Consider the following 144,179-nt stretch of genomic DNA (forward strand, 5'->3'; position numbering starts at 1 on the left):
CAAAATGATAAAAACATTTACAGTGGCCATCTTGAAGAAACCTATCCATAATGCAATGTTACGTAGGTGGGGTCTGAGTTCTAAAGGAGTTGTGGTGTCAACAAGTGGTGTGAGATCTCACCAATGCTTGTGGACCAGAAAAGAGAGCTTAGTCCTCTTGTAAATCCATGTACATTGTGAACACAAAGAGGACTGATTCACTTTTTGGTTCGCTTAAAAAGGACTGACTTGGGTTCCTTTAAAAAAAAAAAACTATATGTGAAAACACCAGTTTCACATACAGTGACCAAATGATCGCCTTTGCAAGACACCTCTGACCTCTCTCCAGACACCAATGAAGCCTAAAAAGCCTTGAATCGAACTCTGGAGCGTTTGCCACTTAGTACGGTTGTTTGGGTAAGTGAGAATGCCGTAGTCGAACTTGGTTGTGCATCAAACAAACGCACCCTGGTCCGCTTGAGAGAGGTGGGCTCAGAGTGCTTTCAAGTGAACCCTGGAGCAGATCATTTGCAGTGAGAAATAAACATGTAGCGTTCCTGTTACATTCCCCAAAAGTTCCCATTTGGTAATATTTCTTATAACCTTTGAAGAACGTTCCGGGAATGTTCCGCTTTTGTTCATTAGTTCCAAGAACGTTCCCAGAATGTCTGTACAAACGTTCCGTTGTCATTGTGTACATACTGACAGGGAACATTCTCTAATGGTTCCTGTGTAGTTATTTTTTTAACGCCGCCACAGTACCTCTGGAGAGGTAGAGAAAATTTATTTACATTTTTTTTAAAGGTAAAAGAAATTCTAGGAGAACGTTTCTTGAAGGTTCCTTTGTGGTTATATTTAGAAAATCTATAGAGAACCTTCTAAGAACATTCACAAGGCTGGTTGTTCTGGGAACGTTTTTATTTTTTCAGGTTATATTAGAGGTTATGCATGCAACGCAGGCAGGTGCTACTAATGTAGTGAGCTCACACTATTTTTTCAGTTGGAGTTAGCAGCAGAAGCAAGCATTATACCAGCTGTGCCAGCCGACTTTTGTACATATTATTTTCCAGGTGAGTCAAATGTATCCATAGTAATGTAGGTAAGCTAGCTGAACCATTATTTCTGTTCTTAGTTGCGATTTATGTTTTTTTATGGTAAGCTACGTGAATAACCGTTCTTTAGCCAGGTTAGGATAACGTTAGCTCGTCCTGATGTCACATCATCAGGGTGGACACCACTACATCATCCACTACACCGGAGTCCCCCAAGGCTGTGTTCTGAGCCCTTTTTTGTACACTCTTTTGTACACTCTCTACACCAATGACCATCACAAAATACTTAAAATATTCAGTCACGGCCTATCAACGCTGCATCTCCCACTTCACTCATTGGTGTACAGATAACCACCTCAGTGGCTCCAAGACTTAGGAACTCCTCATCGACGTCCGCAATAAACTCAGCACCTCCCACTGCCTCATCTGCATCAACAATGAAACAGTCGAGATGGTGGAGAGCTTCACATGCCTTGGAACCACCCTGGACAATAAACTCAGCTTCGATCAACATACCACCGACATCCATAAACGCTGTCAACAGAGGCTCTCCGCCATCCAGAAACTCAGGGAACTTTCAGTCACACCCAAGCCCCAAGGAACAGCTCTGGGCTGTGCGGCGATTTTGGTGTAGTGGCCAAGCTCGGAACTGCAAGTCACGTGACGCCATGGGGCCCAAAAATAGTTTTTCCCGTAGAGATACATTAGATTACAATACATTAGATACAATTTCTAGGCAAGTCAAAAAGGACTCTTTAAATTATAAAATTTAAAATCATTCGGTACATTTTTCTTTAGAAGCCACCAAGAGCCATAGGTGTATTTTTTTGTGCACCGTGAACGCGCCTCTAGGCCATGGGAACACTCCAAGAGCATTGCCAGTTCTGCTTCTGGTGTTGTATCCATCACATTAAACATTGAAACTTTTTTTTCGGCGTATGTGCTGGGTGAGCAACTTTCGTTGGACTGAATGGGCCGCCATCCTTGAATACCTCATCCACATAGAATATATACTGTATAGCCACCCCCTTAACCCATGCTTCACCCTACTTCCATCTTGCCAGAGATACAGATCCCTGATCTGTAAAAAGGCATGCTTCAGCAAGACTTCTGTGCACTCTGCCATTACTGCCCTCAACAGACTATAACATCACACTGATACAACCACAGAAATATAATTAAAAACAGTGAGAGCAATTTACACAAAAGCCTGTGCCTGACCACATAAATGTCTAGTCATTACAAGTTTTCCCCTAAAAACAGTAATAAATAAATTAATAAATAATACATAATAAACAAGATACACAATTACACAGTGAAACCAGAATAGAGACACAACTACAAAAAGAGCAATTAACATAAAAGCCTGCCTGTGTGTTTTTAGAAGTGATTTACGAGATGAAACAGATTTTGCTAGCCTTACCTCCACAGGCAGGTCGTTCCAAAGTCTAAGGGCTCTGATACCTCTGATGACCTTTAGTCTTGAGCCTAGACTGTGGAACAGACAAAAAGGGCCTTGCCTAAGGCTGCACTCTGGCTCAGGGAGTTAAAAGGTCAGCAATATATATAATATGGTTGAGTTTAGGCACTTCAGGAATTTTAGGGTCAGTTACGGCAATGGCAAGTGTATTGTAGGCCAAAAGTGGCCCAAGTATAACAGGCCACATTTAAAGCAATATTCCACTTAGTTTTAACATGGGGGTTATTTGGCACTTGACCACCATGAAAACCATAGTATAAACTAATCATCAAGATCAGATTTAGCTGGTTTGCAGCATTCAGATTTTTACTTCCCATTCATTTGAATGAGGCCACGAAAATAGCCTGAAAACAACATATCCTGCTTTTAAGACATAATTTTGCTTCATCATTTTGCATTTCTATTATTGGTTTACACTAAAATTAGTATTTAAGAATAAAAGTAGATCCGGTCTCCCAAACAGGAACTACTCTCCTAAATGGTATTCCTCCGCTATGTTCTCTTCCATCAATAAAAATGCTAAAACGCTGGACCCACAGTCAATTGAAATTCACAGTAGTGGGATCTGTTGTTAAATATGTTCATGAATGCGTTAAATGTCAGTTTTCAGGCTATTTTTGTGGCCTCATTCAAATGAATGGGAAGTAAAAATCTGATCGCTACAAACTCGTCCAGCTGCATCCGATCTTGGTGATATTTTAAATTCTGGTTTTCATGGTAGTTAACTGCCAAATAACCCCCATGTTAAAACTGGAAAAAGTGGAATATTGCTTTAAGGTTTGTCATGGCATTTTGATTCTGGGCCAAATGTGTTCCAAGTGGTTTCATCATGGTTGAGTTGTGTCTGTGTTCTGGCAGCCAGATTCGGATGGGTTCATTCCACAGCAGTATGTGGGCAGAATGAAGTGGTGAATGTGGACCAGCCTAGGGGCTAGACCACAACGTGTTTTAAATGTAATCAGTAAAATCTTCAAATAATTTCTAAATCTAACTGGTAGCCAGTACAGAGATGATAAGATTGGGGTAACACGGTCTATTCGTTTCAGTTAAAATCCTAGCTACAGCATTTTGAACAAGCTGGAGATGTGAGAGTGACTTTTGACTGAGGCAGGTATAGAGAGAGTTGCAGTAGTCTAAACAGGATGAAATAAAAGTGTGGATTACATTCTCTAAATCAGCAGGAGATAAAAATGACTTGATTTTTCGACCATTTTCGCCTTTATTAGACAGTTCAAGGTAGAAAGACGCAGGAACGATTGGGAGAGAGAGGGGAATGACGTGACAAAGGTCCTGGGCCGGATTGAAATCCAGAATGTCACATTCCATGTCTACATGGTATGCGACTTAGCCAACTGAGCCACCAAGACGCCCCACACTGACTTGATTTTTGATATATTTCTCAGTGGAGGGAAGCAGGACTGCACAACTCTCTTTACCTGCTCCTCAAAAGTCAGGTAAATCTCAAAAATCACTCCCAAGTGTTTAGTTATTGTCAGTAAAAAATTATTGATAAGGATATTGAAAGCTGATGGGCTCTACTGTCATCAGACTGGAGGCATTTTATAGAATTTATAGATATATTTATGGAGGGATGTTATAGAATATAGTTTTTTATGCAACTCGGGTGCATATTTTATATATCATACACACCCCATAGCAAGTTAATGCTTCATTACCACAAAGCAAATTTTTTGTCTCCACTGCCACACTCCATAGGAATGAATTGGATATGGTTGTGTTGATGCTCAGCTGTAGAGTTAGTTGAAACAGTCAGTCCAGCAGCAGATATCTATAATTCAACATTAGGACACAGACTAGACGGAGGGAGGGGAAGAGAGGAATGAAGAATTCAGAGAGGAGCAGGAAGAGGAGAAGCCACTAGTCTCAGAGGCCTTCACACACACACACACACACACACACACACACACACACACACACGTGCAGAGCAGAGAACAGTGTGTACTCTGCTGGGGAATCTAAAAGCAGCTACCATTAGTTTGTTTCTCAAGTCCACATCCTGGTGGATTTGAATCAGTGATTTGTTTCTCCATCTCTACTTTATATTTCAGGACTAAATGTCCATTTAAAACATGGCATGTACTCCTCAAAGTCTCCTCGTAATTGTCCTATATATTTTTTATCTATGTAACAGGCTAAAGCACATTCATTTTTCTTTCTGAGAATTGTGCCTCTGAAAGCCAAAGCTATATTCACCATTTACATTTTTCCTTTCCTCGATTAAAGCTGAGAATGAATAAGAGAGTGGAGTCTGAACACATTGTGATGTGTGCTGTAATCTTACAAATGTATTTCCATCATGTGACGTATCGAGCGTGATCTTTTCGTCAGACATGGAACCAAGACAAATAAGGCAAATTTACAGTACAGCCCAAATCCGATTTAGCGGTAAAATGGAAAACATTAAGAGTGTGGTGCTATATAAAGTATCAAATACATTGTTCTGGCTTTTACGCATAAATAGATGGTCTTATCTTGTTACAAACCCCGGATCCTGTTTCACCGTAACAGAATCAGATTGTGGGCTTTCACCCTAGCCTAGAAAACAGACGACTGATCCCCTTTCCATCGTTGGCAGGTCTACAAATTTATTTTTTTTTTTTCCATTTGGGAATCCTTTTTTAGTTTGGATGTTGGGAATATCTTTGCAGAACAAAGAGGGCACAGAAAAAAGGATTTGGTAATCTGTTTTACAGTGGAAAGGTTTTGTCTTTGATGTCACATGGCTGAAAGACAATTAGGTATACTTAGCTACCATTTTACTTAGAGTGGTGTATTGATCAAGTTAGAGTGGTGCCTTTTGGAAGGGCAAAAAACAACCTATATTTAGGCACAAGACCACTCCGCGGCCGTCATGCGTTCATTCATTCCATTCCCAATCAATGGGATGACTGGAAGAGAAGAGGTGTGTTTTAGAGAGGGGGGTGGCTGATGTGATGTGGACATGATGAGACGTAATTACTTTCTTTCGAGAAATCACTGTTGCTCATTAAAACCTAACCACCGCATCCTTTTAGACAAGCAGTGTAAGTTCCAGCTCCAGTCAAAACTGATATCTAATCTGCACCGTTTCACATGTCCCATGACATTAATTGGTCGTAATTGCAGTGCTTTATTTTTTTCTTCAAAAGAGCACAGTGGCCCACGTGTCTATAAAAGGATTAGACCCCTCCCCCCCCCCTTTCATTTTGTCCTGAGAAAAGCAGTTCAAAGAAAGTACACAATCACAATATACAGAAATCATGCCATAATACTAAATTAATTATCAGTTACAAGTCTATTTACATGGTAATTACCAGTATTTTCTGGTCAACACCAATCATCAACACCAATTTAACCTACATTATTCAATACTTTCCATAGACAAATATACAAATACTGACCTGTATCTGAATGACCTATGATATTATGACACTAAATAATTGATCCTTTATCTCCATACAGGAGGCCTACGGTTTCAGACTTGACTTGCTCTTCCTTTGTTTTCTACTGTTCATTGATTGGAAGAATGGGGATGACATTTCTGCCTGCGGTGATGACGTGTTTCCCCTATGGCAATCATTTTTCTATCCACAGTGATGACAATTCTACCTGGGCAAACAAATGTGGGAAACTTGCATCCTACCACTAAGGGACTCATCAAGGAAGTCATCAAGTTTCAAATTTGACTGGTAGCAACTTTAATTTATCTACAATAACTGTACAAGCTTTTTGAATGCAACAAAATATTCAATGCTTCATATATCCTGCTGTGGCCAGTATCAAGCCTTGTCAGATTCAAGCCTCAGTCAGTCCCCAGTGATATTTATTGGAAATCTAGGAACAATTGTCATTACAGCTGCTGATGACATTTCTACCTGCGGCAATGATGTTTCTACCCCTTCGGCGGATACTCTCTCACTAATGCAAACACATTGTGCAGATTGCATTTCCACTTGGCTGACTCTGACAGATCCCATCACATTCCCATCGCAATGTTGTGAGCATTGCATTAACATGTGTTTTTCTTTATCCAGATACGAGTTCCAGATTAGTGTTGTCATGATACGAGAATTAGGACTTCAATGTCGATACTAAGTTTAATCAAGCAATATGTTACCACACTTGACTTGGACAGCTTTAGAACAACTTTTCCACCTGTCCGGTTTTGTCGGCACTAAGCCAAAGATTCCAATCCTTCCTCTTCTTCTGTAGTATATGCCCTCTGGAGGTGCCATTAAAATGGAATTTGGTGAAACAATCGAATGTTGGATAACGCTTTATTTTCCGGGTTCGCAATTTCCTAATAATGTGTTATTAGAAAGGAACTGTTAATTTCAAGAAATTAACAGTTCCTTTCTAGGACTCCTTTCTTCTTCTTCTCGGACTTCCTTTCTAGGATTTTAATACCAGGTGTAATAGGGTTTCCCTAGCTTTATTTATTGCATGTTAGTGTCCTCAGTGTGAGATTAGTGATCAATTTCAGGTTAATGAGCCAAATTACCATCCTGTAAATTGATATGTTGACAAAAATTGCAGTTGAACAGGTCTTGCTTCCGATAAGATGCTCTATTTCTGAGTCTGTTGACTTGCAGCAGCATAAAAGCCTGATCTGAGCTGGCAAAGTTTCCTCAACTAGAGTCTTTTTTTAGTAACAAACCCTCCTTCATTCTGACAAACTGTCTCTCTAACACTCTCTCCTCTCCTGTTTCACACATACACAACTTCACGATTTCACACTCACACACACACACACACACACACACTGAGAAGCCCTTCAAACTTCTCACCCTTTCACCATCTTTCCCAGCATCCATTAAGGAATTCAACACGCCCACACACACCTGAAAACACCACTTCTCCATCTCCCAAAAAGCTCTTAAGAGCACCTGACCCTTGCCTCTCTTCTTCCCCTCCTCTTTTCTCTTCGACTTCCTGGAGGGTCCTCAGCATGGGGGGTCTGAAGAGGCAAGTCTTCTGATCAGGCCATGATGCGTTGTACAAATATGATCCATTATGCCACTTGGCTAGGTGTTGTCTGTTGGACATACTTTCTGTCAATTTCAGGCCACCGTAGCTCACGGGGACAGGAGGGGAGAGAGAGGTTGGGTGGGTGAGACCTGTGGAGGACACACGTTTGCCAATGACGTTGTAGTTCCTATGGCTGCCATTACTTACAGAAGAGGATTAGGCCCACATGTCAGAAATGTATTTGAGTTCCGAATTTAAAGTCAGAACTCTGAGAAAAAAGTCAGAATTCTGAGAATAAAGTCAGAATTCTGAGAATAAAGTCAGAACTCAGAATTCTTCTTATTTTTTCTAGGAATTCTGACTTTAATCTCAGAATTTTGACTTTTTTCTCAGGATTCTGACTTTAAATTCATTACAATGTCATTACATTACATTGATGGAAACTCTAAGTGCGAGGATCCAGTACGTACCACTACAGACTCGGTATGTTTCGAGCTTGAGAATGATTTGTTCAAAATGATTTGTTCGTTCTTTTTGGCCCAGCACTATTATAATGACAGCTCCGTTCAGCACTTCGGCTCCGCACTTCGGTTCAACTCGGTTCAAACATCACTAAACTTACATCTAACACAGTGTTTCAACGGTTGAAACTAAAGGGTAATTTATACTTCTGCATCGAAGTACCGCCATATCTATGCTGAATTACTGGCGACAAATATCCCAGAGCATGAGTTTCACAGAATGTAAACACTACTACTTCTGTTATTACTTAAGTGCTAACAAAGCACGACACTGCCACCTAGTGTTTCGGTGGTCTATGTGCAGAATCACAGACGCAGGACCGTAAATGCTCGCACCGCCGTAGACACCTACGGCATAGCAACGGCGGCAATTCGACGCAGAAGTATAACTAGGCCATAACCGTGGGGATGATTATGGAAGGTTATTATAACATATTTGTAGCCAACACCAGAAGAAGAAGGGAAGGAGCTGATCATACTATGTGGATAAACTGTCTGTATCCATGGCTCTGAGGAGCAGTAGCACTGCAGCCTGGTCCCTGTGTCACCACTCTGCACATCTTGCTCATGCTTCAGATTCAGTCGTTTGCCTAATTATCGGCCTTGTTTGAAATATTTTCTATGTTAGATCTCCTATTTCTGCTTGAGACCAATACAACTAATCTCCCAAGAACTATGCGAAAATCACTACATAAATTCTATACAAATTGATTTGAGGAACAATTTGGATTACTATCCTATCGCCAAACCAGAAGTAGCCTAGTAATGTATTGGATGCATTATTTTTCCTAAGTGACAATAAAAGTCCAGCCTGTGTGCAGGAGTGTGATGGAAGCTGATTAGACGAAGCACATCTAAGAAACAAGAGTCATGAGGACCGTAGATGTCGAGAGAGAGAGAGAGAGAGAGAGAGAGTTCATCCATCCCCTAGAGTGACCAGTTCTAGTGTCCTACTTTCCCTGCCTAGCCGATGGTCCAGAGTCACACACACACACACACACACACACACACACACTCACACACACACTACATGGTTGAAGGGAATGGGCATTTCCATTCAGATTAGTCTCTCATGTCCAGGCGTTTCTACACACTTTGTTTCACTTTGTTTGACTGCTAGATTAATGGCAAGAGAAAGGTCTGGGCGACGTCGTTATCCTTTGAAATAAAAAGAAATAACCATCAGAGAGAGTCTGTATTTCATGATACAGTCACAATCATTGTTTTATCACAGGAGATACATTTCACACTCATCATTGTGATTCATAACAAAAAGGTAGCTGGTCCTCTTTAACAACAATAAGGAAAATGCATTAGATTACATTTATCTATAAAGCTCTCTGCACCTCACATCCCTACTGTCTTTTAAATCCGGTAATGATGCTATGATCACAGGATTGATTCGTTTTAAATACTCATATTAGTTAATGTTACATGCTCTTTACAAATGGAACAGACTGCAAAGCTCCCCTCAACGATTTCAAAACATTGATATCTCACATTTTCTATGATCTTCGTGATTGCCTATTATAATGCATGTCCCTGACTGACTCAAATGCATTGTGTATTGTTCTCAGGCCCTTCTCGAAAAAGAGGTCTCGATCTCAACGAGACGATGCGATTAAATAAAAAATAATCCGGGGCTGCGCTCAGAAGGAGAGGGCTGACAGGCGTTGTCTTTTCTCTCTACATTAGCGATGAAGCGCGTCTCCGCTGTTGCGAGATAAAAGCAGTAAGTTGTGTGTGGCGAAGTGATGCTGGGAAAACAGAACATCATTTGAATTTGAAACAGAATTTGGTATTTCTCACATCAAAGGGTAAAGTTCATATCAGCTGGACTAGATTCAAATCAATATTCATAACTGGTCATTTGTCCGGTGCACCATAGATACTCTATAGCAGCATTATAGTGGCAGCCTTGTCTGTACCAGAGATAACCATGACACGTCGGGAAGTGGCCTTTCTGTCTGTTCAGGGTGTCTGGTCATCCTTTATTGTGGCCTACATTTCTAGCTGAGATGAATTACATAAAACCCATCATTTAGTTGACGGTACAACAAACGGTACACACACCACATTCTCAATTCTCAATGTATAACAGCTTCTATTGTTGGTTCGGTTGTGTCAGAGCTCAGATGGTCACATGCAGAGTTAATCTCACTCTGAGCCGCAAGAATGACAATCCAAACACATTTCAGATTCTGCTCTCTCTCTTTGTTCCACTGGGATCCAGCCTTTCAATTACCCAGCGTTAGGAGTTGGGGATAGGCTGATGGTTAGAAACAAAAGGCAACTCAACACTCTCAGCCAGAGCATCAGTCATTCATATTTTTTACATAAGGCCACAGCATGTCACATATTCCAGGATATTCTCTGGAACAAATACAGATAACTCAAACTTTAAGAAATGACCCTGCTGTCACTTGGGGCCTTGTAGCAACTTCCAATAAAAAAACTGCCAGATAATGTAATAACATGTCAAAATGTAATAAAACGTCCCTCTAAGTGGATCATAAATGGAATAAAACCTGCTAATCTGATAAATTGCTGGATAGTGTAATAACATCAAATTATTACACTAACCAGCAATGAAAGGTGTAACATATTTGAACATTGATGATGTAATAATAATATTGACTCAAAATATGACAGGTTAACTTCCATACATTACAATACATTCTTATTAGCACTTTACATTCTTATTAGCACTTTGTAAACTTGTTTTTGAAAAGTGCTATACAAATAGAGTTTATTATTATTATTATTATTATTATTATTATGAGTTATCACATTATTAGTAGGTATTATTATCCAAGAGGAACTCTGAGAATATAAAAGCGATCTTGCTGGAACCTTCCCGAAAGGTTCTAAGTGGAAGTCAGAATAAACAAGGGTTCTGTGCAGAACCACCTGGATGGTGGCATAATATGCAAGGGTTCTATAATGAACCCTGCAGGATGGTTCTTGTTAGACCCTCAAGAACATGTAAGGGTTCTTTGCTGAACCCTTCTTAGAGGGTTCCAGATGTAACTACTTACTGTGAGTTCTAAGTAGAACCATTTAGTAAGGGTTCTAGATGAATCCCTCTGTATGGAAGAAGATTAGGGCCACATGTGAAAAATGTATTTGAGTTCTGAGTTCAAAGTCAGAATTCCGAGAAAAAAGTCAGAATTCTGAGAAAAAAGTCAGAGTTCTGAGATTTAAGTCAGAATTCTGACTTTAACCTCAGAATTCTGACTTTAAACTGAGAACTCAAATACATTTTTCGCATGTGGCCCTAATCCTCTTCCGTACCTCTGAGATGCTTCTAACCATAGAGATAACACTAGAGGGGACATGACGTCATTAAGCGTGGGATAATCGTCCGCCATCTTACCTGGGTACAGTTTACCAGCAACTACAACAGCTGTCTATGGGAAGCAACCACTGTTGTCCTGATTTGGACCAAACTGCTGCACTAAAAGGACCAAAGAGACCAGAGAAGCTGCATCAACTTCCACACGTCAGTAGAGTAGAAGATAGAGGCTGTTTTATATGCTAAATTTAACTGACACAACTTAAAACACAACATTTCTGGCTAGTAGCCAACAGACTGGAGTTCTGTTTGAAACAGTTTGTAACGGTATGTGTTAGCTAGGTAGCTGTTTGATGTAATCTTTACATTTCAGCTGTATGTTAGTTGGCTAGCTTTCTGCTGCCATACAAACACGTTGTTTCTGAGAACAATCAGCACACATCATTCAGTATTATGTCCAACCAGTGTTTATATTCTACTGTGGCAGGTCGCCGCCGTAAAGTCGCGACCTGCCATGCTAAACATACGTTCTATAGTGTTTTCTATAGTATTTGTATAGTACTCGGTAGCGGCACCGCTGCTGAAAATGCGCCAATTTTTTTAAAATTAATTGCAGGCTATTTCTGCCAAGACGCACCTTAATGATGGAAGTGACACATAGTGGCGTGTGGTGGCAGACAGAGAGGACATTCATTTGCATATCTGTATAAGCTACTGTGGATTTTAAGTTGATTCAAGTGTAGAGATGTTTGTTTTTACTGTAGTAGCCTACTTGTTTACATGATGGCATCTATATAAATTATTTCTTTATGGATTGTAATCTTAATTGTAGGCTAAGATGTCATGCCAATAAAGTAAAAAAAAAATGTGAGGGCCTATGTCCATTATTACCTGCTTAAATTGGCTTAGAGCTGTCACACTAACCACTTAATGGCATTACATTTGCCTTTTATTGTATATTTTATCTGGGTGTATTGTTAGGTGTGTTTCAGTGATGGTGATATTTAATTGCTGCCAACATCTGTCTATTGCTACAACAACAGATCATTTGGGGGTTTTACATTAAAAATAAGCAGATTTTCATATATACTCTTAATACGACAGTACCAAAGAGTACCAAAGAAATCTGAGAATTATAAAGTCTTCTTGAAAAAAGGATTCATAGTTTCTGTAAAGTAAATGCACCATTAAAATACTTCCAGAAGATAATCTTTATGATTTAAAACATAATTACTTAACATAGTTTAGCTATTTTTATCTATAAACTACAAAAAATGCTCGTTTGGTACCATTTTAGACAGTCACAGTTGTCTTGCATACAGTGAGCTAAATAAAAAGTAGTAGTGATGTCTCAATAAAAAAATATTAGCATTATAATGGCAGCATAAGCCACTTTCACCATTGATTCCAATAACAGTCAGCTGAGAAGTGTACCCAGGTAAGATGGCTGCCATATGGTCCCATTCCAGAATAAGAATTCTCTATGACAGGTCCCCTCTAGTGTTATATCTCTATGGTTCTAACCTTCAAAAGGGGTTCCACCTAGAGCCAGAAAGGGTTCTCATATGAGGACAAGTCAAAGAACCCTTTATGATTCCAGGTATCCCTTCTAGTTCTAAGAATACAGGTAGTCCTGTGAGACCTGCTTGTGATGAATGGCTATATAAATAAATCAACTTGAACTTACCCTATTTATACCCTAAGGGAAACAACACACATTTCTAATAATCAAATTAAAGTTTTTGTAGTTCAATACTGAATTTGGAAGTGCGAGGAACCTCAGTTACACCTCTTGGTTTGAACTTAGAATTTAAATACTGGGTACGCCACATGTTTAAAAATGCACAATATTACTTTCTTCAGCAAATTAGCGTCTTTAACCATGCTCCCTATTAAGACAAAGGCGGAGAGAAGAGATTTAATAGAAAAATCTAATCATGTATGTGCTGGTAGGTTTTGCATAATAATCACAGCAGACGGTAATCCTTTAATCATTGGGAAATCTTATTAAACAATTTGTAATTAATTAGAAGGCATCTGATTAAACATTAAGATTAAACATTAAGATTAAGGATGTGATCTGCTTTCTCTCCCTCCCTCTGCCATCCGTCTCTCATCTAATCTCATGTTTAATCTGTCTGTCTGCCTCCGTCTTGCTGCCTGTGTGGTTTTTGAACTTCTAGTTTTTCTTTTCTCCTCCTGCTCCCTCTCCTTCAAATCTGGAATGCGTTCGGTACATCCTATAACATCATATTTCCTAATGTATTCAATTTGGTCCAATAGGGACTTTGCAGTTGCATCCCAAATCTCCTGTCAACCACGGCTGACTCCATCATGAAGGTCCGTTGGAGAATTGGCTGTTAGTAATGTCTAAATATACTGTATAACAACCAGGCTAGAGAAAGTGATATCTGAAACATTGCTGCGGTGTGGCTGTATATCCATTCTAAGTAAAAGTGAATAGTGTGATAAGGCGGATTTGTTTCCAAATGTAGGTTACTGTGACACAGTAAACTGGCTTGTCTTTAGCCCTAGTCTCTACTCCAAAACACTCTGAGTTGTAGCTTGAGAAGAGTCAGCTCAGTTAACCTGGACAAAGTTGTTTGGCTTTGTTAGCTAGCTAACTAACAGCAAGCTAATTTAGCAAAGCAATCAATGTTAATGTTAAGATGCAGCTACCAGGCAATACTAGCTACTGGCCACGTAATGATAACTACTGGTCAAATCAGATGTGTTTACGAAAGTCAGTGATGGTTAGCTGACCAGATACTATGGTTAAGGGGCAAAAAAAGGCAGGAGTATTGGAATAAATACAAGAAGAGCTGAATAGTTATCATGATCAGCAACAGCCACCATGGCTGAACAGACAAAGAAAAGAGTACCACCTACAGAAACTCAAACTTCATCAGCAAAATACCCAAGGAAAAAGACGTCACAGTACTGGCCACACTGTTTGACTGAGCAATGACCACTCAGCACCATAGATGGAGACAAAATAAAAAAACACCACAGCAATGAGTACTTAGCACCAAAAAAAGCAAACAAAAAAACACCAACTTGAAGGATTACCACTTTAACTCTTTGTGGTAAGCATTTTGTACAGATAACTGCCTACCTTGCTGATTTGGATTCACCCTAACTGGGACAACCGGGAATGGACAGGACACAAATTTAAGTCACTTTAAACTTTGTATGATGGTTGGTGCCTCCTGAGAATTTGGCATTACAGGCTCTAGGGCAGGGGTGGCAGACTCAGTTGGGGTTGGGGGCCACATTGGTCAAAATCTCACATTACCAATACATCACAAACATCCTATCACTTTTCATTACTAATATCTGCGTAATTATTTTCATAATAATGTTTATTCTAATCATCTTACTGGGTTATCAGTATGAATATAGCTTAACAGACAAACAAGGTTATTATTTCTTTGTGTTTCTTTATTACAAAAATCATAGTGCAAAGACACATACTGCTAATGACCCTTGTTTGACAGTGCTTGTCATTAATGAACTACTGACTGAACAACAGATGTCTCAGGCTACTGCACATTCATACTGCTGGCTGAAAGTTCATTTCAGTGAAACTCAAATAAATGCAATATGGGGGACTCACAGGTTTAGGCTACTTCTTAGAACTCCCAGACACCTGGCATCTCTTGGCCTTAACCAGCTCATCAACGTCAGGAGTGAGCCTTTGAGCAAGGGCAACTTTCATTATGTCATTCAAGTGTCTGTGTGTCAGGCGAGAGCACAGTTTTGACTTATTTATATTCATAACAGAAAATGCTTGCTCACAAATATACGTACTTCCAAACATGCACAAAATCTCTAAGGCAAAGGCTGTCAGTTTTGGATATCTTGGTCCAAGATACTGGTAAAATGTGTCAAGACCTACATTGGCAAATTTGTCCTTCAACACAGAGTTGCACTGTAAGTCAATCAGTTCCATTTGTAGGTCCACTGGCACATCAGATGCGTTGATAGTGAATGGCGAGGTAAATGCCTTGATTTTCGGCTCAGGTTGGTTCAGTACTTGAAAACGCTGCTGAAATTCAGTCTTCAATCCTGTTATTTTGATCTTGTATTGATCCAGTATGTCATCTCCACTTGTGCTACTGACGCCTCTAAGGCAGGGGAAATGCGCAGGATTGTTCTCTGCAAGTTGCGACTCCCACAGACTTAGTTTCTGCTGAAATGCACGGATGCTATCGTAGTACTCTGTTACAAGTTTGTCTCGACCTTGCAGCTTTGTGTTGAGAACCCTCAAGTGCTCAGTGATGTCCACCATGAACGCGATCCTGAATCCATTTGGGATCATCCAATTCTGTCACCGCTTTCCCCTTTTGATTCATGAACAGTCCAATTTCCGTGTGCAGCCCATAAAAAGATGGGTAGGCCATGTCTAACATTGTGCTCTTTCAGCAAAGCATCAAACTGGAGGTGGTTGAGTCCTCTTGCGCGAATGAAATTCACCGTTTTGATAACCACACTCATCACATGGTCCATTTTAAGTGATTTGCTGCACTGATGTATAATGCAGTGAAACGCCCAACAATCTTTACCTCCACTTGATTTGACTTTTTCTTGGAATTTAGCAACAACTCCTGCTTTCTTCCCACACATTGATGGTGCGCCGTCAGTGGCCAGACTGACAGCGCGAGCCCAATCCACTCCTAGCTTGTCCAAAGATCCAACCAAACAAGTGAAAATGTCACTAGCGGTAGTTGTGTCCGTCATCAGTATCAGTTCAACAAACTCGTCGGTGACATTCAAAGATTCATCAACACCTCAGATGAAAACTGCAAGCTGAGCCACATCAGTAACATCGGTGCTCTCATCTATTGCGATGGAAAAACAGAAATGTCTTAACCTTCTCCTTCAACTGAATGTCCAAGTCTTGCGCCAAGTATATGATTCTGTCTGCAACCGTTTGTCTTAAACCTATATTAGCAAATACCAGTTCAGCTGCCTTCAACATGCATGTTTTAATGAAGTCCATCTTGTCAACATTGCACATCAAAATGCTATTAGCATAAATGCTGTGTTCACTGTCAGCTACTAACTCAGAAAGGCCCCACAGAAAGCCAGGAAGGACCTCTAGTGGATAAATTAGCAACTACACCTTATGAGTTGAAAATGTTTTTTTTTTTTTTTTTACATAGCCATTTGACTTAATCAGCCAAACCAAACCAAACCATTAATCGGGCCGGATCCGGCCCACGGGCCGTATGTTTTGCATCCCTGGTCTAGGGTTTACCGCTAAAAACCATCCAATATTGGTTCAAGCTAACGGCAAATAGCAGCTTAGTACAGTGATATGCAGAAGGTCATCTCAGAACCACAACTGCTGCCAAGAGCAGACGGGTGGGCGCTTGTTTCTTGTTTCCTGTTTCCATCTCCATGCTAACTTCTCATGGTCACCTCTTCAAAATGAATCGTTTGGAGACTCGGCTTGCTGAGCTTGTTCGAGGATTTCTGCACCTTTATAACTGATCAAACAGCTTCGAAATCCTCAGATTCCCTCAGCCACTGTTATTGTTTTCAAAGTTTTACTCATGTTTTAGTCATGACTATTCCCAGTTTCGCTAGATTACCGTTACCTCTTTGCACCTCCCACATACGTGGAGTGTAAATAAATTAACAATGTGAAGCTGCAGTGAGTATACATGAATTTGTATGCAATGATGTGTTCGACTGTGTTTCTATTTCAGGCAAGTTCTTTGTTAGTATACCAACACCTTTAGAGCTCTATTGTTGTGAATCAATGGTACATGGCACAAAGCGCAGTCAAAGGTGCACAGCACAAGCGTACAGAGGGGCTCATTCATAAAACTCTGCGGTAACAGAATAGCGGCACGCAAAATCTGCACCACGGTAATTTCCCCTGATCCATAAATTTACCACACCCGTGAATACTGTGACGGAGCCACATTACCGCTGTGTTATCCTCAGCTGTAGCCCAGGTGACAGCCAATCAAAACCAACATGTTAATTAAACTTTACATAGGTAACACCTGTCCGCCTGTGTGTCAATGGGAAGCAGAGACGCGTTAAAACGGCAGATAAACCTCTTCCTCCTCATGCACTCCTACTGCTGTAATTGCAGTGTTGGCCATGATAAACTGAATGTTTATGATGCCACTTACTGAAATTATAAATTGGCCAGTGTTGATCGTCACCTGATGAAGACCATTTCAAAACGTTGTAAGATAAATATATGGGAGCATTGGCAGCAGCAGTGTGCAGCATTCTCTTTCTTCTACTTCAGCTCTACTTCACTCCAGCAGCTGCTAAAAAGTTTATGGGATGTGTGTATCGTCATCTTCTCTTTTTTATCATGATAAACTGAATCAAATCAGATGGAAACTGACGTTTACAACTGCAATCAGGGCGGTGATTTATAATTGCAAAGCCAGAGTGTGAGTCATATTTATTAAACATTTTCATGTGTGTCCAATGATAGCCTAATGACGCCCTGGGATACAATGTAACTTTATCTATTGATTTTTAAATAATTTACATTCATTTTCATTAGTTAACATTAATTAATTTTTGCGGTGCGGTGTGCTTTTATGAATCGCTTTCCCAGTATGTAAATGATCAAAAGCGGTGGAAGAACGGGGAAAACAGTAACACTAATTTGAGTGGGCTGAAAGATATTGACAAAAAACGTAATTGCGATTATTTGACAGAATATTGCAATTGCGATTTAAACTGCAATTTATACCATCATAGCTTTTTCTTGTCATACATTTTTTTGAACTCTATAAAGTGATTTTGTTGAAAAAAATTAATGCCAGTGTGCAGGATTTACTGGATTTACTGAGTTTGATAATGAAAGGTTTTCACCAATATTGTACTTGATTGATGGACCAAAGATTACGCTGAGACCTAAAATACCTTGTTCAGAAATCCTTAAGCAATTAATTGCAGCCTCTGCGATTTGGAAATTGCATAAGTTCATATTGCGATTTCGATTTCCCTTTCAATTAATTGTTCAGCTCTAGTCATGACCAATCAAATCACCTCTTTTCCTTCCCTTTAAAAGCAGTGCGCTCTGATGAATTTGGTGATGGAAGAGAACAGTCCGGAGCTACTATACACAAAAGCTTCTCCCAAGAGGAAACTGATGTGTGGAAGGTGAAGAATCACAACGAGCGAATATATGGCACCTTAAATAAGCCACAGAGGGCAGATTATGTTAAATTAGCTTGGGAAGAGAGAATATATAGTTGAAATGGTTTGTGGTTTTATTTATGGTTTTTCCTGCGATGTCAAATTGGCTAACATATCCACAAAAAGGGTTAGCAAGCTTTTGAATAGGATCTGTTCATGCACGCATTGCTTGGTAAAGCCATGAAAGTTCACGGTGAGTCACCAAAATACCAAATGGGTGCAGGCAGCCGAAAAACCTGTTGAACCGATGAAAATGCCACTTTGCCGGCACAAAGCTGCCATGCGTCATCATAAATATAGAGCCAATGTAGGTTTATGGCAGTGGTTTAAAAAGGCAAAAGGGTGTCCTACCCAGTACTAGCTACATGTACCTAATAAAGTGGTCATTGTGTATGTGTGTGAGTGAGTGAATGGCTGTGCAATTTTGAGTGAATATGTGTGTGAATTTCTGAACAACTGAGGGTGTGTGTGTGTGTGTGTGTGTGCGTGTGTGTGTGTGTGAGCATGGGTGGTAGGGGGGTGGGGGAGTTTGACAGTCATTTTTTATCTCCTTACATGACAGTCCCATCAAAGATTAACAGTGAGAAAAATACGAAGCACTAATGGAGGCAGGCTCTGTGCTCTTAGCATGGCAAAGTTACAGCTCTCATCGCTAATGCTGCCACTGGGTGCACACACACACACACACACACACACACACATTCTCTCTCTCTCTCTCTCTCTCACTCAAACTTTTTACTGTGTTATGTGTATGTAGCTGGTGAAGTGACTGATGTGCTCTACTTCTCTCTCATCATCTCCTGTCCATCAGCTGCTGACAGATGGTGAAAAAGAAAAAAAGACCAGGGATCCGGTACAGAGAGTAAAATACAGTTAAAGGTTTAAAACCGGTCCACTCCCGTTAAATAGACCAAAATAGACCAATCAAAATCCCAAAAAGATTCTGCATCACTTTTCTCTGCATCACTTTTTTAGCTGAAAATCCATAGAATTTCATTGTGTATCTCTAACTATCTAGGCTATCTAGCCATCCACACATGGTGTATAAATTAAAAAAAAATCAATTACAGCAATACCGGCCAATTTTTGAAAATAATAGCTTTTAGAAAAAGCTATTTGGGTAAAAAAATTAAAAAATAAATATGAATCTTGGTAAGGGAGTAGTAATAAGACATACTGTAATTCAAATATACGCTTGTGTTTGGCAGGCTGGTATCTTAGCAATAACATGCTCATTTCATAGTTGCTCTCTTTCCCTGACAATATTACAATTAAAGCACACAAACCGTTTTTTTTTTTGTTCACATTCAGGTCTATTTACCAGTAGTTCACATCTCACATCACCATGACTGTCATAAATCCAGTACCAGTGATTCTCTGCACCTTCAACAGTGTTCTACCAGCTCACCATCAGCTGGAAGGATTTGCTCTATTTTTGCCAAATCTTCACGGAGTTAAACACATTATTACTTGTGGAAAGTGTTAGAGGTCTGTCTTTTATCCAAGCATTGTCATAATTATGCTGTTGGGATAAATATTTATCGCAATAATGTGTATTATTTACTATTAGGGCAGGTTAAAAGAAAAAAAAAAACAGGAAAGAAATATATGAAATAAACAAGAACTGAGAGAAAATTAAAATAGCGCAATCAATAAAATAATGAAAGAGTAATAAAATTCTACTACTACTACTAACGATAACGATAAAAAAGCGCCCTTATATATATGCCAAGCTAAAAAGGTAAGTCATAAGATGACATTTAATAGTGTCCACAGATTGTGACGCCCTCAGATCATCTGCCAGACTGTTCTAGATCATAAAAACCATAAAAAGTGAAAGCTGCCTTACCTCCTCATAGGTCTTTTGGTCCAACCCTGGGAACACTGAAAAGGCCTGTGCCATAAGATCTGAGGCATTTGCTAGGAACATATCTTAAAAGTATGTCATACATATATTCAGGTGCCAGCCCATTTAGTATTATAATAACTAAGATTAGATTCTCTCATTAATAATTGAGTTCACCCTTCAGATGGAGACGTCAATATGAGGAACTTTCAACAGGGTTTCACACCTTTTCAGATATCTATGCAAATCTTTCTTACCCGGGATTTATGTACGAGAGGCATTGGCAGACAATCTTAAATTGGATGAAGAAGCTGATTTTTCCTAGCCTGCTTCCAGACTCCTGAATTGTGTCCCGCCCACTCTTCAGATTTTGTTGAGTGATTCAGAGAGTCTGGTGTTGCTCTAGTCAACGGCTTGTTTATGAAGGTAAATATGTTGCAAAATGCGAGAGCTTGTAGACTTGATGTGAGAACTTGTAAAATACGATGTGAGAACTTGAAGAAAAAAAATGTATGTGAAGTCACAGAAAAAATATTCACAAATGTGTAGATTGATATTTACATGAATACAATGACAGCTGCAAACTTGTAATCCAACATTTACTCATATTTATTTATTTTACTTGAGTCCATTTTTCCAAATTTATATATTTAATCTATGTTATCTTATGTACGGAAACAGATTAATAGAGCAAAACAACGTTAAACGTTAGCAATCAATTTGGTTTTAGGTTAAGTTACATTCTCTTAAATTCTCTGTAATTTCATGCGTTTTAAATTGGAGACAAAAGCCTGTAAACGTGTTTATGGGTGGGAAAATGTATTTATTAGTTAACTAAGCTAACCATATTATGTAGGCCTATTTAGGCTATATTATTGTTTACGATGGTTGATTTCTGATCGGTAAGATAAATTACAATAACGTTGGCTGTTTATGCCAGTATATGTGAAGATGTAACGGTACTATATTGTCCTTCTTATGTTAATTGTATGTTAATGGGGTAGAACATTCTGTCACTTTTTGTTTCCCAAATGAAAGTCTTTTTACATGTATTTTGTCATAAGGGTGCTTCTTAACCATAAAAGATTTCGGGTGTTCCTGCTACTGTTCTGAAAATGTGTCTGTTAAAGAAGGTAGGACAAGGCATAGTTAATAACATCGATGGAGATTGATGCACCTCAATAGTTAAATATGAGTACCTTCCTCTAGGTCTAGGGCCTGTACTTTAGAAACTTGAAATGAGGATGATTTTGTTGGTCAGTGGAATGCTTTACTTTAGGTCATAAACTGAATAGACCGCTCGCAAGTAACTTTCAATGACAGCACTGAACATCATTCACTGCCCCTTACTGCTGTCAGCTGTTGGTGGATTCACAGCACTTGAAGAGACTATCTTGATGGATTGATATTCAATTCATACCTTCTGGTGATGTTATCTTAAAGTCCAAAAAAGTAAATAATAAGAATAATAATAATAAAATTAGGCTACATTAGGATGTAACACAGTGAACAGCTAGCAGTCAAAGCAACACATCATTGACTGGTAAAGGTGCCAAGCCTTAATCACTCTAATCTTCTATTTTGAGATCATTTTTAATCATAATATTAAATAGTAAATATTACAGACATCTAACCTGTCAGTTTACAATACTCTAAATCAGCTGTCATATTGTTTATTATACCCAAAGTCGCGGTTGTTAGTACTGTTCCCATAGAAAACAATGGATTCAAATGGACCGCTTGGAACTATCGGGAGCTACATGAACCACGTGACCGTCATGTGACCGTGTAGCGTTTTTGACCCTCCGTTGACGCAACTCTTTCTCTCAATGGCTCTGGACGTCCTGAGGACAGCACATGGAGCAGAGCAAAAGAGCGCTTCGTCTTCCGATTTCTGATTGGTACACCACCCCACCCACCCCTCCACGCCCCTCCCCCACAGGGAGGGGGGTGAGGGGGGGCGCTCTCTCACAGCTACAAGTGAGTTTTGCAGCACATTTATTGCAAGAAGTGTTGCAAAAGTCAAGGCGCGCAGATTCGTCACTTTGTGAAGCAAGAGAGCACATTTGTGAAGTTGCAGTGACCGATTCGAGAGGTTATAATCACGGAGTTGTGGTTGTACTGGAAAAGGCCTACATAATATGGTTAGCTTAGTTAACTAATAAATACATTTTCCCACCCATAAACACATTTACAGGCTTTTGTCTCCAATTTAAAACGCATGAAATTACAGAGAATTTAAGAGAACGTAACTTAACCTAAAACCAAATTGATTGCTAACGTTAGCTAGTTTAACGTTGTTTTGCTCTATTAATCTGTTTCCGTACATAAGATAACATAGATTAAATATATAAATTTAGAAAAATGGACTCAAGTAAAACAAATAAATATGAGTAAATGTTGGATTACAAGTTTGCAGCTGTCATTGTATTCATGTAAATATCAATCTACACATTTGTGAATATTTTTTCTGTGACTTCACATTAATTTTTTTTCTTCAAGTTCTCACATTGTATTTTACAAGTTCTCACATCAAGTCTACAAGCTCTCGCATTTTGCAACATATTTACCTTCATACTTGTTCTCGCTCGGAGAAACAATCGAGCCAATTTGCCTTTGTGGGCGGGACTAAAGTTTGAACCGTTCATGCAATGTTTTTTCTTTGGCCTTTCGGCATTATAATATTGTTGAAATCACCCCTTAACTAACATATTGTCTTTGAAAAACGTTATTTTTGTCAAAATCGGCCAACTTTCTTGAGTAAAGTTGGTAAATACGCTGGTGGCCGGATATGTCAGTCACTAGTGATTGGTTCGGGGAAAATCAACCCCCACACAGAAAACGGTTAACTAGGAGGCAGTGTCAGGCTGAATAATGGAGTTGGAACGAAATGGCCATTCAGTTTGAATATCAGGCTAGATTTTTCCATCAGTGTGGATGAAAGCTTCGCTTGTGCTCAGGTATTTGTCAAGGTGACATTTTTTGGAAATAGTATTAGAGGTTCATACTTGATGTATCAACCTCATGCTTTAGGAGAGTTTCCTAGCAACACATTGGTTGCTTGCTTAATTTCTTTTTTGTTTCTTGCCTTTTTCCCTTATTTTTACTTATTTTTCCCTTCATGAAGAGTAAGAATGTGCCAAAAGGAGCAAACCAAAAAAGAGGATCTGTCACATAGTTAATTTCATCTAGCTTTTGTGTTTTAGATTTAATTGCTAATACTTAATTACAGAGACAATTCCTAAAAAAAGATTCAGTACATATCATTACTGAATAAGGTCAACTTTATCTCTTTCAACAGTTACAAGAGAAGAAAAGAAAATGTCATGTTTTTTGTGCAGCGTATGTATCACTATGTATCACTTGGACATGTACAGTATGTTAAGTTGCAGTTTCATATATTGAAAAAGAGAAGTGGTTTGGATGCCAGTTGACTGACAAATGACAAATTTGAATCTTGTCATCTCCCTTGATTTGTCGCTGATTCTTACCAGTTATTACATTATTAGTCAATATTATTACATAATTGTAAAAAAAAAAAGAAAGTTACAATCGAATAATCTGATAACTTCCGGATAATGTAATAAGTTACTACATTATCGGGAAAGAAAAGTTATTACAATATCGGTCAGGAGATTTTATTACATTATCCGGCAATTTATTACATTAAGATTTTTTATTACATTTTAGACTTACTTAGGGGGACATTTTATTGCATTTTGACAAGTTATAACATTATCCGGCAGTTATTACATTATTGGTTGCTGCATGCTTCCAAGGGGAAGCGTGTAAAGGTTGAATAGTACCAGGCCTAAAATTGAACCCTGGGGGACACTGCATGAAATCTGAATTTTGGTTGATGAGAGCTCACCAATAGAAACATAGTATTCTCTGCTAGAAAGATCCCCCAAACCAGTTTAGAACTGAGCTAGAGAGGCCAACCCAGTTGTGCAGCCTAGAATAGTGTGGTCAATTTTGTTAAAAGCTGCACACAAATGCAACAGCACCGGGATGGAAGGGCTGTCTCAGTGCTATGGTGGGCATGAAAGCCAGACTGGAACTTCTCAAATATATGGTTGGCATTAAGTTGAAAAACTAGTTTCTCAAGAACTCTACTTAAGAAATTAGCCTGAAATTGTTCAGTGCCAAGGGATCAAGGTTACTTTTTCTTAATAAGGGGTTTAACCAAAGCAGTTTGCTATGGGAAAAATGCCTGTGAGCAGTGAAGTCAGTTAAACCACTGAGCCACGTTCATCATAAATACCTTAAATACTTCAGTTATTGTTTGATTCCCAACTCTATTTTGGAATTGGAAAAAGATGCGTAGGAACTATCTTGCATTACGCTTAGATCAAATTTTGGATTCAAAACAAGGCTGATTCTACTCTTGGAGTTGACATTTTTGCAGGGACATTTGTAAGATTCGGTGTACTTGCCATTTTGTCTGGCCCAGTTGCTAATTAGCTAGCCAGCCTGTAGAAGCAGCAGTGAAGTGAAGCACACGTGAAGGAAAAAGTGAAAAGCAAACAAGCACTATACCCAAATGTAACTGGGAATACTACACACACATAAACATGATAGAAAAAAATCAACAGAACAAGCCCTCATTTTCCAGCTCTTAAGTTGTAACAAAGATGGGAGACATGAGTTTGAAGAATAACAACGGCTAAAGGTATTTACAACAAAGACAACCACTCACAAAAAGTATAAAGTATATGTAGGGCAAATCAGCATCGGTGTGATCAGTAATGTCGTGGGTGGATGTGTGGGATGCCGTGGGGGTGTTGTGATGCTGTGCCAAAAACACAATGAAGCAAAGCCACAGCACGAGAATGTGTGTGGACAGAGGAGATCTCACTCGTCTGAAATCTGACTCGGCCTTTAAAACATGAGCACACACTGGGCCCAGGTTTGTTTCATGCCACTAATGACCCAGCATGCCTCTGAGAGAAATGGTTGCATTTTACTGCCCAGTTTTCCACTTCTCAAATTTTGCCACTATTACAATGCAAAACATCACAACTTAAATGTGCATTAGGGAGCAATAAAATGGCTTATCAAAAAATTTGGAAAATTTATGAAACTCTATGGGAGTATTTTAAAAACAAGCCATTTTTGCCAGAATGCCTTGTTTCAATAATCTTTGTGTTGTCCAAGAAGGCTTGGATTATACTACACGAGCTGTATGGAGTCATTTTATGGACATTTGTTGCCCGTTTTGAAGCTGAAGAACTGGACTCCATTTATAATAATAATAATACATTTTATTTGTAAGAGCTTTACATAGTACTCAAAGACACTTTACAACAGCTAGGGGAAAATAAAATAAATATAAAAATACATAAAAACATTGATACAAAGTGATAAAGATGATAAAAATGACAAGAGTGTGCATTTCAGTTCTGGAGAGGCAGTGGGAGTCAGATATTGTAGGCCTTTTTGAAAAGGTGGGTTTTTAGTTTATTTTTGAATGAAGGGAGTGGGTCAGAGTTTCTAATGTGTGAAGGGAGGGAGTTCCAGAGGGTCGGGGCAGTGATGGCAAAGGCTCTGAGGTGGCAGGTGGGGGAGTGGCGATGGAGAAGGTTTGTCAGGTATGAGGGGGCAAGATTATTGAGAGCTTTGTATGTGATGAGGAGGATCTTGAAGTGGATTCGGTGCTGTATTGGGAGCCAGTGAAGGTGTTGAAGGATGGGTGTTATGTGTTCTCTGGAGCGGGAATGGGTGAGCAACCGGGCAGCTGAGTTCTGAACGTATTGTAGTTTTTGGAGGACGGTGGAAGGGAGGCCATACAGGATGCTGTTGCAGTAGTCCAGTCTGGAGGTTATGAAAGCGTGGATGAGTGTTTCAGCAGCTGAGAAGGAGAGGGTGGGCTGAAGTCGAGCAATATTGCGGAGATGAAAAAAGGACGTTTTGGTGATGTTGTTGATGTGCGACTTGGAAGGAGAGGGTGGGATCCAGAGTGACACCAAGGTTTCGGACCAGGGGGGAAGCTGTGACTGTGTGACCATCGATGTTGAAGTCCTGGGAGGAGAGGAGTAGGGATTTGGGGCCGATGATGATGATTTCTGATTTATTGCAGTTGAGTTTGAGGAAGTTGCTGTTCATCCAAGTTTTTATTTCAGTGAGGCAGTTCGTGAGGGTGGAGAGAATGGCAGGAGTGATGGTTTTGGTGGAGATGTAGAGCTGGGTGTCGTTGGCGTAGCAATGGAACTGTAGTCCGTGGCGGCGTATGATGTGACCTAGGGGGAGCATGTAGAGGATGAAGAGGAGGGGACCAAGCACCGAGCCTTGAGGGACACCATGGGTGACTGGGGTGGTGTCAGATTTGCAGTTATTGATGGAGATGTAGTGAAATCTATTGGAAAGGTAGGATATGAACCATGCGAGTGCTGAACCAGTTATGCCGATGCAGGATTGCAGGCGACTGAGGAGGATGGAGTGGTTGATGGTGTCAAAGGCTGCACTGAGGTCGAGGAGGAGGAGGATGTTGAGGGAGCCGGAATCAGAGGAGAGTAGGAGGTCGTTGGTGACTTTAAGAAGAGCTGTTTCTGTACTGTGGTGTGTTCGAAAGCCTGACTGGAATGTTTCTTATATCTGGTTGGTGTGGAGGTATTGTTTGAATTTACTGCAATTGTTTGGAAGAAAGCTTCAACGGCAGTGAGCCTGGAGAACTCTGGTAAGTTGTATGAAGAAAAAACACTTACCCGAGCTTGTACTGGCATGAGGATGAATAGATAATGACCAGATTTTAATTTTACTATTCCTTTAAGGTTACGGTTAAAGGACAATTCCAGCGTGAGTTTTTTTGCTATTTTATTTTTTAAGTTTTCCATCCCTTTAAAGGAATAGTTCACCCAAAAATGAAAATTCAGCCATTATCTACTCACCCCCATGCCAGTTGAAACTCTGGTGAAGTTTGTTAGTCCAACAGTCCCGGAACTTCCCAGCACAACTCCTGTAAGGAAGAACCTCAAATTGCACTGGCCAGAGATTTGTATCTAATAGCATCCAGCTCCCCGATCAGAGGGAGTGATAGCCTCACAGGGTTGAACCACTTGGGAAACTTTATTCTTCCACACTTCACATACAGTAGGTGAATGGTGAGACAGGATGTATTTTTAAAATCAGGCACACCATCGCGGGGTTCACCATCCACACACCTACACGCACTGTCGGAGCAAAGGCATTACTATCACACCAAATTTATAGCGAGGTGCGCACCTGATACTGTGTAAATTATCCAATCAGAAAGCTCCCTCTACTGTCTAACCAATAGTCGGGTGCATGGATGCAGCATAAATCCCGTGATATGCCCGCAATTAACATCGGATTGGTCAAATCTTGAGGTACTAACTCTCATGCACGCTCCTAAATCCTGTGAATGAGAAGCCGCAGAACGCTAATATCAGGCTATCTTCTTCTATATCTCAGAGGAGGCACAGAAGAAGAATAGCTTATCAGTCCCTCCAGGAAATTGCGATTTTGCGATCGCAATAATTAACGCAAATTCAAGAAATCTCTGCAATATTTGCGAGAGCTTGCAGTTTTGCAAAATTGCCGCAACATTTCCGCATGAAATGGCCAAATCAACAGACTGCTTATGATTTGGACCAATTTGGACCAAGCACCAGCTTTCCCTTGGCTTTCCGCCACCGGCATTTTTAAAAGGTTGTTGTTTACAGAGCAGTCGTGAAGAACGAAGTCCTTTAGCAAGTTTGCAAGTTGCAAAAATGAAGTGAAAAAGTGAAAAAGTGGTCACGGTAGAGTTGTTCTTCTCTACTTCGAGTTGTGCGAGCAAGTATGGAGCGGCTCTCCCACAACCACCATTCCTTGAGACATTGAAACAGCCAATACAGCCTGGGTGGATCACATCATAAAGATGCCTAGAGATCACATGACAATCACACGTTAGCGTTTTCGAAAAGCCCTGTTTTCCCACATTTCCCACACTACAACACAAAACCGGCGTTTTCAAATTAATCCACTTGGAGAGCGTTTTCAGAAAGCTCAGTTTTCGGTGGTCGTCTTAGTGTGGATGGAAGGCCAAACTGGCAAAATATAGGCAAAATAAAGATACGTTTCAAATTTATCTGGATAAGTGTGGACTAGGCCTAAGACTATCTCTGCTTTTGTCTGAGGGGTTAAGTTAAATTGGTATATTCCTTAATTCATTGTAGTGTTAAAGAACTTGGAAGTCCACTTGGCATTTCCATTTTTGAAGGCTATGTTAATGTATGCTTTATTTTGTATTGTGAATATGTGGGCGTTGTGCACTTAAAATGGAACTTCATACGGTTAATAGGTACCTCTATGCCCCCTCCTTTTTATTTCTTTCTCTCTAGCAAGTTATGGGGATCTTTGTTCAGTATTGGGAGAAGGACCTTCTGTATGTTTATTGTGGACAATAAATGTTTCAATGTGATGCTCTCTGACTCAAGTAGGTGGGGTTCAAAGCTAAAATTAAGTTATTTTTACCAAAGTAATTTATATTGGTATTTTCGGTAGACTATCAGAAAAATGATGTTGCTCATTTGAAAATAGAAGTAAATGAAACTTTGACAACACAGTTCTGTGTAAGAAAACCAAAGTAGATTGCACTTAAACTAGTGATCAACAAAATTAAGTTGGCTTAACTTATGAATGCAGTTGTGAAACTTTGCTACTTTGACCATAGTCATCATTTTGATCACTCAAATTGATGACTATGGAACTGACAAAATTAAGTTGCCAGCACTGATTAACGTATTTTTGAAGTTTAAAAATTGAAGAAGCTCATTCAAACACTAGCCTTGCCTGAACCACATACAAATCTGATGCAAATGGTTGCCTAGACTTTATTAAGTAGACACTTTAATTTTATCAGTGTAGGGTTAACTATAAGCAGCTAAAACTTTGGTTCAGTTTAGGGAAAGGCTTTGATCATAAGAAAACACTTTAGATAAAAATGAAAACTTAACTCTGAAGAATTTTTTTTTGGTATTAAAACCGGGTCCTCGGAGTTGAAGGTAAATCCACCCTCCCAACCTCCACACCCTTACTTCCCACTGCGCTATTTCAATGTCAAACAATTGCCTGTGTCTAATTGTGTCTCCTTTACCTAATCCTTTTGTAGTGGGAAGACATTTCTCACAGTTTTGTGCCGGGAGCATACATTTCCATTTTAAGACACTGTGCTCATTTCACAAAATTTTGGGAGACCAGGCTCTTTGGGTTGTAGCAGGTTGAAATTTGACGTGACAGTTTTCAGCCTCACTGAAAATGTATTTCATGCACCTTGTTCTATTCAATATAATGTATCTTCCTCATGATGCAATGGGCAAATAATACATAATTTCTCGCTACATTTCAGAGCAGCCATACTGTATAGCATGCTGTTTGAATAAGACTTTGCCCCAGTGTCACTAAGACCAATACCTGTTCTTTTATTGTATTTGGTGAGCGAAGTGGTTAACTGTTAAGATGTGCCAAAGTTTACTTGGCATTTACCTTGTGAAAAACTCTGTACTCTCTCTGTCAGCCATGAAAACAGTTTTTTACAAGTGCATATTCACCCCATTGTTTTACTGTGGGACATTACTGCTGCATTAGGAAATAATTGGAGGAGCAGAATGTGTTATTTTCTGGACTGGTGCACAGTAGTTTAATTTCTGACGTGTTTTCCCTCTTGGCGGAGAGTTAAGTTTCAACTGTTGAGTCGCTTTTAAGTGTACACAGTCATTAAGCACAATCAGTACAGTGCAACGTGTTGTGAGAGTAGGAACGAAGCTAAGATGATTGTGATTTTGATGACAGTCATAAACAAATGAGAGAACAGTTTGAAATATCTGACTTTATAGTTGTGGGCCTTAAGACCTCAGAGAGAACAAGACAAAGTCTGCTAGGTTACCAGATGATAATGATAATGATGATGGTTTTGCAGTAATCAAATTAAAAACACTTATTTCACTGTAAAAGTTTATTTTGATAAAATTAAACAACTGTTTATAATACAGTACATCATATACGGACGGTAGACTGCCCACAGCGAGTTTCACACCTCCAAAATTACATTAAAAAACAGTGAAGCTGGACGGTATTGTGATTTTTTTTTCTCCAAGAATATCATCATTGTGTCCTATAAATATTTGGTACAAAAAGAATGAATTACGATATAAACAAATGCAAAGTAAAATACATGGACATTTTTTGTCATAAGCCTTCAGAGCAGACCATTGTCACAAAACACGACTCGAACAAGCTGCTGCTTTTTACCGTAATTACCAAAAAACATCATACAAACTTCTGATATCAAATCAGAATGTCATAACAAAATGTCAGAATCATTAAATGATCCAGACTTCATAGTGGTAAATTGAATTCGGAACCGTTCTAACTTTTTAATCATGTAGCATTGAGGTTGACTGTTGTAATTCCCATCTTTTGCTTTACTAATTGGTGCGACATCAAACTCAAATGAGGAATGTGCTGCCTTCCAGTATCGGTTAATTACAACATTTAAAAAACAACAAAGCTCTTTGTCTCACGTGTAGACACAGAAATGGGCTGAATAAAACCAAGCAAATAAACCAGTAAATAAAGAATGTAGTTTGTCTTGTAAGTACATATTGCCTTGCAACAGCTGTTTCAAGTGTAGAATAAACCAATGTTTGGGGGGAAACCAAGTTTTGTCTCACTGCTTATGTATCAAAAATAAGAATGAGAAACAGCAGTGACTGCAATCTATGCCAGGCAAGCATGAAATAGAATACCTTTGGGTAAAAACATTTGGATCAAATCTTCAACATATGTAAATACATGGGAGAGAACAGATATGAGCAAGTCAGAATTAGAAACTATGCTGAATAAGATCAAGTTGAAAATAAGGTTAAGTTCTTTGTTTGAAAGACATTCAAGACGCAATGCTGGTTGTGAAAGCAGGGCTTTCCCCCGTCCTTCAGGTAAACGATAAAGCAAATTCTGAATGAAGATACTTTGCCTAGCATCACTCAACAGCTGTGTGTATCTTTGAAATTGTAGTTTGCTATAGAAAGAGACTCCAGTAAAATGAAACAATTATTCTAAAACTTCTCCTTCTAGCATAACCAAGTTCAACCAAAGTTCTGACACATATACAGTTATTGAGAAGCTGACAAGGTAGAAATGATGTTGTGAACATATATATTTTTCTTTTCCAGTGCAGCACAGAGATAGACCAAAAACTGAGAACATACGTAAACGAAAGAAACCGATGCATTTTGTCATATGAATTTTCCTCTCCTGCTCAGCGTCCCAGAGAAGGCTATTTTAAAGTGAGGACTCCTTGAGAACGGCTCCTCTGGAATGGTCGTTTCACACAAGAAAGAGCAAAAAGACATAAGCAATCATATAAAAGAGTCATCAGCCCCCTCCAGCCTCAGCTAGTCAACAGACTTCCAGGTCCGCGGTTCGGCTCGGAGGGCGGCAGAAGGGCACTTAGTCAAAAAAAACGACAACAAAAAAAATATCTTCCACACACTCCTTTCATAGAGACGGGAAGTGTTCAATCCTCAAATATGTCTGCAGTGGTTTGTTGACTGAAACTGGTTCAAAAAGCTTCGTTTCATTCAGTCATGTAAAGCAACAGGAAATACTCTGCAAAATGGTATCCAATATTTGGTAACCCAGGAGAGATTAAAGCAAAGCCTGGAAGTAGGAATAGTCCAATTCTGATTAAAAAATACCAACTCAAAATTCCCCTCCAGGTCACTATGATGTTTACAGGGGCGGAACTGAAGATCTTTGGGTTGGTCAATTTGGCTACCTACATCCAAAAGTTCCCATTCCAATAATAGCTAGTGAGGACATTTTTTTTTTGTTTTTGGCCCAGTCTGAAAACAATTCGCGCTAGGCTGGTGGACTGCTAAGCTCTCCATGCTAAGATGTGTGTGTAGTGAAGGCGGTTAAAAACCAGTCAGTAAACTCCAACAGTCACTACAGCATCAAGAGGGTTTCCTTGAATGGCCAGTGTTTGGGTCCTGCATCCTGTTAGAGAGAAATCACCATCTGCCAGGACATTTGGCAGTTCACCATGTGGATGTGTGTGTCTGTGTTTGAACTGAGCGTGTGGATGTGTGTCTGTGTGTTTGGCGCAAGCAAACGTGGCTCTAGGTGACTGTTTTTGAATTTCCTTGCATTTTCTTAACAAAGTTTGTCCATTATGTATTGGTCAGAAAGTTTCCTGAGCCTGCGTTTGATATGGAAATGTGTGTGTGGCTTGGCGTACTTGTTTGTGTGTGTCTTTGTTAGCAGAAATCGCTGTCCTCCGCCCCATACAGGTCAGCTAGTTTCCTGAACCTGGGCCCCCAGTCACTCAGGTAGTGGTAGTCCTGCTCGGCCTCGGACGACGCGGAGCCCAGCGAGCTCAGCGACTCGGCCACCGAACTCGTCCCCTCGTAGGCGTAGGTGGCCAGCGAGTCGTAGGGCGGCGCCGTCGGGTTACAGTCATTTTCCAGCACTCTCTGGTTGATGAACTCGCGTACGTCCGCGTTATCCCGCGACGCCATGCTGACCTGCGGTATGATGAGGCCGGAGGCGGTGGCGGCGGCCCGGCGGAGCGGCGGGTACAGCAGGGTGTCGGTGGGGATGATGTCGCGCCTCTGTTTGGCGGATTCCTCCAAGGCGGCGGCGGCTTCCGGGTGTCGCAGCGCTCCGATGTCGAAGGCCTGGGTGTCCTCCTCACCTCCTCCCTCGTCGTCGTAGCTCACCACATTGTCCCGGACGTCCTCCTTGGAGATGATCAGAGGCTCCTGCTTCCTTTGGCGTTTTAATGCCGTGAACAGAACCACGATCACTGCAGGAGAGAAGAGCGGAAAGAGCTTAGACAATTTTACAGTGCAGCTGTCACTGGAGAAAAGGGCAGAGATGGGAATATACCCTGCCCGTCAAAAGTTTGTGGACACCTGATTGAATGTACTGTGTTTTTCATTATCTTAAAGCCATTTTGATCTAAAGGCTTATGCTTAAATGCTTGAAATTTGTTTCTTAGACAAATATAAACAGTAAAGTTGATGCCTAATGTATGAATTTCTTTCCAAAGCCTTTGCCTTTCCATCAAGGCAAAGGGTGGCTGCTTTAAAGAATCTAAAATATAAGATAGTTTTGATTTGTCACAATCACTTTTTTGGTCACTGCATAATTCTATTTGTGTTATTTCATACTTGTCTTCACTATTATTCTGAAATGTGGAAAATAGTAAAAAAAATAAAGAAAAATGTGGTGTCCCCAAACTTTTGATGGGCAGTGTATATTTGGAGAGAGGTTAGGAAACACTACAGTACCGTGGTAAATGAGAAGAGAGATAATAAAGTTGTAACTAGTATAGAAAGTAAAATAGTAACAGTAAAAAGTAAAAATGTCGCCACAAATGATGCAGGAACATCTTGGGCCAATCAGTAACAAGATGCATCATCCGCCCAAGTTTCATCAAAATGGATCCGGTAATGTAGTAGTTATGGCCTTTCAAAGTTTTAAATTTTGACCTTTAATTACTGTATTGTCCCTCCCTCAGGCTAATCAGTGTCATTCTTTAAACACCAGAACACACTGACAAAATGCATCGTCCCTCCAAGAGTCATCAAAATCGGACCAGTGGTGTCCAAGATATCATGTTTGAGATAATTTTGACCTTTAATTAAAACGCCTCCATCACACCATACAGTGTATTTTTTTTGTTTTTTGTTTGTTTTACCCACTCCAATTTCATCATGGAATAGGAAATACAACAGTGGGTGGACACATGTGAGAGCAGCTGACGAGTTTGTAGTCTGCTTTAATTCTCTGCTGCAAATGTAAACATACGGCAGCATCTTCCTCCAAATGTAATGAATGTAGATTCGGTGTCGACATATTGTAAGTGATGATATGCATCATATCATGGCTTATCTTGACGCAGATTGACACGTGGACGACTTAAAGCTGCAATAAGCGATTTTCCAACCACCAGAGGGTGACAGAAACTGCAACACATTTGTAACTAAAACACAGCAAAGGTACTGGACAACGGAGGCCCCTAAGGACAAACCTAGCGAAGGACCGTGCATAAAGGCTAACAGCTAAGCTAAACGTACCTGTGTCACCGGTTCAGTCTCGCTTTGCCAGATCTGTCTCCCGCTGAAGGTTACATGTCCAACAAGGCTGCTTTTAAACAATGAGGGAGGTGGCAAGCTAGTTTTAAAAAAATGTAAAGCAACTGAATGGGAGGAGCTTCATTCCGGAGCAGAATTTGACAACAAGCTTTAGAAAAGAGGTGAAAACAGCAACACAGCTGGCTGCTGTGTAGATATTGGTTTATATCATTATGTCTCAATGAAATGTCCACATAGCACACATTAGTTTCAGGATTGGTTATAAGGTCTGATATCGCTTATTGCAGGTTTAACAAGGTACAGATACAGTATATCCCAAAATGACTGGAAAACATGTGGGCTGTACACCCCGGTCACAGGAAGACACGAGGGATAGCAGCCTTTGATTTCAGAGAGGGCTCAGCCATAAATAATCATGCAGAACATTTGATTGGTTAAGCCCGTGCAGGCCAGTTTGAATTTAAATCAAATAACAGCACAGCGGCAACAAGAAAGAGCAGAGGCGGAGTTAAGGTCAGGGAACTGAAATAACCGATAATGCATAGCGCCACAAATTACAGCATGAAATGACTGGAAAAGAGCAGAAGAGCATGAACTTTGATGTGAGCGAGAGAATTACAAAATCCTGAAAAGGAATTAGAAAAACTAAGGCAGAGAAAGAAAGAGAGACAGAGAGAGATACAGATGGACAGATAAAGATGGAAAGGGACAGAAAAAGACAGTTATGGATAGGGACAGGCATAAAAGACAAAGACATAACGGGTAAGACAGACAGAGGCAGAGACCAAATGGGGAAAAAAGTGGGAGAAATGAAGGTAAAACAAAGCGATGGTATGTTTACATGCAGACCAATACTCTTAGCATACTTAAGCCAGTATTTTGATGAAAACATTAACATGGTTCGACACAATATTAACCTCATAACCGCCATTTACATGGATTCATTTAATAATCGGCCTAAAGGAATCAGCATGACAACTGGTTTCCCCAGCATTTCTTTGTAACTTTAGCTAGGCGTGATGGACTTGTTTTATTTGCAACTTGCTTGTGCGTTTGCTGCAATTGACCTTCTCTGGTGTTCATACCAGTTAAGAACACATGAAGAAATAGCTGAATATGAGCATCAGTCCAGGCTGCAGTTTGCCCTCGCTTCATTTTGCTCTGCTAGGCTTTCCAAGCATGAGGAACTGCTGGCAATCACATATAAACATCCGTCTACTTATACCCATAAACTAAATAAAATTCCTGTAGTCGGTTGGATTATGTTCTCACTCCTAACGAGCCACACCTCAGTTCTCTTGGAAGGGGACTGAGACCCGCAGGTCTCAGGTGTCTCAGTGTGGTTATTTGGTGCCAGCAGAGTTCGAATGGCATTGTTCCCACCTGGCCAACCGAACCTCACTAAAGGAGGAAACGCTCCAGAGTTCAAGTAAACCGCTCCAAATATGCTTGCTGTGAACGCACTCTTATTTGCAATCCTTTCCAAAAGCAGAAGATGCTATCATGCAACATGGAAATACAACATCTGGATCAGTACGTCTCGTGATCTCAGTCTCTGACTGAGATGTTTACAAGATGCCCCAAATGAAAATATTGAGCAGAAATTTAGGTGTGTTAACCACTTACTCTGATTATGACTGTACTCCGATTAAGATTAAGCAGATAAAGGCGTTAATATGACAATTTCAATAGTCAGTATTGCCTTAATCGGGTTAAGATCTAATTATTACTGTGCTTGTGAGCATACTCAGTGCATGTGTGTGTGTGTGTGTGTGTGTGTGTGTGTGTGAGAGAGAGAGAGAGAGAGAGAGTGTCAAGGCTGTTCAGGGCTGGTTGCTCTCATCTCCTCTCTGCACTCATGCAACAGTGGACACTGTATTACAGCACTGCCTTCCTCCTGTGTGTGTATTTCCATATATTTCTGTGTGCGTGTGAGTGTGTGTGTGTGTGTCCCCACTAACTAAGTCTGCAATGACTGCACTTTCAGAGACATAAATATGTATTCATTTTCCCAGCAGCCCATCGGACTGTGACCGCTGCATGAATAAGAGGATAAGTGGGGATGTGGTGGCAGATGAGATGCATTCATTTCCATATGGGGCTTGATTCCTGCGAGCAGCAGCATATTGGAGCACTGATCCAACATTGTTTTCCATTACAGCAGATGATATAGGAGAGGGGCTGGTTGTGTTTAAGATGCTGTATAGAGCGACTGGTTACTGATGATGAATTCTGGGAATCACTGCAGTGGGCAGAGAGTGATCATACGTACATGTTGCATACCGCGCGCACACGCACACACACACACACAATGCCGTCAATATATACACCACGAACACCACGGTTTGATATGGGTCTTTAAAAGCCAACATTGATATTTCTCAGATTGAAGCTGCTGATCGCCAATATGTAGTGCCAATATTCAGTATCTGTAAATTTGACCATTTTCATGCCAAAAAATTGAAATTAAGTGCTTTTCAAGCACACAAACACACACACACACACACATGCAGATATAGCATATTTCCCCCACTTACTCAGCAGTATGATGGCACAGAGGAGGATGGCAATTAGAGCTCCGGTGCTGAGGCCGGCGGAGCTGGTCAGGGCCTCGGTGTTGCACAGTTCCATATTGCCATCGCGGTCGCAGGTACAAACCCGTACGGTGAGCGTCCCGGTGCTGCTCTGCATGGGGTAGTCACCGTCAGTGATCACCACGGGAACCAGGTAGACGCTCTGGTGAAGGCGGCTGTAGCTGGCTCGACGCGTCAGGATGCCAGCGGTGTTATCTGGATTGGGGAACGCAGTAAAGTAGAAAGTTCAGTTAAGAATCTGCGTGCTACCTGCTTCTACCTCCTACTTATTTTAATGCTTGCCAGAAGGTTCACCATCTGCATGTGCTGATGTGTGTAAGAGCCTGTAGGATTTTCATTAGGTCCTTGTTGAACTGCGGTTTGGAAGATTCCATTTCACATTTCTCTACAATTGTTTGGCTAGCTAGTAGAAGATTCACTTCAAGTTCCCTAGTTTCCTGATAAGGTAATTTTACATTAGATTGTTTGATTCAGGTTTTGCTTATTGTTTGTTGGACTTCATTGTAAGTGGGATTAATCCTTTGTTGAGGATGTTACGTTAGTGTAGTAGGCCTTGCTAAGTGTATGCTAGCAATAACGTTAGTATGTATGTAACTAATGCTAAGCTAGTTTTCACTTGTTCATTTGGGTTCCATTGAACAAGTTTAAGACCCTCTGTTGTGCGTGCCTCCAACACACTACTTATTACATCTATCAATCCACTCTGCAGTGTAAACTTTGTGGCATTGAGTGATATGTAGTGCAATATGGCCTCTTATTATTACTGATTTGATTTGATTTTTCATTGTTATATTGTAACCCTAACCCTTGTTAACTGGGGTCATTAATTTTGGGGCCATGGTGCAGATAGAAAAGTGTTAAAGTCTTCACAAATCAGTTTACAAATGGATATGTTGTTAGGGTTTGTCCTGCTGCAGATTTGTTTTTTCATCACAAATTTTTCTTGTGTGCTGTATCTCTCTTTTCTTAATCTGTCACGTGTAGAACATGTTACACCTATGGCCTAGACTAGTTTAATTGATGCTAGTATGTAAACATGAACAACTCTCTCCCAAAGGGGAAGTGAAGACATGCTAGTCAACCAGAAACTAGTCGGGGGGTAGTGGCTGGCCATCCTACCCAAATCAGCTGGCTCTACCAGTATTGACCAAATGCAGACAGCCTTCAACTAGATAGCCACTCAGAGGTGTGACTAAGTCAATTTTGCTCGAGTCCCAAGTCAGTCTCACAAGTATCAAGTCAAATCTCAAGTCTAAATGTAGAACAGCAAGTCAAGTCAGAACAAATCAAGAGTCCAGTATCAATTTAATATCTTAAAGAAAACTAAATATCTAAGACTTTTCAATGCAACTTGATAAGTGCATCATGAGTTGTATTTCTATAATCAACTTAAAATCAGTCATTCCATACAAATTCAGAAAACAGAATTTAAATTCAGTCATCTGCTGGAACAAATCTCATCCCTTTCAATCAAAGTAATTTACACAAACACAAGATCTTTTGTCAAGACTTTAGAAACCTTTTCAAGTCATCAAAGTACAAGTCAAAGTCAAGTCCCAAGTCACCAGAACCCAAGTCAAGTTAACGCTCAAGTCTTTTCTTCATGCATCAAATCAAGTCTCAAGCAATGAAAATTGTGACTTGAGTCTGACTCGAGTCCCCATCTCTGTATCCACTAGATCACTCTCCATCGAAACCAATCCAGATGATATTATTTCTGGTGAGGTGAAGTTGTTCCTACCTCCATTGTCGCGGACAGTGAAGTTGCTGCGGTAGGTCCCCTCAGGAGCCAGGCTGAAGAAAAACTTGTGGCCCGCCGACGGCTCGTCCACGTCGACAGCACTCACTGTCTGGATACGCTGCGAGAAACACCAACATCTGTTAGCTTGTACAGCCCATTGGCATGAACTAAATGAAGAGCAATCAATGAGCTGAAAAAGACACTGCCAGGGTCGGGGGTTTCATTCATTTTATTACTGCACATTTCTGCACTGTCTATACTGTAAGAAGCTTTGGACAAAGATGTCAACAGAATGGTATAGATTACATCAGGTTCACTGGCATCTGCTCTAAATACGCCATCAATATCTCTGTCAACAAAATTGATAAAATAATAAATTCCATATGAATAAGGACAGTGCTAACGGCAATACATTGATAAAGTTACATCCCAATTGTATAAGTAGAAAAACTAATACATAATATTTTTATAATTTCCGTATTACATACATCATATATTTCCGATTTGTGGTAGATTTTGACATCATATACATCCTGCATTCATTTTGGGGATATTTTAAATAAACATGATATGATCAAAAAGTCAACTTGCTGTTCCTGGTTTCAAAATCGGCTTAGAATTGGGTTGACCAAACAGATTGCTTGGGTAAAACTAGTGCGAAAGTTAATCTGAGTCATGAGTTAGTGACAACAGATGGAGCCTTGGAACAGAAATTACCTTTCAAACAGATTGTTGGTGTCCTAAAGAAAGTTTGTGTCTCCATTTTCCCCCATTTTAAACAACTAAACTAACAGCTGGCATTGTCTTCCACGGTTAGAAAACGTTTCATGACTTGCAGACCACGCCCAAACAATTGAAAATGCATTTCTAAAATGCATGGACATCTATGGGAAAACACAACGTATTTATTGAAAATTGTTTCAGTGAGCTGCTGAATTTCACTATCGACATACACTGCCTGTCAAAAGCTTGGGGACACCACATTTTTTTTAAAATTTTCACTACTTTCCACATTTTAGAATAATAGTAAAGACATCAAAAGTATGAAATAACACAAATGGAATTATGCAGTGACCAAAAAAGTGTTAAACAAATCAAAACTATCTTATATTTTAGATTCTTTAAAGTAGCCGCCCTTTGCCTTGATGGAAAGGCAAAGGCTTTGGAAAGAAATTCATACATAGGCATCAACTTCTCTATTTATATTTGTCTAAGAAACAAATTTCAAGCATTTAAGCATAAGCCTTTAGATCAAAATGGCTTTAGGATAATGAAAAACATATTACATTCAATGAGGTATTGACTTTTGACGGGCAGTGTGGCTGATTATAGTAATAAATACAATGCACACACATTGAGTGGCACCATTGGAACGAGGGTGAACTGCATATTTCTCAGCCCTCGTCTCTTTGAATGAGAAGCATCAAACAGTGTCGTGGAATGGCAACCAGACTTATTTTCCTCTTTCCTTTGCACTATAGTCTGTTGATATTTCTTCACCTGACACTGTAACAAAGTGGGGGAACAGATTTTGTCTTGGCACTTCACCTAACCGGCTTAAAGCGGCTTGCTAGCATTGTTAAGAGTTCCTCATTAAAACCAATGGGAGCCACTAGCGGAGAGATTGAAGGCTTTAACAAGGATCCGCGCCAATAATTATCTTGTTGACTTCGTGGATTTGAGGATTTTCTATGGGCTTGCGAATGCAAAACACAAAGGTGACACACATGCGCACACACACACACACACACACACACACATGCATAGACATACATAGAGAGATGCAAATACACACACAGCAAACAAACAAATCCAGAGCCTGAGGGACGGAGCAAAGGATATCTAGTGAACAAATAATGATGACTAACATTGATGGACAGATGAAAGGGCAGAAGAATGAAAGGATGAAAGGATGGCAAGATGGCAGAATGACAGGGATGTGAGGCGACCAATGGCAGCAAGCCACCTTACTGAAGAATGACATGAGTTGACGCTCTGTGTGTGTATAAGCAGTGTGCGTATTTGTGTTTGTACATGCATGGTTTGTGTATATTTAACCTATGTGTGTGTGCACATGCATTTTTGTGTTTTTATTGTATTAATGCATGCATTATATATTTGATTTGTGTGTGTGTGTGTGTGTGTGTGTGTCACCCTATTTGTGCACAATGCTTGATGTGTGAAAGCTTGTGACAGCTTCCATGACGGATTAGCTCATCAGCCACCAGAGAAGAAGATACTGTATGGCCTGCAGGAGCAATCAGCCAATCAGCTTCACAGTTTGGCGCTCTGTGTGTATATGTGCACGCGGATGTGTAAGCTCATGTGTGCTTTCATTACATTGGTTCAGTCCCATACATGTGAATGGTGGATCATATCAAACATGTATTAAACAATTATATTGAGTGTTGTTTATTGAATATACAACGTTGGCTGTTAAGCATTCAGTGTTATTAGATGTTGCATTCAAATTTAGATTTTAGTATGATAAAATATTCAATCTTACGAAGTACATATCTAACAAAAGTAACTTCCCCATGGGACAGTAATGTCAGCAAATAAGGCAGCTTGAGGCGGAAGCTAATTAAAAATGATGAATGTCCCGACTGATAGTTAAATGAGGAAATCATTTGTGTAACACAAATAACCAGGAAATGGGATGGGGGCAGTTTTCAAAGCAAGTGAGAGTTGTTTTGTAGTAAAACCCTCAAAATCAGGAAAAAGGATGAGCAGTGTAAGTTAAAGGAAAAATCCACCCGAAAGCTATTGGTGATGTATTGTACTTTGCATTTCTGGATCAATTTTGTTGTTTGGTGGTGTATTTTTCTTATTCCCTTGAATAACAAGCCAAACGTAGACGACATGACATTTATGATATTTCCAGCGCAGCTACAATGGAGTTTGATAGCAGAAAATGTTTCAGCAATCAGTCCCTCAGAATCAAAGAGTAAGGGCTTCTTTCTAGGGCCGCCTTTTGCACCGACGTTCAACAATCATAGAAATCCATCATAGAAGAGGCAGAGAGACCACCGACAGTAGCCTCAATAGACCAGAATGCAATGCAGCCACAAGACCTGCTGCATTTTGAGTAAGGGGCGTGGCTGTTATAGACACACCCCACTGTTCATAAACTAGCTGGCTAGTTGGCTAGATTTATAGGCCCATACACCCACCTTAGATTGAAAGCAAGAGTTAGGGTTAGGATAAGGAGGCACTCTGGGAAATGTAGGAAATCATTAACTGAAGTAGAAGTAGATGAGGTAAGTTGAGGCAAAGTAAATTACAACCCTTCATCACAAAACAACTCCTGAAATGCATTGAACATCATAGACTGATGGTACATAAAAGTGTAAGGTTATCTGAGGGTGGAGTTTTTGTTTATTGGAAACAAAAACAAAATCTAACATTGTGATTAGAAAGTGGATCTTGGAATTTCTTTACCAAATCCAGGGATTCGAAAAGAAATAAAACAAACTTTTAATCAGTTCTGATGTGATTAAGACATTGTACCTGTCCGGCCTTTGTCCTCTCACAGACGAAGGTTTCATAGACGGTGGCAAAAGTAGGAGCATTGTCGTTGATGTCCAGCAGGCGGACGTAGACTGGAACATGGCTGGTCTGACGGGGGTTGTCTGCAAGAAGAACACAGGTAACGCTTGATACATGGGAAAACATTAAATACACGTTCTATTTTTATTTCAACCTGTATTTATCCGGGGCGAGTCGACTGAGCGCGCTTTCTCTTTTCCAGCAACATGCTGTTTCACATTCACACAGTTCCGCTCCCTCCATTTTCTCCTTCTTCTCCTTCTGGTCACAAGCTGCTTCTCCAAAACTCTCGGCTACCACCCTAAACATAAACTTCACAGCACCAAAAGGCTAAGTTTTCAGAAAGAAAGAAAGAACATTTTCAGATGGATGCCCAAGCAGCGGGTTTTGAAAGAGTCCTGTAATTTTCACAGCATGTCTCAAGTCAAGCAAAACCATGAAAGCAAAATGCAATTATGAATTTCTCATATGACAGAATAGATTTTTTTTTAAAAGAATATTATGGTGGTATTTCTGTCTCATTAAATAGTAGTAAAAAGAAATCAGGTGAGAGAGCGGTGCTGCCATATGACGAACCTATAATGTCACAGTACATGCGTTTAAAGTACTTGTCTCTATGACAATGAGTTTGGACGCACATGACAACAGTATCACAATATGTTTGCATAAATCTGGGTCTCAAGACAATGCATCTCTCTCTCTTCTTTCTTTCTTTATTTCTTTCTTATCTCCCTCTCCCCTGCTTCTCTGTCTGTCTTTCTTACTGAGGTTACATTTTTTCTGCTCACCAGCATCTCCATGTTCTGATGTGTCTAAGAGCTTGTAGGATTTTCATTAGGTCCTTGTTGAACTGCCATGTCTGAAATGCCTCTGGTAGTAATATTTATAGACCAGCTGATGGACCGTAAGTTACTGCACCTGCTGATGCTAGTTTTTACTGCAGCTGCATTGGATGATTGATTTTTCCATGTCACATTTTTCTACAATTCATATTGCTTGTGGAAGTGTTTGGCTTCCACTTTGCATTGTAAAGTCTGTGGCAATGAGTGGTATGTAGTGCAATATGGCCTCCTGTAGATGGAAAAATCCTTCTCTACATCATGGATGTTGGAAGTTATTTCAGGATTTCAGTTACTTTGGTTCACGACTGTCACATTCATTTCTATAGGAGATTTCTGCGTTTCTCCAAATGTTTCCTGTTTATTTGTTATTACGCTGATCAAATCTCTAATGCATGCATGCTATGGATAGGAATCAGTACATTATCAAGCCAAAATATTGTATAGATAGGGAATTCATAGTTTCACCCTAGCATCATGCATTACATACCTATGGAGTATTCACTCAGCTGGTCCTGCATACTATATTTAGTGGCATCACACTTCTCATTGAATTCACTTCTACCTGCTGAATTCTGAGTGACTGTGACTGATATGTTGTGGTACCAGGCAGTCTGCACTCTATCCAGTTCCATACATTAATACTCTATATCCATGTTATAGCCAATGTATCACTTCATCACAGTAACTAATCCCAGTCCCAGTTGGACTTACTGAACTCTGTGGCAATGACTGATATATTATGCCAGGCAGTCTCCTCTCTGTCCAGACTTCTGAGCAGGAAGACAGATCCATTCCCTGGATGGATGTTGAACAGGCGGTCCATGTCAGTGCGACGGTCGATGGAGTACCTATAAAAAGCAATATGGGGGAGAAAGGGGTAAGTTGAGCCTGTGGATGGGATGAACTACCCCTTGTATCTAGGCAACCATTCACAAAATGAATCATGCGATCATAGATTTAGGAAGAATATTTAATTTCCCTGAATCTGTGATGGAGGAGAGCATGCAGAAAGCAGGAAGTGAACCAGATCAAAAATTGTTATTTTTGCTGTCAAGTGATTTCATCATGGTAAAGATAATCATGATTCTTGCATCTAAACAGAAGTAGATGATTTTCACTCGTCATTATATATACATTTTAGGTTGTGTAAGGGACAATATGAGGTCATACACTTTGCATAACTGTGGGCCTGAGTTGCAGTGTGAAGCAGTTTTGTGTAAAGATTTTTTAATGGGTCATGATAAACTATATTAGCTACAAAGAAAAAAAAAAAAATTTCCAAGGATGCCCAACACCTCAAGGTATACATGACAATTATTGTTTGAAATAAGTGTACATTTATTTTGCCATAGTAGCACAAATATATATATTTTTAAAAAAGTCTCATTTTACCCCATTCTCCCCTACAATCTGAATCTAAGATAGTCATAGAGTCTGTCAAAATAGATACCAAAATCAGAAATCAGAATTAGATTCTGAGTCATTTTCAAACTCTGAACCACAACTGGACAAACCTAAACCACCAATGAGGTACAAACTATGATCCGTCATGTTCAAACTGGGACAAAAAGAACAGACTGTGTACAAAAGTCAACCTTGATATTCTAACAGCTTGAATCACATAATTGTACAGCACTGGAAGCTGCTGCATTCTGTTCTATACTCCTATTCTAGCCTATTGTAGTCTATTCAAAACACTACAGCTACTGGACAATCATTTTTCGCTGTCTGTGGACGACTACTTTTTTCAGCTGACTGCTCAGTGAGCTTTCCCTCTTTTTGAACTAGTTGCTGAATGCAGCTATTCACAGCCTCCCAACATTCCGCAGATAATAAGCCTGAGCTGCCTTTGCCTCCGTCTTTTTACCTCGCCAGTCAAAGTGGAGGCAAACTGCTCTGTGCACAGAAAAAGACATACATGAACATCCTCAACGCCTGGAACAGGGTTGGCTGCAACTCACTATCCACTCAGTTCAAAATGTTAAGTCAAACTGCTATAAATTGTTAGTGACACAGCATTAATTCTCAATCATTTCATTCATAAATGGCTAATGAATCTCTATATATGAATCTATATGAAAATCCAATGCCTGAATTGGTTAAATTGAAATCAAGTCCAATCAAAATACACACACACACACACACACACACACACTGTATCATTTCCTCCATGTTGCTGTCTTAATAACATTTCAGTGGGCTGGACATTGAATGCACCTACATGGAGGCTTGATCATAATTAGAAAGCACTGAACGGTAAAATAATAATTCACCGAGACAATGTGGATAGATGGTACGGTCAACATGGACAATGCACAAACACGGGAGTAATTGGAATTGTGTGTGTATGTGTATGTGTATGTGTATGTGTGTGTGTGTGTGCGTGTGTGTGCCCCCTCATGATACATCCTTTTTAAGAGCACTCCATGGTTCCATGCTTGTTTTAATTGGAATGTGTTCCTCATCAATTTGCCTGGTTTGAATTCCTTTCTCCAATGTTGTGTTGTCCTGCCTACCAGAGTTAAATTAATGTCAGTTTCACACACTCATAACGGTGTAATCCATATTTTTTCACACTATCATCCATATATTTCAACTTAACTTTTGTATATTTATATACACAAATATTTAGTAGGACCTTACTTTTTGGTAAGTCCTACTTGGTAGGACTATGTATGTACTGAACATAACCCCTGTATCTAAATATTGTTTGGTATACAATCCTAGCAATTACTCTCCCACCTATTTAGTTCATATTTTTCTACTGCTTTCTTACATTTCAGACTGTTTCCCCTGGCGATGTGTCCTCGTTTTGTCCTTGGTGTGCGTTGCCAGGGGAAACAATTTTTAGGGGAAACAAATTTTGGAGACAAAATAAATAAAATAAAAAAAAATCCACAGCAATGAGCGCTTAGCACCAAAGATGGATCAGAGTTATCAGGGTTCTTCACAAGACTTTGGAGCATTGAGGATTGAGCATTTGAAGTCGAACTTGGTCAAACTTCGATGTGCTATGCTTTTGCTGGGATTTCTAAAGTTGCACAAGTCTGCTAACTGGCCTGCAGTTGTGCAGGCATCCTGTTTTTCAGTGTGATAGCGGCCTTAAAGCCGCACTATACAAGATTTTATGTATCAGCCTTATCAGCCTATACCAGGAAGTGGGGCTAAAACAGAGAAGAGCATCTCATCCCCACTAATTGAGACACTGTAGATTCACTCTATTTGCCCAAATTAAATTCTGGCTTCTGTATGGTCACTGGTGGGAAATCTTCTCCATACAGGAAGTGATGAATCAAAACGACACATATCTGTTATTTTGCTATTTTCTGTGATCAGTAAATTTTCATTTTTGTTTTTAGCATTAAGGGTGGGTTTGTACCCTACTATTTTCAGAGTGTTTTTTCAGTATACAATTAAATGAAATTAGATGTTTTGCTTTACTTGACCGGGCTGCGAGCTCCGTCGGGGTCTGAGGCGCTGACCGAGCCCACGGCCACGCCCACCGCCGCGTCTTCCTTCACGTCCATCACGTAGCTAGCTTTGTCGAAGAGCGGCGGCTCGTCCACGTCCTCCACGCCGATCCGAACCGTGGCCATGTCCTTGGATCCGGCCGACAGGAAGCGAGCGTCCACCTGGGTGTTCTGGACCTGGATCTCTACAGTGTAGGAACGCTTCCTTTCATAATCCAGCGGCTGCAGGGGCAATGGATAGAAATATGGGAGAGATTTTATTGGTCTAATTTAGTTGAGCTCAAATTAGAGGATTGGTAAGGTATCTATTAGGAATGGGGTGATATGCTCATTTTTTCACAATACGATGCAATGTATAATATTATGGCAAAACATGTTTTTAGGGCCTGGGCAGACAAGGAACAGAATTTGATATAGAGTCGTGCTTACAGTAGGGTTGATGGCACGAGAAAACTACTTTTACTTGTAATCCAGCAAGGAAATTATTTTATTTTCTATCTTATTTCAATTGATAGTTGAGCAGTTGAGCTTCAACAACAGGATTTACAGTGTAAGAACACGTCTACTCCCTCCTCTTCGAGAAGTACTTCATGTCACCCTCTCCAGACTGAATCACATCACTTCTCACTTTAATCTGTTCTCATAAAAAAATCCCTTCTATTCCTTAACTCTAATTTTTTGTTCTTTTCCTTGCCCTTCACTCGGCTTATTGATTCTACTGTTGAAGTCGTCATTGCATTGTATGTTGTTGTCCTTGGATAAGAGGCGATGTGGGGACTGGGCTAAAGAAATGCATTTTGTTGAGCTAATTTCATAGTTGTTCCGTACTCCATATGTCATATTGGACAATATGTCAATTGTCCAATTGTCATATTGAAGAAAAAACATCAGGGTGTGTGGACTACATGCTTCTCCTTAACTGAATAGTTGAGCTAAGACAGTTCATCTAAAGTTGAGCTGGAGGACAGAGATACAGAGACAAAAATTATGAGAAACTTTGAGATGAGAGGCTATTTTCTAATTGCAGACCACCCCTGTTTGTAGTCTGAGGGTAAGGGATATAGAAAGGAAATAAGTAAAAAAAAAAAGAGAAATGGAAGAAAGACAGCCTTGACTCTCTACAAATAAGCTCCAGATAGGATGGCTGCATTTAAACCGCAGGCAAAATTGGCAAAATCCCATCCTGTGATCATATCTGGTTTGATGAAGCTGTTAACACACCATTCTATTTCTGACATGGTTCAAATCTGTTAGAATATGTTTTATTGCCTGTGGAGACAGCTTAATTCATAACAATATAACCTTAGATTGCAGCTGTAACTTGAAAGTAAAATCATTTTCAGTTGGTGACCAAGGTCAGCTGAATTTAAAAAACTACAAGTGAACATTCATCAATTACAAGTTGCACATTACCAAGTTTCACTTCTATGCTTTAAAATAGTTGAAATAGATCAATGGCCTTATTAACCGGAACCAGTTTTATTCTTAGAATTGTGCTTGAGAAAAAAATCCACATCCAGGGTTTTTTATAAACTTTAAACTTGAAAAAGTTCCTAGCTTTTTGCCGACTCAGGTACTTGAACAGCCTGTATCTTAAGAAAACAGGCCTATACTTCTTGTGTATGGCATGCTATATAGGGAATATAATGACAATTAGTCCTAATGGGTGACAAGTAGCCCTACTTTAATTAATCAATCAATCACACATGATTATGTACTGTATGCACTGAACAGATTTTAAGAAAGGTTTTATGGGTATGGACCTTTGTTTGAACTGTACCTTTCCGACAAAGCCACGTTGAACCTTTGTTTGGACCGGACCTTTCCGACAAAGCCAGGTTGGACCATTGTTTGAACTGTACTTTTCCGACAAAGCCAGGTTGGACCATTGTTTGAACTGTACTTTTCCGACAAAGCCAGGTTGGACCTTTGTTTGGACCGGACCTTTCCGACAAAGTCACATTGGACCTTCATTTGGACCGGACTTTTCCGACAAAGCCACGTTGGACCTTCGTTTGAACTGTACTTTTCCGACAAAGCCAGGTTGGACCTTTGTTTGGACCGGACCTTTCCGACAAAGCCACGTTGGACCATTGTTTGAACTGTACTTTTCCGACAAAGCCAGGTTGGACCTTTGTTTGGACCGGACCTTTCCGACAAAGCCAGGTTGGACCTTTGTTTGGACCAGACCTTTCCGACAAAGCCACGTTGGACCTTCGTTTGAACTGTACTTTTCCGACAAAGCCAGGTTGGACCTTTGTTTGGACCGGACCTTTCCGACAAAGCCACGTTGGACCATTGTTTGGACCGGACCTTTCCGACAAAGCCACGTTGGACCTTTGTTTGGACCGGACCTTTCCGACAAAGCCACATTGGACCATTGTTTGGACCGGACCTTTCCAACAAAGCCACATTGGACCATTGTTTGGACAGTACCTTTTCAACAAAGCCATGTTAGACAGCAGTTTGACAATTAGATAAAATTGTAGCAACTTATCGCACTGTGTCAGAATGAGAGTGCAATTGGCTGCCTGAACGTTGTTGATAGGATGAAAAGAACAGCACCTGCTGTTATTGAGGGAGGTCTTACATCAACCTAATGCAGCTGAGATTAAAAACTTGTTTGGCAAATGCCTGGAAGCAATGTTGATGAAATCTGCTACTTGATTGCAGGGACATCAGCTGCTTTGACAACGTTGCCTGAATGTTAAGTGTTTCATTCGGAAATGTGCTCTCGTTCAAACAGATTCACTACAACAGCTCAACATGCGCTGCTGAAAAATTAAAGTGATGCCTCGGCTTTCTTGAGGAAATCCTGGGATATTGTCCTCATCTCGCATCATGCGGACAGAATATCATTAGTTCTTTGTTGAGGCTTGCAAAAGTTTCTGAGGCAGCGTCAGCAACAGGAACAGAAGAATTTCTAAATCTCATTTCTGATTTTACATCAGCAAACCTATGTTCTGTAAGGACATTCTGAATAATTTCAAAAATCCAGTAGTATAAAAGTCCCAGTCCTATGCATCAGTGCCTGCTGAAAGGGCTCAGAATGGGGGGTGTGAAGGTGAAGATGAATAAGTTTAATTTGGTTTCTTTCATCTGTCAAGCATGCCCAGGCTTTGCATATTTAACAGTAAGTCTAAAACAGACGACGTGGGTAGGATCCTTATGAGTAGAAAGTGTGGGATCTGCTGAATCACTGTTTTTGAATTTATTTGATTTCACCAGCGGTGTGAGAAAAACATCAAGATAATTAAAAGTCAGCCTAATTTGACAGTGGGCATCAAGAAAGCAAATGCATTTTTTTCTCTGCTATCCAATGACAAGTATACACATTGTAATTTAATCTTGTGTTGCTGTTTATGTTTTTTATATCATTTATTTCACGTTTTCCTTTAACCTGTGTTAATCTATTTTCTGTTGATTGTTTCCTATTTTTACTCCTCATTATGTACTTTATTATTCTTGTTTTGATGCTTTCCTATAAAGCATTTTGTAAATTCTGCTTTTAGATTAGTGATGATCTTCCCTCTCACCTTGCTGACAGTGATGACTCCCTCCTGCGTGTCTTTGTCGGTGGAGATGTCGAACATGTCCATGCCGTCTCCGCTGACGATGGTGAAGAACATCTCCGCGTTCTTCCCAATGTCCTTGTCAGTGGCTTGGATCCTGCCAACCGGAGTGCCGGACTTGGAGGACTCAGGAACACTGAACTGGTATATACCTGATAACACAGAAAACAACTCTTATAGTCAGCTGTATGCCATATTCCATATCATGCAGGGGAAGCATACATTTGGAAGCTGTAGAGTTTTCTCAACTCGTATCTACACGCCTAGTCACTTCTATACATACAGTATGTATGGCCTCCTGTAGAGCTGTTAATGTGAATACCATCCTGTATATATGCTGTCATCTTTTACACAATGGGCCTCATGCAAGAACATTTTCGTATTCTTATCTTAAATTTCTCTTACTTTTTTCGTGAGGTGGACTCGTATGAGTGTGCCACGTCAGATTCACCAAACGCTCGTATCTTCAGAAAACTGTCGTAAATGACCTGCGTAAACATGATGAATGGCACCTGTTCTAAATGAACGCGCGTTCACGCCTGTCAAAACTGACAGGAAGACTAAGGAGAATTCTACTGCAAGTCCTACTATCAGAAATAAGTCACCCAAAGCATATAATATTTAATATCATTCAATAGTAGAATCAAAGGCCCTGCTAAAGCCAAGGAATGGGAAAAAATAACTTGTGCTGTTAATGCAGTGTTGTCTGTGTGTTCCCTTATGAAAAACAACTATAGTATTCTATACATTTTAGATGAATACTAAATAAATATCACAACAAAGCTATAATTCTCTATAGGAATATTATAGTGATACTAGGCTACAGAAGACAAAAATACCATTAGATAAGGTCACTATAAACTAACTATTGAGTACCACAGACACTCTTAAGTCCCTATCGGAGTATTATAGGAATATTATAGGACTATAGTGATTTGTCGTTAGGGCACCGTCACAGAAATAAAAAAAGAAATGGCTTGACATGAAAATAGATGCAAAAAGCAAGGCGATCCATGACTGTAACAGGAGGGGGCCAAGAGGAATTCTCCGTTACAGAGACAGATGAAAGAATAGGCCTATACCTGCCATAATTGGCGATATGGCTGTCAGGTGTTCAGCAGAGGATGTTGCCCTGGACAGCGACTTGCACCTCAACCTGGTAAGACCTAAATTTAGATTCACTTACACTTACCCACATTAACGTTATCAACTGGAGTGAAATAGCCTAAATCAGATTTATCTCCCTCTATAATGTATTTCCCCCAATACAATCTAACCTTGCCTTTGTCTCATCTGAGTGTTTGTCAAATAACCTGGCAATTATTAGTGTTTTTTGTTTTGTCTTTGTATTGAGCGCACTTATAGGCTACTATGTAACCCACATGGATACTTATGAGATTTTATGCAGCTCTGGTAAAATAAATTACAAACTACCTTCTTTTGAAAAAATGATTATACATTACTCTACAGTGTCATTTATATATTCAAACTCAAAATTTCTTCAAAGTGACAGAGACACAATCCATTAGTCAACAACAAAGTTTTTTCTTTTGCTTTGGAGAACAGCAGGTTGATTGTACCTGACTCGTACGACAGGTCTGGACGACTCGTACATTTTGTTCGTACCTAAGAGAAAATTCTAAATACGAGAAAATTGGTGAATGCGGCAAGTTCTCTTAAATCACTCGTACGAGTGATTTAAGAACGAATCTGTTCGTACGAGTGGTTCTTGTATGAGGCCCATTGTCTTTCTCATATGGTCATATTCTTCTCATTATATACTGCAAATACATATAGATATTTTTATCATTTTTATAATTCACCACTTTCTTCATAATGCACAAATCTCACATTGTCTTTCTGTCTCAGTAAGTTCTGCTGCTACTGATATTATTGCTGCTATTTTACATCCTGTTTACGTCTCTATTCTTACTTAAATCCTATTCTTCTTTACTGTATCCTATTACTATTTGCTTCTGCAACAGGGGATCATTAAAGTTTCAACTAATCTAATCTGAGTTAATGTTACAGTCACTGTTCTGTGATTGAGTGGGGTTAACTAAAATGTAGGCTGTGACCAAAAATGATTTCATAATATTGGAGCACCCAATCACTGCTTTACCCACAGGGGAGACCGATGATTGTAACACTTTTCGCTCGATTGTAACTTCTTTTCTTTTCATATGTGGGCCTGGGACTAAATGGAGCATCTACACATGTGATCACCTGATTTCTAGCTTGCTCATGATTGGAGGAATTGAAAGGGTTACAACTATCCCGTGGTACAACTATACCCGGTCTCCCCTATAATTAGGATTTTTTTTGTTCCAAGACAGAGTACGGGCTGGAAAGTGAGTTTTGAAAGCCAGAAATCTCAACATCTGGCCAAGTGGCCAAGTAATTGTTGTGTCAGTGTTATTGATCAAAAACCTTGTCAACCCCCACAGATATATTATGGTAATTTTGTTCTATGGGACAGGAAAAACCTTACTTATTGCACCTTTAAAGGATGTTTTTTCTAACCTCTAGACCACACTGCCACCACTACATGGGTAAGGACAGCCATAGAAAATACATGCACCTCAAGAACTCAACAAACGAAGACACTGAGAAAGAGTAGGAGTTTGGCTTTCCTTGAAGCCAATCAACAGACAGAAATGTCTGAATAAATGCTGAGTGGAGGAACAACAGCGTGCCCAACTCTTAAAACTTCATAAAGAAGGCCAGGTTAGACGGAGACATACTGAAGAACAAAAGAACTGTTGGCAGTCCAGAAAAAAAACGGAGCGCAAGCGCTGGAAATGCTGATGGAAGCCGAGTGCTAGAACACAACGTCTCTCCGTCAAACTGCTGACGATCATTAAAACAAAAAAGCATTTAAATGTGTTTTTTTTGTGAGCGTGGTCTATCCTTTTGTTCTCCTAAATAAGCGCTATCACTGTGTTTTGCCGTCAGGTTGTTGGGTAGTGCAGCAGGCCGTTGCTAAGAATTTTCTCCCTCATTGTGATACAAATACAGCCTCAGCTTGTATAACAAATCAGCTCACTTGAGTCGCTGAATGAAGCCGATACACACAAACACACTAACACACCTACTGTAAATTGATGCAAATTAGACGTCATTCTGCTACAGGAACCTGAGGCGGTTTCATATCAGAATATCTCCCTTAGTCATTGTGTGTGTGTGTGTGTGTGTGTATGTGTGTGCTCCATCTCAGAGAGCTAGTGGTGTGTATAAACCACTTGTGTGAGTAATTATATGCTGCAGAGACACAGCAGGCTTCATACACCCTGTCAGCTAGACAGCACTAAGCCTGCCACTGTTTTTGTATGTTTATGCGTGCGTTTGTTTGTGTGTGTGTGTGTGTGTGTGTGGGTGTGTGAGTGAGAGAGAGATGCAGAGAGAGAGAGAGAGAGAGATGCATTCATGTGCACACACATATCGTTGGGAGAGGGAGAAAGAAAGATAATAGTTGCTGTTTCTTTCTCCCTAAATCTACAGTGAGAAGCATGTATTGTGACAGGGAAGTAAATTAAATTGTTTAGCTTTGCTGCATACTCATGAAATTTGTATTTCAGACCAAAGTACAGGATATCAGCTTTTGTTTCTGGGTATTTTTTTTTCCGATAAACTAAAAAAAATTACCTGCCATAAATAAGTTCTACCAGCCAAAATAACGAATATACATTTTCCAAAGAAACGTGACTCTTTTCATTATGTCAAAGTTTGCTCAAGTTTAGATGCTACCGCTTTGTGTAGAGCAGTATAACAGGCAGCCAATCAGGAGCCTATGTGATACAGAGCCTTTGTTTGCTTTGATTTGACTGGCTCACAGTCAGAGAGATTTTACGCTGGCCAGCAGGGACAAAGTCTGAGAATGGGTTAAGCCCAAAGTAAGAGTGTCGTCTCTTAAAGTTACAGCCGGTGTTGCCTGTGAGTCTTACTGATTTATCCGCCAGAGATAAATTTGACCTGTATTTGTCAGGAAAAATAACGAATTTCGCTTCACTGTTCCAATACTTTTCACTCTATATGGGAGGTGGGTGAAACCTGGAGGTGAACATGGAAGCAGATTTCATCTCATTTCTCTTTCCGGCTGGTTGGAGGTTGTGTTGCCTCTTGGCTCCGACACCAACATCACTGATTGGAGTCCTGGTGTGAAGTGAAATGATTTGACATGCATGGACCAGAGTGTGTGTGTGTGTGTGTGTGTGTGTGTGTGCGCGCGCGTGTGCGTGTGTGTTACGGAGGGACTTAGACAGAATGATAATGCCAAACGCAATCTGTTCGCCAGATCCCAGGGTGATCTCAATTTGCACCCAGCACTGGAGAGGGAAACACTGGGTGAAGGGTGCTAATGGTGGGTGGGAAGGGAGGAGGAGAGGGGGGGGATGCTCTGACACACCGAATGTGATAGAAAGAGGCAGAGATGGAGAGAGAAAAAGAGAATTAGAAGACCGAAGAGACAGCGAGAGAAAGCCCAAGAGGGAGAGAATGAAGGGAAGGAAGTTCTGTGTTCATGTAATCAGGATTAGACGACAGAATGACTTGTGTGATCGAGGCCAACAGAGCAACAATTTAATCACTTCTTTCACACTGCTACAGGCACTGGAAGACTGCTGCTGGACACACACACACACACACACACACACGCACACACACACACACACACACACACTACACTACTACGTGATAACACAGCCTCTTGAACTGTGATGAAAAGCTGCCACATTATGCAGCTTCATTTTTGTGCTTACGATTTGAAGGACGAGGCGGCCTTTAAAGTTTGAAAACTGTCAAGAAAATGGAAATGGAGCCTGTGCGCTCAACTGCTGCAACAAAACTTTAATATGGACAACTTGTCCGGCCTCAGGGCGTCATCAGACCATGCTTCCCTGTCTACAGTCCAGCATCTTCATGGCCTAAAATTGTCCCAGCCCTTCCAAAAAAAAGGCACATGTGAAAACCCACGTGAATTCAAAGCACATGCACTTGTTGGACACATGTTTCTTTTGATGTGTGAACACGTGCTAGGTCTCTTTATATTAATAATGATAATAATATATTCTGTTATCCTGTAGTGGACAGAAAGCTAGTGGAGTTGGACGAGTATGGGAGTGAAATGTGAAATTACATTTTCACATGTGAAACAAATATTGTGATATGTAACGGCAGTGGAAAATGTGAAAAAATGTTTGATTGTGAAAAAAAAAACAACCCAAAAAACCTGTTGTCACTTATGAATCGATATCGATCGATATCGATCGAATCATATTTTACCTGTCATGTGATGTCAGAATACAATGTGTCCAAAAAGCACATGTGCTTTGAATTCACATGTGGGTTTTCACATGTAAAGGAGGTGTGTTTGTGATGGTTGTTGGCTCAGAATTGATTCAAAGGGAATTCCATTCTCAGTTCCATGACATTCCAGTAATTCCATGACCTCTGTTTCCACATATTGTCTGTTTTTGCCTGCAAGCCACTACCAAGCGATGTTCATTATCACCCCAAGCGAGTAAACTTCTCTGAAACAATCCCTGCGAACAACAATGCACTCTACTAGCCATCATTAGTGTTGTGGTGCGTTTGATGCCAGTGGGTGACTTGTTCATATTTAACAAGGTATGGAAAAACACACTAGTTATCTTGCCTCGCAATACTCCTAAAATCTATAATTAATGCATGTGTGTGTGTGTGTGTGTGACTCAGTGTTTCATCATTTGTGTGCCATCCCTCCTCCTTCGTTGCCGTCGTCTTACTCTGAGTGAAGCGTGGAGGGTTGTCGTTGACGTCGGTGAGGCTGATGTTGACCACGGTGGTCCCGGTGAGCCCTCCTCTCTGTCCGGCCATATCTTTGGCTTCGATCACCACCTGGTAGTGCTCCCTCTGCTCGCGGTCCATGTCCCCAGGACCCAAGGCTGTCCGGATCACGCCTAAAAAAAAACCAACACATGCTTTTTTTTAAAATCGACTATGTATTCTGCCTCATTTCAGATTGTTTTGTCTTCAAAATGACTCCATTTTCTTCAACTTTTAATGAACTTTCTGAACTTCATAGAATCATAGAGCGATCACAGAACTTGCCATTTCCAAATAAAAACACTATTTCCAAAGGACAAATGACTGCTGAATCTCACCACTAAAATAGGTATGTTTTGCTCTTGCCTCTGGAGAGAGGAATATCCCACCTGTTACATTAGTATGCATGTCATGGTTAGGGATACCCTGATAATGATTTTGGTAGTGGTACTGGAAATTGAGCCAACATCAGACTAAAATATGGTATTTTATTGCAGAATATTCCTAATAATAATCTCCTATAGCAAGACCCATGTGTGGTATCAAAAAAAGTGACCTGGATAGGGATGTCAGATCTAGTAATCTCTATAAAACTTGCACTGGCCCTAATCTGATGGTCTAAGTCTGCATCAATAAAAGTAACAGATTAGATTGATACTTGGTATCAAGTGATATTTAAAGCTACGCTAGGCAATTTCACACATTGGCGGCCCCAAATAGCAGCAAGAGGTAACTGGATTTTTAGGACTTCAACACCCAGAAATCCTGTAAGGTGACATCAGTAAACCAAAAGATCAAACATTGGTGAGTCCAGCTTTCTCTGGATGGAGCACTTGCTCACTGCTGTTTAGGAGACACTTTGTATTTCGCTCATAGGTTTTGATTCATCACTTCCCTTGTGGAGAAGATTTCCCACCAGTGACCATACTGACAGCAGAATTTAATTCGGGCAAATAGGGTGAATGTACGGCATCTCAATTAGTGGGGATGAGACGCTCTTCTGTGTTACAGCAACACTTTGTGATTTAGACTCAGATCTTGACTAGTGCAGCTTTAATTAGTACTCAGAAACAGTAAAACCTGTATCTGTGCATCCTTTGCTATGATGGTGTAAATGTTGAAAACTTCATGTAATCCCACACAACCTGCAGGTACCTTTTTCCTGTTGAAAGCACTAGTCTCTGTCAATTTACCACTGCATCCGTCATAGCCAGAAACAAGACTGACAAAGTAAAATAAAGCCCATTTGAATGTATGAATGAAAGCTCAAATGAACAACTGGAGCCTGCAAAGTCAACCTTCCATTCCATTCCATCAATGGGACTCCAGTATTGATTCGGGGGAAGGAGGGGAGGGGGGGGAGTGCTAGTATGATTTAATGAGCCTGGATCCCACTATGAGAAGAAATGTATTACTTTTGGGTCCCATGCTGAAAAAAATAGGCAATACTGGCAAATTTGTGCTATTCTCTGTCATGGGGTTTGGCCACAGTGGCAGAGCATCCTGGTGCTAAGAGATACTGCCTCATGACCACAGGGTTTGATTCCCAGACCTAGTGACCTGAGCAGACCGCCTGAGGAGAAATACTGATGAGGTGGACTATCCTAAAAAAAAAACACACAGCACTCGGTAATAGCAGCTGTAGAATGTCATTTTTTATCAAGTATCTGCTGCTAAGTATGCTGTTTCCATAACCTGGCAATATTGTTGTACTGAAAGTGCAAGAATGTAATCCATAGTATTTGCAAAACTTTGCATATGCATGACAGTGACATCATTTTGGTAGCACTGCAGCTGAGATCACTGAACGAAGATTTGCTAAGTAGTTATGGCTAATTTAGTGAATTCACCGAAGAGGAAATATGAAAAAAAGATTGTTTTTTTTAAATTGGACCCCTACACGATAAAGCTAGTCTGAGTCAAGACAAGTCAACGTTACCGGTCTTTGCCAAAATTTGTAACCTCCAATTTGTACAACCAAATTTGTGTCCTTGTTTTGTCACAAGGAAATTATCATGGGGGAAATGCGTTTAATAAATGACAAGGAGACTAATGTATAGCCTGACAACTTGCAGAATCAATGGACGCTTGTGGTTTGAGATAAGATCACAAACAGCCGTGATCTCCGTTCATTACAAGGCAGCTAGGTAGGTTACTTTCAGTAGGCTGCTTTTCTTCTTTGTAACCTTGCAAAATCCTGTGCAATGTTTAAAAGGCTTTGGAACGCCCTGCCCAAGAGACTAAGGGTCAGTATCATCTTTTAAATCACTCCTCAAAACGTACTTTTATGAACAGGCTTTTAAATAATGCCCTATTTAATTCCTTGTTTAATGCTTTTTTTTTTTAATGAGCTATGCAGCCTGTTTTTTATTGTTGATCCTGATGGTGCTCTCCTCCTGTCCTTCTCCTATCCCTATCTTCAATTTATTTTCTGGTGTGTAATTACTTTTTGTGTTCATTTTATGCTATTTCTGCTATCCTTTGTCCTGTCTTCTCTTCATTTTATGCTATTTCTGATATGCTGTGTCCTCCCTTTTAATGAATGTATAAGCACTTTATTTACTCAGTTTTATAATTTATTTATATACTACTCTTATAACTTCGTTTTGTGAGGAGCTATACATGTTCATGGTACAACTGTCTTTATCAAGAGCTTTGATCACACAATAAGGTTAGCTGAATGATGCCAAGCTCTTAGCAGCAATTTGTAATTTGATTTGTAACCTGTTTGACACGTTCAATCGAACCTTGTCCCTTTCACCCAAATCAACTTTTTCATATATGTTTATTATTAAATTTTTGTATAATTTCTGCTTCATTAGACTGGAGACAGAGAATGGGGATGATATGTGATGGTCATATAGGGTGTGACCTTCGTCACGTATGAACTGATGGAAGTTTCCCATCAGACCACTTGCTGTTGTATCAGAGCATTTCAGAACACACTTGAAGCCAAGCTATGATGAGGTAATAAATGGTGTGATGTTGCCGTCGCATGCGCAAGGTCACAGAAATAAAGAGTGAAATATTGTGTCAACCTCAAGTGCTTTATTGCTATTAGACAGCAGCACCACATCAACCTTTAAAAGGTTGTCTGAAAGTCAGCTGATAATTGTTTCATTTCAAAGTGACAAAAAAATAGATGAGATTTCACCTGTCCTCAGATAATGACCTGTTTGGGTATTTGGTTTGGAAGTTATACCCTTTGAATTGAAAGTGAATTGAAAGTCCTATTGGGCGGGGGAGTAATAGATTGAGCGTTGACCACAATCTGTTATATTTACTGGGAAAAAAATAGGTGTTATTTAGATCATTTAGATTATGAATGCAGAGATTAATTTACAAATCTTGAAATACTAATTGAAATGGTTGTAAATGAAATCAGTCTGGACCTCATTATCAGTTTAGCGTCAGTCTGTGAGCAAATCATTGCTAACAAATTAGTGAAACTAATTTGACTGTGGTACTGAGTAAGCCTTATTCATTACTATTTTGAACAGGTCATCCGTATTCTATATAACACACTGCATTCTGAAAGTAACCTTCCCAAGCCTCTACTATGGAGATGGAGTGTAGGATTTTCATTCAGTCCTTGTTAAACTGCCATGTCTGAAATGCCTGTGGGTAGTAACCTGTACGAACTGTAAGTTATTGCTCCTGCTGATGCTAGTTGTTCATTTTTCCATTTCACATTTCTCTACAGTTCAAATTGCTTGTGGAAGCGTTTGGCTAGCTAGTGGAAGATTCATTTCAAGTTCACTTGTTTCCTGATAAGGCAAGTCGTGTCATCTAACAACATGAGTTTTGATTAAAATGCTTTAAATGAAATAAAAATTAAAAAAAGATTCAGGTTTCGCTTCTTCTTGGAGTTTTTTGTTGTTAGTGGGCTTAATCCTTTGTAGAGGATGTAACATTAGCGTAGCAGGCCTAGCTAAGTGTATGCTAGCAGTAACATTAGTTGCTAGGTTGCAGTAGTGAGCAGTTATCGGTGATTTGATTTAATTATATTATTTTTTAAGACACTCACAACTGGTAAGCATGTAACTAACTAGTTCACTTGTTTACACAGATTAAAAGAAAGAGAGTGACATCATGCTTTTAGTACCAACCTTCACACTTCAGATCAACAGCGTTGAAGGGATCTGATATGTTTTCAACTTAAGGCCACAATACACCAGCATCAATTTTAGGAAATCCAGGTGGGTAATGTACTGGCAGTTTTGACCAGCTGTCATTTTTCATTAGGTTTTTGTTGCTTAGAGCCCACTGTGTTATCCATGTTGATCTTGTCCCATCTGCCAATAAACTGCATAAACTGTGGGCATTATTTCCTCAAAATGCCTTTGTATCATGGCATTTAAAGCCATATTTGACATGAGGAGAATATTTTTACTTTTCAGCACATTCACACCTCCAGCGGACTTTCAGGAGCAGACAGCCTCCGACATTAGCAGCCCTGGGGATCTGCTTTCAACCATGGCATTCAACACTCAGCTGTCAATACTGAGAAACTGCATGCAGCCAAAACTTTAGATTTTTTTTTTTTTCAAAAGTATGAGTATGTACACCAAGTGAATATTAGAAGCCCAAAGGCGGTCTATTTTGCTGTATTAACATAGGCCTGAAAACATATTAGAAATGAATTTTCAGTGAGTTTTCAAAATGAAAGGTCATGGGCAGCGGAGACAACAGGTCCCCATTACAGCCAGTATTAGCTGTTGACTATTCATGAACATGGGGCAGTGTGTGCACTGACAACTGAAAGTATGCGAGCAAAGTGAAATATTGCTTTAATGATCCTCTGTAATTGGATGCTGATTCTCTCTTTCTCTCTCTCTTTCTAACCATCTCTCCCTCATTTCTCTATTTCCTCGTTCTCTCTCTGGAATGCTCCTGTCTTTTCCTTCCTCCCTCTTTTCATTCTTCATCCCTGCTTCCCTTCCCATCAGGACTTTGCATCGTTTTGTTCCCCTTCAGCTCTCCACAGAGAGCGACAGCCCACTCCATGTCAACCTCCAGAGATCAAGGTCTATCGTTGCTGGTTAATCCACAGGCAGCAGTAATCTGGCTGTGGCCCTGACTCCTCTTTTTGTTAGAAACAAACAGATGAGCAGAGAGAGGAAGATTACTGTACTGATTATCTAAATGGATGGCTGACTTTTTTTTTTTATTTACAGAGAAAGTACACAGGATCAGGACAAGGTTGGGCTTAGTTGTGTTTTTATTTTATATTAGGAAATATTAGAACAGCCCTTTTTTCTCCTTTTTTCAGTGTAGTGGGAAATGTAAATGTGCAGGGCTCAGGGGTGGACCTGCACAGGGTGTATTCATTTTTTTATTGTTAAAGCTGCTCTAAGCGAGGTTTTTATGTAAAACAGAAAGCAGGGCTGCAGCAGAGAAGAGCGCCCTATCCCCACTAATTGAGATACGGTAGATTCACCCTATTAGTTGGTGTCGGTATGGTCACTGGTGGGAAATCTTTTCCACAGTGACAACCTGTATAAGCTTCATACATGCAGGCCGTGTGAAGAATGTAGATCTATTAGGGATGGGAAGATATATAGAAATTCAATATACAGTATCGCAATGCAAAAAAGTGACAATACATATCGTGGGGCAGAAAAATGAATCGCGATATTAGCTCCATTGAATTCTGTTATAGTAATCACAAATGAGATGGCTTGCCCATCACAATTTCACAAGTTCTCCATCGATATTATATTATTTGCTTTTGTAATGACATTTTGAAATTGTGGTAAATATGAGTGTGTGCAGTTTACTGATGTCACCTTGCAGGATTTCTGGATATTGAAGTCCTCAAAATTTAAAGTTACCTCTGGCTGCAATTTGGGGCCGCCAATATGCAAAAATTTAGGCTTACTCTCATTCTCTGCCCTGTTGAGAATATCGATGTTAAGATCAAGTTTAATATCTGCTCACTGTGATGCTCCTGTTGCAGTTAATTTTTGATATCGATCAAAATCAGGGGGGGGGTTATGGATCAGTCTCCTTCCATTCATTCAGCATGTTTACTGTCGCCTTATTTAGGCAGTACGTAATGTTTCAAATGTTGTCTTCTCTTCAACACACTTGTCTGGGGAAGTCCGCACTCAAAGCAACACTGGCCTAAAACTCTGGTATTGTGCTTTAAAGAATCGTTCCGTGAAACGTACCTGTGTTCGGGTCCACAGAGAAGTATGGGTGGCCCTGGCTGATGCTGTAGACCAGTTTGGCACTGTTCCCATACATACTGTCATCAGCATCTGTAGCCGTCACCTGGATTACTGATGTACCTAGGAGAGACACAGAGAGAGGGGTGAGAGACTATACTACACTCTTGAGAATTCATTTGAGAAAACCAATAAAGTTGTATCATATCGTATCGTATCTTGTGATGCTTTCCAACACAGCATATATTTAAGATGTGCTCTTGACAATGCACATTGATATGCAACTGTTGAATACACGATATGTTGAAAAGCATCACAATTTCTGGGTTATCCCCATCTATGCTCACTGATTATGTTGAAAACAAAATAGCATTTTAAAAGCATAGATATTATGGGAGAGGACAGGAGGAGAGGATGTATAGAATGGAGAAAAAATAGAATGGAGAAAAAATAAAATCAAAACAGTCCCAATTCACTCAGTCATCCAGCTCTCCTCCCAAATGAAAAAGCCCATTAAAAGCTCTACTTACCAATATCGGACCTCTCTGGTACGCTGCCGGTGTAAACCTCCTTGCTGAACTGAGGCTCGTTATCGTTGATGTCGTGAAGTTTGACGATGAACTCGGTCTCCGGCTCCAGCTTATAACCTGTCCGCTTGTTGACTACGGTGGCCCTGAGGGTATAAAAAGCCTTCTCCTCGCGGTCCAGGCGGCGCGTAGCATGCAGGTCGCCGTTGTTCTCGTCGATGACGAAGAGAGTGCCGGCCCCCTCGCCAGAGAGGACATACTTCACCGTCCCGTCGCCCCGGTCATTGTCCGACTGAAGCTGCAGAAAGGCAAAGGACACACACATTTAAGTGCTTTTGTTGTCATCCCCTTCACGTTAACCCATCAAAATGACGTAACGTTATGAAAGAAGCAGTCTGTAAAAACAATTGTCCAGACCTTCTCACAAATGTTTTCTGTTCTTGCGAACCTCATAAAATAATATAAGTAAATAAATAAATAAAGTTATAGGCCATCACACACACACACACACACACACACACACACACTTCAGAGTCAGCATATCAGAATGTTGCTGTAAGGGACATACAGTATGTGGGTCACGGTCCGTCATTCTGTCACTCTGCTGTCAAAGAACAAAATGTACTGGATCGTCTGTAAGGAGTAGCCGATGGCTACTGGCCACTGGCCGGTACTTGGTGTTCAGGACTTTGCCTCAGTTTGGTCTGAACTGCTGCCAGCCTCCTCCACTTCCAGCGCCATCGAACTGAAGAGACGGTGTCCATCTGATCTGCCTCTTGAGAAGGATCTGTCTCGCGTGTTGAAGCGCTGGGTTGTTGCCAAAGAGGGACTTTACATCAAGGGGTGCTACAGTATGGCTGGGTGGTATGATAGTTTGTAAAACCTGGCATTCAATTTTATTTTCTTTGTACATTTATTTGTCATATTTTCTGTAAATGTATTTTTGATTATTTGGATTTCATAGATGCCCTATATTTTACCTATATTTTCTCCATTTTGAAACAGGTGCTGAAAAGAAACATGTTTTTTATTATCATTGTGTCCGATTGATTTGTGCATCTACACGTCAAATCCATTTCATAGGAACTACTTTCAGGTGGAAGAACTTTCTTGAGGCGGGATGTAACCATAGAGGACATTAGTGATTGGAGAGAAGTAAGTAAGTAAAAATCGTGGTGACAGGTTTTGTTTTTTTTTATTTCCCAACATTGTTCTTCATTACAGCTCTTCTTTGTTCCAGTGTTTACATTTTCGCCTAACATCATGGGCACGCCTACTCTTGCCTGCGAATGAACTCATTCATTCAAAAATGTTCAAATAAAATTGGATAGGAACTACTTTTCATTCACACAACGATATTTTTCAATGCTAGCAAAGGCCTAGCAAAAACTCTGTAGACGCACACATCTCCTCCATGGATTATGTTACTACACTTATAGTACTTTACCATCTCAGAAATTTTTGATATTGTTTGGAGTTGAATGGAGGTGAATACTGTCTACATTGGAAATAAGTCATATGATAAATCTATCTGATGATAGTATGTACAAATCCACAGGAACATTTAGTAAGGAGAGAAGCCATGCTGGAAAATGTGTATAACTGCATACAGTCACTGTAGCCAAAATAGTCATTTAATGTTGCCCAGCCCTGGGCTACTGTATGTTATATGGCCCATTACCATCCGCCTTACACTGCTGTCTTCAGCAGTGGGTTAGCACCCTACTGGGCAAAGTGGTGAGAACTAGGTGAATAATCAATGAAATTACCTGATGTGTATTTCTGGACATTTTCAATTTCCTGTGCCGCTGAAGCAAATATAGGCCTACATCTAATTTATATATGGGCCAAATAGAAATTGTGTTTGACCCACTCACTCTGTTACACTTTCAATTTCATTTAATTCAAACTAGCCAGTGCTGGTTTCCTGAATGTTTTCAATCTCCTGTGTCTGGTAAAGCTGAAGCAAAATCATAACTAATACGTTTACAGACCACGCAGAAGATCTCCTTGTTTCTCTGTCAATTTCACTTCAATTTAAATGTGTTCTTGGTGTGATCGATCTTACACTGCCTGCAGAACACAATGGATATAATATGAAGATAAGAGAATAATAAAGACATGAGGCCTGTTTCTGTTGATTCTGATAGATACTATCTATCTATCTATCTATCTATCTATCTATCTATCTACAGAGAAATTGGGAAGGGAAGATAGATTGATGGAGGGAAGAGGAGAGAAGAAAATGTCCTGGAGAGGATGGATGGACCAACCGGATGATGGGGAAAGGTTTCTAAAAGGAAGACAGAAGCAAAGAAAAGCCAAGACAGAAAGAAAGAAAGAAAGAAACAAAGCCTCCTCTGAAGGAAAACCATAGCCCAGAGTGAACCGCGGCGCAGCAGAAAGCCAGTCTGTTCTGCCAGAAGGATTTAACATCTGTTGGATCTGATCTGAAATCTGCTGCTTTTACTGTGATACCTGCAGCGCTAACCTACCTCGCTCTATCGCTCTCTCTCTCTCTCGCCCTATGTCTTTGCCTGTGTCTCTCGACCTGAGGTGGCCCAGTGTTCACCTCTCATCCCTTCATCCCCCGCCTCGCTCCTCCAGGCCAGGAGTTGGGGTGAAGGCTTTGAGTATATGAGTGTGTGTGTTGCCACTATAGCTGCTATTTTTGCCACTACCTGTGGAAAGCGTGAACTGCATATAAATAATAGGGTTAGACTGATATATGGGTCTGATATAACAAATCAGATATGGTACAGTCAATGTGGCCCTCTGATATGATGGATATGCTGCAGTTTAATTGATTGCATATTTGTTGGAGAATTGATCAATTCTATACTGGTTGTCTATGGGAAGACCTTCACCTGGATTGATTGTAGTGTGACATTTTGATCAGATTCCACAGATGAATGCATGTTTTATTCTTATTCTTCATCATCCAGTGCCTTTATGTTTTATTTTTCCCACAGTAGGAAATTCCTGACCAATTCCTCAACAGGATACATTGGTAACATACAGCTCAATCTACACTGCTGTGGTTGTCAGGAGTAGCTAGATGAGGCGGATCACACTATAAATACATCTGTAGGAATATGGGTGGGATGATGGACCAGACAAGACAATTCAACAGTCAAATCTATAATTCTGCACTATACAGTTGGCAGAAACACTAATCCTGTCTACACCGGTATAAAAATATGGGAGGAGGAAAAGTAGAGTTGTGACATTTCCACACTTTCCTCTAAGAATACAGGAGAAATATGAGGCAGCAGTCTGACGGCTAAAGAAGCAGAAAGAAACTCTTAATACTAGCATTGTGGTGCCTTTGAGAAAGACACTTCAGCCTGTTGCTCCAGTGGAAATGCCATTACGCAGTTGTACTGGGCAGCTCCCAGTGGCTGATAACAGAAGACTGTGGTTGTACTGGGCAGCTTCCAAGTGTTAATATATGTTTACATGTAAGCCTCCCTCCTTGTGCAATACTACACCTGCTAGCAGCTTACCAGTTGTAGAAAATAAAGTCACCTTGCCTGGTTAAGTAAGGGTTGATAATCAGAATAAGAGTTAATAATCAGAATAAGGGTGGATAATTAGAATAAGGGTGGATAATCAGAGTAAGAGTTGATAATCAGAATAAGAGTTAATAATCAGAATAAGGGTGGATAATTAGAATAAGGGTGGATAATCAGAGTAAGGGCTGACTTGTAAAAATGCTTCAGTAGTCTGTCCTACAAAACCTCAGTAACAGAAGTAATTCTTCAGTATCTGGTTGGAGAAACACAACAGCTCTACACTGCTATAAGAGTATAGGGACTTGGCCTAAATAAACCACAATGGTGTGGTTGTCAGGAGTAGCCCTGCAAAGATGAAAAATTGCAAGTAGTCCACAATCAGTGTGAATTAGACAATACAAAGTTTGTTATGTGGGCATAGTTTTAAGGGACAATAAGTAACTAACTACATTTACTCAGTTACTGTAATTGAGGAGGTTTTTTGTGTACTTGTACGTTTTTGAGTATTTTTCCAAGTCTTACATGACCTTACATTTTTACTGAAGTATTGTACTTCACTATATATTAAATCACATCCATTACAGAGTAAAACAATTTCAAAGGCTCTACATTAGCAGCAGAAATTGTAATCGTAAATTGACAAATTGTGGAGCCATTCAGAGTGAGAAGAGTAATCTGGCTTTACTTTTTGCACTTCATTTTGTAATTTCCAAATTTAAAAGAAATGAGTTTGAACTCGGTCCTCTCGTCCTTTTGGAATTGTATGGAAAAGTAACAATACATCTACTTGAGTAGGACATTCTAGTACTTTTTCCACCACTGCCTGTAGCACAAAATGACCCAAGATGACAATGACTGAATGATTATTCGGCCAGATGCTGAGATTTCTAGCTTTCAAAACTCACTTTCCAGCCCGTACTCTGTTTTGGGTGCACCCCACCCTTTGGAGTTTCAAGACACCCCGACCCTCTCATCCCCCACCTACTGGCATTTTCAACTGCTCAGCAATGGAGGACAGTGCTACGACAAGGCCACTGATGAAAAAGATAGATTGTACCGGTTTTCCCTCCAGACAAACCATTTTTTAATGTACAAATTTACCAGAACGATTATGGAAAAGTATTCGGGATGAAGCTGCAGTTCTGTCATCAATTCTACAATTTTACAGTATAAGGCAGGAAAATGGCTGTTCACTGCTGGCAGTTCAACACTGCTGTGAAGAAAATGTCAGGAATACGGGGCAGGGACTTATGACAATTGGTCTAATCTGCAATTCTACAGTATAGGGTTGGGTGACTAGTGGGTGATTTAACACATTTCTACAGTGTGTATATGGTTGGGGGAATGACTACATCATTTTGCACTGCTGTGGCTAGATTTATGACAAGGTGAATTATAGTTGACTGCTGTAAAAAATATGGGAGGTGAGATTTATGTCAGTTCAACACTGCTAGGTTTATAAAAATAAATGTCCATTGTACATCTGTGAAAAAAATATTGAAATAGCTGTGCCAAAGGAATCAAAATGATTTCTTCACTTCTGAAGAAAATTATGATTTTAATGAGGCTGAAAACAAGATGGAGTCTCTGGTTAAGGCGGACATTTTATTGCAGTGTATGATTCGGGCAACAACTAAACCACTCTGCGTTGAGAATTTTGCACAGCGATATGGCTGAGGGGATAACTAGACACTTCCGTGCTTTTCAAAGACAGCAAAAAGCCTTTTTTTTCCTCAGGGCCCCCCTGGCTCACTGCTGATAACCCCCCACCACCCCACACAAACACACACACACACACACACATACACAAACACACACACACACACACACGCACACAAGCAAAAACCCACAAACCAACACATTTGCAGATCAGCCATGTGGAGAGCGTATGGGAGGCCAAATGGGTCACTTTTCATCTTTCTTGCTCCGGTGTATGAACAGTAACAATGGTGTCAATATGGCTGCTTCGTGTCTTAAAATGTTGCTCTGTGTGGCCTCAGCCTGTGTCACCCACCAGCCAGCACCCAGTCAGACATGTGGATGTGACTCCCCGTGTATCTCTCTCTGTCTTGAGTCAGAGACCAGTGTCCCGGTGCAGCATCGAGAAATTTTTGTGCTATAAAAACACGTCCGAGTGTTCAGTCCATTTTCCTGAGAGGGATTATTTTGGAAAAATTCAGATGTTGTTTTCTCTTCAGCCAGAAGGCCCAAGGAATTGTGTGACAGCTAGTCGTTGCACTTTGTTGCAGTGGTAATGCAGTAGTAATGCAGGGTGGAGGACTGGATGACAGTTCAACAATGCCAAGCAGGGGAGCAATAAGGAGAAATGTGACAATTTCCACACCAACTAATAATGTCACTGATTTCTACTCCCCAGGACGCAATGCTGCTCATGAGTGACAGGTAAGTAAAGTACATTAAGTGCTCTCTCTGCTTTCTTTGTCTTTCTTTTTTTCTTTCTTTCTTTCTTTCTTGCTTTCTATAGTTATGTTTCCATCTAACTGTCAAGCATATTTTATGCAAACTTTTGAAATGTGTGTTTTCACTTTTAGAAGTGACTTCCCAAATGTCAAAAAAAAAAGAAGAAAAATCCACTATAAAACATTGCAATTGCTTAATATTGATTAGTATTGATTATTATTGGGTAAGGTGTTATTATTCTTTAGTGTCAGCTAATGTTGGTCATATTTCATGCTTTCATTGCACTTGGTGATGTTCTAATGTAACAACGAATTGTCATACAACCACAATAGAGAGTTATACATGTTAGAAACAACACGTATGATATTCTAATGTACCAACTAATGGTCATACAACCATGCTGGAGACTTATACATGTTAGAGACAATATGTATGATATTTTTGGAGGTCTTGGGATGGAGCTGAACCATTCATCAGGCCGATCATGCCAAACCTACATCATTATATATTCCAACAAATGCATTTCCATCACAATTTCTTTATCAAAAAATACATTTCCACTCCAAACGAGTGTGTGACATTGAGGACATGCTATTGAATCTTGCATTTCCATTCAGTTTTTCCAATTCACTACATCATAATTCACCAAAAAAAAAGGAAAACCAGCTTATGTGTTTTTACTTTTCTCTTTTTCCTCATATCGACCGCATTGTTGGTTACCTTTCCGCCCCCTCTCACCCCTCTTTCTTGTTACATCTCTGACTTTTTATTCTCTTGCTTTTTCCACTTGTTCTTTTATTTGACCTGTCCTCTTCTTTTCCATTGCTCTTCCCGATGCTCTTTTTCTCTCTGTTTGTCTTTACAGTGCTCTCTCTCGTTCTCTGCTTCTCCCTACTTTCATGAGGCTCACTTTTCCCCTCTCTTCCATTCTTTCCTCGTTTCCTCCCTTCCCCTCTTTCCCTGTATGTCTGTCACTCCCTCTCTCTCTCTCCTTTTTTCCCTCCTTTTGATCCTTGCTGCCTTTGCTCTCCAGCGGTGTTCAGTCTGATTTGATCTGTCAGTCTGCAGGGCTGCAACACCTCCGTTGCTTCCACCTAACACAAGCTGACGAAGCCTGCGGTTGTTTCACTAAGGCAGATTTCCAGTGCAGAAAAGGCTTTCTGGAGTCCTTATGTGTCTCATATCGTTGTCTCTGCTAACCATATTTTAACCATATCGCTCTCTCTTCAAGGAATAGTTCACCCCAAAACGAAAATTCAGTCATTATGTACTCACTCCCATGCACGTCGAAACTGCATTGAAGTTCGTAGGACCACCAAACACACAGTGAAGCTATCTGTTAACAACTGTGGGCCCAATAGTTCAATAGTGTTAAAATTCCACGGTTACGTGAAATAGGCACGACTATAAACAGAAAGTAGCGTCACATTGAAGTACAGTGGAACGTAAGGGTGTTGTGGTCAGGGATGGGCGTATGCGTTTGCCTTAAATGCCAGCGACAAAATTCAATTTGTTGTGGAGGAATGTAATTTTCTCATAATTCATGTCCACAGCACGTAAATCTCGTTACAGAGTTTATGCTCATTTCACAACTTTTTATGAGATCATGTTGACCAACTACATTGCCATCTCTTAACCATATCACTGTCTCTACACCATATTGCTGTCTCTGAACCGTATTACTGTCTCTAAACCTTATTGCTGCCTCTACACCATATTTCTGTCTCTAAACCGTATTGCTGTCTCTAAACCATATTGCTGTCTAACCATATCTGAAGCACCCAGCAGACCCCCTACGGCGAAGGCAGCCGACACCTCAAACACCCCAGCAGGGAGGAAATTCTACTGACTCCCTCTTGTTTCTCTCTCTGTGTTTGCCTCAGTCATGGCAAACTCTTGTTTGTTTCAAATCTTACTTTGTTTTTCTGCTGTCTGACAGCAGGCCTCATACAGAGCAGCACAATACCTCCCGGCATCTGGCTACCAATCAAACAGCAAGGCTTCTTACTATCACATCACACTGTGTGCCGGCTTCACTAATATGTGTGTGAGTTTCACCAAGGTACTAAACAGTGCAGCTGGTTAGAGGTAAAATCCCAGCACTTCACTACTATCTGTGCACACAGTAAGCAACCATGATACACCTTATCACAACAGAAAACAGCGGCAGCTACAACCTAAGGCACACCTTGCACAGAATCTGTGCAAAATTTGACATCATCTCTTTGACAATATCTCCAAATGACAGGTGATGATCCACTCTTCATAACTAAAACAATGTTTTCAGGAGTTTCTTCTTCTAACGTTGGGTCGTTCTTTTCCACTTTGCTCATCGCTCTGTTGTTTCAACAGATGGTCTCTGTAAGGTTTCTCTTCTGCTTCTCCATCCCAACTTTCGTTTTGGTCACATGGTGCATGTGGCACATTCAAAGGTTGTTATGGGTCAGGCGCAGTGAAAGCACTTGATACACCACACCAGGGAATTGAAAATGCTTCAATATCGCCAAATTACATCATTATTATTTGTAAAAACACAAAATTGTGATATACGGTTATCTACGATTAATTGCACAGCCCTAATCAGACCTATATTAATGTAAACTACACCTCCACTACATTGACACTGAAAGTACACTCAGGTCTACACTTAGTCCACAACATCACAGCCAATAATCTCCAAACCCACAATCGATTTTAACATTATTACAATTATACAAGAGCTGAGCAGTGTCTGACTACTGCCATTCTGCCACCAAAGCTATGCTATCATATGATATATATAACTTGTCTGTCTTACTCATGAGATAGATTTATATATGGTGGACCCCAGCTTTTAGTTGGTATATGGGAACCACCAACTGACATTTTTGATTGTGTGACCTGTGATATGTTTCATAAAAATACTTTCAATTCAAACATTGTGTAACAAGATGTGTCTGTGATATTACATGGGTCCAGTGATTAGGTCTTTATCTGTTCACCATCACTGGGCATATCCATACAGATTTTTAAGTCTTTTTTGTGTAGGCCTATGTCTGCCTCTTAGATTAGATTAGATAGATTAGATGAAATTTGCATGATCCCTTTTGCAGCAGCAAATAGTAAAAGAATACAGCGAAGAATAGGATATAAATAAGATTACAGCAAATGACGGTAAGCATTCAAATGACAGTTCCAACACCCAGACATATAAAGTGTATGAATGAATCAATATATATGGAATATATGGAATCAATATATATGGAATATATAACTATTAGAAGAATGTGAGAATATGAGAAAAGACAATATGTGAAAGAAGATGGCATATATACAGGATGATATTCACATTAACAGCTCTACAGGAGGCCATACATATGTACACAAGTTACTAGGCATGCAGACACGAGTTGAGAACCAACTTCCAGATTTATTCACTTCACTTTGCAGATCCTGTCTCTGTGCGTCTATCTTGCCATCTGTCTATCAGTCTTTCTGCGTCTTCCTGCCGCTCTTTTTTTATCCAGCCCGAGTACAGCCTGGTACAATGACACCCCATCACCAGCATCCGAACAGAAACTATGACTAACCTAAATCTGCACTGCGCACTGCTGTAGCTGGGGCACAAACATCAACAGAGAGCTTTACAGTGGGAAACGTGGAAATATCACGCTGTAATAATTTTAGATTCGTTATTGTTTTCCGTTGTCGAACTTGCCGCGGTGACAGTTTGTGCTCGGAGGCATGCCGGAAATCACCTAAAATACATGTTTTGCAGTGTATCTACAGTATGTGGTCAGTGCATGTGCTTGCGAGTTCAAGTTAGATACTTATTGCTGTGGTGTTATTGTTTTTATATGGTTAACATATAGAGACCCATAATCAAAAGTTGACAGTCTGTTCTTTCGCATCATTTATGTTTTTATATGAAATCTATATTACACTGTAGATGAGTCAAATTTTTTTTAATAATCTTGCTTGGCACTGTGGTCATCTATTATGCTTGCAGGCACAGGAGTTGTGGGTAATATAATCGTGACGACGAAAATACTTAAAATTCACATCGATAAACCAACAATTCAGGAAATAAGAAAGAAAAACACTTATTTTCAGACTCAAAATAATCAATGGGCTTTGATTGAGTGTGATGGGTGCTATATGCGACTAGGTGAAGTTTCAATTTGAAGCGAAATAGAAGAACACAAGAAAAACACCAAACACTGGAGTTGGTTTCCAAGCAGCAGCGAAAGCTCTTACCTTGCCGATGTACTGGTAGTCGCTGCCTGTATACTCCTCCTGCAGGAAGAACTGGTTCCACATCCAGCCTCGTCTCACTCTCTTCAGCAGCTTCCCTCCTCTGAACGCTGGTTCGTTTCCGTCTGGACTCTCTCCATCGACTGTCTCCACCCTATGTCCATTCAAAGACATGGCGTCCAGGGACAGGCCCAGGCAGGCCCATAGCAGGCCCAGTAAGATAGTCCTCATTGTTTGTCGGAGGTGCAAGAAGTTCAGGCCGCAAATGCTCTATCTGCCCAGCTGGATCGCCTTGGATAGGAAGATGGGTCTGTCAGTCATAGTCCTTAACGTTCTGATTGGCTAGGGAAAGGACCTGTAAGAGAAGTGGGAGGAAAAGAGATGAGTACATAGCAACATTGAGGCTCAGATTCAGTGAGGTTGCATTGGGCAATTTGTGCATTGGTTCAGTTGCTGGCTCAGTTGCTTCAACTAAAAGCGCAGTTTTCATCTTATGCACTAAGAAATTCAAGCAAATCGAGATGTGGCACAAACAAGCCCTCTAAAAGAGCACTGCACAAGCAAATATCCCCTTCATCACCAATTACAAGGGCAAATACCGTGCTTCAGCTGTAAGACTAATCCACCAAGGCTGGCACCCTTGCGCCTTAAAGCCCCTTTATAATTGGAGCGTTCTCTGATCTGATCTGAGATCCTCGGATGAAAAACCCTCTCTCCGTTGCTTGTCTGACTTGCTGGTGACGATGCTGCGTCTTGCAGCAGTGATAGCAGCCATTCTAAACAGACAAACTCTTGACGCAAAGTCTTCAACCCACCTTTCAAAAGATTGCGCTACAATAATTCAGGGGAGCTGGTGTTAGAGAATTGGGCGCAATCACAGGCACAGATAGGCTTTACTTTTTGACCAGCGCTATTAGGAACACTTTCCACTCATTCACAGTGAATAGCATAGCATTCTGATTTGGCCATTTTAGTGATATAGCCTGCGCTTCTCTGTGCAAACCTTCAGTGAATGGCCTCAGATTTTGAAATATGTACGTTTCATAATTTCTATTTTAAAGTATACCAGTCCAAAAGTATATCAATCCAAAAGTTCTCAGAAGACTCAAACAAGCTCAACACATTGCATGAACCAGGCTGTAGGGTAACACATCAGAAACGTCAACTCAGTCAGGCACTCCGCATCCTATTTTAGATGTAGGGCTCTGAATTCAGGCTCTCTTCTAACAGGGGTCTTCTGAAGACCTGCCATACCCCGAAAAAACTACTGCACAAAAACCCAAGGATCTTTACACATACACAAATGTGGAAATGTGCAAAGTGGAATGATTTTTTTGTCTGACAAAGTTGAAACCTCCCTCTAACCATAGTTCTCTCCCCATACGCAAAGATTTTTGCCTGGCAAATTTAAAACTAAAAATAGGACTACAAACAAACGTACACAACACCCCAACCACCCAGAACATCCGCCAAACAGTCATTAGTAGGACATGGAGAAGGGTATTTGACAAAAGCATAAGAATAGAATAAGACTATCATATCACATTAACACAACAAAGGCAGAAACCAGCGAGAACCAACTGACAAGGTTAAAAAACATTAAGGATAAGTGGCGTGTAATCTTCACTATCTATGACTATTGAAAAGCTGCTTGAAAAGGCCTTTTATTAAGGTGTGTGTATGTGTGCGCACGATGAATAGAATGAATAATTCATGAATGAATGTACTCTCACTGAATGAATGTGTAATGATGAATGAGTGTACAAAACATTAGGTTCACCTAAGTAATACTGAGCAGCATCTCCATATCTTTTAACTGTCTCAAGGTCTACACCTTCTGTGAGATTGTCCTCTCTTTCTCCATCTCTCCTTGCCTGAAGGTCTAAACCTCCATCTTTAAGTTTCTCCTCTCCTCCATCTCTCCTTTGACTGAAGGTCTAAACCTCCTTCTTTAAGCTTCTGCTCTCCTTCATCTCCATCTCTCCTTTATGACTGAAGGTCTGAACTTCCTTCTTCAAGTGTCTTCCCTCCTTCATCTCCAACTTCTCTTCATGACTGAAGGTTTAAACCTCTTTCTTTAAGCTTCTCCTCTCCATCCCCATCTCTCCTCCATGACTGAAGTGGATTTGAATGGTAAATAAATAAGGGAGGAGAGCTTTCACCTGTTTAGCATGTCATCTTAATGTTTTGTGCGCTAAAATCTACAGAATGTCCTTACAACTGTGTGTGTGTGTGTGTGTATTGCAGTGTAGGCAAGAAGGGAATGATCTAGGTTGCTGTGTATTCAGCTCCCATACAAAAAGTGAGCATCAGTATTGCCTCTCTCTCTCTCTCTCTCTCTCTCTCTCTCCCTCTCTCTTCTGCCTGCATCATCTGAGGGAGAAGAATTGTCTTGATTCAAATAAACCTTTACCTCAAAATTAGATTGACCACTGACTTACTTAGTGGTTGCAGCATCTGAAAAGCACCTCCAAAACTGCCTTTTTGCACTCAAAAACTGCACTAGATCAATAAATCCATACACATTCACGTTGAAGGATCTGGAAGGAACACTTACACAGCAATTACTTCGCTGAAAGGAAATGTGCTTTTATCTTCCCACACAGAGCTCTGTCAATGTCTTGCTGGAACAAGCAAAATAATGTTCTTTTTTTACATCTGGAGTACTTTCCATACAAATGCAGCCCGTTAAGCGCTCTAGGGTTCAAAGTATACGCGGCAGCAGTTTGTTCACACCAGCGGAATATGTCACGTTTGTATATTTTTAATATCTGGATTCAGAAAGACCTCTGGCCAATGAAAAGAGGCAGGATTAGCTTTGTCTTTGCAGCTCTGAACCTGAAAAAATAGACTCATAATCATAAATAGACTGACTAAAATAACGAATTAACTAACAAATTACACTCAATGAGGATTGATCTGGTATTTTAAATGAGCAATGCTTTGGAGGACATACCACTATAAATTCACATTTTCAGGACTAGGTGCAGCCATCACAAACGGCAGATGTTTTCAAGCATGTGCCATGGAGTCTGCAGGTTTATATTCCAACCAAACACTACAACAGCTGATTTAGTACAGCTGTACAGCAGTACAGCTACTTCATGTTGATTAAGTAAGCTGTTGCTATGCTGTTTAAATCAAAGCCTGAATACTGACTAATCGCGCAGCGTTCTCCCTTTTCACTCATTCTTTCTGTCTCTCGCCCCCCCCTGGACTCTAACTCGCTATCTCTTGTTCTCTCTCTCTCTCTCTCTCTCTCTCTCTCTCTCTCCATGTACTGCATTAGTCCCATTAGCTGGGTGCTTTATGAAATGGCTCTAATTGAATCAGGTGAAGAACACACAGGAGACGGATTGATTCTGGCCGGTCGCCATCACTCATGTTTTAACGAGCCTCGCAGCTCCATAATCACACAGTGAAAGAGGCTGGGGCTCTTAATACATTTTCCGGTTCAAAGGGATTACACCCTCCCCCCACATCCGCGCCCCCCCCCCCCCCCCCCCCCCCCCCCCCCCAATTATGCTTGCATGTGTGTGTTTGTGTGTGTGTGTGTGCATGCATGTAGGCTGCCATAGGCCCCATTATCCAGCAGCCAGAGGCACTGTAGCCAGCTTTGACACCATGTTAAATCCCATGATGGACTCTGGCTGGGGCTAGTCACCTGGAGATAAACACCCGTTGTCAGACAGCTTTGTGTGTGAGCGCGTATGCGTTTGTGTTTTTTGGAGTGTGTCCTCGCCAAAATGCTCTTACAGTGTTGTTGTAGTGTCTCAACTCCAAGCCCAAAGAGGGCTTTTCATCGCTGAGATCACAGCAGAATAAATCTCTGCAGCTAACAGGTCTGGTGATAATTAACTTTCAATTCAATCCTTTTTTGCTTTTCAATGCGACTTGCTAATGGCTGAGCCTTTAGTGAGTTATTTCTCCTGTGGCCATTTCTCTTTTCTCTGTATCTGACATTTGAAAACAAACAGGAATTCCCTTTCTGAGTTGTTCGTGAGCTGAAATTTAACCAACCGAACCAAACTGCAGAAATACCTGCATCTACAGTGTTGAAAAGGGAAACCTTGACATTGATTTTTTTTGTGAAATTTCTGATATTTTTCTTCATGATTCATTCTTCTGCACAGGTTCAGTAGCTGTCCTTAAAGTAAAATAACATCCCGACACATTATGAAGAAAACAGTTTTTCCTGTTTTACAACCATTTCAAGTCTAAGAAACACAAGATCAATCAGATGGATCAGTGATGAAATGATCAGTTCCCAGTCAAAAACAGCACAGAAATTAACCATGCCTATTGAATTATGTTGAAACGGCTAAGTTGTACAATTCGAAAGGCCAACCAAAAGAGCTGAGGAACTCCAATATGGTTGCCAGAAGATGCGTTAAATCACCTGAATGCCCTCTATACTGTAGGCCAACATAATAAGGGCTTTTCTCACAGCACTTAGCCCGGGGCTAACTTGTCTTTTAGCCCTGAGCTAACAAACGTTTCACACAGGCAAATTCCAAAGTAGGATAACCCCGACTTTAGCCCAGGGCTAGCTGGCCCTGCTCCAGAGCAGGGTAATCCCCGACTTTTCAGGGCTATCCCCAGAAAATCGCTGAAAACCGGGGTCATCTGTTCGCCGTGCGAAAAGGGTTAGAAGACTTTGCGTCACTTGTGTGTTGTCCACTCAAATAACTTCAAACTTCAAACGTTAAAAGCAAAAGTAAGAAGAAAAAATTAAGAAAAGAAAACATGTCAAAGAGGTCTAACTGGTCGCAGTTATTTTTAAGTTTATGGATGGAAAATCTGTCCAAGATAGACTGGATGGGACCTGCCGTAATAAAAAAGTGTCATCAATGACATAAACAGCAGCATCTCGGAGGGTTGCCACTGGTTGAAAAGGTAAATTAGACTCTCTCTCTAACTGATGTCTTTTAGTAGTTTTTGCATAACGCCCCAATAGCGGTAACATTGTTGCTAGTTAGTAGGCTGTGGAGTCGCGAGTCATTCATGTAAACACAGGTCGCATACCTTTGGACATCTAAGAAGAACTCTGTGTGAATCATTAGCCCTAGGTTAAGAGTTAGCCATGGGTTAAATGTCTGTGTGTGAAAAGGGGTTAAGCTAACACTGGGCCAACTGTTAGCCCAAGGTTAAGAACTAGGTATAAAAGTTGCTATGCCCAAAACCCAGCATGGAGACTGCTATTGAAACAGACCACAGGATTTTCCAGTTTAGAATATTAGCACAGGCTAAAGGAAAGCGATATTTCCACTCCAATCTCCCGTCCTTTTCCTTTCCAGACAGCGATAAATGTTGATGACCTTCAGGTGACCATCACAGCTCCTCTCCTTTCCTCCATCACCTCCATCTTCCACTTTCCCTGGTGCAGGGCTGTGCGTGTGTGTGTGTATGCGTGTGTGGCCACTGAGACCTCTGACAACTCCCAGAGGACCAATTAGAGGTGAAAAAAGGAGAATGTCAGCCACCGAGTAGCTGTGTGTCTGTCTGTGTGTGTGTGTGTTGTGTTGTACGTCTGTCCCTGTCTGTCTGTCTGTCTGCATGTGTGAGAGTGTGTGTGTGTGTGTATGACAGGTACAAACCCAGTCACCTCTCCCCATCAGAATAGACCAGCCGCTATCTGAAGACAGCCAACAGCATCCACACCGCCTGTCCACCCGTGTCCACACACACACACACACACACACACACACACACACACACACGCACGCACTCTGTTTTAAATCACTCTAACACACACAAACACATTTGCACATGCTCAAAATCTTTCTCTTACTCACACTAGTTTTCACTCACACACTTTCTCTCCCTCATACACACTCAAATGCACTCATGCACACACACACACACACACACACACAGACAGCCGTCAGATAGTCCAGTCCCCAGTCCTTGGGAGTGTGAAGTCTCATTATGAATAAACCATAAACGAGGTCCAGAAGCTGCACCTTGACTTTAGACACTTTACTACAAGTTTTTAAAAAAGTGAACTTTTCAGCAACTTTTTTGTGATGCACCTGACATCCTCATGAATCATTCTCTTTAACACCGAACAGACATTAGGAATTTACTGAGACAGGGCGTCGATTTAGCCACTCAGTCAGTCAGACAGTCACCTAGCCAGTCAGGTGGTTAGTCAGTGTGTCTGCAGGCAGGCAGTCCACTTATGCAGTCAGTCAGTCAGACATCTAGTTAGCTATTCAGTCAGAGGCACTGTTTACATGCAGGGAGAATTCCCTTCTTAGTCAAGTCAGTAACCTGGTTTTGGGTTGACGTCAAAGCTGGGTTAGAATAACCAGGCGAGCTCACACTCACTCTCATGCCAGTCGAAACACCCATAAAGTTAGTATGTCCACATAACACACAGTGAGTTAGCTAGCACAGCTCCATGGTAGCCTTCTCCAAAACAACAGAAATGGCCGGGAACTGCTTCTTTAGAGTTCCAAAAAGGGCAAAAAAAAACAACCATAAAATGACTCCAAACAGCTCATGCAGCATAATGTTTTGTAGCCAAACAATTGCATTATGGGTCTAAAAGTCCAATATTTACCTCAAATAATGTGTAAACCAGTCTAGAAAAAAACAGACTTGAAAAAGATTGTTGTTGTGTGGGTATAGATCAAATCAGTAATGTTAGTAGTAAAAGAGAATAGTGTGATAAGCAGGGGTTAAAGAAAACCTATTATTGGGAATCGCGAGAAAGTTTCAGAGCGACAGACACAGAGCGTCCCCGTAACCATAGTAACTCACTCTCACTCCTGCCTGCATGCGCACGGCGCGAGAGGAGAGGGAGGGATGCAGAAGTAAACTGTCTTGTCTTTAGCTCTAGTCTCTACTCGCTAGCTTCTACTAGATGCATTTGCTAGTGTGCAAATCAGATCTGTTTACAAGGCAGTGATAGTTAGCTGACCAGATTCTATGTTTGGCTAGCTAACAAGCTGACATTATCTAAACACAAAATCAATCAGATGTATCAGTGATGAAACAAAGTTTCCAAGTCAAAAACAGCACAGAAATGAACCATGTCTATTCAGTTCTGTTGAGAAGGAAACTTCTAAAATACTTGCTCTAATATGGCTGTCAGAGGGTGTGTTAACTTACATTACATTAAGTCCTATATTAGACGTAAGCTACTATTACTCAGTCAAAGAGGGAGGGGGAATATTCTGTTAACTGATTTAATGATGGCAACAGGGAGACTCAATCATTACTCTGGCATGGAAACACCAGCCAGTTAGTGAGGCAGTCAGTCAAACAGCCAGCCAGCCAGCCAGTTAACCATTACGTCAGCTATTCATCATGCATTAAGTCCAGTAAATCAGTTGGTCAATCAGCCAATCACAAACAACCATCCAGCCAGTCAGGCTTTCCGGTATCTGCCCTTTGGTACTAACTAAACATCAATAATATCGACACACAGATGCGTGCACACACACACACACGCGAGAGCAGTGATTTTGTTTTGAAGGGCAGCTAGTGTCTAGACAGAGTGTAGTCCACAGGCCAGCACACAGCATCCTGACTCTGCTCTCAACACTCCTGCTGTGATCAAGACTCTTATTATCATCTCCCAGTGCTCTGCTGGTTCAAAATACAACAAAGAAGAATGAAGACAAAATCAACACATCAATCCTCTCTAAGTTTTACTGTTATAATAAGCTACGTAGGGCACAGAACTGGCTTATGAGGGTATAAGCCCCTCAGCTGTCTTGGGTACACATCAGTTTGAACAGCCTGGTCTTATGAAATTTTGTGAAATGAAAACGATTGAGACTGATCTGATTCTGTGTTGGTTTGAAGGAACTCAATGGGCCTTTGCCATTGTCCAAATGACTTTCTGGCTATCTTAACTTGGCCTTGGACTCACAAAGTTAGAATGCAAAAAGCCAGAATGGCCAATTTTTGACAGCTTCATTTCAGAAGCATAAGAGGCAAAAGCTCCTTTCTCAACTCTGGTACAGAAGAGCGTAACAAAGTGCAAATGAAATCAAATGTATTCCTTTTCCGGCAGGGATGTAGTGGAGAGTAAAGCCACATCCACTCAGTTTAAGCACCTTCTGATTTGCAGAATAGAGTTTAACCACCTTTTTTAAATTGAAAAATATTTATTTTACGTAAATGCATAGTATGTAGTATTGTAAATGGATGTAGGTTGTATGAGGATAGGGTGTATTAAGGAGTAAAAAAAAAAATCATGCTTTCTGAAAACATAATCGATATTTGTTTTCACTGGTGATTTTTTGCCTTATGACAATCACTGACTGGAGGTCATAGTTCACTATCCTTCACATTTACCAATACATTGCTGGTTTCAAGAGAGTATTGAAAAATAGCTTGTGAGCCAAATGCATTGATTACATAGTGGACTGGACACTGGACCTGAAAGTAATAACGGTAGATATTATATTGATTTTTCACATGCATGTGTACTTAAATGGAGGGGTATAATAAGATTTTTCTGCCTGTCTTGTCATGCAACAATGGTGTCCTCATATTTAAAATGCTGTATACATCTGTAAGCACAGATCATAGAGGTCCCTGTTTTCACTGCAGACTTGCTACCGTGCTATCTAATTGTTTAGAAATGTCTAATTTTCATTTATCCGAAAATGCAGGGAATAGCCTGGTAGCCATTGGATCAACATGAGTTTTATGTCTATTCAATTCTACTGAACACTATTTGAGAAAGAATGGCCTTCAGTGGTTGTAGCAGCTGTAGTACTGAAACAAGCTTCTGCTGCAGCATCATAAGGTATTATGAGCACACTGTAAGCACATTATAAATGCATTCTATTCTATTCTATTCTATGATGATATGATTCTGGCTACCACTCCTTTGGATGTGATCTGATTATGTACTCTGATATTTACTTAGAAATAACAGTGGAATTCAGTCTGTGTTGAAATGGAGGATTAACATTTGATGGCATTTGGCATTTGATAGGCTCGTCGTTGTTGATATCATCAGAATAACATAAATAAGATTTGAATCATTATGAATCCACTAAATTCATGCACACAGACTGATGCCTGTTATTACAAAGCAAATACTACTTTTCTGACCGTATTATTGCACCTCCGCATATCGCACATCAAAGACTATGTAAGTGAGAGTCTGAATCAGAAACATCTCGGGATGCGGCTGTTTTTTGGGGAAACACCGCGTTCCGCAGCTGCCTGAGAGGCTGTGAATAGCGCGGATCAGCCTGAGGTCAGAATACCCTGCAGCGTTAACTCAACTCTGAATCACAGCCCTCATTCTCAAAGCCTCTGCCAATGCCCAGCTTGACCCTCTCCACTTTGCCTCCGGGGCAGATAGATCTACAGATGGCATGGTCCACACTTCATCCTGCAGCACCTTGACTCCTCTTACACATATGCCGGAATTTCACTTGCGGACTTTAACTCAATACAACTACACTAGACGAGATTTTGATGTAAAAACCCAGCCGTTTTACCAGCTTTAATAAAGAAGTGAAAAGCAATCAATCCTCCCTCATTGAGGTGCCATAGATTCACCCTATTCGCTAGTTGAGGTCTGGTGTTGGTATGGTCGGTGGGACCAGCAGAAATTAGTTGTTCAAATTCAGATTTTTTTTCTGCTAGCAAAGCCCATTGCAGCTGGAAATATTTCAATGTGACGTCCCATTGTCTATGTTTGGCCAGTTATCCACAGGAATAAGAAAAATACACCACCAAACAACAAAATGGACCCAGAAATGCAAGATACATCACTAATAGCTGGGGTTTTTTTAGGTAGGATTTTTCATTTAATATTTACATTACACCATTGTTTAACACACACCATTTACCTTTCTGCTATCCCAACAACAGCAAACCTTTATATTTGCACTAAGCATGCACACCACATCTCTGCACAACCTTGACCTACTCAAAATCTCTCTGTGTAAATTCATTTCATAGAATAACACCAAGCACCATGGACAGATGACAACTCACTCAGTTCCTGTTAGATTTTTTTTTTTCTGTCTTAAGCTCAACTCTCATTAGCCATTGCCAGTCTGTCAAGAGATTTGGGTCGTTGTCCTCCTCGCACCGCGGGAGTTCATCCTAGATTCCGGTCTTGAAATCGAACGACTTTGAAATGCTGTCAGCGGCGCAGTCTGCAGCTGGATCAGGAGGCAAGAGACTGAGGCTGATCCTGAAATCCAGTCAAGATGGTGAAACCGTGCTTAAATCCGGGCCGAAGCTCATGAGGTGAAAGCCCGCCATTACTGATTTTACCTGTTAAATCCCCTTCATTAGTGCGGAGCAGAGGTAGCTGAAGGGGAGGAGACAAGTTCAAGAGAGATCTAAATCTCTGAGACAACTGAGATATGGATTGTGCAAAACAACAGTAGGAAAATAGTCATCATATTTTGTATCTGCTGGATATTCTATTCTATTCTATTGCCTAACATCATAAATAAAAAAATACAAAAGAATGGACTCATTCTTTTCAGGTACCATCATTTACTTTGGCTGAGTGCTCCGTTATAAAGCCTAGACACAGTGCTTTTCAAAAAGTAAAGCGATCATTTTTAAAGCCCTTACACCTACAGCATGGGCAAATTACCCATCCATTTTAATGCTTTCACACCTTACAAACAAAGCCATTTTTCTCAAACTAGTTTACAAGCAGACAAGTGCTGTGCTATGTGCTGTGGACCGATTGTAAATGTATACAACAATTATAGTTAAGTGCCTCAGATGAGAATGCCACAATAATGACCTATGAAGAGTGTGGTGTCAACACTCAAAAGCAATCCAGCCCATACAAAAACCACAAGCTCTTAACAAAGTGACGCACATTCACACATATACAGTTACACAGTCACATATAAATACCAAAAACATATCCAAGAAAATATGAAAACAAGTATCCACACAGGTATGAAATGTATTCATATATCTGTTCCAGTATGGCAGGTGTAGAAGTCCCTTTTCACATTGTTGTTGCACTTTTTGCAATTCCTGCTGCACTTCTATATCACTGTTCCTACTACCCAGGAGGAACTGTTTGGAAAATCTTATAATACTTATGCCTTTTTTGCCATTTGAACACCTTGGCTGTGATTCACAGTTGGCAAGTTCCACCACCAAGAGGAACTGTTAGGCCTGGTGCACAGTTAATTCAAGGCACGCATGCAGTTGATTGACAACATACCAAGCTCTCTGCTTACATACAGTAACACCAGCACATCGACCAGCTTCCTGGAGCCTGTCTGAGGTTCATAAACTGCTTATCCACAAGGGGGCAAGCAAAGCCACATTCAAAAAGTTGGGTATTTCCTAGAGGAAAGTATATTGCCACTAAAAGAAAAAGTTGAAAAGATGATGATACATGCGTCCTTTTAAATAAGTTGAGAATCCAGGAATACTATTCTCTTTTGCTCAAAATCACATTGGTAGGAAAACGAGAAAGCACAGAAATCTGATTAGCTGTTCACAGCCGATGACTACGAAAAGCTCAGCTGAGTTTCTCTGGTCGCGCAACACTGGGATCAAACGACAGGCACTGGACAGCTAGAAGTTCTCAACGTGGGGTCCGGGGACCACCAGGGGCCCTTGAGGGAGTTCCAGGGGGTCCCCAGCAAATTGATGAATTGTTAAACTTCAGCATTATTTAATTTACAAGAAGTTAACACAATTTGAGAATGTAGAAGAATTAGGCTACTATTTTGATCGTAGTTTCACTGTTATCTCTCTACCTACAATACAGATAGTCATGGAATTCTGGACAAAACTATATCTAACAATAAAAATATTCTCAGATTTGGGTCCAAGAGACAAAATCTCATCAAATGGGGTCCTTGGCCCTAATGTGGACTAAATTAAGCGTCCTCGATATGAAAAAGGTTGGGAATCACCGAGCTAGACTATGATGGTTGCTGGGATGTGTTTACACCAGAAGCCACAACATCTTTGTTTGATTTTTTGGAATTTGGACTACACATTTTGCGATACAATAACACAAAAAATAACCCTTTCGTTGCCCAGACCAGTGGTGACCAATCATGCCATGGAGGACCAAGAGTCTGCAGGTTTTACTTCAAACCAGGTGATTTCCCTGTTTAGTTGTACCCTCTCTGGTTGAAGGGGTGCTAATCAGTGAATTCAAGCTGATGTGTTTGGTTGGAAGGACAACCTGCAATTTGATTGGTCACCACTGGTACAGACCATGTAATGGGCCTTAGGATAGATGCGGCAATGGGCTGGGGGCGGGGCTGTATGCCAAAGCTCTCAACAGCGTGTGTCCACAAAAATGACCTACATATATATTGTAGAATAGTAGAGTTTGAACAATATAGAGCAAATGGATATTAAGGTCTTAGCTTTACTGTGTGCAAAGTAAATGGCATCCAGGGCTTTGAGCTGACTGGGACAAGTAGACAGAGCAATAAACATTTTATACAAAGCTTTGAGCTCCCTACATTATACTGGGGCATTTACAACCAGGCTTTTAGTGGTGTGCAACGGTTCATATGGATTGACAAAGCACACGACCAGAGCTGTACAACGTGGGTCGTGTAATCCCTGCCCCCTATGCTTGACCTCTAGCACACACACACACACACACACTGGGTGACTCATTCCCAGCAATTACAAAGTCGCCCCCCCCCCCCCCCCCCCCCCCAGCTTGATGCCCATGCAACCCATGAGCTGCTTTAATCTTAACAAAGGGGAAATAATAAATATTGAGATGTGTTTGTGTGTTTGTGTGTGTGTCTTCTTGGGTTCAGGGCTAAGATTAGAATTACGATTAGGTATAGGCAAGGGTTAAGGCTGGGTTAGAGTTAGGAGAATGTAGTCAGTGGAAGGACCCCACAAGTATAGTAAGACAAGAGTGCGTGTGTTTGTGTGTGTTAATGTGAGCTCTGACGGGTGTTGCCATGTGCATCAACAACAATTAGTAATGGACAATGCTGTTGGTACCAGATGGGACTTCAGGATTTACACTATTATGTAAGCAGAATGGAGGGGGGTGGGGTGGGGGGTGTTGTGGGCAAGACTGAAGAAGATGAGAAACCAGACACATCATGAACAAAACATCACGACCGCATTCCTGATATTAAAGCCGCACTATGCCTTTTTCACATGTTGGCGGCCCCAGAAGGCAGCAAGCGCTGTTTGAATTTGAAGGACTTCATTACCCAGAAATCCTGTTCGGTGACGTCACTAAACTAAATGTCTTCTCAAAATCTCACAATCTCAAAATCACGCTTCTAGCACATAAACAAACGCGAACAAAGCAGATTCTGACAATATATAAAAAAAACTTGGTTGTGTTTATATAATGTTTACCCTCATTTGCTGTATTCTTTTTTATATCCAATTCTTCTTTACTGTATCCTATTAGTATTCGCTGCTGCGATGACCCAATTCCCCTTAAAGTTGATCTTAAAGTTTCATCATGCCATGCTCCCATTTGCACAGGCACCAAAGATCTGATGTTTTTTAAGAAACCACAGGGAATATTGACTTCTACCTGTTAAGGCAGCCAAAAAAACATTTTGTGTCCCGGTGTAAATGCATGTCTTCTAGGATTGTGTCTGCTCGTTGTGTCTCTGATTCTTTTTATGAGGGTCTATAGTAGAGCTCTGTATACAGTTCTTCCATTCAGAAGGAGGTTTTAGTGTGAGAACTCCAGTTTTATGACTTCGCTAGAGAATAAAGAACCAGCAAGAACAAACACACACATACACACACACACTGGGACAGTGCTTTTGTCACCAGCTTTTGGAATGTAGCAACCCATTACTATGCAAATGAGCAAACATCTCGCCTTGTCGCTACTGTGTGTTTACATGCATGCGTGTTTGTGTGGAAGAGAGAGAGAGAAAATGATGTAGTGAAGGTAAGAAACAAACAGAGAGGACACTTTAAACCGCTCAGTTTATGGAAAGCCTCCAGTTCAGTGGAACATCCTGTATCCGGTACAACCAACCAATTCAATTCTCCCACTTTAGCAGCAACAAGCAGCCGTCTCAACCCAGGCTATTCAACTCAGTTCACTCCGAATATGGAGATACACTCTTTTCCCCACGGGGATCAATAAAGTCTCATTTAATGTTTATCTAGTGATGAGTCCAGTTTGGAGGCAGTTTAAGAGCCTGGCAAGAAAAATCAACCGTGATCAAGCATTTATGTCTGGCCATCTCCAGCTTCCTGGCCACTCATGACTACGTCACGCCCCAAAAGTGACCAGTTCACACTTGCAAGGTAAAGACTGCCTTGAAGAGTGTTGACTAGTTGTTTAGGGTTTCTCTCCTATGTGTTGAGCTGTGGGGTTGAGCGCTCGGTGACCTTTCAGGGTCAGGAGGTGCTGATAAAGATGGAGGAAGTGTTGGTCTCTATCTCTGTTCGCAAGCTAATCTCTTATCTGCATGTGCGCTACTAACATCCTGGACAACCAACAAACCTTTTCATTCCGATGGGGATGACAAATTCAGCGTTGCCCTGAAACGAGTAATGAACTAGTGATAGAAACAACAAAAATTGTATTTTCAGAAAATTTGTTTCTGTTCCGTTGCCTTGAAAAGTACTGCTTATATAATGTCTAAATTGTCTAAATTGATGTCATAAATATCAGCTTAAGATGGTGGATACACTATTTCACACATAAAAAGTTAGGTATGAGCTTAGCTAGGCTTGCCGCCACTAGATCCCCAGATATACACTCCAGGATCATTAAAACAAATTGCTGCTCTTGTCATGTAGGTCCCACCAGACACTGGACCAAAGAGTTTAAAATAGATTGCAACAGAGGATGGAGCAACATCTCCAGATAGCGAACATGAAGTGATAAAGTTACTGGTTATAGGACCCACAACCATTAACCTCCTTCAACCTTCTCCCAACTGATCCAAATGAGAAATGCTGTCTCTCGTGTGGAGACCCCAGAGAATGAAAACCCATTGCTGTTCTTGTCATTCACACAATGCAGAATAGATCTGCGGCCGCTTGTGGCTCTGACTTGAGGTTTAAGAAACCAGGTCCCAGTTGAGAAAAATAACAACTTTAAAGAAACAGTCAAATACCAAGCCAGTAAATTCAGTAGAAGATCAATGGTTGAGCAACATGCAGCCTAGATAGTGGGACTAGAAGTTACAGCAGAAAAGCAGAAACAACAGGCTAAGTATACTTTCTATTAGGGATGGGAATTGATAAGATTTTATTGATACCAATGCCATTATCGATTCTGCTTATCGGTCCGGTTCTTTATCGATTCCCTTATCGATTCCCGATCAATTTTCTGTGTGGAAAAAAAGTAGGCCTACACAGGTTTTCAGCGTCAACGCAGCTGTTTTATTATCTCGAGTCTGAACACAGTGTAGAATGTCTGCCTAATAACATTTGAACATGTTAAAATAAATTACAATGCTCCTTTTCTTAAAATTATATAACTTGGAAAACAAATAAGATCTTTAGATGGTTACCCTAAGATGTTTCAACATATTGCTGGTGTTTCCACCCTTAAGGCTGCGTTCACATATAGCGTTTTTTCCCCAACTGCCAGCGCCCTTTTCTCATTTAAAGCAATGGGAAGCGGCCGCAAGGCGCACAAAAGGCAGCCGCTCCCAAACAGCGCTGCAGCCAGCATTTTTTTCGTCAGAGCGGAGCGCTTTCAAAAGTTGAGAAATGTTCAACTTTTCAGAAAAGCACCGGGTGACGTGAACCGCTTTTTCCCAGCTGACCAATCGCGATGACAGAGACGCCGGCCGTTTCCCATAGCAACAACAAATATGGAGAAAGTGAAAGTGCCGGTGGAGAAATGGGACGTTGTAATAAATGAATTTCCGTTACTGCAACAGCGATCATAAAGGCAGTATGGATTATACTGGACATGTATTGGAAATATCTGGTAAGCCTTTGCTTGTTGCACAACACTGTTTTGTCTGCTAGAAGTGAACCAGCTGGTTAGTGAGCTAGCAGCTGCTCAGCTAACGTCAGGTGAGGTTGCCGTGATCCGCTTCTTATTTCTCCTCACAAAAAGCGCTCCAGGCAGCGCTTTTTCCACATCAAAAAACGCTATGTGTGAACACAGAAATTATAATTTTACAGACGTTACAAGTAGCACTGTTGTCATCTTTCTTCGTGAAATGAAGCCACGCTTTGGACCGTTTCTTCCTCTCGGCCATGACTCCTTGTTGCAAGTTTCCAGCAGCGTAGATGCAGAGTTTGACGTCATGACGCATGAGTTTTTGCAATGCGCATGCGCAACTGTCAGAAAAACATGCCGGCATCGATAAGAGGAATTGATAAACTCGGAGGCATACGATTCCGATGGATCAGACAATTTGGAACCGGTTCTCAACTGGAACCGGTTCTCGATTCCCATCCCTACTTTCTATACAAGAGAATGCCAAGTAAAGTGAAGACACTGCGTTGTTTTCGCTTGTGCTTGGGGATTAAAGCCCTATTCGCACTGGACAAGTACTATGAAAGTGGACTGAGCGTGATGCACTGTACTGTGTACTATTGTCACTCTGACAAAAGCTACCAAGCCTGTTCTTGGTGGCCAAGTTAAGGTTCCCAAACTAATTCCCATAAAGACAAAAAAACAAAACACAGCTGCAATTACAGAGAGTTTGATTCGCACAGGATTAGTATTATCAGGGGACCTCTGTCTTCACCAAAACACGAGAGGGAATTTGCGCCGCAATTTTTAATTTACAAATTACAGACGTGGCAGATTCATAGGGGATTAAAGTCACAGATGATCTCCTCAGTTATTCCAAATCACTGGACGTCCCCAGGTAATATTAGTCCTGTGTGAATAGGGCTTATGGGACAAAATTGCAGGCAAAATATGTAGTATTTTCTGTTCAAAGAGACACCAAGCAGAATGCACTGTGGAGTAACAACTGAGGCAGAAAATATGTAAAAAAAAAAATGGAAACAAACCGTCTTCAGCGTTGTAATAAAACCGGTGTAACTCTGTTTGAAACTCCCTTTCATTAGATTGTTTGATCAAAATAGCTTGTCCTGTCTGATCCAATACAATGAAAGTGAACCACCATCAAAAAGCGAACAAAATTGAACAATTTAACCTCTTTGTGCTCTAATACCATCCAATTCTTCCCCACAACCCCTTAAGACAACTGTAGGAAAAAATATTAACAACAGCGGCAGGGGTTTGTATGTGAGGTAGCCTATTAAAAATTCTCTTTCAAACTAGTTTTAAGCAACATCAAGGCCTCGTTTCGGCTGCTCCTCTTTCTCCTTTCACCTCCAATTAAAGCAGACAAAGCCTGATGAGGAGGACCACTTCACACCAAGCAAATAACACAGCCGCATGCAGAAAGATAGCTCTGTGTCTGTGTGTTTGTCTATGTGCTTTTTACAGCCTGTGAAACAAGATGTAGGTAAATAACTGTGGGTGAAGAGGCTACCAATTCTGAGATGCTCTGTCTTTCTATCCTATTCTATAGATTTTTATATTTTGAATATCAGTCCTGTCCTTTCACTTCACTTCACTTTCACCGATTCACAAGAAAAGGTCAGGAAGGGTAGGAAATGATCACTGGCATCCTGTAAAGATCTCCCGCCTCGTAGCTTCCTGTTTTTTACCTTTGTCTGATCTGTACTTTTTGGATTTGAATCCAGTTCATGACTATTGTCTTTCCCTCTTTCTTTCTTCCTTTTTCCATATAAACATAGAGCTTAACCAGAGGATGGCCAATAGCCATAGCCAATGGCATACAAACACAGCAATTGCTTCAACAATGAGCACCATACTACAATTACAGATTGGACCTTTAGGCCACGATCACATCGGATAGATTTTTGAAGGTGCCTATGCCTTTTTTCACGTATTTTCAATGGTTTGGTGGCGGCAAACAAGTGTCTCCTCCTTTGTGCCTGGCATTTTAGATACAGTGCGTTTTGGGGTGTCAATGTGAAAACAGCCCTTGAAACAGGAACTATCGCATCTTCAATGAGATGATAAAACTCTAGGAGAGGATGTCATGTACCCACATCCTCCATTTCAGAACTGACTCCTCATCCTCTTCTTCAAGAGCAAGCAGAGCAATCACTAACTTTCTCTTGTCCACTATTTTCAACAATGTCATCCTCTCTGTTACTTCAGGCTAGCTAGCTAATGCTAATTAGATAGCTTGCAAGTTGTTGTCTATGCTCCTCGCGCCCTTTGAGCTCTTGCTCTCTGTTACCAGCGACGCTCACAGCTGCATTTTCCGTTTGAGCAGGGAAAAATGCCTTCTATCTGATCACAGCCTAAAAACCAGTAAACCAGTCCGGAGCATTTCAACATGCATGTTGCCACATCTTTTCATTCCTTCCGACCCGGCTTTGATGAACAGGGATCTACTGCATTTGCAAACACAACACACTGGGTCCGGAGAGCTGTAATTGGTGGAGCTGTCAAGCCGACAGAGAGGAAGGCTGAAGTTGTCTTCAAACAACAATTTAGCAGCTCTGTTCCAGACAGATGCAGCTGAGCGCCTGTCAGAGGGAACCTGTTCATTTGATGGGAATGCTTTCTGCATCGCCTTAAAAGCCACTGCTCTTCACATGCACACCAATTTGGTGTGTGCTACTGCCATGACAGAAGTTATGGACAGGAGGTGATGACTAAATGTTGGCAGAGATGGTATGTAATATCACTCACACAGACACGGTGTGTTAAAAGTACTCCTTCATTCTCTCCATGCAATTCTCCACACTTGGGGCGACTAGTAGTCTACAGGTTAGAGAAGCAGGTTTGTGACTGGATGGTTGCTGGTTCAAATCCCCAGGCTGATTGGGAAAATGTGGGTGGGGAAAGTGAATGAGTAACACTCTCTCCTCCCTCAACTACTTTCATGCCCTTGAGCAAGACACTGAAACCCCAACTGCTCCAGTGGAGCTCCTCAGTGTCAACAGTAGAAGACTGTTCCCAGTGTGAATGTGTAACTGTATGAACGTGAAGCATGAAGCTCAACCGACTTTCCTTGGATAAATAATGACTAAAAAGCAACCAAATACTCTCTCTCTCTCTCTCTTTCACACATACACACACACACATCAATCATGATCACACTTTTATGTCACTTAATCCACTTAATGTGGTTGGGATGCACCTGGACCAAATCAGTGTTATCACCTTCTACACACACACACACACACACACACACACAGACACACACACACACACATACAGAGCACAATGGCTTATTGTTGTCAGAAACCAAAGTAAATTAGCATACAGAGCCGTTTCAGGCCTTCATTTGCATCCAGAGCTGCTTCTAGAATTGAATGTGAGCAAGTGGCTGCTCTGTGAGATGACATCATGTTGGTATTGAGTGGTTTTAACACTCGTGGGTCACCTTACCCAATATCTGACAACAGGATTGGCACCAAAAAAGGTGACCAACTCCCAAAAAGTCGGTGTAGCCCTTCACCGCTCACATGGATGGAATTAGAGACTATGTTCCCATGAACGATCCGCTCTGACTGTGCGGGACAGTGTGAAGGAAGTGAAGTGAGCGACGTGAGTGTTTCATGACAGGAGAGATGGTGAAAGTGGCTTTTCATGTCGATGGCGATTTCAAGACCGTGTAATATGACTGGAACCAGGAGCTAATGTCTTCACTAACAATGTGTAACAGCTCATGACGGTAACATCTTATGACTGGAACTGTGCTAATAGCTCACAACAGGTCTGCTGAGCTGAAGTCTAAATTTATTTTAATAGATTCCAGGTTCCTCTGGAATGAAATGACCCTATGTGCTTGGAGAGGGGGATGAAAGCGGCTAAAGAAATGACTGGAAGTCAGAATGATATATCGCTGGATTGTGCTGCACATATTCTTCAGACTTATAAACAAGTGTATTTGATATATAGTATTTCAAATTACAAACTATGACCTCCAACAACCAACAATATGAATTTAGCCTAAATCAATTACACTTAAAGATAATCAGTAATTTGTGCCTTTTTTCCAATAAAAATAACTTATCTCCATAAAACTTACATCAATTTGATACCATTTACTATGATAAATACTTTCCCTCATAAAGATTTATGTCAGCCTAACTAGGTGGTAACCTCTATCCTGTGTATAAAATGATGGCTAAACTGAGTTTAAGTGGGTTTATCCTCCAATACATCCCTTTTTACAATGATGTAATACTGTAAATAATAATTTAGTTATATTATTATCATCCACCAATAATCAATGAAAGTAGATATGGCAGTATGTACATATATTATGCCACTGAATTTAATGCAGAGTTGAAGTGAAGACAAAAGAAAGGCTTTTCTGGGTAGTTGCCAATGTGATGGAGAACAGGTAATCAGAGCACAATCTACTACTGCAGAATAAAAAACACACGGCTCATTAATATTTGCGACTGGAGGTTTCTGTTCTTAACAAGCTGACGACAGAGCAAGAAACAGACGTAGCGAGGAATACACTCCCCTATGGCTAATTCAATATGCATTTATAATCTTAAAGGAGGCTATTTTTCTTTGTTTATTTCTGTTTGATTGGTTATGCACATTTAACAGCTCCCGTATAAATCAGTGAGCCACAAACTTGAGGATCTGAGGACCAATTTTTTCCCCTTAGTTTTCATTAGGAAATCTCTCCCTGATAAGTGTATGGAGAGGAACGTCACGCAAAACTGCATTCAAAAATCTGGTAATTTAATGTAGTCTTGCTTACTGGCAAAGGTACATAGCTGGTAGAGCATGACTGAAGACCTTTTATGAATCGGTAGGGTCTTCTGGTAAATTCGGCATATAGCTATACACTGCCTGTCAAAAGTTTGGACACACCTGACTATGTTTTTCATTTTCTTAAAGCCATTTTGATCTAAAGGCTTATGCTTAAATGCTTGAAATTAGTTTCTTAGACAAATAGAGATAGTGAAGTCGATGCCTATGTATGAATCTCTTTCCAAAGCCTTTGCCTTTCCATCAAGGCAAAGGGTGGCTACTTTAAAGAATCTAAAATATAAGACAGTTTTAATTTGTTTAACACTTTTTTAGTCACTGCATAATTCCATTTGTGTTATTTCATAGTTTTGATGTCTGTGAAAATAGTGAAATAAAGAAAAATGTGGTGTCCCCAAACTTTTGACGGGCAGTGTATATAGGCTATACTGTATATGTAATCCACCAAGCAACTCTTATTTAAATTTAATTTCAACTTTTTTCACACTGCTTGCTGCTATCCACCATGGTTTATTTTAGTGGAAGACTGTAGGGACAACAGGCAAAGCAATTCTAATTTTTTCTAATATTACATTTTTTTAAAAATAAAATGCTGCTTAGTGGATTGGATGTATCCCGAATTTACAAGTCTTAAGTCATATTAATAGTTAAATATACATAGTTACCAACAGCCTGTTTTTAGCTCGCAACCCACTCTTTGAAAAATGCTGTAGTGATTTGTATGCTCTAAACGGGTCATTAGGCTGAGTCAGAGAGGAATGTCTCATGTGAGGACTGACTCAGGCCATGTAACAGGGATGATGGATGCCACTGCTAAGTACTTTTTCAAATGCACTTCCATGCATGCTGGTAAATCCCGGAATTCTCTGACATGTAGATCAGTGGTTCTTCAGGTGGGGAACAGGGACACCTAAGGGTCTTTGACGGGATGCCAGGGGTCCTTGAAGGGGGTTCCCCAGCAAAATGAGGAAGAACTTAATTTCACTACATTTTAATTCACTAGGAATTACCACACTTAGAGAATGTTTAAGAATGACTTTTGTAATAAGAGGTTTCACTCGTACCACTATTATCTCCCCATGTGCAGTGTAGACAGTTCTACAACACTAAATCAGCAACTAAAATCTTCCCATATGGGTCCTTGGGAAAAAGTCTGATCAAATGGGGGGGGGTGCGCATGACCTGCCACTAGGGTAAGACCAATATATTGGTTTGCCAATATATATGGCCGATGTTGGCCTTTTATTAAAAATCGGATATCAGCCAGTCAATGACTCAGCACCTTGAGGGGTGTCCGTCTGTAAAACCTGCACTTAAACCTTCTTTCGCCCTGCTGCTAACCCACATTAAAGAATTTCATTAGTCTGGGTTTCAATGGAGAGTTTTAGTGTCCCAGGATGTTCTAAATGCTGTTTCAGAGGCTTTCCCACCCTGACAAGGATGCAATTCTGTAAGAAACACTTGCAATTAATTAATACTTGTAATTTATGCCATGAAAATGGTCAAATTTAAAGACTGAATGTCTATTGGAAGCTTTCATCCAAAAATATTGCTATATATCGGCCTTTAAAAACCCAGTTGAAACCTACCTGACAGGAATAAAATTGTGTCCCTTTACTCGAACAAGTTACCCAACCTCCTCTATTCCTTACTGTGTTTTATAGGAGTGGCCTCTGATGTGGCAAGCCCCACCCATCTGCCACTCCAAGCAGGTCAAAACAGCCACTGCTTGACCCAAACCCTCTACCATGACCATTCAGTCTGTTAATGCGAATGCAGCCAAACTCTTTTCCACTTCGCCATACATTCTCTAACACAATCTGACAGAGGCTTTAATGAACACAGCAGCTCTCATTACCAGTCCCTCAATTCATCAGCAAGTTAACAAAGCCAATAGACACAAATGAATCATAATTCAGGCATTATGAACACAGAGCGCCGATCGGGGAGAAAAACGACCAAGTTGCTTTTCCATGCAAATGTGGCCTAAGAACAATTCATGTTTTTAAGGAGTGGTTTTGTGGTTGATGCTATACAGTAGACGTGTGTACAGGTAATGCCATGATTATGGAATGATATTACTCCATAATTTGATATGTAATCCTCTGATTAGACTAACTTCATCTGTTTAACATGATTCAGTCAAATGACCGATGGGAAAGGGACTAAGTCGGAGCCAGACACACACACACACACACACACACACACAGAAAGAGAGAGATCTAGTTGAAAACACACCACAAGCATATCAGTCAGGATGGATCAGCATCATTCCACCCTGCTACAGTCTCTCTCTACCCCTCTCTCTCTCTCCCTCTGTGTAGTGTGGAAAGCATGATGACTAAAATAGAAAATCCAACATGATTTTTCATGGATGTTTCAGCCTTTCTTGAGCGGTGTTGTGTCCTTAATGTTAAGGCTCACTCAAACAATCCAATCCCGTCCAATTCAGTCACAAGTTTACCATGCTTTACTGGAATATCACCACAAAAATGACATGTGTTAGGAAAATCACCAAGCATGCCAAAAAACCCTTACCATGAAACCATGTCAGCTTAATCCTTTCACTCATTTCGTTATTTTTTTATGACAGCGGGTTTTTCATAGAGGCTCCGAGGTTGATATGCAGGCTGATGGAGCGCTTATTCACTTTCAGTAACACAAACCCAAATGGAGCCGAACCTCACCGATTTGAAAACGAGTCAATATAAAAAAAAAAAAAGAAAAATACAGGTGAGCAAATAAAAAAAAAAATCAAAATTTTTGCATAAGAATCGAATAACTTCTACAAGTTTCCGTTGGAAGCTCCGCTGTCAGCGCGAGGAAAGCGAGAAGCTGCAGTCTCCCATCTTCCATAAATGGGATAAAGAAAATATAAATTGGGATTCAAATGGACTAAAGATAGAAGGTTTTTGTTTTGTTTTTTAAAGGAGAGAATTATCTGTTTCAGTGTACCACAAGAAGCCTGGGTGCTGAGAAACAAAGTTACTAATTGTAACCCGAAATAATTTCCTCACTTTTCGCATCACATGGCTACATAATGCCCGTTTCCCCGCTAGCAACACCGCGGATTTCTACCGAATAAATGAGTTTATGATGGAAAAATGACAACCCCAGTCTCCGGTAAAGGCACTTTCCCCACTTCATAGCGCTGACACCCAATTTTAAAATAACGGTGCATGGGTATCTGTACAAAAGTTTGATATGGTGGAAGCCTGCTGATACAGAGCGTAAAAAGTAACATCATCAAGCCACTTACCGCTGTCTGCTGCAGCTTCAATAAGAACTACGACTGAATCCAATGGAGAGACTGCTCTTTCTGTCTGACTACCTCTCTCTACGTCCCCTCTCTCTCTCTGTCTGACTCTACCTCTCTCTACCGTCCTCTCTCTCTCTCTGCCTCTAGCTCTCTTTACCGTCCTCTCTCTCTCTGTGTCTGACTATCTCTCTCTGCCGTTCTCTCTTTCTCTCTCTCTCTCTCCGTTAGTCTCTCTCTCTCTACCTCTCTCTACTCCCTCCAAATCAACAAATTGAGGAGTTGAAACGGCTGCTGATTGGTCGTTACAGTGCTGTCCACGATTAAAGGGACACACGCGCGCGCGCGCACACACACGCACAGAGACACACACAAACACACGCATACACTCACACAGACACACACACACACACACTCACACAGACACCACACACACACACACACACACGTCTGCATTCTAACCCCAACCAAAGCAGACATTTCTATTAACCTTTATTTCCAGAAGCCAATTGATTACTTTCTTAAAGGAGAACAGTGCTTGAAGACCATTCAGCCACAAGAAACATATCTCATAGAGGTACGAGTGTTAGGCTATTTCTGTTCAGCCTTTCAGAAACAGAAACTTTCTGTAATAACCTGAAGCTGGCGTAACAGAGACAACACCACACCTAAAGCCTTATGGCCGTTCACACAAAGGTGCGTCGATTGGGCAGTTTTTCTGACGGTATGTCTTACGTTGTCGGTGCCGCCATCTTTAGTGTTACAGATTTTCCCATTCAAAACTGATAGAGCACCCCGTCTCCTCGATATAATACGGTCTCTGTTTGAGCTAGTCTCAATATTTTAATATTATGAAGCCAAGCATTCTTGCTACTAACTGAAAAAATGAAGTCTAGCCATATCAAGGTTAGCTAGTGCTTCCAAGTTCAAACAAGCTATACTATAGGTATAGATTAGCTAGCCTGCTGAATGACAAAAAGAAGCCTTTGCCATTCACATTTTTATTTATAGGCCTATTTTGACCACACTTTTGTCTTTGTCATCAAAGTTTCCCATTTAGTGAACTTGCGCTTCAAAAAACTACAGTTCTTGAATTAATAGATGACAATAAATACGTGTCTGACTTACAAATCTCATCCCATTTTAGTAATTTATCTGTCTCTAGTGCAGAGAGACATCCAATGATGTTAAGTGCAGAATAAGTTTCAATTCCTAGATCACCAACACTACAAGCAACCAACAATATTCCTGTGACCGTAATGATCATGGATGATAGAGACGTTAAAGTCATGTCATATTACCACATTAGATTGTTTGATTGTTTGACTTCGTAATTGTATGTGGCTTAATCCTTTGTTGAGGATGTAACGTTAGCGTAACAACACGCCTTGTGTGTGTATGATGGCAGCAAGGTTAGTCATTAAGTGGAAGTAGTGAGCTATTATTGGTGATTTTATTTTATTTTTAATTGCTTTATTTTCAGGTTGTTTTTCAAAACTCAGAAATATGGTTAGTGTTATTTTGTGTGGTTTTGTTTGTAAATGTTCAGCTTGGTTATCGCTGTATCCAGTGACCATTATTGGCTTGGCTTGTCTTGGCTTTGTAGTAATCTAGATGGCTAATCGTTACATTTCAATCGTGTTAATATGAATTAAATGATCAATATGCGCTGCGTTCTCAGTGGCCAACCTATTAGTATGGTTAGTCAATGATGTTAGTCAGCACTGTTAACTTTTTATCTTTCTACTCCAAACCCTTGCTTGTCTCAGTAAGTGGTGTTGCTAAAAGAAATTGGAGGTGTTGTCTGTATCCATCTCTGTCATAGAAAACACTTTATTTGCCAAGATGCTCCCAGCTGGCTAGCATGTAAGTAGAGCTAAACTAGTTTTCAGTTGTTTTTATGTCCGTGTAATCTTGTCCTTGTAGTACTCTCTCTGCAAGAGCCCGAGTACAACTGCTGAAAAAAAAAAAAAGGTTCAGGGTTAGTACTATGTTCTGCCATAGTAGCCTTCGCACAGTGGGCTGAATTGACACAGGAGCCAAAGAAAATCAGATTTTTAACCCCTTCTGGCACAGACTGGATGTGTGATGGCCTTCTTAACAGGGAAAAGACCAGATCATTTGTGGTTTCTTCCTGTTTTAACAATGATAATCATCAAGATAAGAAATCAAAGATCACATCTTAGCTGCAAAGAGTTCTGATGATTTGAGTAACACCATTTAGATGTTTTGTATAAAAGCAACCTTGGTCGCTAGAGCTGTAGTGCTTTGTCTATCTACTGTATCCGTTGGCTGTGAGAAAGGGCCATAGATGTGACCTCCATTCTCTTAAGCCTCTCTATCTCTCTTTCCTTCCCCTTTGTTATATTTCTATTTCTTTCTCTGCCTCTCTAAGAATCCCCTGTGCTCTATTGACATGAATGGTGCATGGATTAGTGTGATCATGTTATCATCTTGAGATTGACAATTTGTCAAAATGAAACTGAAAAATTAATAGATGACAATAAATACTTGTCTGACTTACAAATCTCATCCCATTTTAGTCATTTACCTCTCTCTAGTGCAGAGAGACATCCGATGATGTTAACTGCAGAAAAAGTTTCAATTCCTAGATCACCAACATTACAAGCAACCAACAATATTCCTGTGACCGTAATGATGGATGATAGAGACGTGAAAGACATGGAATGATCATGTAAGAAGTGCGTGCGTGCGCGCGCGCGCACACACACACACACACACACACATACATACACACCTGTGGTTGCTGTGGGTGGCTACAGATACAGACTATTCTATGTGATATGTGATATAATCCTGCCTTGACTTAAATGTCTAACTTTGTTTTCCTGACGTTTGCTGTCCCTGGAAATCCTTTATTGCATGTTTTGTGCTGCTATTTATACCAGCTATACTGCAGTTTGCAAGTATGTGTATCTGGCCTTTAAAATGTATTATGAACTTGGAGTGGAGAGCCACTCCTTTGAAGAATTAGGTTAATACATTAACGGTTTCTTTCCTACATATATACAGTATATAGGAATATAAATATATATACTGTATATACAGTATACATATAGCCCATAGAACAAAGTTGTCATCTAAAAAATTCTGTCATTGGGCGATAATTGTTCATGTTCTAAACCATAAACAACATCTAGGAGTTTTTAAATTGAGTGCTGGACTGCTTTAATTATCATACATAATTCTCAATTGTCATACTCTAGAAGAAGTGACAGACCAAGAATGCATAGCACATATCAACATGAGAGTAGCACAACACAGCATGAAACAAGTGACTGTAAATATAGCGAGTGGGTGTAGAACCAGGTGAAATCTATGATCCATTATTGATTTCACCATTTAAGTCCACCTCAGTCCTGAAGGGAGAGTGAGATAAAGGGGATTAAAGGTTAAAGCCAATATTGTTGTGTAAAAAATCCAGCTGTTTTATCAGCTGTTGCAACAACAAGTGTTGTTGTAAGGGCTTGTTGTTTGTAGTGTTTGCCACGTCCTAGTTGTTTCCCTAAAAGTGCATTCTGTAGCTTGTATCCTGTTAGACTGAGAACCTATAGGAGTGTCTCACCTGTTTGCTTACACCTTCACGTGTGAAGCGGAGTGTCCACAAAACCGAGTGTGTAGCGTTGCAGTGCAGTGTATAATGGAGTGTGGAGCTTATCACTGCAGAATAACCCTTCTCAGTTAACTAGAATACAAATAATACAGAGCGAGACTTGGGGGGTGGGGGAAGTGCTTTTTTGCTTTTGTATTGTCATTTTTGTAATAAACCCTGGCACTCGCATTTTCAATTTCAAACTTGTTCCTGTCATTTATTCTTTATTTGAAGAGAGCCTCACCACACATTGCTTTTCTGAAAGTGGTGCAGAAAGGCAGGGTAAGCGAGTGTAACATAGAGTTACATATATAAAATTCAACCTTGTGTCTAACTATTTTACTGGTTTATCAATATTTCATCCTCTATTTAATGGCCCACACAAACAAATTTTTCAAAAACATCTATTTCTTGTCATGTTTTGCTTGTAATGTCTAGTCTATACTCCCTATACAACAATGAGATTAATATCAGAATATGAGAAAGAGACTATGTACAAGACAGACAGCAAGTACCGGTGAGGTCGGGAAAAAAGGAAACAGCAAAAAGGTGCAGTGGAACAGCTGACTCATGTCTCTCTATGTCTCTCTCTGTTTCCCTGCTTGTGTTTGGTATTGTTAAAAAACAAACCGCTTGACCCAAAGACATCAAGCAAGGACATAGTTGGAGATCCTTTCAGCAGCTGCCACAGTTTACTGGAGATATTCTCAGTTGTGTGTTGAGATAATCAATTTAAAGGGCAGTTTCCCTAAATCGTTTTAGCCGTGGGTGTCTTTTTCACAGCTCATTTTTCACGTATGCGCCTTTTCAGAATTGTTCACATCTGAAAGGCTCGTATGGATTGAAAATATCATTTACAGAGCTGGAATATGGAATAAGTTTTCTTTACTCCGCCCTCTATATTAGAAAGCTCTGTTGCTCTGAGCAAAAGTGACTGGCAGCTGAGGCCTTTTGTCAACTCTGTGTGAATAGAAAGGAGAGGGGGAAAAAAGGGCACATGTGAACTTGAAAACAAGACAATTACAAACTAGCCTATTTTACCTCCATTCAGCACAAAGCTTTCCCATAAATCTGTTAAAGCCATTATCAAGGAAAAGCAGGGAAAGGCTGTCGGCGAGACATTTAAATGCTGCATTTTCCATTTTGACCAAACAAGAACCGAAGAACAGGAACTTAAAGCATGAAGGAAACACAATAATGGATTTCCCAGAAAAGCCAATAATGTATATTTTTAATTTCTCTTGCTGTTAATGCATCATAAAGAAATGTCAAGCTTTGAGTGGTTTTAGTATGTAATCACATCACATGTTCTTGAGAGTTTAAGACAGCCACCTACAACGGCTGCAAGTATCATAGGACGCAAACAGTTTACATAAGATGCATTGAAAATGGCTATTGTTTCTTTCACTAATTCAGTCTGTCTCTGTGAATATTTGAGAGGATTCTCTCAGGCTTAGCACAGGAATCTCTAATCCGCCTTAAATCAGTTACACCATATTGGCCGACTAGCTCTGGCAATGCTGTTTACTGTGCCTTGCCAAGACAAAGTCAAAAACTAGAGCTATCACTGAATAAGGATGGAGGCAGGAAAATTAGCTTTTCAAATGGGCTCTTTCTATGTCTATCTGAACTGATTTTGGGGTGGGCATTTTTCACAATTAATAGTACAATTTCATTAAAGCCTTTCTTTAAAGAGAAAAGTTCCTACATTAATGTGTAAGCTGTAGCCTACCCCTTTTCATTTTCTTTTTTTTCCCATCAACATTTTTACCACAAGCCCTTGTTAGTTATGTTACCTCCTCTGTGGTGCTTTTTATTGTGCCGTATTTGTTCAAGACAAAGTAAAAATCTTGACCCAACAATCATATGGAAGCAGGGCTTCTTGCAAGGAAATGACTGGCAGGGAGGTTTTTTTTTTGTTATTTTTGGCTGCCTAACAAAATGTCAAATGCAAATTTCATACTGATTTCCTGCTTTCATTTAAACTATGACCATATTTTTTTTTTTTAACTGCAGACAACTTCATCAATATGTGACTCTCTTTCCCAAGCTGTAGACAGTTTTCTAGTCTAAGCCCTGACTCTAACAGCCTGTTTACTGAGTAAAAAACCTTCCAAATATTACGTTGTGCAATCCATGTCTCCTCCCCATCATCTACATTTGCCCTCGACTAAACTGAAGGCATTTTTTCTGAAAATTATAGTCACAGCTTTTTGATATAAGGACTGATTGTGACAGCTCAATATATTTGAAGCTGTAGGTACATTTGTAATGTCTGTAACCACTGCAGTAAAACCTGCAGTCTGTATGTAGAGTTAAGATGGGTGGTAGGCTCCATAGAATCCATGCTTTAGCATACACTATGTTGAGTGATAGTAGGATCCATGCTAGAATTTAGTATACACTATGTTGAGTGCTAGTAGGCTCCATGCTAATACTTTAGCATACACAATGTTGATTGATAGTAGGATCCATGCTAACAATTTAGCATACACTATGTTGAGTGATAGTCTCCATGCTAACACTTTAGCATACACTATGTTGAGTGATAGTATAGGCTCCATGCTAACACTTTAGCATACACTATGTTGAGTGATAGTAGGATCCATGCTAGAATTTAGTATACACTATGTTGAGTGCTAGTAGGCTCCATGCTAATACTTTAGCATACACAATGTTGATTGATAGTAGGATCCATGCTAACAATTTAGCATACACTATGTTGAGTGATAGTCTCCATGCTAACACTTTAGCATACACTATGTTGAGTGATAGTAAGATCCATGCTAGAATTTAGTATACACTATGTTGAGTGCTAGTAGGCTCCATGCTAATACTTTAGCATACACAATGTTGATTGATAGTAGGATCCATGCTAACAATTTAGCATACACTATGTTGAGTGATAGTCTCCATGCTAACACTTTAGCATACACTATGTTGAGTGATAGTCTCCATGCTAACACTTTAGCATACACTATGTTGAGTGATAGTAGCTCCATGCTAACACTTTAGCATACACTATGTTGAGTGATAGCAGGTCACTAGCATTAACCAAATAAGAAAGCCCACCTTTTAGTAATAAAAGTTGTTAGTGTTATTATGTTTTTATTAGAGTAGAGAGTAGAGTTGCCAACTGTAACGCGTTTGGTTGTGTCTTACTTATTTTAGCTGTAGGGAAATGCTCCTGGTTAGCTTGACAGAGCCAGATGACATCAGTATTGGGATTCACAAATATACCGCCTTATTCACCTATTGTCAACCATACAATGCCTGGTCTCTACGGCACTATATTCTCTAAACATACATGTGCAGATTAATATGATGTAACACGTACCAAGTCGTTACTGAAGAGACAAGCTACTCGATGGGAGAACTCAACACAGTCTCAGTAAAACAAGGAGCGCCACCCAGTGACGTAATCTGTTACTGCAACTAAACAATGTTCCAAAAGCACAGTAGGCATATTTTCGGACTGTTACACAACCCTCCCGGATTGGCTGGGAGACTCCGGTAATTAGCCTCAGTCTCCCGGAAAGGAAAAAATACAATTGTTTTGAATGTAGCGCAATGTTTTAACCAATCATGGGCGATGTGTGTGTGCATTGGGTGCATCGTGTGCGTCCACTGCATCGGATGATTTTTTGTGTTATCTTTGTCTTTTCTTTTTCTTTTTTTGTAATTCAAATTTTTATTGTTTCAACTTGTACAACACATGTCAGTTCAGTTATACATTCCTTTGTGGCATACATTACAAATGAAAATTCCAAATGGCATACATCTCAAAAAACAGTAGAAACCAATTAAACAAGTGAATAAATGAATACGAAGGAAATCCATACATAAGGCATATTACAATTTTGTCAGTTGATATAGTTCCAGAAATAGACCCAGAATGGTGCGTTTTTCCTCTTTCAACTATTCATCTTATTAAGCATTGACTCAAATGAGGCTTGGCCCATTCTCTTAACTCTGGCATTTTTAGAGTTTTCCAATATCTAACCTATTATTCTGGCGGCAGTAGTGGTGCCTACCATAATTACAGAAAATTCTGCATTTGATATCTTTTGTATTTGCATTCCATCCGCTAATAAACATAACCTTGACGATATTGGCAATACTCTCCCGAGCCAATTACTCAAACATTCCAAAACTTTCCTCCAAAACAACTGGATATTTTGGCATTCCTAAATGCAGTGTAATAATGTGCCTGTCTGTCTCCCTCTGACATTTCCAGCACAGATTATTTTCCAATAAAGCCATTCTATGGAGTCTTAGTGGTGCCCAGTAAAAACAGTGCATTATCTTATATTGGGTGAATTTCCCTTTCGTATTGCGTAATGGTGAGAGGAACACGTACTATTTGGCACTGCGTAATAGTGAAAGCATATGACAATTTGGCAACAAAATACAGAAAATGTCAGGAATAAAGTAAAGTGCAAATTTTCATAGTTATAGTTCACAATATTTTCGAGTTCTGCATGGTAACGTGTGTGTGTGTGTGTGTGTGTGTGTGTGTGTGTGTGTTTGAGAGAGAGAGAGAGAGAACTGATTCATGCTGTGCGTCATTGTGTGGCAATAACAATGGGCATCATATTATTATAAATTTTTGCGTTTGTCTACCCCACCCCCCTCCCCAAATAAAAAAAAAATCTCCGGGAATTTGGTCACATTGAGTTGGCAACCCTATTCTGGGGACACATGAATGATTTTGGTGCCTATGTTCTCTATGTGTTTAAGTTTGATTTTGAATCATCATTTAACAGGGGGTGCCTTGGGGAATACTCAGTGATACTCAGTTTCCCCAGTCTGTCAACACCAGTCACGACAGTGGCTCCTTGTTCAGGCTTTGGCTGAACAAACGTCAGCCTCTAAACGAGCATGACCAGACCCCCCATTATGCATGTCCACACACACACACACAAAGAGACACACACAGACACACACACACACACAATACATTCATGCAACTACAGAAATACACATATGGAAATATGTATACATACATTTAAACATACAGAGATACACAGATGCATTTATACATGCACCTGCTGTCTCTCTCTCTCTCTCTCTCTCTCTCTCTCTCTCTCTCACACACACACACACACACACACACAGATAGAGACACACATACACACCCACACATGTCAGTTCATCAGCTTAGCCAGTGATGAGTGGGCCTGCAAGTCTGTCTATCTCCCTGTCAGCCTGACAAACTGTGTGCGTGTGTATGTGTGTGTGTGTGTGTGTGTGTGTGTGTGTGAGACTGTGACTGAGTGGCTCTCTGTGGAGCTTGCTGAGCACAGCTAATCGCTGAGTGGAGCTTCTTGGAGCCCTCTGATGTCCAATGAGATCCCCAACACACACACACACACACACACACACCCACACACATACACACACACCCACACACACACACTCACACACTCACACACAAAGTGTCCAGCTAGCTCGGCCGCCTGAGGCCACAGGAGAGAGTAGAGAGAAACTCCTTTGTATTGTGCTTCAAGCCTCAATCTAGATTTCTATTGAGAAAAACACAGATATGTGAAGTGTAGGACACACATTATTTTTCCATCAGCATGTTCTACCCTTCAGATGTCTTCTGTATAAATGCTCTAAACTTTTTTTCTCAATGGAAACACTTCGATTGAGGTTTGATGGAAAATAATGTTTTTGCAGCTTTCAGTTCCCATCATAACTCAAATTACAGGTTAATTGTGCAGTGATGTTGATGGGAAATGAAAAACCTAAGCAAATTATGAAAATTCAGATTTAAACATATCTACCTGCCATATGTCCTCCTTGAATAAATAACTCAAGCAATACAATTCAGAGTGGGAAAAAGTGCCTTCAATCGTATGCATCTGGTAAATCAACATAAACAAGTATGTGACAGTCAGGGGTGGGTAGTAACGCATTACAAGTAAGGCACATGAGTAAAAAAGTAGTTTTTTTTTAAGGAACGAGTACTTTTAGTTCTTTTTTTTAAACTGTACTTCTACTCTTTTTGAGCCAGTAATCTACTTTTTACTTCATGCCATTACTTTTTGCCATTTATACCTTTGTTACAACTAGTCTGCTCTAAATGCGGGGATTGAGTGTAGGGGGGAGAGCACGCGAGGAGCACCTCTACTGCAGATGCCAAGTTTCCAGCTGCCTGGAAGAAAAATAAGCACCACCTGTCTTTTGACCACGATGCGATGATGACGGAGCAAAACCCAGAACAATAGGCAGCTTCCAACAAATGGGTATCCCCAAATGAAAAATGTGAATAGAAAGAAGTTTTCATTCTCTAGTTGATTGACTGAGGTCTTGGTACAGGGAGTAATACTACAGAACAGAAAATCTGAGTTTTAATTAATTGTATTGTATTCGGTATCTACTGCATTTTGGGGCTGTAATAGGTTTGGTTACTTTGATAATGTCTGTAAATACTAGAGTTAAACAGACTTATATTCTGTTTTATAAAGGGCAGAGAAAGAAGAAAGAAAGTTTTATCAACAAGTGCTGTTTTTTCATTATTTTGCACTGGCCCACACACCCTAAAAAATATTAAAATGGAAAGTAACTTGTACTTTGAGTAATTTATTAACCAGGTACTTTTTTACTTTTACTTGAGTAGGTTTCTCAAATGGTAATTTTCATTTTTACTTGAGTCATTTTTTATGGGAGTAATTGTACTTTTACTTGAGTATAGATTTTCAGTACCCTACCCACCACTGGTGACAGTGGAACAACAATATCCATTGTGGTTGATTCTTTAACATAAGAAAGTACTATAAAACTGAAGGAAGAGGAGGATAGTAATAGTTTAGATAGTTTCACCCCCCCCCCCTACAAAAAAGTTACATGTGAAAAACCATGTGAATTCAAAGCATATGTACTTTCTGGACACGTTTGGTTTTCTCACAGGAACAGGTGAAGCACATGTGCATTGAATTCACATGTGGGTTTTCACATGTGACTTTTTTGTAAGAGCCAAAGGGATGCTGCATTACAGAGAAGTCAGAAAATCTGAAATTCTGACTTCAATGGAACAGCTATTCAAGTCAGAATTCCAAGCAGTTCCACTGTAAACACTACACATACGCATTACGCATTACTTTTAACATGTTTATAATCTTTAAAACACTTTCAGCATTGCATGACCTTAAATCCATCAAAACACCTGTGTGTTAAATGGTTAAACATATAAACTTGAAATGTAAAGTTTCACTTACAGTTGCTAATATTCTATGCTATCTATCTAGCTAGCATTGCTAAATATCACTGATATAAAATTTGGTACATTTTCTTGATTCTCAAACTAACTGCTTGAGCTTTTGATATAATGACTGACAGCATGTAACAAGAGTTTTAAATGTATTCAAGGCTGTCAATGTATTTTTCTTATAAATTCTGATGTAAAACACGTTTTGAGTTAGAATGGGTTTTGAAATTTTTTTCTAATATACCTAAAAGCACATGACTAAATACACTGTGGCCCTAAAGAAGCTCTGGTTTAGACAAGCCTGCATTCCTACTGGGACAGTACAGTGGAAGAAAACCAGGACTCAGGCTGTAAATAGCTTGATGGGCTAGCTTTTGATTGGAACGTTGCCAATTTCAATCTCCAGGCCAACTGGGAAAATGTGTTAAGTATTAGAGTCTATACCGGACAAGCAAGCAAACAGACAAGGCTCGTTTTATTAGTGTAACGGTCTATTTTTATTTTTATTTTTTTGGTCAAATCTTTTGCCCAACACAGCAGCTCTGCAGTCTGGGATGTTATTTAGATTTAACCATCAGCTCTGTGTCAGTTATCAGCCAGTTAGTTTTGTTCTGTTAGAAAGCTGCTTTTTTTTAAACCAATCAGGCGCTGGACAGTCTGATGATATCGCTGGTCTCTGTCTCTGCCCCCGCTGGGTAGATTGGACACCAACTGACACAGTTTGATATCAAATTATTTTTAACACGCAATTAGTCATGCAGCTGTAAAGTCTCAAATAAAAAAAAACCAAGTTGTGACATTGAGGAGTGTTGAACTTTTCAAGACAGTGATTTTTACTGCCTGGCACTACATTTTGTTGCTAAGCAATATGAATGATCAATTTGGGGGGGGGGGGGTATAATTGTTGTCTAGCAGCAATTGCTTCATTGAACATTTTATTATGAACTACTGGGGCCTTGCAGATTTTAATGGAGCACCTATTTTTCAGGTGGGTGACTATATTCTATGGGTTAACCTTTTTTTTTTGCAGGTGATTCCATATTCCCACATTCATTCTATCCTTGTGTTTAAAACACATTCACATCAAATGAATTATCCTGACAGTTGCATAAGCAACGTTTCATTCCTCAGAGTGACACAAACCCAAACAGCTTTTTAAGTGGTGGCTTCTGTGCAGTCTAAAAGCTGTTTTTCATATGACAATAAGGACAATAAGGTATTATTGCAGTCATTTTAGTTTGAATAGGTATGAATACTTTTCTAGGCACAGCATTTTCACATCAGTCCCACACTCCCAGGCTATAATAGCTAGACTCTGTAGAGTAGTATCATCACTGAAGTGCAGGTAGTGGAGGTGTATCCTGAAGAGATGTGTTTTCCATCCACAACTAAAGATGGGGAGGGACTCTGTGGTCTAACCTGCTCTGAGCATAGTGTTCCTGACAGTGTTGCTTTCAGCATGACTGTATTAAGGGTGGATGAAGACAAACTCAGGTAATCCTGATTCACTCGAGTAAACCTAGTTAAGAATGCATCCCCACTACTACTACTACCATGGCCATCACTCCTACCACTACTACTACTACCACTACCAGCACTGCTACCACTACCACCACTACTAATAATAATAACTAGATGGCACTCAGTAGAGCGCATACCTCCGCCAACACTATGCAATTGTCAAGATATGCCAGTTCCACATGTCGAATTTTCACCAAACATTAATCATTTCTTCCATGCCCCATTACCAACTTGTTTTCCATTTTCATGACTGTACCTGAAAAGGGACATGGGACAAACAAATTCTTGCCACTTTTAAGCATTTTAGCTGATTATTGCAACACCACATGGCCTATCAGCACTATATTTGTTCAGTTTCCATTAAGGCCGTTTTTGGAAAAAAGCTCTCCAGTGCCCCGATGTTTTTTGATTTGGCCAATAACGGAGGGTTTGCCTCTTCTTCTGTCTGCTGATAGGCACACAAAGTTTGATGGTGTTGCGTGAATCCGTTCATCGTTATATGCCTTTTTATGAGAAGCCCTGCCACGCCCCTCTTTGGCCAACTGGTATGACAAGTTAATCAGTTCTTCCTTGCCCTATGACCAATCTTTCCACAGTTTTGTGCAAATCTATTGATAACTTTTTGAGATATCCTGCTAACAGACAAACAAACAGACAGATGGAATGGGGTGAAAACATAACCGTTGGCGGAGGTAAATATGCCATAAACTCTACAGAAACACTCATCAAAAATTATGCTCTAATGTTTGACCCTTTGACTCTTTGCACATGCCTAGATGGGTAATGGAACATGGACAAAATCTTGATTTTCACTTAAAAGTAATGGATTTTTTTCTGTAAATTACTCTTTAACTTTTAGTAAGGTAGGATTTACTGGTGTGTGTGTGTGTGGGGGGGGGGGGGGGGTACCTTACTTAAGGTGTGGTGGGTTTAAGTGAACATAATATCTGCGACGGGGCAATCACACATGATAACACCAATGAAATACCTGCTCTCACCCACCTTTCTTCTGATAATCAAAGTTTTCCACATAGGCACTCATGCAAGTTATATTACCAGGGGTAGTTACATACATCTCATCTTTGCATTGATAATTTCTTGAGTACATTTCTATACAAACCTCTAATTCCAACCTGAGTAACATTTTAAATATCTCAGCGCTTCCATCTCTCCGCATTGGTTTTGGGTACAGATATCCAGAAATACACCCCATCTGATACTTAACCCCCTATAAAAACACTGAGCCATCAAAACAGGCCCTCTGTTGAAGTACAATAGCCCCTCTCTTCCTCCCTATTTATTTCCCACTGTCCATCTCTGCTGTGGTGGGGGGTTCAGAGACAGAGATTAGAGACCCCCCTCTGACTCCACAGATGGACCTTGCCATCCCCCTGCCATTAAATCCCCCTCAGATCACACACCACTCGCAAACCACTCAGGGGTGGCTATCAGCATGGCCACACTACAGTGGACGTTGAGTGCAAAACATCAGTTGGTCGATGGGTTTTTATTCTAAGCGTATTATTAAAGGACTACACCAAGATTTTGGTAGATTGTCCCGTTGGTCAACTTGGCTATAAGCGAACATAGACACTAAAAATCATCCACCTGTCCCTGGGAGATCATTTGCTCCAGTGCTCCATGCTAACTCTTTAGCATACACTATGTTGAGTGACAGGCTCCATGCTATCATTTTAACACACATTATGTCGAGTGACAGTATAGGCTCCATGCTAACACTTTAGCACACACTATGTTGAGTGAACTCCATGCTAACACTTTAGCTTACACTATGTAGAGTGACAGTAGGGTCCATGCTAACACTTTAGCATACACTATATTGAGTGATATTAGGCTCCATTGCTAACACCTCACCTCCATGGCTGAGAAAATGCCTCAAATACTAATGTAATAACTTGCTAGTTATGTGGCTAACTGGCTAGTAACGCATGAACTAAATATTTTGATATTTAGATAGATAATACCTTTTCAACTGATAATACACTGTCATAATACTTTCTGACAATATAACAACTCCCCACAACAGAAATCTTTTTTTATTTTTCATTGTTTTTGCACTTTGTCTCAATGCCTCTTTTGTGTTTGTTGTGAGTCTATCCGTTATTGTCAATAATGATGTTGCTCCTATTATTAAAGTGAAAAGTTGGAGGGTGTTTTGCTTCGTACCATCAGTTAAAAATTTATCACAATAACAGGTGTTATTACATTTTCAGCTCAATCAGAGGGACATTTTATTACATTATTATTTTATTACATTTTGACGACATTATCTAGTAGTTATTACATTATAAATTGCTCCACAGCCTCATTCTGATTGTGTTTTGCAACCGTCGGGTTGGAGTGACTCTGTCCAATATCTGGGCTTTTGCCATTAATCTATCTGGAGTCATTGCTGCCAAGGACAGATTACTGAAGGAAAATTTTCCAAGAGAAGCAAAAGATGTGATGTTGGCGCTGTAAGCCAGCCATGGGGCATTTCTCTTAAAAAAAAAAAAAATCCAATCATGCTTGTCACTAAAACATAGGGCCTGCTGCCACCATTCCCATGGATGCCAAGCGATATTATACAGAAGTTGATGAGGAACTTCTTAAGTGGAAATGAGACGAAAGAATTTCTCCCCTCTCCATTTTTCTCTCACTTGTCCATCTTTGGAAAATCCCCTCACCTAGACAAGCGTGGTACAGGGGATTTGGCTGACGTATATGCTGTTTATGTGAGACAAAATTTCTCTGAAATTGTTGGAAAATAAAACATATCTCTGAGAACTAGAGGGTGCAGTTTAATATGCCGTGACTTCGGCCGGTGTGTCTTTAAGAGTTAGACTAGCGTGAGCTCTTTCAGGTGTCCCTTTGGTGCAAAGCATAAATACAGTGTGTGTGTGTGTGTGTGTGTGTGTGTGTGTGTGGGGGGGGTTAATCCCCTATTCAGACTCCACTATTAACCCCCTACCTACCTTCCTCTCTCCTTTTCCCCCTAGCCGTCCTTTCATTCTTCCGTTCATTACCCCTTTGTTACCTGCCTCCCTCACCATAGCTTCCCTCTCTTTTCTCCTTCCCCATCATCCCTCCGTCCCCAATTACCCCCCCCCACCCCCACCCCGTCTCTCATGCCTTTCCCTCCTACTGGTTTCTTCCCTCCTCTCCCCCATTCTTCCCATTCTCCGGTTCGCCGTCTCACTGGGCAGACATGTAAGAGAGACGGCAGCACACTGGTAGGAATGCTTACTGCTTCCAGTTTACAACACTTTACAACACTTCACAATGAGGCTCAGCGGACAAGAGCTCCGATAATGTTGTTAGAGTGGTTACAAGGCCACAGCAGGGTGGCGAGAGGAGGAGATAGGAGTTCTCTCATTGGAGAGATACGGGAGCGTATGGTGTTAGAGCGTAGGCAAAGCTTCATTTTATAACAATCAGGATAATCGTCAGCAATCATGTTTGTACAATCAATTTGATTTTAAAAGACTTAATGAGAAGACTAAACACTAGGAGTAAAAAGAAAATTAATTCAACACCCCCATCTGGCTGCCCCAAAATCAGGGTCACAATCACACATTCACATTATTATATTATCTTTATTGTTCCAACAGGGGAAACTTTGGTTACAGCCAGGATAAAAAAAAAACCCAGATACAATACAATACTCAGAAACACACTGAATCATAACATGGTACTTATAGGCAACAAAACAAGTTTAGTGGGAGAAGAAATGTCTGAACTCTGAAACATCCTGAAGGTCGGAGGTCAAACTCCTCACGCAGGGGGTTATCAGGACAGTCCAAGATGGTGGAGGCCCTCCTTTTGACCTGCCTGCTGGAAATTTCAGTGAACTCAGCCTGACTCACTTTAATAACCTCACTAGTCACTCAGACAAAGCTACCAAGCCCGTTCTCATTGGCCAAGTTAAGATTCCAAAACCAGACTACACACTGTAAAAAATAATACATTTTAACAAGTCATTTAGTCGATCATTGAGTGCTAAAATCCTAATTTTCTTTTTCAAGTGAAAAATTATTCGACTGGAGTGAGATAATTTCACTTGTTTCCAATGCAGTTTCACTTGTTTCAGGAATTTTCTAGAAATGAGTGTTAATATCTTAGAATAAGTTCAGATCTCTGCACTACTTGATTCTAGAAAATTCTTGAAACAAGTTGATTTGCATTATATCTAATCCCAGTGGCAGATTTTTTCACTTATTTTCAGACAATTTGGATTTTAGGACTCAATAATAGACTAAATGACTTGTTATAATGGAGATTTGCAGTGCAACATAAAAGATTAACATCCTATTTGCATGAGACTAATATTACCTGCGGACATCCAGTGATTTTTACTAATTGTATAAATAATTGATGATTTTAAACCTAAATTTGCAAAGTACAAATTCCGGCACAAATTACCTCCAGTACATTGGTGACGACAGGGCTCCCCTGATAATAGGCTACTAATCCCCAGGGAATCAAACTCTAGGTGATTTCAGCCAGCATGGGATTTAATTTTTTGTTTTCTTATTCTAGATATGTGATTTTGGTTTTCCTCCTGTCATGAAAAATGAAGACAGTAGTGGAATCTATAGAGGAAGGTTAGCAAGGTTTTGAATGCATTTTTGGCACAAACTTTGCTAAATCACTGAAAAATTGTAAAAGCCCTGTAAGACATATTCACATGGGACTAGTATTATGTGGGGACCTCGTGTATTTCATTAATTACCCTCCAACTGCATTTCCTGAAACACACTCGCACGGAATAATGAAATTTGCTGAACTCACCGGAGCCTACAGTTGTATAAGGTTAAGGTTTATTGTAAATGGATAAAGGACACACTGTAACTCTCATAATCTCATCTCATAATTGACTGCATAGATTTTTATGAAATTTTGTCATGTCAAGGTCCAAAGTGGGCTTAGTACATAATAACCAAACCAAACCTCCATAGATATTAAAACCAAAACTTCAAAAATTCATAAAAAATCAGCCGTATGTCCTAGAGAGTTGAAAGTTTCAGGAGATGTCAGTTGAAGTAAGATAAATCTTTTGTACAACCCAATTCTGAAGTCACCCCCCTCTGTTTATAGCAAAAACTGACTGTGATCCCACAGCGCTGTCCATGTTGTATGGCATCATCGTCACAGCAAGAAGGCTGTGGGTTCGAATCTCCATGGTGTTTAGTTTGGCTCAGTAGGTAAAGCGTCTTTCTTGATTGTGGGTTCAAATCCATGTTTAGCTTTTTGGAAGTCATAAACTGGCAAGAATAAAAGGCATATTTTCAGATTGAAAGATTAGCCATTGTGATTAAACTGAACAATGTGAGATGAACAATATGATTGCAATTAAATGACAAACAAAACAACACAAAATTAGCCATAACTAATCAACTGTGTGTCCAGTCTTCATGAAACTTGTCTGTTTCTGTATTTTCTACTTTCTGTAATGCTTTGTCTGTCTGTCTTTTCAAAGTGTGCTTGGACCCCTCAAATGCCACTTGCAGCCAGTGGTGGCACCAGAGATTTTTTCTTGCTGGTGCTACAGTGGGGCTGAATTATTCAGTGATGGTGCTGAGGGATGTACTGTATGGTAATACGTATTCGCAAGGCCAGACGCGCGACATTCAAAAGTCAGTTTCAAGCATTATGTGCCTACTATAAATACCTCTGTTGATTCACAAGCACACGCAATTGATAGTTCTAATATAGAAGTGAACTGTGACAGCATCAACAGCATCGGAGACAACCCGGGCTACACCAGAGCATAAACAAACAAACCAACAGAGCTTCCGACCCACAGCGCACAACATGAATCACCAGGTACGCACCAATCCTGCAATCAGCGTTGTGTGCTTTTCAACCGAAAAATGCAACACTAACCTACAATGTCCACTGTTATTCGCATCACATAGACAGGCAATGCCAAAAGATACACCGTTATTAAAGTCAAATAAGGCAAACAACAGATGCAAGGCTTTACCAGGAGTTGAACAAATTGTACTCTGACCATGCCTCAATACCTCAATTAAAAACTACTGAATTTAAAACCAAAATCAACAGAATCACCGCTTAGAAGTCCAAGCAAAACCAGTAGGCTCAAAAGCAATACATGTAATATTTTAGGATTTGCAGGAAACATAAGGACTATGGGGTATCCACAGTTTAATACATCCATGGGTATCCACCACAAAATAATTATAATCAGCACTCACCCAGTATTCCCACTAGCACTACTATGAGGAGCTTGAAAAGCTGAAGTTGGAATATCATCCTCCACGTTCTGTATAGTAAATAAATCTCACGTGAGTGAGAGTGAGTGACATCACTAGCTTAAGTGGTATCACTAGGTTCTACTACTGATCTGAGGACAGAAACGGCAAGACATTGACAACGAACTGACAACTAATAAGCAGAAGTGTAGAGTGGATCTGACCTTAGACCAGCGCATAGTTAATAACTTTATACTGCGTGGGACGAGGGTGCTATGGTAATTGGGGGCGCTGTCTGACTAGATCAACTGGAGAAACAAGCTGTATTCAAAAGTATACAGAAAGAGCAGCTGCAATTTGTATGTCAAACTTCAGTTAATTTCTTGGTGGTGCTATGGTGGTGCTATTGTAATTTCTGCTGGTGCTATAGCACCAGCAAGCACCACCTCAGCGCCACCACTGCTTGCAGCTATATTTATTATCATTATTATTGTGAATATTATCATTATTATTATTAGAAGATGTAGAAAGGAGGGAGTTGGGTGGGCAAGTTAGAGGATAATAAAATCTACCCAACCAGGTGAGGAATCCATCCTATCAGGCCAAACCATCTGGATGCGCTTCCATCCTCCTGCTCTCTGTTCTCGCCCAGCCAATCACCTCACATCCTGTCTGTGTGTCTTTATTACTGCACCCTGTCACTCATCCTTCCTGAATCTGGAGCTTTTCCACCCAGAGTGTGAGGTTTTTTGAAAATTGTCCTGCACAAGGCCAGTTGGAAATATTAATTGGCAAGCGATGACCACTAACATTTTTATAATGTTAAAAATGTATGCATAACAGCAATTTTAGGTATTTACTGCTCAGTTGAGGCAAGAATTACGTAAAACTAACCCACATGTCTACAGACCCAGTCTGAAAAATAACAAGAGTAATTTTGTCATTTTGTATATTGGGATTTCCTTTGTGGATGGTGGACAAGTAAAGTTTCCACCCCTGTTTGCATACTGTATAAATCAAGCTTCAATCTGTCAGTATTGGTGTTTAACAATGCACGGCTTGGACATGTATAACTTAGTAATATATGGTCTATAAAAAAATTTTTTAAATTGGCAGATCTTTGAAAAAACTTTTCTTTGAAAATACTGACAAAGACTGGAATGGTGTTTTGTGTGAATTGGTGTGTGTGTGTGTGTGTGTGTGTGTGTGTGTGTGTCCGTGTACTGGAGGCAACCTGATTCGAAACGAGGCATCCTGTCATTAGACTGACACTATCAGTAGAGCCCCACACAGAGAGAGAGGACACTTCCTGATGTATGACAAGATGTAGAAACCAGTTTAATGGGTGGAACCCAGTGGAATCATCTGATATGGGAAGACCACACTGGGGATCTATACAAGCAGCTGAGCAATCAAGTGTCTTGGTGGTTGATGAAATCACCTGAAATAATGATGATATGCATCAGGATTGTACACTCTGATGTCAGACTTTCTAAGTTGGGCTCGCAACCCCACGTTTTGGCGGAATGAGTTGGTGTGAACGCATGCAAATTCAGTGGAAGGAGGCGAACGGAGCGAGATGTATGCAACGTTGCTGTAGGCGGCGTGAACTGAGGTGAGGAGGTGTCAGAAATCAGTCTGACAGAGTAAAGCGAAAACCAATCAGCTCGAAGCAGGACTCTATCCAGGCGCCTGTAAACCTCTCCCGCTATGTGGTATTTACGGCGGGAACATGTCTATTGGGTATTTGCGAGCAGCAACACTGACTAAAAAAGTTTACTCGATTTCCCAAAGAATCGGTGGTGCTGCTGCCCAGCCTGGAGTAAAAGGATTAATATGCAGCATGATAGAATAAAATGTATAATCAAGAAAAAGTCAAGCAATCAAAATTGTGTGTAAAGTGAGCTGGAATTTCTGAATGTAAGGTTATTCCTATATGACAGTTATGGTGCCATGTAGAAGAACCTTTCCACATGAATAAGGAATATCAGGATACATAACAACTGTTGACCTTTCTGTGGTTTCTGTTCCTGGTACTACTGTATGATAACCTAAAGGGCTGTCAAAATTGGCCAAAAATGACGTTCGATTATTCCTTCTAAAAAAACACATAGGTTCGAACCATTCGGATATCTATTTTTGCGCATTATGTCCATAAGAGGGCAAACCAATACAACGAGAGACATAACTACTTGTATAGGTATATTTATTTCAACATAAACATGTCTTTTAAAAGATCTACATACCTACACATTACAAAATAAACAAATAAAATAATGTCCTATACCGTAAAACTTCATTTAAAGACCGTAGACCTCTCTCTCTCTCTCTCTCTCTGTGCCGTGGTTGGTGCTAGAGTGAGAACTGAGAACACGCTGTCTCTCGGAGCGAGATCAAATGAATGATTCGTAATTGATATGTAATTCGATAGCCTAATTTTTATACAGGTTAGGTAATATTCATACTGGTTTAAATAAACAATTTGATACAACTTTATCTCGAGGTTCCACAATTTTGCCGTCTGACCAAAATCCGAAGTATTTCCAAACAGGGCTTTTTAGATTGCGGGGGGTTGTTAACTCTCTGCCATCATTACCACACGGTTGTTGTTGAATTATTCGCTCGTTTCAGCTTGACCTACATTTCATTTTCAATCAATGAAAGTGACGTTGTGTGACTCCTGTCCGTCATGCAGTGCATTCAGTGCAGCGGCCCAGGCCCACGCGAGAAGTCGCGAGGCAGACAGCCGCGGTAGTGCTGCTTTGTTTTTTTTTTCACAATCGAATATTAATTTTCACAATCGAATGTCTGTTTTTTTTTGCAATTCGATTATATAATCGAATTTAGAATATTCGTTGACAGCCCTAGTAACCTATGGTGACCTTTGGTACAGCTGCTTCAGCATGTTCAACAGCATGCTCAGTCTCAAACACCAATTCTCATTCTCAGTATTGATTAGCACTGTTCTACCTCATCTCGCAAGGACAGAACAATAGAGAGGACAAGCTATTTAAACATCCCACCTTTATTTAAACACAGACTGTATGGTGGTGTGTGTGTGAGTGTGTGTCTGTGAAGAGAAAATCGCTGGCTAAAAAGTCACACTGTGGTGGGTGGGCAGAAAGAGAGAGAGAAGCTAGAGAAAGAGAGGGAGAGAGATGTAGAGAATGAGAAAGGCCAGCTCGGGTTAACTGGTAGCTGTAAGTGTTTTCAGTGTTTCTGCCCTGTCTCTGAGTAACAGCCTGCCTCTAATACCGCTACCTGAATGATTAAAAAGCTTCAGTCCACAATTTATTTGGCTATAGAATTCTAGTTGTATCTTTTTAAACTTTCAGATCTTTCATAACTCATTGAGTGAGAAAGAGAGAAAAAGTTAGGTCAACTCAGATGAACTTAATATGTAATTGCACCAGTCATTGGCTTCATCAGGACCACTGCTGAATAAAGAGTGTGCGTAAATTAAAGTCAAATCAAATTTATTTATGAGCTGCGTTCAATAAAACTGGTTCATCATGAAGCGTTTCACAGAACAATGGAGGATAAAACAAATTAAAGTGCGATAAGTAAGGTTTTTATTGTCCCATAGAACAAAATGACTATAATATATCTGCGGGGGTTGATAGGGTTGGTGATCAATACCAATGACTCTATGATTACTTGGCCAGCTGCTGAGATTTCTGGCTTTCAAAACTCACTTTCCAGCCCATACTCTGTTTTGGAACAAAAACTCCCCATTGGAATTTCAAGACACATGATAGAGGTCGATAAAATTCATAAATTACTTAATGCCCCTTTAAAGATGAGAGAAACAGACTGTCTCCACTCCCTGATTCAGGCCCCAAGCCACAGTTTTATTAGTTATATCATTTTTTGGTTTATTCATATAGATTCCTGAAGAGTTAGATTTTTAATGAAAATAAGCTTTTGATTTTCAACTTTAGCAACCTATTGTAATTCAAAATAAAAGTCTATAATTCAGTTTTTACAAACATTAAGACTGTCAACAGGCTTAGAATACATGAAAAACTCATGGTTAGCTGTCATGAACTGTCAGTCATTGTATCAAAATCACAGTCAATTAATTTGAGAGTAAGAAATTGAACTCACCAAAACATAATCAAGGCCAGTGGGAAGAGCTATACAAATGTTTGGTTTAATTACCTATAAAATATTAACAAAAATACGAACCATACTTCTTAAATACCACAGTTCAAAGTCGTTGGCATCCTTCAATCTTCAGGAGATGCCATTATGATGGAGTTCAAATCAGCTCTCTGTTTCCATATGTCTTCATTTGCCCTGAGTTCTGTTGTAAATTGTACCGCCTCTAAATGAGGACACGTTTCTTGATCACGGTCTCTCTCTGTACAGATGCAGTAACCGACCAAATTCCTCTATAGGCGTTATCTGTATTGCCACCTCCCACGTCTTCTCCAACAGTGATAATCAAAGCTGATTAGCATGTTTTGTGGGCAAGCTGGCATGGCTGATTTCAATCCAGAAGACCACAATGGCAGAAAATTGTATTTTTTTACTCATTTACTCTGAGGGTGCAATTAACTAAATGTCAAGACCTCCTTCCTAATATTGAGTTGCACTCTCTTTTGCACAATCAATTTCCTCAATTACCTCAAAGCTTAAAAATACTTCTTTAAGCTTCTCTTCTCCATCTCTGTCTCTCCTTTGTGACTGAAGGTTCAAACGTCCTCCTTTAAAGACCCATGTTGGCAAATTCAGTCTGTGCTGTTGGCGGATCACCTTAAAAGTGCAATAAATTCACTAAAAACATCTTTGCCTTCATTTTCACAAAGACAGAATACTGGTTTTATGAACCCACATTTTCACAAATAGTACCTGTCATGATAACTGTGATCCTTTCCATTCACAACAGAGCTTTGATTGAGTTGACGAGACGCTAGCATATGAAAGCTAACTTGTGAGTAAAAAAGCATTGGCTTCTTGCGGTGGCTTCTTCCACTCCGCAGAGCGTTGAGTCAAATTCAGAATACAGTCCTCTGCATGGGAATACTGAATCTAAACTTAGCAGACCGATACTCACCTTACCTTTGGACTTTGATGTCTTGGTTATGCTGGTTTACTTTACACTTGCAGTAGAGAAGCATTACAAGGCGTTGCTATTGAGCAAGTTCTGAGAGAGCAAATCACTGCTGTCATAACAAATATTTGAAGCACTGGTTTGCACAAATTTTGCCTGGGTTTTGAAGAAGGGCTTAGGGCCATGGAATTTGCACTACTGTTATAAGATCATGTACAGTGCATTCAGAAAATATTCAACTTTCTGACTTTTTCTGCATTTTGTGGTGTGCAGCCTAAATTAAAAATGGATTTGGAGACTTTTGCAAACAATCTACACATAATGGCCCATAATAAAAAAGTGTTTTAGAAAATGAAATACAGAAATATCTGATTTAAGTATTCAAGCCTCCTGAGTCAATACTTTGTAGAAGCACGTTTGGCAGCGATTACAGGTTAGTCTTATTGGATATTTCTGCATCAGCTGGGAACATCTGGATTTTGGGATTTGCTCTCATTCTTCCTTGCAGATTTGCTCAAGCTCAGTGCAGTTGAATTGGGGAGAGTCAGGGAACAACTATCTTCAAGTCATTCAACAGATTTTCAATGGGATTCAAACCTGGGCTTTGGCTGGGCCTCTCAATGATTTTAACATTCTTGTTGTGAAGTAGCCTGGTTCCAGACTCCCGAATCGCGACCCGCCCACCCTTCAGATTTTGTCTGCTTATGTCACGGGGTGAGAAGAGCTTGGTACTGTGGCAGAAGGTGGCTTTGATTAGGCTTACCTGTAGAGTATTTGCTAATCAGAGTGGGGGTTGGGGATAGGCTGTTTCTGTGTGTGTGTGCAGAACATCTTCCTGCCCTACTCACCAAATTCTCTGTGTTTCTGTCTGAAAGAGACATTCGCCCGTCGTGTCTGTCTGTATTGTTTCTCTGTCTGTGCCTTGTTATTGAGCTGACCTGGCTGGAGGAGGACATTCCCGAGTCCTGATGCGTGAAGTGGCTGCAGTGGAGAGGCTGCTGACTAAGAGGCTGGACAATGCGCAAATGGAGCTTTACACTCCGACCAGTAAGGGACGTGTCATGATCTAAACCCCCAGTGGGTTGCATATCTGCTTCTCATTGTGCTGACGATTTGTCGACACTGAAAGCCACTGTGTTCCACAGGTTTCCTGCTGAGCACCACTGGAGCGTCAGAGCGGCTATCGCTGTCACAGTGGGGAATCTCCGTTTTTTTTGTCGGGATTTGGTTCTCTTTGGGGCCTTGAGAACCTATCCCTACCTAACCTATGTTGTTTGTCTTGTTTGTTTCCCTCCTCCTGTTCTCTAGAGCTGCCAGACAAAAAAATATTTTTGTACTCCTGCTTGTCCTGGTCTTCTGTGTTGGAGTCAGTGCAGAGAAAATTAAGTCCTGTGTTTGGTGGCGCCAAGAGATCTAGTAAACTGACACCTATTTCTATTGGAAGAGAAATTGTCACCCCAATCAACGGTCTTTACCAATGGGACTCCAAGAATTTCCCTGCATTTGTCTCCACTCATTGTTCCCTCTGTCCTCTCCTTGCTGCTTAAGCCCCCCACAGTCTGATGCTACCACCACTGTGCCTCATGGTAGAGATTCTGTTAGATGGGTGATCAGCTGTGCCCATTTTTGGTCGGACACAATGCTTTGCATTGCAGCTGAGGAGTTTTTTGTTTTAATGAGACCATAGAATCTTTTGCCTCATGCCCTCGGACTGCCCAGGCCCCACTCCAGGCCGCTGTCATGTGCCTTTTTTCAGGAGTGGTTTCCTTCTGGCCGCTCTGCCATACAGCCCAGATTTGTGAAGTTCTGCACTGACTGTTGTCCTCCCATTGCAGCCAAGGAACTCTGTAGTTCTGTCAGAGTTCCTAGTTCTGTCAGTCCTTGGCTTCTTGGTCTCCTCCCTGACCAAGGTCCTTCTTGCCTGGTTGCGTAGTTTGGTCAGACATTTGTTTTTATTTCTTAATGACTACTGTGCTCTTGTGAACTCCAAACACTTAGAAATTGTTTTACGCCCTTCCCCGGATCTATTCCTCCTCACAATTCTTTTTCTGAATTCTACAACAATCTGACAATCAACATTCGACAATTCTTTGGTCTTCATGGTAGTTTCTGCTCTGACATGCACTGTCATCCATGGGACTTTATATAGAAAGTGTTTCCTTCTAAATCATATCCAATCAATTGAATTGGCCACAGATGGACTCCAAACAAATTGTAGAGACATGTCAAGGACATCAAAGGAGGCACCTTAATTTGGATTTGCCGCACTGTGGGTTTTTGAAAGCTGATACTGAAATTTTGGGTTGAGGCTGCCAATGGCTAATATTTTATGCCAGTGTTCTGTGTATATATAATTGTGACTATTTCCATGCCAAAGTATTCAGTGTTTCAGTGTGTGTCACTTGACTGTTGCTCTTTTGATCATTAATCACTCATTTCACCACTGATCAATTTTGTGTTTATGTCAGCTTGTTAGCTAGCTTACCATCACTGTTAGAAACACATTTATGCACTTACATATCTAGTAGAAGCTAGCGTTAGCATGTTAACATTAACATCAGTATCAGTATTGCTAAATTAGCCTGCTGGCTAGTTAGCTAGCTAACAGTTTGTTCAGGTTAACTGAGCTGACTCTTTTCAAGCTGCAACTCAGAGGGTTTTGGAGTAGAGACTAGAGCTAAAGACAAGACAGTTTACTGTGTCAGTAACCTACATTTGGAAACAAATCCACCTTATCAGACTGTGTTACTGTTATTGCATCAATAACAGTAACACAGTCTGATAAGGTGGATCTGTAGTTTTGAGACTCGGCTCCACCCTCCATATATGACCATGAAGCAAATCCCCATAGATTCATTAACACCTCCTACCATCACCCCTCCTGGCTCTTAAATGTCACACATACGATAGAAAGACAGGATGGAGAAAGGAAGACAGAGAGTGGGGGCAGTGGGGGGTAGAAAGGGGAAGAAGGAAAAAACAGTAGAGATAGAGAGGGAGAGCTCTGTCTGTTTCCATCTCTCTCTAATGAACTATCTCAACCATGACAACTAGATAATGTGGTGAAGTAATTACATTGTTCCTGTCTCTCTATTTAATTTAGTGAGGCTCACCATACAGCTCGACTCTGGCCTAAGTCCCACTTTTTTGGAGGCCAAATCCAACTAAAGCCAGAATCTGCAAGTCATTTCCTTTTTAAATCTGTTTGGAGGCTTGGAATGATTTGCTTTATTTGTAAATACTAACACTGAAGCAAATGGATCAGGATTATGGGTAGGATCTGAATGTTAAGAATATATAATTTTCCAAGTCCTGACATATTGAAAAAATGGCAACACTTCCTATGACTCCCATATCTATAGTACATAAGGGGTAATAAGTGTTACCACGTATTGCATTTCTAATTCATGTTATATCGACAATGTTTCATCAGTGTTGATATAATGCGTCAGTAAGGATTATGTGTTCTCATAAGCATGATCATGAGGCATTATGAGTGCATTGTAATGACATATGAATCCTTCATAATGCACTATAGATATGGTAGTCATAGCAATCTGTGCATGGTCCTAAAATCCTTTTTTTTTTATCCATTTAGGATTTAGCTCAAGTCCTCCTGAGATTCATAGCTGAAGCAAAAATTAGTTCAATAAAGGCATCATTGCGTCAGGGAGGCAGGAGGTATCTGACCTGCTCTTGAACTGGTTTTATGATGACATGAAAAGCCAGAAACTGCAACTAACTTCCTTTTTCAATGCCTTTTGAGGCTGTAAGTGATTTGTTTCATTTGTAAACGCTAACTTAGAAGCAAAGAGATCAGGATTATGGGTAGGATCTGACATTATTTTCCATTATCAAAATCTACCCTTCAAATATATAAATAAATGCATACTCCAAAATATCTGGGTTGGGGCTTAAAATACATTTCTCGGTTATTTAGCTTTTATTTAATCATGTAGTCTTGTTGAGAGCCAGATCTCTTTTCCAAGAGAGACCAGAGAACATAAAACATTCATAAAATTGACAAAGAGAATCTTGTGGATTTTTTTTTTTTAGTTTTAAGAGTTTTAGAGTTGTGAGGTACAGGGGGAGCTTCATAAGCAAAATCCATTCAGGGTTTAGCTCAAGTCCTGACTAGGTGCGCAGGTTGAGGCAAAAATTCATTTGAAAAAGCCGTCATTGTGCCAGGCAGCCAGGTTGGTATCTGAGCTGCTCCTCTGGTGGTTTAATGGCTGATGGCGGCTGAAGCCTCCTGACAGGATGGACGGCATCAGCCGAGATGACGACTGCAAATGATCCTTCACACTGAGGTACAACAGAGCAGAGGTGAAGCCATGATCTATCTGTTTCTCATTCGCTCTGTCCCTTTTTCTCTCTCTCACTGTTCCCCCCCCCCTCATTCTCTCCCCTTGTATCTAGGTCAGTCTGTTTGTGGCTGTCTGGCCTCCATCCATCCATCCATCCATCTGTCCATCTATCCATCCATCCATCCATCCATCCATCCATCCATCCATCCATCCAGCAGGTGAATACAACACCCACTGGTCCTGTCAATCACAGTGATTAGTTTGGCATTGTCAATAGCACCTGTCAATCAATTTGCCCGTGTCTACCTACTTACCTATCTGTCTGTCACTCCATCAATGTATGTATGGTTGAATCACAATAAGAATTTAACTTTTTTTCTGAGGGTATTTTTTGCCCCCTTGACCTGATTTTTTTTTTAGGGCCATTTTGGTCCTTTTCAAGGGCAGTTTTACTGAACTATGAAATTCTACATTGCATATTGTCAAATAAACACTCAATTTGTGCCAATAAGATTTGCTTTAACTTCTTTCCCACAGCTAGAAACTGGCAGTTGGCATTCCAGAAGAGGATGGTGCAGTTTTCATCTCTCTATCCCCAACCAGTCCATATTCCACCCCTCCATTGTTGAGGTTTTTACCATATTGGTTGTTCTATTTTTTTGTTGACGTAATGTTGTGTCTGCATTTTCTTCTACTGCATTGCCCCATCTACTGCTTCAGGTTGTTTTCTGATCAAAAAATGAATTTTTGAATTCTCACCCAGAACGTAATGGAAATAATCACCTGGTCACAGGCTCCCACGAATCACCTACAGTGGCCCATGGAGGACAGCAGTCGCATTCGCGTCTGAATATTTGACAACTCAGAAGAATAAAATGTGAGCGGGGTGAAATGCAAAAAAGATACTCTGTATAATCAGGGGCATTTTTTGCTCCCTCATTATTTCTTTCACAGGCATTTTATGAACTTTCAAAGAATCTATCTCCCTCTCAAAGCCTGTTAATATTATTATGAGTCAAAGATACAGATCTCAGTGAGGTTTAGTGAAATCTTTGCTTTCTATATGAAGCTCAATATGTGTGTGTGTCTCATTGTGCCTCTTTTGCTAAATCAAATATCAGATTAAGCTGAGGGAAATGTGCCATATTGTGGACGTTTTGTCAGTCCTCACTTTTAGGCATTATGATAATTATGGTGATGGTTTGAACTGGATTGTTGCCAGGTCAACTTTTTAGCATTGCTGCCAATATGTCTTCATGCCTGTAAGTGTTACAGTTATTAATTCTTACCATTTTACAGTCTGTTGACAGCAGGACGAGTCAAATATGAAAAAAGCTGACATGCCAGACAAATATCTATTTAGAACAAAAATTCAAAATAGATATTTAGATTAGGTTTGCCAAAGGAGTTAAAATATAAGCAGTGTTGGTAAATCTCTACTCTGAAAGTCTAGTTTTCCAAGTTACCAGTTACTTCACCTTCACTTCTTCACTGAAGAAGTTGAAGTACAGTAAAGTTACCCTCAAGAGAAATATCGTTTTGTTAAATAAAGTTACTTACAAAAAGTAATTCAGACTACTCTGCGTCTGCATCTGCAATGTCACATAATGCAAAATCACATGCCTACAAACCCCCCCCCCCCCAAAAAAAAAAAAACTAACCCTAACACTGATTAAGATGTTAAAGTGATAATGTGTAAAATTCTTGTTTTTCTTGATTTTGGCAACATGGTGATAAGCGGTCATCGCTTTGATGTTTCCTGTAAGTATAGGCACTGGCCTGTGGAGAAATATTCAAATTAAAACAAAAATATTGAACTGAGGAATGTTATAAATAAATATAGGTATTGTTAATAATTCAATATATAAATGTAACATTTTAAATAAATATGTAACATTTATTTTATTTATCTATTAATTAATTAAGTAATTTCACTGTCAGAAGATGTGGTGTGTGCAATGAAATAAATACATCTGTCAACTTCATCCATCAAAGCCAATGGCTGATTTGTAATCTGTTTAAATCATGTCTTGCTGACAGAAAATTTTCTGTTGTGACCCGGCAAATCTTAGTTGTGGCGTTCCCCAAAGGTCGATCCTAGGCCCCTTGTTTTTCTCCATTTATATGCTCCCTCTTGGTGATATCATTCGTAAATATAATATCTATTTGCATTGTTATGCTGACAAAACACAACTTTTTGCCCATAAACCAAGGCAAGTCGAGTAGCTGAAATAGCCTGAAGGATAGGCTGTTGGATATTATGTGCTGGATGTCCTAAAACGTCTTCAGTAATTCTGGGCAGTCTTGGTAATATCTCAGCCTTTGTGAAGCCCACAGTTAGAAATCTGGTAGTAGTATTCGATTCAGAGCTCTGAGGTAAAGAGGGTTGTTCAGTCATGTTTCCAACAGCTAAAAACATCTCTAAAATCAGATCTTGCCTCTCCTCTGCTGATCCGGAAAAAGTTATCTTATATATATATACCTTTATTTCATCATGCCTTGACTACGACAACTCCCTCTAGTCTAGTCTAAACAAGAGCTTTCTCAACCGTCTGCAACTGGTGCAAAATGCTCCAGCCAGACATTTAACCAAGACCAGGAAATCGGACCTTATCACCCCTCACTGATTTTAAAATCTTACTGTTGTCTAGCCCCAAGTTACATCTACAACCTTTTGATCTGTTGTGAGCCTGAACTTCGCCTGAGATCTTCAGGCAGTGCCCTTCTAGCTGTCCCCAGATCCAGGCTTAAAACTAAAGGTGACTGGGCTTTCACCTCAGAGCTCCTTTGCTTCGGAACAGCCTGAGGAACTCAGTCTAGCAGAGTCTGTGTCATTTTTCAAATTCCCACTAAAAACCTTCTTTTATTGAAAAGCCTTTTCATTTTCCTAATTATTTTACCTCACCCTCCTGTTGTGGTTTTATTGCCCCTACTTTTTTTAAAATTTTTTTGGCTCTTCTTTTATTTGACTTTGTTCTAATTGTTTAGACTTTTACTGACTTTTATCGGCTTCGGTCAAATTGTTTTTCTGCCTTTATTTCCCTCTCCTGTGCTTTTCCCAGATTTTATTACCTCTGTTTTACTTCCTTGTCTCTGTAAAGCGCTTTGTAACTTTGTTTTCAAAAGCGCTATATAACTGAAGCAAATGTAAAAGTTTTCATTAACTGGCTATAGGCTGAATCACTATTGTGTGGTATCAATCAACGATGGAGAGTAGCAAAATGGACATTTATTTACACGAAAAAGTTGCGGATTATAATTTTAACAAAAATGGAGCTTGTCAACCTCATGAATCTACTTAAATAAGGCTATGGAGGTTCCTCAGCAGCTTGAGAGTCAGAGGTTTTTATTCATTATGTGGTGTTAACATCACCAAGCTACTTCCAAAAGTAGCTAACTACTAGTTTAACTGAACGCAGTGAAACTACTGAGCAACACTGAATATGGAAATCTACAAGTACCCTACTTGTGTTTCATTTCCTGGTTATTTCCTGTTCTTCTTTTCAGATTTTCTGTTTCTGCTGTGCTCATCTGGGCCACACAGTCCAAATGTCACGGGTTCAAGTTCTCCCCCCATTTATCCTAATAAAGCAAAAAACCCTTCAAAGGTAATCCATCTAATGAATAATAAAAAAAAACCCAATGTGCTCACAGGAATACTAATAAGAGCATGTGTATGTGTGTGTGTGTGTGTGTGTGTGTGTATACACACGCATTCAAGCTTGGCCTTGTGTGTCAGTGAGCCACTGCCCTTGACTTGTTTTGGCAAGTGTTGGAAAATCAGTGTTGTCTATTGCCCATCAGGAACCATCTGTGGTGATAATAGATTTACCGTGGAACAACGCACTGTTACACACACACACACACACACACTCACACACAGGGTGCACACATACACAGCGCGCGCGCACACACACACACACACACCACACATACATGCTTTAGAACACAAAACACAAAAGAGATAGCATACTACAGAGAAAAATGTTTATATGTTCATCTGTTTAAACAAAGCAATGAATTGCCTCTTCACAAGTGTTTCTAAACAAATACGATCCCAAATTGGAATCAGAGAATGAGACTGCATACGTTTAATTAATTGGACTGAAATATTTTCTCACTCTCGAATGTTTGACTGAGCTATTATATATATGTAGCTGTTGTATACTTTAAAATTCTTGCTCATTTCTCCAAAGTTGCCTACAGCAGCTTTATTGCCCAATTCAGGAGTAAAGCTTCAACATTTGACTCCACCGTCAAGGCCAGCATTCATGATTCTTCCAGCTCTTAATATTGATATTTGCCAAAAGGCACCATTCATGTTGGTTCATGCTAATGGATCTGCCCAGGGCTATATAATAATGCATTCTTAATTGAGTGGTATCCTTTGAGCCACGCTGTTCATTGGAATACATTACAGAGAATGCAGTCAATGAAAGATGTTTTCATTATGATATTGTGTTTATTTGATGCAGACTGCCTTGATCTCAGGGTGCTATAACAGCTGTTCCTGCAAGCTGCCTGTCAGCATATTTAATAGAGGATAAAACTTTCTGAATAGAGTTTTGGCTCACATAATACCAAGAATAAGATGTGCATATGGGCTTGCCACCACTTGCTTGGTTCCAAGTCTTTCAGGTAAAAGTTTAGGTGATAGTCATGGACTTCCTTCAAACATCAACCACTGACAACATTCTGCCATGAGGTTCTAGTCATATCCAAATTATTAGGACATTATGGACAAGTAATGCTCTATCATTAATAAAAGACTTGCATGTTCTTTTGTTGATTGAATTGGTTGTGACGCCAGTCCTGATGACAGTATCAATCTGGTTAAAGGACAGAACACTGACAAATGTTAATGTAAATGTGTCCATTACCATTAATAACCCATGTTTACACCCATTTTTGTAACAATATACACACATTTGGGAGTACAAGGTGGCGAGATGCGAGAGCAGTAGCAATAGTGTAGTAAAAGCAAGAGAGCAAGAGTTTTTCCTGTTGAGAGAAAGCGAGAGTCGTGCCCCTTACTCAAAACCCAACATGTCTTGTTGCACTAAGTGTCTAGTAGAAATACTGAGGTAGCCTACTAGGGCGTTGTTTAATCGTGTGACTTGGATAAACATTGAGGGTGGCTGGACAGCTGAGTGGGCCCTGGCATTCATTAAGAAGCTGCCAGACAAGCCAGCAGGGCCAGTCAGACTTAGCTTTGCCTAAGCAGATACAATGTGGATATGCGGACTGCTGAGTTGGTCGGTATCTGCTCTCTGTGTGGGCAAGTGTAGGACGTCACTTTCATAGTGTGTGACTTGGTAGGGTTTAGATGTAGCGTGTAACTTAATGTTCTGAATAGAAAGGGATATTGATGGTAGTCTGTATTGTAATGTAGTGTTGTTGATAACAAGGTGCAGGTGACAGCGACAGTAGTGTCAAACATCGGTGAAGGAGGGTGCCCACTTGATAACCCCAATGATTTGCCTGCACTCACTCACCCTGAAGCTAGAGTAGGTAGCTGGTGAATGTTGCTGCCTGTCTTATGGTGCTGTAGATTTATGACGGTGTAGCCTGATGTTTTCTATGGTACTCATCGGTATGGTAGTATATCATTCTGTTAAACTCTGAATTGGGCCTCCATAGGAATGCTCACCTTGGATTATGGCACAAGGGATTGGGCCTCCATAGGAATGCTCACTTTGGATTATGGCACAAGGGATATTAACATCATATCCTGTGTATTGATTAAAATGTTGCTGCATTGCATTCTCGTCTATTGAGGCTACTGTTGGTAGAGAAATTGGTATTGGTATACCTCTTCTATGATGGATTTGTCCCTGTATGATTGTTGGACGTCGGTGTAAAATGGCGACTCTTGAAACAAGCCCTTTAGAAAGAAGCCCTCGCTCTTTGATTCTGAGGGACTGACACCAAAACCTGACGTTTACCGCTGATGTTTTAGATCGCACACATGACACATTTTCTGCTATCAAACTCCAGTGTAGCTGCCCTGGATATATCTCAATTTGACGTCACGTTCTATATGTTTGGCCAGTTATCCACAGGAATAAGAAAAATACACCACTAAACAAAATTAACCCAGAAATGCAAGGTACATTGCCAATAGTTGTAAAGTGTAAAGTGTTTTAGTATCGGCCACGACTGGGCTTGGCTGCATGTCCGATTAACAGACATCAGACATGGTCCATCAAAGTTAAAACAAAGGCGCAGTTACATAAAACTAATAATAGAAATGTGGTTTTAGAACTACTTTGACAATGTTAGTCAGTGGTTTATTCATGGCTCTACTGACAAAATTTATGTGCTTATTAGAATGGCTGAAATCTTGCCACAACTAGCAAATTCGTGTCCGATAATGGAGTTTGTGACCTACTACCTTCGGGGGCGTTAAAGATGGGCTGTGCAGATAGGCTACATGGCTTTATTAGTGAAAGAGCGATCATGCCATAAATTTGGAAGGAACAGAAGCGGCTCTCCCTATACTCTGCCTCCGAATGAGTAGTAGCAGGCTTTCACTCCCAGAGAACCTGGCAGTATCTATTATATACTGTATTAGCAAAAGGTCCACTGTAGCAAAAGAATAAAGATTACACCATGTGCTCAGATGGCTGTGAAATGCTGCATACCCAAATGAAACTCCCCTTGAAGATACTGCCAAGGGAGTCCAGATTAGATTCATACCACTGTGTTTGGAGGAGAGAGAGAGAGAGAGGAGAGAGAGAGAGTGAGAGAGAAAATAGAGGGAGAGAATAGAGGGAAAGCGAGGGTTAGAAACGAGTACTGAGCAGCAATTCATGGCTCACAAATCATCCTTTCCAGACCGCACACAGTCAAAGGTAATAATGCAAATATGCTTTTCCCCAGCTTCTCCAAAGCCCTCTTCACTACATTAATATTTTCTTAATCTTTTGCAAACAACTCTCGTCTCCTGTGAAAAGTCATGCCTCTCCAAATGTGTGGACGCAGGCGGTTAGGACTCAGCACAGGAGAAGAATGGGAAAACTGCTGATGCAGTGAATGTCTTCCACTCACTGGAAAATGAAATTAAAATTAATTTTAAAAAGGAAGTTCAAAAACTTTTAGCAACCACTGCTGTGAAATGATAGATTAAAGCAGAATTATGCTTGTTTTATTTATAAAAAAATCCAGCCGTTTTATCAGTCTAAATCACAAGCGGGGCTGCAACAGAGAAGAGCGTCCCATCTCCACTAATTGAGACGCTGTAGATTCACCCTGTTTGCAAGAAATAAGGAATTTTATTATTTTGATGTTGGGTATGGTTACTGGTAGGCACAGAAGTGACAAATCGAAACTGGAAAATCATATTTTATGAGCATCTTTAAAATAAAAATAAAAACCGATAAGGTATCAAGTTACCTCAGAGGAAGACATTTCCACTTTTTGTCGAAAACAGACATCTTTTGCCTCTCTCCTCCCTTTGGGATAAAGCAATGACCACAGAACTTGAATGGATAGAATGGTCTTCTGGATGGTTGGAGCGGTGGCCATTTTTATTTGTACCGTTGGGCTAGCTTCCGTATGAACCGAGCAAGTCACTGAGGCGAGAGGTTTTGCAACATAGACCAAAGGCAGTGGAAAACTGCCATTGCAGCTAAATTAAGTCATCATTCCACCACTAGGTGGAGCTCTTTTACAAGTTTCTGCTGTATTTTTCAAGTAGGTCAAAAGTTTTGATGTCTATACACAGTAGAAGTGTGTATAGTTGAGTTAATCTGTTTCTGCCGATGTCCGTTAGCTGTTTTAAGGTAGCGGATGCTAAGTTTTCTTCTCCACTAAAGGTAGGCTAAGCTATGTTAGTTTATAGCATTTAAGGGGCTATATTGAGTTAAAGTACCATGATGTTTACCAGCTAGGTTTGCTAATATGATGATTTTGATGAGAAGCAAGAGAAGCTCAATCTTTGATGCTACGTTACGGCACAAACAGCAGCTTTAAGTTGAGTTTTGACCAGGTTTTGACAGTTTGCTAAGCACTTGTGCAACAGACACATCTGCACAGTTCTCAAGCAAGCGTGACAGACTTTACGGCCTTAATGCCCAGACTTGAGTTGTCACCATAGCAACTAACCCTTAAACTTCCATAGTCGCCATTTTATGGTGTACTAGCCAAGTTACACCACAAGCTAGTGTGGTGAACATGAGTGTGCTGTGTGCAGTTTACTGATGTCATTACTATTGAAGTCCTCAAAATTCAAACAGTTACCTCTCACTGCCATTTGGGGACGCCACCATGTGAAAATTGCATTTTGCAGCTTTAAAGAATAATAGCAGTGTTTTTAAAGTTTGTGCCAGTGGTCTAGTTTGCCCCTCTCCTTTCCATTGTTACTGCTGGTGATTGCACATCGCACAGTTGAAGATATCAGGCCTTGTTTTCCTCCCTTCAAAGGAAGCCATTTGCTGCCATTCATTCTTGTACAATGTGAAAAACAAGATAGATAATCCATCACAGTAAACATGAAGTCTTCATTTGGTTTTATCAATTCAGTTCTTTTTTATCAATCAATTTCTTTTTTATCATTGTGCTGAGTTGAGTGTTTTCATATCAGTTTCCATATCAGTGCATGCATTATGTTCCGCTCTGCTTCCTGTCAATCACCTGACGCTCAGAGGAAGAAATGGAAGTCTCCTCTTGGAAATCATCATATCTTATTATTTAGGGCTTCTTTGTTAGCCGGGACAGCAGTTCATTTCAAGATAGGTTTGACACCGTAAAGTTTGTATTTTAAAAACACTGAAAATCGAGTAAATGTTAAAAACTTTAATCACATACTGCATGCATTGCAAAATGATTGGGGGAAGTGTAAACTACACAAAGACAGTAGTAAATGGGCTAGAACTCTAAATGACACCATTCTTCTTTAAGGGACATTATCAGAATTATGGCTTTGACGTACAACATGATGTAGTAGAACAGTCATAGCTGTAATTGTTTTGTTTAAATTTGATAGTGGCAGGACAGGAAATTATTTTTTTTTAGCAAATCCATAATGCTGTCTGGATAATCAAAATAAGTACTTAAGTCATGTAAACAGGATTTTTATGGGGTGTTGTCAGTTTATGGAATCATGTAACAGACTGTTGCCTTGTTCACAGTAGCTTACTGGCAATAGTGGCATTATTATGTGCATGTAAACATTGCCAAATATGAATGTGAATATGAATATTGTGTGAATACAACATATCAATACACTTTTACTCACTTAAGAGAAAGTACAGGCAACCGAAAAAATGATAAAACCATGTTTTCTTGTACTACAAAGTTAGTTGTATTTGGGGTGTTGTATATTCATATTTGGGGTGCTGTATATTCATATTTGGGGTGCTGTATATTCATATTTGGGGTGCTGTATATTCATATTTGGGGTACTGTATATTCATATTTGGGGTGCTGTATATTCATGCCTTGCGACTCTGCACCTCAAGAACAGGAATATCAGTTTCTTCTTGGGAGAAGCCAGTCTGGACTAGCCGGTTTACTTCAGTGCACTTTTAGTATACTTTCTTTTAAACTGAAAAAATGAGCAAGTATACCTTTATTTGACTTTTGTTGCACTTGCAAAAGCTACACTTGAGAATAGTATACTTAAAGTTATACTTGTACTTTTACACTTTTTGAATACTTTATACTTTTGCAAAAAGGTACTGAGAATAGTATACTTTAGAATAGTATAGGCTTATACTTTTAATGATACTAGAGGTATACGTAAAATATATTTTGTATTATTGTGAATTAAAGGTCCCATATCGTGGAAAACAGGATTTCCCTTGCCTCTTTGATTATAAAGAAGTTGGATGTGCTATCTAAACATGGTGAAAGTATCAAAACAAATCCACATAATCCATATTAGAAAAGCAAGCCTCTAAACGAGCCGTTTGGACTTCTGTAACTTTGTGGCATCACAAAGGTTCGCTCATTATCATTTTTGTAAGAAATAATAGACTAACAAAGTGTTTTTTTCAAAGCGGTTGAGCGGCTGTCATTGTTTATTACCAGAGAGTTTCCCCTACCTGTCGCTGCCTGTTCTGCCGGGGCTGTGGTCTCACGTTTCACTCTTGAAACGGTTAGCCAATCACAACAGAGGGGTCATTAATATTAATGAGCCTTAAAGACACAGCGACAGAAACAGCCTGTTCTTGGTAAGGCTCAGAGAGATGCTGGAAAATGAACGTGTAAAAATGGATTGAGAGTGTTTTTGTACATGACACCACACAAATGGTTTTTAATGGACCTCAAGACATAAAATAAAACACTGCAAAGTGTAGAATATGGGACAATTAAGTATTCTTAATGTATACTTTAAGTATACTTAAGCCACAACAGGTTCAAATACAGTACCCTAACAACATCATATAGTGCTTGCAGTTTATCCAGAGTATATTTTAGTACACTTCTAGTATTTCTGAGCCCTGTACCTGCACCTTGATTCACGCCCTTCAAGTCCTTTCAAATACCAGTGAAGGTCATGTTGTATGTATGTGAAGAAAGAGAGAGGAGATCTGGTAATGATGGAACTTGTGGCAGACTCAGTAAGCGGCTGTCTTTGCTTCATTTGTTCAAGAGTTTAACAGGTTTAGACCCAGTGAACCTGCTGTTTGACATTGGACGAGAGCAGTGGTTCTCAACCTTTGGCTCGTGACCCTTAAAAGGAAGCAATGCCAACTCGCGACCCTCCCCATCACAGGCTGCATATGCAAAAAACATCTATGTCAACAAGTCATTTAGTCTCATATTCAGCATTCAAGTCTTATTTTTCTTAAACCAAGTGAGATGAGATTACTCCACTTGTTTCCAGTGCACCTTCACTTGTTTCAGGAATTTTCTAGAAATGAGTGTCAGCATGTTGAAACAAGAGATAAGGCAGAATCACAGGCAGGACTCGATAATAGACTGAATGACTTGTTAAGATTGAGATTTTTTGCAGTGTGCACATGCAGAGTAGCAAACTGTTCACCCAAAAAATTATTTTCCCCTTTCAGGTCATTTGATTTGATTGTCAGAGGAGGCATAGAGGCTGAAAACCATTCAGTGTAAGAATGACACATGATAATACATTTTTATAGTGGAAATATGTTTTTTTCTTATCCCATAAATCATCTCGCGGCCCCCTGGAGTCAGTTTGAGAACCACTGGACTAGAGGACTTTGGAGAGCTTATACAGAAGATTTTACTTTGTTCTCTTATGTATGATATCCAGACAGTATTAGTATTACCAGAGGAGGTTGGTACTCTTTTCCACTATTTTCTCTATTTTTCTATTGTTCTTGGCACCAAACTGTGCTTAAATGTGCAATTTTTATATTCTACTTGTGTTCTTATATGCGATTCTTTTTTTTGCTGCGGAAACCTATTACTTTTACTGCAACAATGGGGGGATCATTAAAATTTCATCTCATCTAATCTAGTCAAAAAAATGATGCTGTTGTACCCCACCACTGGCTCTTGTAATCCAGTCGGCAATTGCGTGAAACACCAGTTGACGATCGGACGATATAGATTAAATTGCCCCCAGGATGTCAGATAAACAAATGGACAAATACAGTTGGTAATTTCAGCAGGAATTCTCCTTCTTTTATGTGATTATGTCTGTATTCTGACTTTGTACAAAATGTCATGTTGTTGGTCTGCAACTTTTGGGTTTGTCTTGATGTTGCTTTCTTGGGTAGATCGACCTTGAAAAAAGGTAAGACAGACAAAAACATGATGAGAGAAAATAAAAATAATTTTATTTGTAAATAAAAATAAAAATAAATAAGGTAAGACAAAATATGGACATAGACACTTGAAACAAACAAAGTATAGAGCTTTTGTTCTGAGAAAATAAAATACGATAAAATAAAACTTTATTGAGCCGTGGGGAAAAGAATATAGAAAATTGGGGTTTTATTAACATATGCAAGCCCACAATTTCAACACATTAAGCACTGTTAAGACTGTATGAATGAAAAGTATGTGAGAAAGTATAGATGACAGTATTATGACAGCATGAAAAATAATAGCAATAGAACTTAGTGAGTCAAAGAAAGAAATTAATGCAGAATATTTAGATATAAAGTATACCACAAATATGAGATATATGTGGAATGAAATAAGTGGAAACTATTAACATATACATGTACAGAAAATTCTGTGTCATGTTGACGAGCATTGTAACAAACTACGCACGTTATCAATATATTCCATTTACAGATACAGATAACATATGGATGTGCAGATTTGGAACTGTAACGTTACTAGCTGAAATTAAATAGAAGGAGCAACAAAAAAAAATGAGGGGGGGGGGGAAGAAAAAGAGACAAAAGGCTGATCGCATGCAAGAAAAGAAGAGAGAGTGAGTTAAGGCTGGCGTAGGGAGAGAGATGGAGGGGTGATCAGGTTAGACGAGGAGAGAGAGCATTGCTGTAATTACTGACTCCCTCAGCACCAAGTCATCTTGTCTCATTAAGCAGACCACAGGACTCGCCCGGGTGTCCATGAGTGTGTGTGTGTGTGTGTGTGTACCTCCCTCTCTCTCTCTCTCTCTCTCTCTCCCTTCACTTTTTTCTGCTCACCAGAAGGTCCACCATCCCCATGTGCTGATGTGTCTCGGGGTGCAATCACACTTACAGTTTGTTTCCTTTGGTCCGAACCACAGTGGAAAAGTCAAAACAAATGTGATTCTAGGCCTTGTAACTTTAGCATGATGGACTTTGGTCTGTGCTCTTTGCCGTAATTGACTTATTCTGGTGTTCATACCAGTTAAGATCATATAAAGATATAGTTGAATATGAACATCTTTCAGTCCTCATCAGGGATGCCCCTTCGATATTTATGAGGATTTTATCTGTGATGGATCACAGCTTTTACCTGGATTCGCCTGATCAGTCTATTTAATGCAAGGGTTTTCTTGCATAAAGATTTTGAAGAATTTAGCCAAAATAAATAAATAAACATATAAATATCTCAAATATAGCCCTAAAAGTATCTGATAAGGGCATGATCGATGAAAGCTATGTTTTACTGAGCCCAGAAATAATAGCTGTCTACATAGCAAGCAATATTCTGATTAAATTTACTAATTTTAACCTCTGTGAGTGCCACAGTCAGTTTTAGCCTGGTACCATAGAGACGTCTGACATCTTTTAATGGTCTGAAAATTGATAAATTTGTGTCAAATAATGCAAAAATTTCTGTCTACTTTGGTAAGGCTTTTGAATTGTTTGGCCTACCATACTCATTCAGCTGACAGCCTCTGTTTTACTCTGCGAAAGCAGCATTGGGCAGGGCTGAAAATCCGAGTGGGAGGGCAAAAATTGGAATGAAGGAAAGGGGAGAGAGTGGAGAGAAGAGAGGTCAGCACTGGAGGATGAACATCTGAGAAACAAAACCCTCCACTACTTTCCTTTTTTCTCTTAATGGCCAGAGTCTAAAACAAACAACTGTTACTCACTGGGCGATACAAAACCCTTTCATTACTAACAAGAGAAGGGATTTAATACTAAGAATATTTTAAAGTCTAAGAATATTTCTCAATCATATTTCATTGTGTCATTGGGCATTATTCTGACTGAAAACATATGAAAAACAGCTTTTTGAACAATTCTGAATTCATATTTTCAACTTGCCATTCTTGACAGTTTTGCATAGTGGAATACTGTTACAATACCATTGCCATGGACTATTGTCAATAACTCCTCTAGATCAAGCTAAGTATAATAGCTCCAGAATAAGGTCAAGACTGGATGAAGGTGAACTACAGCAATCGGTAAACTCCATCGTCAACATCCCCTGATCCAGGTAAATAACTCTAAAAAAAAACATGAGAATACAATTAAGATTCGACTCAAAAAAGCGAAACTCGTAATTACTGCTTCAGATAACTATTGAAGGCGGAGTCCCCAGATCAAGGTAAACAATCATAACCACACAAGAACACAATCAAGATGCAACTACAGGACTCACGCCAGGTAAGTAATGACAGCTTTAGGTAAGTATAGCAGACAGTGCCCCCCAATCCAGGTAAATGAGGGAAGAGGGAATGAGGGAAGAATGGACCTGGTGGAGTGAATGAGGTGCCTACCACTAGACACTCCCCTGCCAGACTAGGCATTTGGTCCACCGCCATCCCCCCTTTTTCCGGGCGGAGGGGGAACGTGTTGAAATCCCGTGTGTACATCGTCATGGGTCTAACCTGTCCCACTTCCTCACGGCCAGCTATCTACATCTTAATTACCCGTCATCCCTGTTGCCTGCTGTCCATTGTGCACATGTCCCACCTTAGGTAATTTGGGAATGCCTCAGAAGGGATAATCACCCAGGGATCATATGCAAAATGGCCGTAGAAGGAAATCCCAATCATCCTCAGCGTTCCATACCCTTTATTAACATGTACAAATAATTGACAACAGCGTGGGACAAGCCCCTAAACTAAATAACCAGCAAAATCGCCAAACTAGTCAAAACAAATCTAACCATCTATCAAAGGGGTCCCGGCTGAATTTAGGCCATGTGGGAAGGTGGTTCCCAAATGATCAATCCACTGTTGTTCTGTCCAAGGCCTCAGCCCTGTGGTCCAGTGAGGGTTATGCTCCAGGCAGTGGAATGCCAGCTTATGTTCACCATGCTCCCGGAACTGCCTCACCAGATGGGTAAGGATCTTGCCCATGCGAATATTGTACCTGTGAATACTTAAACGAGTACCCAAAGAATTCCCTGTTCCCAACATACTGAATATTACACTTTTTGCAGCTGATCAAATATACCCAAATGGTGGAATACTGCTTTCGTCCCACGATTCCTAGCTATAGGTAGGTACCCCAATTCCGTGCCAGCCAGTATGCAGGAAAAATTGTCTTTCAGCTTCCTATTTGCCCAAACTGCATAGTCAGAGTACACTGTAACCAATGGTATCACCTGCTTCAATTATTCCGTTTGAGGATCAGGTCCCTGCTGCTGGGCTTCCTGGTCATAAACCATAAGCGGAGTAAGGATCTAGGGTAACCCCGTTTTCTAAGAGGTTCAAAGGGGATCTTCACTGCATCGTCCAATCCTCCCGACTGGTACAGATCCTTTGGAATCTCAGAACCTGAGACTTCAAGATTCCCGGAACGTATGTCGAGGATGGAAGCTAGTTCGATACAATACATGAGTGTCCATTTGAAAAAGACCTTGATGTCCAGGGTCTGAGTCACGGGAAATGTCAGGCCCTTCCATGTCGTGGTGTCCAAGAAGTCGATAGGGGTTGTTGTGGACAACCGGCCTCAATTTAATGGACGTGTGATGGGCATTGAGGGTGGCCATGAAATCATCAAACTATTCCCTTGAGTGTGGCCACAGCTCCCAGATATCCAGGTAGCGAAGATATTGGGAGGGTAACAGCCTACACTTGGGGTTAGACTGTCTCCTTCCACTCAGCCATGTACATATTAGCATAGGCAGGGGCAACCGCTTGCCCACTGCTGTACCCTTCACCTGGAGGTAATAAGCCCTTAACTCAAAACTCAAAATCATTCCGAGTTAAACTAATACGCAGTAACTCCAAGAAGGTTGAAGGTTAGGTTAAGAAATTTAATCCAATTGAGCACAAGGAAGTGGAGGAGATTCATGACTGTGCAGGCGCAATGTTTTTCAAACGTTTTTCGGCTGTAGTGAAGATTTGCTCTAAATAATGGCATCAATATCGGTCTTTTCCACTCACTGTGCGATCAGGAGACTTGGATTATGCTTCAAGAGCTGTATGGAGTAATTTTATGGATATTTTATGTTCTTTTTCTGCTCTCTTTGGAACTCTAAAGATCGGTCCCTAACAACTTTTTGGAGAACGCTGCTACGAAGTCATGCTGGAAAACTCCTGGACTGTTTTATGGACTAACAAATTAAACCAGAGTTTCAACTGGCCTGGGGATGAGTAGCTAATGACTGAATTTTCATTTTTGGGTGAACTATTCCTTTAAGGGGACACTGGGCTAAGGCACACTCCTCCCAATCAGCCATAAAAATATTGGCGTAAGAAGGAGCAAACTTTTTGCCCATAGCTGTCCCCTTAACCTGAAGATAGAATTTGGAATCAAATTCGAAATCATTATGTGTTAAATTGATTTTGAGGAGTTCAAGTAATTGTCAGGTCTGTTCCGATGGGGGTATTTTTTGAACCATTTGTTAACTGCTTCCAAACCAGACTGGGTGTCAATATTGGTGACTGTCGATGTCAATAGTGAATAATAAAGAACCAATTGGAATTTGTACATGTCTAATTTCATCAATAAAATCATATGTATCTTTAATAAAACTAGCATGTTGATTAGAAATTGGATTCAGAAAGTATTCAATGTACTCAGCTGTTTGATAGGTTTCACTGCTGCAGTCTGAGACAATTGGACAACCAGGGGGAGTCTCGTAAGGTTTACTCGTAGGGTCCTTATGAATTTTAGGCAATAGATAGAATCGCCTAGTTCGTGGATTGTCTTGTCCCTTAAAATATTGGAATTGTTTGTGGAATTTTCCATCTAGCAAACTTCCAAGGATCTTCATCACCATCGGGATTGTGTCCGGATAAATAGGTTTGTCTAATTTGGAATGTCGTTCAGCTTCCCAAACATATTGATCACGATCTAATATGACAACTGCGCTGCCCTTGTCAGGCGGTTTGAGCACGATGTGATAATTTTTTTGTAACTGTTTGAGAGCTTCTATTTCTCTGCGGGGGAGATTCAGTCAAGTTTTCGAGAGCATATTCATCTGCTGTGTTGTGATGATATTTCAAATTTCTCTAGGTAATTGACTCAATTTGGGAGTCCAATCTGACTTGGGTGTGAAAGGACGTGGTTGAGAATCATCTTTCCCCTCATAGAAAGCTGCCAGTTTGATTCTTCTATGATAAGTTTGTAAATCTGACGTTAATTTTTTATTTTTTTTGTTATTTAAATTCCAAGTTGGAATGAAGGTTAATCCTTTGTTTAACAAGGAAACCTGATCTAACGTTGGGGTAAATTTTTGCCCTTTCTCTAATATATGGCTTACAGGGCAAGTAAGTTTAGATGAGAGGCCCAATGGCGTAACATAGCCCTGGCCGTCTCTCCCAGTCCAGTGTATGTTGTCTCTTTCTGTATGGAAGTTTTTAGCTGGCAGAGCTGGAATATGCTTCATATTCACTTTAATGTGAATGTGTAGGGTTTGTAGGTTCAACTGTTCCTCCATTTTGAGGGCTTGGGAGTAATTGATTAGGGGTATCCAAATCTCTGCTTTTGCAAAGACCTCCTTTGCTGCCTTCAAGGCTTTTTGCATTAGTTTCACAGCCGTTTGTTTGCATTTCTGTTGTCTGTTATTCAATCCCAACACTAGGATTACTTTTTCCACTGACACGTTCACCGTAGCTTTGGATAGTAGAACTTCCACGTGCCTGAAATTGGCTCCTGGATAGCTCTCTATCTGAAGGTCAGGGTTAGGGTTTGGAAGTCAGAGATCCAACCCAAATTGGGAGTCTCCCAAGATTAACCATTTCTTCCTGACACTGAGGGCCCAGTCAACCATTTTGCATGTGGTGTTGATATGTCTGGTGGGTCTCAAGGATGAAACCACTGATGTTGGTCTGGAGGATGAGGTCATGGGTATAAGTGTTGGGGTTTGATCCTGTGATCTAGAAGATGAAGTCTTTGGCGTAGGTCTAGGGGTTCGATCCTGATTGGATGATGTAGAAGGGGTTGCCATCGGTGCATCCTCTGAATCCGACAGCAAAATCAGAGGGGGGTCTGCCAAAGGCAGAGGAGTAGTGAAGGAATCTGGATCTTTGTCTTCATCTTGCCACCTGAGTGTAGAGACTGAGTCAAGATTGTTTACTAGAACCATTTGTTCCAATTGGTTCCGTGTACATGTTTGAGAGACTCTAGTATCAAGTCGTCCCCTAAGAGAGGGGTCACAACTCTGGCTCCCAATAGATGGGTTCACATCCAAATCCAGGAGGGAGTTGTTTCATCCATTACACATGGATTCCGAATTTTCGATCCCCTAGCTGGTCTGGGATCCTTAGGTGAACTCATTCGGGGTGATGGGCAGGGAGAAATAAATATTTTGGTGATATGGAAGCCTCCACTGTAGTCAGAGGAGGGAAATCCTCATGTGATAAGATCGGACCTGCGCCTTAGCTTTGGCAAGGTCCGAGTCACCATGTCCTGGGTTTTAGGTTTAGTAGGTTTAGTGGAGGAAACGGGTCCCAAATGGGCAACTAGCATTGTCTCAGTATTACTGATTGTTAGCTTGTTTTTGAGGTTTCTTTGAGCTCATCTGACGGCCACTTCAAAGGCAGGATGCCAGTTGTCTGGGTTCAGGATTCAAGTTCCTCTAGGAACTTTTGGATACCAGCATTGTAATGATCCTCCAAAATCAACTGTGTGGTATATGCCCAATTTTTGGCATTACCTTCCAGTAATGTGAGGGTATCGGGACTTGGGGTAGCGGGACTCTGCATGATTTTTTGTTTAACCTTTCCCAAATTATGTATCATTCTGATCAGGTTATAGATTTTTCTCACCATCTGCCCAAATTGTGGATCAGTTTGGGGATTCCTTGATTGTGATCGAGTGCTAGCTGGGATCGGTTTTGGTCTAGATGCCTTGGTGGGGAGCTGAGTGACCTGTCCCTGTCCAGGTTTTGGACAGGGACGGGTTTTTGTTTGGACATGAGGCATATTTCTGCCTTGGTACCTCCATCAAAGGTTGTAACCCAGTGCGGTTCCCCTTAGGGATCTCTGCTCCCTGGGTTCAACGATCATAACGGTAGTTAGAGTCCGAATCCGGGTAATTGATACGTCTATGGGGGCCAGTACGGGCTCTCCCACGACACACCACTGTCCATTCATCCATTTTAATATCAAGCCCTGAAATTGTGACGTTTTGGTATGAAAATGTCTTCCTCAGGCGAGGGCTTGATTAATAGTCACAAATTGGTATATTGTAGGAGTCAATAGTAAATGTTTCAATCCTATTGGAGAAAATACAAACTGTTCTAGACGTATTCACCTCGCTGGTTCGAGTGTGAATGATGAAGCTTTAAAATATATAAAGCTTTATAAAGACAAACTGGTGAAAGTGGTTGTTTTATTTTATGGTTTTAGTTAAAAACTCTAAAATGTAGTTTTTTTCAACCAAAACCAAGAAACAGAAAGTCAATTCAAATTGAATTTGGCTTAACACTATCAGAGAATAAAGGAAAACAATGAGAAGCAATAGCAAAGTGTTCTCAATGCAATTCTAAGAAGCTGCAGGCTATTGTTATGGTTTGGATTAAGATTAGAATTAGGTTTATGTGTGTCAATCCGTCTTTTCTCCCCTGAATGTAATTGGATGAAAACCAATGCTTCTGAAGATTTTTTGTAGTTTCAAGGCCAGGGAACGTAGACTTCCCATTGTCAAAGGTATATTCAAAACATAATT

At 40.3% G+C, this 144,179-nt stretch overlaps 1 protein-coding gene across 1 annotated transcript; it reads right to left on the reverse strand.

The window, feature by feature from the left end:
- Window positions 1-32,486: 32,486 nt before the first annotated feature.
- On the reverse strand, window positions 32,487-73,089 carry LOC139920147 (cadherin-6-like). The gene is made up of 11 exons (XM_071910080.2): window positions 72,862-73,089; window positions 62,693-62,987; window positions 62,166-62,285; window positions 55,953-56,126; window positions 50,155-50,342; window positions 46,590-46,840; window positions 43,860-43,996; window positions 42,268-42,389; window positions 38,758-38,875; window positions 36,960-37,211; window positions 32,487-33,128 (listed from the first exon to the last, which is right to left on the reverse strand). Exons 1-11 carry the CDS (start codon window positions 73,087-73,089, stop codon window positions 32,581-32,583), a joined length of 2,433 nt encoding a protein of 810 aa, XP_071766181.1. The 3' UTR covers window positions 32,487-32,580.
- Window positions 73,090-144,179: the final 71,090 nt, after the last annotated feature.

The sequence above is a fragment of the Centroberyx gerrardi genome, chromosome 13, assembly GCF_048128805.1.
Source record: "Centroberyx gerrardi isolate f3 chromosome 13, fCenGer3.hap1.cur.20231027, whole genome shotgun sequence".
In the NCBI taxonomy this organism is placed as follows: Eukaryota; Metazoa; Chordata; class Actinopteri; order Beryciformes; family Berycidae; genus Centroberyx; species Centroberyx gerrardi.

Excerpts from the sequence above, each read along its gene's own strand:
- LOC139920147 (XM_071910080.2), bottom strand. The coding sequence starts at position 73,089 with ATGAGGACTATCTTACTGGGCCTGCTATGGGCCTGCCTGGGCCTGTCC. Across the intron at positions 46,841-50,154 it reads GAGTCATCACTGTCAGCAAG|CCGCTGGATTATGAAAGGAA; the intron begins GTGAGAGGGAAG and ends TTGCCCCTGCAG. Across the intron at positions 43,997-46,589 it reads GGAGCTCGCAGCCCGGTCAA|GTACTCCATCGACCGTCGCA; the intron begins GTAAAGCAAAAC and ends TGCTTTTTATAG.